The sequence below is a fragment of the Pseudonaja textilis genome, chromosome 5, assembly GCF_049901715.1.
Source record: "Pseudonaja textilis isolate UNSWEBS1 chromosome 5, rPseTex1.2, whole genome shotgun sequence".
NCBI classification, from domain to species: Eukaryota; Metazoa; Chordata; class Lepidosauria; order Squamata; family Elapidae; genus Pseudonaja; species Pseudonaja textilis.
Genome location: NC_141994.1, coordinates 24,335,066 through 24,479,244, shown reverse-complemented (window position 1 = coordinate 24,479,244; position 144,179 = coordinate 24,335,066). Strand labels below are relative to the sequence as shown.

General features: G+C 41.6%; 4 protein-coding genes across 6 annotated transcripts in view; 1 reads left to right on the top strand and 3 right to left on the bottom strand.

Annotated features, from left to right (window-relative positions):
- The window catches only part of PHTF2 (putative homeodomain transcription factor 2), a 65,913-nt gene extending 29,259 nt beyond the window's left edge, over positions 1-36,654 (bottom strand). The window contains exons 1-3 of one of the 2 annotated variants that reach the window (XM_026701146.2): positions 36,395-36,654; positions 15,399-15,474; positions 6,433-6,489 (exon numbers count right to left, since the gene is read on the bottom strand). In XM_026701146.2, the coding sequence (XP_026556931.1) occupies positions 6,433-6,489; positions 15,399-15,443 (102 nt within the window). In that variant the 5' untranslated portion in view covers positions 15,444-15,474; positions 36,395-36,654. Of the gene's footprint in view, positions 1-6,432; positions 6,490-15,398; positions 15,475-16,307; positions 16,330-36,394 lie in introns of those variants that run through there. The other variant, XM_087934309.1, reaches the window with a different exon arrangement.
- Positions 36,655-37,077: 423 nt separating this feature from the next.
- TMEM60 (transmembrane protein 60) lies at positions 37,078-42,309 on the top strand. Of its 2 annotated transcripts, none has more exons than XM_026701161.2 (2): positions 37,078-37,205; positions 41,674-42,309. In XM_026701161.2, exon 2 carries the CDS (start codon positions 41,721-41,723, stop codon positions 42,123-42,125), a length of 405 nt encoding a protein of 134 aa, XP_026556946.1. In that variant the 5' UTR covers positions 37,078-37,205; positions 41,674-41,720; the 3' UTR covers positions 42,126-42,309. The 2 variants fall into 2 exon arrangements, with proteins under 2 accessions (XP_026556946.1, XP_087790434.1); XM_087934308.1 differs by lacking the exon at positions 37,078-37,205 and adding an exon at positions 38,399-38,420.
- Positions 42,310-53,421: 11,112 nt separating this feature from the next.
- On the bottom strand, positions 53,422-81,985 carry RSBN1L (round spermatid basic protein 1 like). The gene is made up of 8 exons (XM_026701174.2): positions 80,453-81,985; positions 73,306-73,425; positions 69,433-70,082; positions 61,703-61,840; positions 61,038-61,180; positions 59,493-59,660; positions 56,008-56,116; positions 53,422-55,918 (listed from the first exon to the last, which is right to left on the bottom strand). Exons 1-8 carry the CDS (start codon positions 81,027-81,029, stop codon positions 55,274-55,276), a joined length of 2,550 nt encoding a protein of 849 aa, XP_026556959.1. The 5' UTR covers positions 81,030-81,985; the 3' UTR covers positions 53,422-55,273.
- A 4,237-nt stretch (positions 81,986-86,222) lies between these two features.
- On the bottom strand, positions 86,223-132,765 carry PTPN12 (protein tyrosine phosphatase non-receptor type 12). Its single transcript, XM_026701187.2, has 18 exons — positions 132,546-132,765; positions 114,002-114,110; positions 112,509-112,585; positions 110,058-110,153; positions 108,769-108,807; positions 108,271-108,342; positions 107,612-107,671; positions 105,575-105,717; positions 101,838-101,904; positions 101,080-101,157; positions 100,866-100,964; positions 98,383-98,468; positions 95,496-96,472; positions 93,626-93,664; positions 92,400-92,491; positions 88,931-88,961; positions 87,888-88,004; positions 86,223-87,091 (listed from the first exon to the last, which is right to left on the bottom strand). The coding sequence occupies exons 1-18, from the start codon at positions 132,648-132,650 to the stop codon at positions 87,030-87,032; spliced, it is 2,349 nt and encodes a 782-aa protein (XP_026556972.2). The 5' UTR covers positions 132,651-132,765; the 3' UTR covers positions 86,223-87,029.
- Positions 132,766-144,179: the final 11,414 nt, after the last annotated feature.

Genomic DNA, 144,179 nt, shown 5'->3' with positions numbered 1-144,179 from the left:
AATAAATTCAAGAGCCACATGATATTATTTAAAAAAAAGAAAGAAATTCTCTGATTTTTCTGCTACATTATCATCATCCCAATTAATGTATGGCCTTCTCTTGCCTTAAGAAAGAACGGCTGTAACACCCATAATAGAAGAATAGATTGAAAAGATGATAGAACTGGTAAAGATGGAGAAGTTGACTGTGCTAATTAGAGACAAAAATATACATATTTCTTTGGTTACTGGGAAGCCACTTCTGGGCTTCTCTTTCTGTATGAAAGAGAGAAAAGAAATATGAAATTTTGACCTGGACTGGCAAAGATAGGGAAGTTTTGACTGGTAGAGATGGCAAAGTTGATTAGACAATTTAAATAGTTTTGTGGCTATTGGAAACTTGGGAGCAGTTGCTGGCATTTTTGTGTGAAAGAGAAAACCAAAATAAAAATCAGACTTTGGGTTTTGACAATTACATGAATTCCTGCTATAAAAATGTCAGGCAGTTGTACTATTGTGCGCAAGTAAAAAGTTGATATTATTACTTTATTAAAATATATTATTGCACCGAAAAAGTCAGAAGTCACTGGCCTCTTATTCTTCTTTTTCCTTCTATCCTCATGTTATTTCCTTCTCCCTTTTTCCATTCTCCTTATTTCTACATGTATTTTACATCAAGAAAAAAAAAAACTTTTAATAAAAATATATTTAAAAAGAAAAAAGAAAGGAAGACTGCACGTCCATCAGGAGATCTAATCTCCTTCCTTCGTGGTTTTGTTGCTAGATAATCAATCAATCAATCAGAATAGAGCTGGAAGGGACCTTGGAGGTCTTCTAGTCTAACCCCCTGCTCAAACAGGAGACCCTCTACCATTTCAGACAAGTGGCTGTCCAGTCTCTTCTTAAAAGCCACAACTTCTGGAGGCAAGCAGTTCCACTGGTTAATTGTCCTCAGTTTTAGGAAGTTTCTCCTTAATTCCAGCTTTCTTCTCTCCTTGATTAGTTTCCATCCATTGTCTTGCCTTCAGGTGCTTTGGAAAATGAGCTGACCCTCTCTTCTTTGTGGCAGTCCTTCAAATACTGAAAGACTACTACCCTGTCTCCTCTAGTCCTTCTTTTCTCCAGACTGGCCATGCCCAATTCCTGCAACCATTCAACCATATCAACAGACCTGATCAAGTTTGTTCTCCTAGCTCCATGATGGTGAACCTGTGGCACGCAGAACCATTTGTGCCAGAACATGAGCTTCAGGCAAACTTACCTCAGTGCGCATGTGCATGCCTCACAACTGATTTTCGGCCAGTTTGAGGCCTTTTTCAGGCTCCCAAAGGCTTGAGGAAGGCTTCTGCAGGCCGAAAACTAGCCCCATTTCATCACATACGGTATTTTCAGAAAAACAGGAAATGACAAAACGGGGCTAGTTTTTGGCCTGCAAAGCTTGCAGAAGCCTTCAGAAGCCTTCCTCAAGCCTTTGGGAGCCCGAAAAAGGCCTCAAACTGGCCGAAAATCAGCTGTGAGGCGCAGTGCAAGAGGGTGGCGGAGGGTAGGGGGGATTGTGCGCACATGCATAGGGAGCATGGGGGGCGCATTGCCTTCTGGGTACTGGTACATGAGCACGAGTGTGCAAGCATGCGTGCAATTTTTGGCACAGGAGCCCCAAAAGGTTAGCCGCGACTGTCCTAGCTGGTTCCCACTGGATTCCATTGGATGGCATCCTTATTCTGATGGATGTGTAGGAGATGACCAGGCCGAGCCCAAGGATGGGATCAAACTTAGCATCAATTTTGAGTCTCTACACCCCCTAGGTCCAGCTCCCCTTCAAGTCTGTTGACTCTTGTCTCATGTCAATACGCCTTGACCATTAGTCGTTCAAATTCTTGTGTTATTTTTGTTGCTGTTCAGTCACTAAGTCACATCTGACTCTTCACAACCCCATGGACTGCAACATGCCAGCTCCCCTTGTCCTTGGAATTAGCTCAAATTCTTATCCTCTGCCAGCCTCTTCTCCTTTTGCCTTCCATCTTTCTCAGGGTCTTTTCCTCTCTGATGGCAAAGTATTTGAGATATTATTACATACAGATAGAATTTAGTAAACCTATAGTGCTTGTGAACTCTATTTGACTCCTGATTTCTTGCCCCTGGCAGCATGCAGGTAAGCCACAAACAACCAAAGAAGAACAGGCAGATGCAAGTAGTAAGGAGCTGCTTGCCAGGAGTAACCACTGTCAGGCAGGCAACAGGTTACAAAAAATATCTCTGACCCTGTCAAGAAGGCCCCTTGCCTTCTGAAACAAGCCATTAAGCTTCCAAAAAGTCTTCTCGTCCCACTCCAATCAGTACCCTATGCCATTTTTTAAAAATGTAGCAACCACGGGTAATCCATGGAATGTGGTCAAAAAATTCAAGATGGCAGCCATAATGGTGTGAACAATACTCCACTCCATTTTAGATGCACATGTGCAATAAAAAGAAACACTTTCTTTTTACGGCCCTGTTATCCCTTAATCTGGGGCGGAGTTGGGGCACCTGGATGTTGCTGAGCATTTGCTGGCCGGATGCCCTTTCTGACACCTACGTGGAGTTCACAGCAGAAATTTTCTCTTTGCGCCCTAGCAGAGAAGTATCTGCCACTACTTAGGATTGAACTCTCAACCTTTCGAGTGAGAGGCGAGCTTCTTCACCTCTGCCACTCATGAACCACATGCAGACAAAGAAACACTGTGATGGGTTGCTAGTTTGACTTTTTTTCCCACCACATCTTGCAGACTTTTTATGGGGCACTAAATTTCTAAGGCTGGACTCAACTTGTTGCATTTCCCTCAATTCCATTTTTTTTAAAAATGAGAATGTGAAATATGATGTTAGTCAAATGTTGAAACTAGGGATCCTTTTACAGAGCTGGGCTTGGCAACTATGGACCGTTGTTGATTTGGGAACACAACCGTTATTGCTAATTTTGAGGCGTGAAATGATTAGCTCGCAAACTGGTAAAACAACAGCGAATGAACACAACACACGCTCACATTCCCAAGCAGTGGAGTAGACTTCTCTTGGGCTATCTTTGAAGCTGAGAAGTCTACAGAGGCTTAATTTCACACCAACAAACCAACAAAAGACATAAACATTGACGTTCTCAAAGAGAAAAAGCTGGATTAGGAAGCCAGCGTAGATCCTGGTGGGAAGAGCCACATATTTTATGCCTAACCAAGGTGGGAAAAGACAGGGTTTTTTTTATTTATTTTCAAAAAAGCTACGAAAGGACAGACTTTTGAAATGGCTCAGCTGGGTTGATTTGAAATAGCTGAGAAAAGTTGATAAAATAAAGAACGAAAAGAAGAAAATCGTATGTCCCTGATCTTTACCCTCTGATTCCGAAGAAAAACGAGGCAAAACCTCTTGAGATGCCTCCAAATAACATTGACAGTGATTATAATAATGGGCAGATTTAATATAGGCTAAGTTATTCAAGCTGTAATAATTTAGTTTAAAAGCAGAATTGGTTTTTTTTAAATAATGACATAATCAGTAATTTGTTCAACCAGGACGATGATCTAGGAACAAATATAGAGCAAAGACAGGTGTGATGGTATCACCATATCAGGCCAGACTCTGGACTCAAGGAGAACATTTTGTGAAGGTTAACAGGGGTCTTTGGACCAGCAATAAGAGGTCAAGGAAACAGCAAAAGATTCTAGCCCTGGAAATGGCTTGTCACAATGGAGATCTTGCTACTGAAAAATAAGAGGAATGGTCTAAGTAGGAGAGCCCAAATTAATGTGTTTGGGCCAACTCAATGCACAGAACATAGGTAGGATAACAAGCAGGTAAGCAAGATAGTTGGGAAGTTTATTCTGTGGGGTCCTTGGTGTTCTCTGAGCTTGGTGGTTTTTCTTGAAAATGTTTCATTACCAAATTAGGTAACATCACCAGTGGTAGAAGGGAGAGGAGGAGGAGGGGGGAGGGGGAGGAGGAGGACAGTGCCTATAGGATCCTTGGTGCTCTCTGAGCTTCATGTATTCCATTACTGAACCAGGTATGTAACATCATTGCAGCACTGCTGATGTTATCTAGTTTGGTAATGAAATGTCTACATAAAAGCCGCCAAGCTCAGAGAGCACCAAGGACCCTTCTTTTCAGCACCAAGCTACAAATATTCTCTTTATTCTCTCGACTCAAAAGACCATCACTGTTTAATCACTGGGCACCCTTTTGTTTTTTAACTATTACCATCTGGCAGACGGTACAGGACAATAAAAAAAAGGACAAACAGGCTGAAAAACAGGTTCTATCCCAGGGCAGGAACTCTGTTGAATTCTACTGTATAGTGCAATATTAATGCACTATCAGGGGTTTTCAATTCAATGTAAAAAATGTGAAGGATGTGTATTTGTGTTTATTTTCAATCATAATGTACACTGAATACGGTATTTAATTTCATTGTACGAGGTGCAATGACAATAAACTAAACTAAATTAAATTGAACTAAACTAAACTAAAATAAACTAAACTCTTTAAAAAAAAATCCAAATTTTGTGCCACTGGACTTCAACAGAAGATGTGAGAATGAAGAACATAACCACTTTCTAGGTTGCGTAGCTTCCTTTACACCTGTTTTTTGGATGACAGGAAGTGAAACGAAGTAAACAATAAAATGCTTTAGTGTTGTTCTAAATTTGCCGATCTTTTAGAAGGAGAGTTTCAGAACTGACATTTTTTCTTCCCTGGAGGGGTAAGTTCTGAGGCTCTTTGTATGTAGATTGACTTGAAACATGGAAAATTCCAACCAAATAAGCATTTCCAGAAATTAGAAACTCTTGCAAAATTCTCTTTAACCGAGTAAGGAGAAGAAACATACATCCCTTCTTAGCTCAATCTGAAGAAAAGGCTAATTATTAATTTGTTGCGACTTGTTCCTGGCAATATTTTTTTTAAGATTAGGGATTTTTTCCCCCAGAATAAAATGACTATTTTGAGCTCTAGTGAAGACATTAAAGGGTACGTCTAAGTTCCATTGTACCAAAGATATACTATGTTAGAACCATGATTTAAAGTCAAAATCTAGGATTGGATCCCCAAATTTTAAATTGTCTCCACAGAAGATTTAAGTTTGTGGCATAGAATTCATGCATCTTTGGAAAACTGTAGAAATACTGAAAATATACTTAATAGTGTAACCCTATGCTTTACGTTTATTCAGATGTTTAACAAGACATTTTCAGGGAAATTAAATTGCAATGATGATGATGATGATGATGATTGATTCTTAAATATTCGAACGTTTGCTTATAGCTCAGCGGATAATAAGGGGATTTTGTTAGTGAGGCTTAGATGCAAAGACCATTAATCTATAGAAGCTGCTTGCTTAATACACATTTCGGCCACCATCACGTACTTACCAATTTAATAAACTGTTCAAAAGAATAACAGGATGAAAAGTCAACTGGAACTATAAACACAACCAGAAGACAATAAACTAAAACTGACAAAAAGTCAGAAGAGAGTGCAGGATAAAATGCAGTTTTAATGCAACATTAACTAAACACAGCAGGATTTTGCCAGTGTTTGGATTTCTTAAAGTGAGAGAAATGTAAATTTTCTACTCTAATTTTAGGAGCTTCTATAGAAGATACCCACAGCAGCAAAGTGTGGTACTGTTTATACCCATTTTATAGCCAAGTGGACATAAAACATACAGATTTCCCAATCCTATAACTTCCCCTCCCCTTCCTGATTCTTGTGCTAAAGTTTTGTCTCAGTAGGAGAAAAAAAATGAATTAGAATAGAACAACAGAGTTGGAAGGGACCTTGGAGGTCTTCTAGTCCAACCCGCTTAGGCAGGAAACCCTACACCATTCCAGACAAATGGTTGTCCAATCTCTTCTTAAAAACTTCCATTGTTGGTGCATTTAACTTCTGGAGGCAAGTTGTTCCACTGATTAATTGTTCTAACTTTACATTGATTTAAAACTACTAAAAATATTGCAGATGTGTAAGAATTAGCGTGTTAAATCCTACCGCTTTCTTAACAAAACAAAAGAAGTTTTTTTCCAAATAATTTTCTGCAAGTCACGTTCAGAACTTTATAGGACTTCCTCAATAAGTTAATAGAGAAAGCTGCTCAAAACTTATTCATCTGCAAATATTTCCATAAAACACATTATTTGAAAAGGGAGTTCTAAATGTGTTACTGGAATTTGAAAAAGCTTATTGTGGTCATTAACCAGAACAGGAAAATCATCATGCAAATATTTAAAACTGAACTGACAATATCAAATGGAGTATTGGTTGTACATAAGATTAGAGAACAGTTAAATAGTGCTAATAACACTCAATGCTAAACATCATTGTAAAGATTATAAGTTTTTGCTTAAAACTCTGCTTTAACCAATATAAAACAAATTTATTAAGGAATGTATTGCTATAAAAAAAAAGGATTGCAGTCTGGAAATGTACCTTGATTTCTCTCTGTTCAACAGATTTTTCCCATATTTGCTGATCATAAGCCCCAATCTATAAAGGAGAAAAAAAGGATTTAATTAAAACATGGCATGGCAAAATATTGAATCATTGCAGTATGCAAATTTGGCACAACATCTAAAACAGCGCACCTGTGCATATACATACATATTACATGGAGGAAAAAAGTTGCAAATCAAAGAGATGAACCAGCTTAAATATATTTGATTAATTTAATTCTGCCTTTTAAAAATTAAAAAAAAAAAAACAACCCAGTTTAGCAATTACAAACTGAAGAACTGCCCGTATTACAGTTGTTTAAACAGAACAGCTGAGAATAAATCACATTTATGTTTTAACAGCATGACAACAGTGGGGTTTTTTTTTTAGTTTATGACTCCCAGCTAAATGTGTTGCAAATCATAAACGAGTTATAAAATGTCTTTTCTGCATTTTCTGCACTGCTTCAATAGGTGGCAGCACCCAGTTGATGTTACTGGGCTTCAGAGTTAACGGTGCTAGAGAGAGAAAATTTTAGGCTGGACTCCGAAGTCGAGAATAGCATTTCTCAACAGATCTTCTACATTGCACCCCGCCCCCCCAAAAAAATGAACCGTGCCACAATTACAGCAGTCCTATTATTGTCACAGAGTCCTGACACTAGACTTAGAAAATTGCTAAATTCAAGAGACTGCATTCCAAGGAGTGACATGGTTAGGAATGTTAAAAGACCCAGTGCTGTTTCTTGAGAAAATTTATCTGTGTGGTTGTTGGGAGTGGAAAGCAACCTGATGAAACATAATCCATCAACTGACTTCAACGAAATGCTTTACAGTAAGTAGAGATAGGGCAGTATACCCGAATATAGTACTTTTAGTTAATCCTGGATAAATGAAGTAAATATCTAAGCATTGCTCCTACTACGACAGCCCTCAGAATAAAAACAATTTGCTACGTTTTACTGTGCAGTAGGATCAGTCTATCATCTCTCCCAACCTCCCTTTATCCATCCATCCATCCATCATCTCTCTCTCCCTGCCTATCTATCCATCCGTTCATCCATCCATCTCTATCATCTATCTATCCATCCATCCATCCATCCATCATCTCTCTCTCCCTGCCTGTCTATCCATCCATCATCTCTCTGTCTGTTTGTCTATTTATCTTTCTTTCTATCATCTATCTTATCTAATTTATCTAATCTATTTATCTATCATGTCTATATCTATCCATCCATCACCTCTCTGTGTCTGTCTTTGTGTCTATCTATATCTATCTATCTCTGTCTATAATAATAAAAAACATTATTTTGTGCTCTGTGTTCAAACAGGAATAAATATATATATAAAAAAATAGAAGAATCTACACATTTCTGTAAACTGTATACTTCCAGGATCCTACCTATCTCAGACCTGCTCTCACATTGTTCTCTAGATATGAATTCAAGACTGTGCTAAATAACAATTTATTCTATTGGTACACACCCTGATGTTACAGATGGCGAAATAAAACAATTGCAGGAGTGCTAGATAATGTATGAAAGCCAGTTTTGAATCTCCTTCTGTGCTGAATTTCATGATAGTAAAAACTGAAGGATTACCACCATTTCAGAGGCATTTCAAGCATTAGCAAGTTATTTATGTGCCGTGCTGAACAAATACACCACGAGTTCCCATTCTACGATCGTTATCTTTTAGAGAAAGAAGGAAGAATAGAAACTTGTGGTTTACCACACGGGCTGCAAATGAACATTATATTTCAGTTTAGTCCTACTGAATTTCATAATTTCATAAAAAATTTCCTTAACAGGCTAAAGGTTCTAAAAGTAGTACAATTTATAAGGCATATTCTACACATTATACTTTCTTTTTTTAAAAAAAGTACTTCTACTGTATTTTTTTAATTAAAGCATTCGCCTTCCTTTTCTATTGAATCCTTTTTTCATTATTATTTTTTTGCCTTTTCACTCCAATAGGGAACAGATGTCGGATGTTGTAAGAGATGGAACGAAAATTCTGCATCTGGTAAGCTACAAGGGGATGGATCTAGTATGAACTCTGAAATCTACACAGGCAGTTAAATAATCTGTAACAGGGTTCACACAGAAAGATAACAAAAACTACTGGAAAACCTTTCCTTTTTTTGATCCTGTCATCCCCTAGAGTCGGGATGACTAGATGGAGCTGAGCGTTTACTGGCCAGATGCCCTTCCTGACACCTACACAGAGTTCACAGTAGATATTTTCTCTTTGTTTCCTGCGAGAGAAACGTTTGCTGCTACCTAGAATTGAACTCTTAACCTTCCGAATGGGAAGCGAGCATTTTCAACACTAGGCCAACATACCGCTCATAACAACAAATCTTTTCAGCAGATTTTTTTTTTCAGTTCAGTAGTTTTGTTTTGTTTCTTGGTAACAAAATCTACTGAACAAGATAACAAAACTTCCTGGGAAAGATCAGTGAGACAGTAGAAAAAATTAAACAAGGAAACACACTAACATAAAGCTAGCCAACCTCAGGAAGTAAAGAAATAAGCCCAAACTCACACTTGAATTCTCCGTGTGTGTGTGTGTGTGTATGTACATATACATATACATATACACAGTATATGTGAACATATGTATATGTATATATATATAATTTCTCAGTTACAAATTATATCTATCTATCTATCTATCTATCTATCTATCATCTATCTATAAAATATAACATTTGTAATTGAGATATTCTCTGATTACAGGTCGTGCTCAACTTACGACCATAACTGAGCCCAAAATTTCCAATGCTAAGCAAAGCATTTGTTAGGTGAATTTGGCCTCATTTCATGGCCTTTATGACACACTGTTATCACTATAGTTGTTAAGTGAGTATCACGGTTTGTTACGTGAACCTGGTTTCCCCATCGACTTTGCTATCAGAAGGTTGCAAAAGGAAATCACATGATCTCGGGGAAGAGGTGGTATTCAGCCGGTTCTGACCAGTTCTGGAGAACTGGTAGTGGACATTTTGAGTAGTTTGGAGAACCGGCAGTCCAAGCTCTTCAAGTGAAGAGGAGGGGAGAAGAGAAGAGGATCTTGGAGGTCTTCTAGTCCAACCCCCTGCTTAGGCAGGAGACCGTACGCCATTTCAGACAAATGTCTGTGCGATCTCTTCTTAAAAACCTCCAGTGTTAGAACAACCACAATTTCTGGAGGCACGTTGTTCCATTAATTACTCTAGCTCTGGAACTCATTAAACCGTCTATACCCGTGTTGGCGAACCAATACTACGCGAGCCGGAAGTGGCACACAGAGCCATTTCCCCAGGCACGCGAGAGGTTGCCCAAAAGAGCCACACTGTGCATGCGCGGTATCCGGCATGCATGCACAGGAGGCAGAGGGGGGTGCACTAGAGACACATGTGCATGCACAGGGATGCACTGCATGTGACGGGATCGCACGCACATGCGCAGATGAAGGGGTGCAAGGGGGAATTATGTGAGCATGCGCAGGTGCATGGGGTCCGATGGGAAATTGTGTGCGCATGCACAGATGTGTGCATTCCCCTTGTGCACCGCATGCACCTGTGCAGGGGGGAATCATGCGTGCATGTGGAGGTGCATGGGGTGCCAGGGGAAATTGTGTGCGCATGCGGAGATGTGTGCTTCCCCCGTGTGCACCGCACATCTGCGCATGCGCAGACACAAGGGGGAATCGCGTGCGCATGCAGATGTGTGGTGCACAAGGGGGAATCACGCATGCATGTGCAGATGTGCGGTGCACAAAGGGAAAATTGCGCACACATGTGCATACGCGCAGCGCACGAGGGGGGTCATGCACACATGCACAGGGGGCATGAAGGGGGCCAGCATGCATTGCTTTCTGCAATTATCGGCACAGGAGCCAAAAAAGGTTAGCCACCACTGGTCTATACATTTGATTTTTCTGCAGCCCTCCCAGAATACATGAGGGAGAGAGAACTAGCAAGTTTCCCCCACGGGCACTTGCGTACATGAAGCATGGCTGAGGATGCCGGGGCGCACCCCTTCCCGCTCCCGACAACCATGAACAGAAACCGAAAGGGGAGGACACAGCCCAGCCTTGAACTGTGAGGGATGCTGTCATAGGAAAGTTGGGTTTTAAAGAAGCAGATAGGCAGGAAGTGGTCCGGACAGAGATAATAACAGTTCTTGAAAAAAAAAAGAAAGAATGAATTTAATAGCTTGTTTATTCTTCAACTTGATACAAAATGTGGAATTCTTATATTACTCCGGGGTAAGAGTGAAGGGTTTTTTGGCCAAAACAGAAAAATTACTCCCTCTTACTCAGAGGCAAACCTTTAAAAGGATGTAGTTAACAATCGAAATAGAGCTGGAAGGGACCTGGGAGGTCTTCTAGTCCAACCCCCTCAAGCAGGAGACCCTATATGGTTCGAGACTAGTGGCTGTCCAGTCTCTTCTTCAAAACCTAGCAGCATGGAGCACCCACAACTTCTGATGGCAAGCAGTTCCACAGGTTAACTGTCCTCCCCGTTAGGAAGTTTCTCCTTAATTTCAGGTTGCTTCTTCCTTGAATTGCTTCTACTCACAGCTTCTTGTCCTGCCCTCAGGTGCTTTGGAGAATAATTTGATACCCCTCTTCTTTGATGAAGCCCCTCAAATATTGGAACATTGCTATTATGTCACCCTAGTCCTTCTTTTCATTAAACGAGACATAACCAATTCCTGCAACCTTTTCTTCCTATGTTTTAGTCTCCAGGCCTTTAATCATCTTAGTTGCTCTTTCTAAGCGCTTTTTCCAAAGTCTCAACATCTTTCTTTTGCAACTTGGTGACCAAAACTCGATGCTGTATTCCAGGTGTGGCCTTACTAAGGCTTTATCGAGCGGTACTAATATGAGACGCTGAGCTTGTCGATCAGAAAGGTCAGCATTTCGGCGGTTTGAATCCCTAGCCCCGTATCACGGAGTGAGCTCCCATCACTTGTCCTAGCTTCCGCCAACCTAGCAGTTCGGAAGCATGTTAAAAAATGCAAGTAGAAAAATAGGGACCACCTGTGGTAGGAAGGGTGTTCCGTGCACCTTTGAAGGTGTTTAATCATGCCGGCCACATGACCACAGAGTCGTCTTCAGACAGCGCTGGCTCTACGGCTTTGTAACGGAGATGAGCACCGCCCCCCTACAGCCGGAAAAGACTAGCACGGAGGTGCAAGGGGAACCTTTACCTTTACTAATATTTCACGTGATTTTGATTCTATGCCTCTGTTTATACAACCAAGGACCACAGTGCCATAATATCGGCCCTTGCACTTGTGTGCGTGTGTCTGCGTGTGTTTAATGGGAGTTGGTTTGTGTTAAGTCAGAATTAGGGAACGTGTTGATTAATTGCTCTCGTAAGTTTCTGGTGGAAAGAAGAATGCGTATCCTTTCCAAATTTAAACCCGAGCTTCGGGACAAACACCTTGTGGTCCATTGAACTAGAGGCTGTGAGAGTATCACTGTGTAGTCCAATACTTACCAACTCCAGTGTTTCTAGTAGAAACAATAAATATTTCAGCATCAATGTATAATTGATGTCCAGGTGGATGTCTCTACTCCTAACCTAACTATTGATGTAATCAACCTGATCGACATTTTGGCCCTCAGAAAATAAGAATAAAACGTTCAGTGGATTTATCGACCAATGAACAACTATAATACAGGGAGTCCTCGTCTTATGACCACAACTGGGCCCCAAATTTCTGTCGTTAAGCGAGACATTTGTTAAGCGAGTTTTGCCCCCTTTCATGATCTGTCTGCCATAGTTGTTAAAGTGAGTCGTTGCCGTTGAACGAATGGGGAAAGCCAGATTCCCTTAACAACCGGAACAAGAGAGGTCGTAAAATGTGGCACTTAACAAACATCTCACTTAGCAACAGAAATCTCAGTTGTGGTCATAACTCGAGGACTTCCTGTATCTCTATTCCATTCTTCCCTGTGAACATCAGATTACTGCTTTAAGATTATTGGGGGGGGGGGGTTTCCCGGAGAAAAACTTTGACTTATTAATAACAGATAATCAGAGTTGGAAGGGACCTTGTAGGTCATCTAGTCCAACCCGCTGCCCAAGCGGGAGACCCTATACCATTTCTGACAAATAGCAGTCCAGTCTCTTCTTGAAAGTCTCAAGTGATGGCGCTCCCACAACTTCCGACGGTGACTTCTGTTCCACGGGTTGATTGTTCTCACTGTCAGAAAGTTTCTCCTTATTTCCAGGTTAAATCTCTCCTTGTTTAGTTTCCATCCATTATTCCTTGTCTGGCCTTCAGGTGCTTTGGGAAATAGCTTGACCCCCTTCCTCCTCTCTGTGACAGCCCCTCAGAAATTGGAAGACTGCTATCATGTCTCCCCTGGTCCTTCTCTTCACTAGACTAGCTATGCCCAGTTCCTGCAACTGTTCTTCGTATGTTTTAGCCTCCAGTCCCCTAATCATCCTGGATGCTCTTCTCTGTATTTTTTCTAGAGTCTCAACATCTTTTTATAGTGTGGTGACCAAAACTGGATGCAGTGCTCTAGGTGTGGTCTTAGTTTTATTGGGTAAACATGCAACGAGCTATTATGCAGACTTTTAAAATAATATATTTTAAATACATCTAAATTTGGAGCCGGATATGTTAACTAGAAGCTCAACTATTTTTATGCAAAAATCAGTTGTTTGGTCTTGTCATGGGGATCAAAGCTAATTGATGTTTTTCAAGTCTCATCACCCGTTGTAAATAAGAAGGCAATTATATTGAAATTTAAGGCACTGGATGATGCCTTCAACATCAATCAGCCATACTTGTTGCCATTTTAAAAAACTCGTGACATAAAAATGTTTTATTCACTATAAGGGCTTTTAGCTAAGGGATTGGGAGCCTCATAAAGTCATTAGTTGGCCCTAATTAAGAAGAGGTAGAATCCAGCTCCTGAATGGAGAATTTCCGCAAGTTTTTCTTCTCTTCCTTTTTCCTATAATCTTTTTGTTTGTTTGTTTGTTTTAAACTTCTAGGAGTAAAGAATCCTCCAACTACAACTTGATGTAGTCATGCCAGGCTGGATTAGAATTGACCAGCCAAATCTCAGGAGATTTTTTTAATAATATTTCCCTTCTAAGCTGCATTAAATGGAATCTAATAACCAATAAAGGAGACTATTTGTAGCTCAGGGTTGAAATAAAAAGTCCTTGGTGCTCTCTGAGCTTGCTTGTTTTTCTTGCAGACGTTTCATTACCCAACTAGGTAACACCATCAGCGTTAGCAAGAAAACAAACCAAGCTCAGAGACCACCAAGGGAATCTAGTAAATCATTTGTATTTGTACCTAAGCAATATTGACTGAGCTAAACATCAAGTTCACCCTTAAGCCTTAACACAAACAGGCAAAGTGTTTTGCCCTTTAAAAAAAGGCATTGCTGAAATTTGTGTTCCAAAACTTCAAGCGCACAAATAAACCCATCAGTAAACTGAATCCAGAAAGGCAACACAATGGCTGCATTCATATATTCATAAATGTGCCCAAGGCCACTATGACTTACACCCATGCATATTTCTGCAGTAACATTTGAAAAACTAGAAACATGTGGGTGACTTCAGTGGTAAGTTATTTTCTGCATAAAGAGGAAAGCATTGCCAGACTGCACCTACGGCCTCCAGACATTATAAAAGCTTTAGAGAACAACAAGATAAACCTGAATTATTTCATTTTTTCAAAAACAACCCTCAAATATTAGTCCCAAAGGCGCTTTTTTCAGGAGGCAACTGGACTTTCTTTTTCTTTTTCTGTTGAAGACGGTTCACTTCTCATCCAAGAAGCTTCTTCAGCTCTGGGGAACGGAAGGATTTCTATTCCTTGTAGACAGCTGGTCATTTGCATCCTTTTTGACGGTCGTTGAGGCCACTTGGAGGTTTATCCAAGTGAAAAAATGAGAAGTGAAACGTCTTCAAAAGAAAAAACAAGAAACTCCAGTTGCCGCTACGTGGGTGCAGCCAACTCTAAGACACATCATTCATCTCACCCTTGACCCTGGTCTTCCCCTACCCCCTGGATGTATATTCTCCAATGGGATACAGCCTGTCATGCCCCTGTTCGAATCTGATTCCAAGGGGGAGGGGGAACAGCTGACAGGGAGTGGGAGTGTGGCTCCAGTGGCTGTGGAGGAAACGGGGGAAGGGCACAGTCTGGCTGGGCATTCAGAGGAAGACCCAGGCCCACCTCCTCTTCATCCTAGGGCATGCAGGGAGGAACGGAGAAAGGAGCAATGTGGGTTACGGGGTTTACAGGGAGAAAAGGGCCCTGATTCCCTTCATTAGCTACAGCTGGGGAAACATGATAAACAGGATAAAGAAGCAATACTGGAAACAAAGCATGAATTATCTTTGTTTGTCATGTCTTATCTGGGTTCTGACGTCCTCCCAACTATGTGTGTTTCATTATCTTTTGAAGGCTGCAATTCCTTATCCTGCCCTATCTTGTTAATTGCTGCAGAGTCGTTTGTGTTGGTTTTTATTTATAATTTATATGTACTTTGGGTTCGGACCGAATTTCTTCCCTTTAAAAACTGTTCTTGGGAGATTTTTTCTCCAGCTGATGATAACTGGACATTGGGGGCCAAGTTGGAGGAATTAAAGGGACTTGACCTACTTTTGTGACTTTGTTGCTTTTGTGGCACCGCCCCGGATCATCACACATCCATAGCCAAGAATCATGCTCTCCAGTAATAATCTTGCCCACCAGAAGCTTCGGTCTCCTAGCCATTATCTATGAAAGCATTTAAGGAATGTACTACTTCCCCCCCTCCCTTTCTGCTGGCAACTCTAAAAAACAAAAGAAATCTTTTTGAGTTGACACCTTGGTAACTTTGAATGGCCACTCAATGAACTGTGGTAAGTTGAGGACTAAATGTAATTAGGCCAGGCTATAATCTGTTTGAAAACCATCATTTCATACTGAAAAAAAAAACAATTCTTACCTTTTTCTGATACCAGACGATAGCATCTGTTACTTTGGAGGCCATTCTCTGGCATTTATACCCAAGTCATTTTAGGCTGCAGAGAAAATAAAGACAACACGCAATTTTAAACCTTAAAATTTCAACTATGGCAAGTACGATGTTTTCGCTTAAATCGGGAGGGCCAATTAATCTGTCAAATGTTGTCAGCGACTATTTTAATATCATGTTTCCCTGAAAATAAGACCCTGTCTTTTTATTTTTCTTGCCACCAAAAAAAGGCACCAGGTCTTATTTTGGGGGGATGTCATCCACTGACTAACCTCACTTACACGTGTCGCCCCCACTAGCCTCCTTTTTGCTGTTAGAGGCCTTCAGGAACTTCTTCTTCTGTGGCCGGCAAGGCCTCTGGATCGACCCAGAGCTTTGATACCAGCTCCAAAGGCCTTCAGGAAAGCCTTGCTGGCTGCAGAAGAAATGGGCCGGCAAGGCAGGTGTCGGGGTGCGCTAGGCCTGGCTACAACTCTCCAAAGGGAAGTAGTAGGGCAGCTCCACATACACCACCTCCCCACCCTAGCTTAATTTTTACCCATCCACTCTGGAGTGGGTGGGATCTTGATTAGGGCTTATTTTGTGGATAGGGCTTATATCGGGCGCACGTGTTAAAAATCAAGCAAGGACTTACTTTCAGGGTAGGTTGTATTTTCAGGGAAACAGGGTAGTTGTGACTACGACTATTTAATCCAAGTTCAAACGTGGTGAATGAAGCCAATTGTGTGGTACAATTCTACTTGTTTTTCTAGATGATGTTTATTGGGTTTCTATTTCACAATATTCTTCAAGGATGGAAACTAATCAAGGAGAGAAGCAGCCTGGAATTAAGGAGAAACTTCCTAATAGGGAGGACAATCAACCAGTGGAACGGCTTACCACCAGAAGTTGCACTGGAGGTTTTTAAGAAGAGGCTAGACAGCCACTTGTCTGGAATGGTCTAGGGGTCTGTTGCTTGACCAGGGGTTGGACTAGAAGACCTCCAAGGTCACTTTCAGCTCTCTTATTCCGTTCCACTCTTAATTCAGAATCCCCCTTTAATCTTTCTGGGGCGTTTGAGGTTTCTTCTTTCCAATTACGTCAACACAGTCAACTCTTTCTACTTCCTGTTCAGGAATGGAGAACTTCAGATCTCTGATGGGCTTCCCCAAAAAGCAAGTAACCATCTTCCTTTGCAATAAACAGCTGCATTGCTAACAAACACAAGATCTGCACTGTCAATGAAACCTGGCTTGGAACCAGATCGAGATGAATGCCGGTCTCCTTATATCCTTTCTCCCCACAACAGCTCAGCTCCAACTCTTAGGCAGAAATTACACAAACGGTGATCAATAGGACAAGTGCTATGGGAAGTAAAGGGCTACACCAAGGGTCCCTTGGTGCTCTCTGAGCTTGATTGGTTTTCTTGCAGACATTTCATGACCCAACTAGGTAACATCATCAGTACTGGGAGGGAGTGCTGTTTGCTATCAGTTTACCATTTATTTATTATCATTCATTTACAGCCGTTATTTATTGAAATATACAGCAAACAGCACTCCTTACTAGCACACTGATGATGTTACCTAGTATGGTAATGAAATGTCTACAAGAAAACCAACAAGCTCAGAGAGCATTGAGGACCCCACAGTTGTTGTTCTCCTCTTCCTCCTCAAACCCTCCTCCCTCCTAGCATTGATAATGTTACCTAGTTGGGTCATAAAACGTCCGCAGGAAACCAACCAAGCTCAGAGAGCCCCAAGGACTCCTCAATCCTTTCTCAAACCCTCCTCCCTCCTAGCACTGATGACATTACCTAGTTGAGTCATGAAACATCCGCAGGAAAACAAGCAAGCTCAGAGAGCCCCAAGGACCCCCTCAATCCTCCTCCTCAAACCCTCCTCCCTCTTAGCACTGATGACATTACCTAGTTGGGTCATGAAACGTCCGTAGGAAAACAACCAAGCTCAGAGAGCCCCAAGGACCCCCTCAATCCTCCTTCTCAAACCCTCCTCCCTCCTAGCACTGATGACATTACCTAGTTGGGTCATGAAACGTCCGCAGGAAAACAAGCAAGCTTAGCGAATCACCAAGGACCCCTCATTTCAACCCAGAGCTACAAATGTTCCCCACGTATTTTCCTGGGATGCCCCATAAGCTTCCTTAAGACACCTGCGCAGTCCTAATGATTTCTGCTCTGCTAGAAAATAGGGATTCGGAGAGGGAAAAAAACCAGTGTGATTTTCTGGTTATTTGCGCCGTCTCCAATCTACATTTCGTGCCCGCAGAGAACGGCCTTCGGAAGGTGATTGAGTGGAGAGCTTCTGGCAAGAAGTCCCACTTATGTTCCCCAGGGCCTGTCTAAAACATCACAAAAACATCACTTCCCCAGACACAAGGTAACACATCACTACAGGGATGTGTGAACTACGAAAATGTAGAGTCTTCTTTAATAATCGGCTCAGGCTGTTCTTGGCGGCCTCCGTTCATCCCACAACTGGGGACGACCTGAATTTTCATCCCGTGCAACCAACTCTCCCTCACATCCAAAATTTTTGTTTATGTACACTGAGAGCATTTGTACCAAAGACAAGTTCCTTGTGCTTCCAATCACACTTGCCCAATTAAGAATTATCTTCTCTTCTCCCCTTACCCTATTCCTACTCTAATAAAAAAATAAATTAAGGACCTGGGGAGCGCATTTCCATACCCAATTCTATTCTTAGAAAAGTACAAAAAACTAAACAAAACCCAGATTATCTATCACCCCAACCCACATTTTGCAGCCTCACCTGACCGATGTAATTGTTCCTAAGCACACCTCCTTCGTTCTTTCTGTGTGTGTGTGTGCGCGCGTGCCGCAAGCAATTGAGGTCTCAAAGAGTTAGAAGCTGAAAATAATTTTAAAAGGCACCAGGAGGCTGGGAAGAAGCGAGCAACAGGTTGACTGCTCGGAGAGTGGAGGAGAGGAAAAAGAAAATTTACTTTTATAAGCAGCAGATGACACAGCTGCTAAGTATGTTATTTGGGAAAAAAAATAAGAACGCTGTGCAACTTGTGGGAATATTTATTCAGCGGTGCGCCGTGAATGTACAAGGCTAAATCAATGTTAGCATTAAGGAATTTCAAAATGTAGAGTAAGGAGTGAATTTTATACCGGGTATAAAGGACCAGGTTAGTTTATGATAGCAAAAACACACAAAAAATCAGCAATCAGGTACCATCTATTCCAATTATAAGCCGTCCTCAATTTAAAACGGTTCGTTGAGTGACCGTTCCAAGTTGCAACAGCACTGGAAAAAAGGGACTTACGACTGATTTTTCACACTTACGACCATTGCAGCTTCCCCGTGATGGTGTGATCAAAATTCAGGTACTTTGCAAATTGTCTCGTATTTATGACGGTCGCAGATCCTGTGACCTTTGTTTGCGAACTTTTGACAAGCAAAGTCCATGGGGAAGCCAGACTTACTTAACAACCATGTTAACTAAGGCAGTGATTCACTCAATGACGGTGCAAGAGATGGTAAAATGGGGCAAAATTGACTTAACTCAGCAAGAGAAATTGTTGGCTCAATTGCAGTGGTTAAGTTCAAGGACTGCCTGCCCCAATTCTGCCATCAGAATTTATTTCCAGGAAAGCCAGGTTCACTTAACGACCATATTACTAACTTAAGGATGGAAGTGATTCACTTAATGACAGTGGCAAGAAAGGTGATAAAATGGGGTAGTCCAACCCTGTTGAATAACGCATCCAATGCAGCGCTTTGCTTAGCAAATGTGACAAGAAAATGGAGCAAAACTCCCTTAACAACTCTCTCTGCTCAGCGGCGAAAATGTTGGGTTCCCTTTGCCGTCGTAAGTCAAGGACCAGCGGTAAAACTTTTTTTAAAAAATTTTTTATTAAACTTTCAAAGATATATACAGACTACAAAACATTTTGTTAAAAACTAAACCCCAAAAAATAACCCCAAAAACATAAAACATATACATTTCTAATTACTTAGACAGTACGTTCTTATCAAACGATCTTCTAATACTTATTTCATGAATCTGGTTAATACTCCTATTATAACCTCTTTGTATTTTCCCTTCCTTATCTATTTAGCTGCTGGTTTCTATCGTTTATCCAATTATATCAGGTTTCCCAAACTGTATAATATTCTGAGTCTTCCTTTTAATTTTGGGGTAAGTTTATCCATTTAAGTGCAATTGTAGACTTTCTGGATTATCAGATTTTCTGTTGGCATCTGATCACACTTCCAACATTGTACTAGTGCTATCCTTGCCGCAGTAATTATATGTAAAATTGAGTATTTTATTTCTGTTGTGTATTTATTTTGCATAAAACTTTCTGATTAAAAAAACATTGCCACGGTGTATTCTGAAATTATTTGCATGCAATATCCCGCAAAAACTATGCATTGTTATGTTTTGGGGATGACGTTCCCCAAACCAGTTCCTTCTGGATACGTGGAAATTGCAATTCCCATGTTTGTGGCGAGTCGTGGTTGCGGCTCATGCTGTTTGGGAAGTCTGGCATCGTAACTCGAGCTCCTGTCAAATCTGCAGGGTTGGGAGAAGCTGTTTCAGGTGGCGAAATCAGGAGTCAGCACAAAAACCTCTGGCACAGAAAGCCTTCCCCTTTGGCAGCTGGATCCAAACATTCCTTTCCTTACCGCTAAAATCGCGCCCAGCCTTAAGGACACAAACACAACTCGTAACCGTTGCAGCCAAAGGTATCTGTATTCTACCACTTTTTTCCCTCAAAGAATTCCGCCTGGCTGTGTAATACAACAAGTCGAAACTGACACCGGTAAATATAGCAGTAGCGCTTAGTTCTTTTATGGGTAGTCCTCGCCTTACGAACAAGGTTTTGGTCGCTAAGGGAGACCTTAAGTGAGTTTGCGGCGTCCTGGGGGGCGTGTGAACCCTCCCTTCCTGCGACTTTCCAACAAGAAAAGTCAACAATTTCAGATTTTAACAGAGTTGGAAGGGACCTTAGAGGTCATCTAGTCTAACCCCAACCCCGCCCCAAGCGGGAGACCCCACAACCATTTCTGACAGACGGCAATCCAACCGTTTGGCTAATTAAACAACTGCAGTGATTCGCTTAACAAATGTGGCAGGAAAAGTCCCGAAATGGGGGGCAAAACTCGCTGAAAAATGTCTTGCTTAGCAACATCGACTTTGGTTGTAATTTATTGTGGCCGTAAGTCAAGGACTACCTGTTTTACAAAATGAAGAACTGCACATAGAATTTCGCTACAGCTATGTGTCGGGTGCCGGGAAAATCAGGAGATTCAGGCAGTTCAAATGAATGTAAAGGCTTATTGAAAGCTTGAGTTCTCTACAAGAATCTGGCCAACTAACAGTCAAGGGAAATGAACAGGAGATAAGAATAGAAAGGAATTCATGGTGAGCTGAAGTTAGATTTCTTGTGGGTGCGCAGGGACTCGTGACTGATCACACGTTTGACCTCTCCCACCATCTCAACCTGGACATCTCCTACACTATGTTGCTTATCTCCTAGGAGAGCTTAATATCAGTTAAGTACTGGTAGTCCTTGATTTACAACAGTTCATTTAGTGACTGTTCAAAGTTACGGCATTGAAAAAAGTGACTTACGGCTGTTTTTCACACAACCAATGCAACATCCCAACACTCACAGAGTTTATGTTTGGATGCTTGGCAACTGGTTCATATTTACGACGTTTGCAGCATTCCGGGGTCATGCAATCCACCTTTTGCGACCTTCAGACGAGCAAAGTTAATGGGGGAAGCCAGATTCACTTAACAACCAGACTACTACCTTTTGAACTGCAGCCATTCACTTAACATGCGCCCTGCCTCCAGGCATGCATGTGTGACCCATGACCCCTGTGCATGCAATCCCTGCATGTGCACCCCACCCTGCGCATGTGTGCCCCCCGTGTGTGCGCCCCGCCCCTGCTCATGTATGTACAACCTCCACATGTGCTCCGCACCTCATGCATGCGCGGCAGAGCTGAGCTGGGGCAATGGCTTGTGTGCCCAAAGAGAGGGCTCTGTATGCCGCCTCTGGCCACACGTGCCATAGGCTCGCCATCACGTCTTTAGCCTATTACCCGTTTAATTTTTAGTTTACGGGCTGACAATGAATTTTGCGCTGGTTTTTGGAGAACACACAACCTTCTCAAAGACAACGAGCATCTCTCTAATTTGTCCTTCCACCCAACAAAAGTCTCTCTTAATCTACGTGCAGCACCAAGATCAAATTGTTCTAAAAACAATTCATTTTTTTCCTAAAGTCACAAAGACGGTACAACCAAATCTCTATTTAAACATCAAGGCGTATTATTATTATTATTATTATTTCAAATGTTTAATTGTCTCCAACAGTTCTGTTGACAGAGGCAGTAGTAGCCCCGAGGCTTTTCTCAGTAGCGTCAATTTCATTCCTAAAGATGGGTCATTTTAATACGGAATAATCCGATACGTAGCGCTGAATCCTGGGTTTGTTTGCCTTACTCATACTCACATGTATTAAGACAAACCCTTGGCCAAATAAAGGGAAAAGTCAAATGTTTACTCAAACGTTTGCAAACAATGAAAATGTTAGGATTTTTCATGCTTGTGTGAGCCGGCTGTTTGTGAAGAAGCCGTAAGTCCTCCACTTGCAACAGTCCATTTAGTGACCAAAGTCAGCACGGAAGCAAAAGCGAGTGACTTATGACCGTTTTTGACACTTAACGACCATCGCACCTCGGTCAGGCGATCAAAATGGAGGACGTTCGGGCGACCGAGTCCTATTTATGATTGTGGCGATGTCCCAGGGTCATTGACCAGCAAATTCACCGGATTCATTTAAGAGCCACGTGACTAACTGATCCACTGTGGTGATTCACTTAACAACTGTGGCCACAGACAGGTTGGAAAACGGGGCCAAAACTCGCTTAACAAACGTCTCTCTCAGCCACAGAAATTGTGTTCGTAAATTGAGGTCTATTTGTATTTCAAGAGGCACTGTTAACTTAATGCAAACTGAATTACTTTTCCATTCCTCTTTTTCTTTTGTCTTGCAACTACATATAAGACTCTATTCAAGATCTTATTTAGGAAACTGTAGGGGAAAAAAAACCTAGAACAACAAGAGTTGGAAGGGACCATGGAGGTCTTCTAGTCCAACCCCTGCTCAAGCAGGAGACCGTATATAATTTCAGACAAATGGCTGTCCAATCTCTTCATTAAAATCTTCTAGTGTTGGACCACCCACAATGTCTGAAGGCAAATTGTTCCACTGATTCATTGTTCTGACTGTCAGCAAATTTTTCTCCTTAGTTCACAGTCAGCTTTTTGGGTGAAAGCCACTCAAGGGTCGAGAAGGCTGTTCATCCCAAACGCTAGTTAGGAAAAAAGGACTTCCCATTTCTCCTCTGGTGTCCTTTGCCAGCTGTTCCATGAATAGCAGCATTTTGTCTGCACAAGTAACAGCTTTGTGAATTGATTCGAAACCACGATGCTAATTTCCCTGTTCTAAAATATTTTAAGTCTATCCCTCTGTGTTCATTATACAGAGGATGCATCAATCATTCTCAGCTAACATTTTTCCTGTTCCCTTTATATTTATAAATTTATAAATAAAAATTTTGGATTATTAATGTTGTAATCAATTTGGACAACACAGCACAGGGTAAAAAATATTGTAAGAGAAATAGTGTGTGGAGTTTTCAAGAATCTATAGCCTGAGTTACAGAAAAGCAAAGGTGAATTTGAAAAACCATCCGGTGAGCACGATAGGCTGAGTTGAATGCAGAGAGAAGTTGTCCTTGATTTACAACAGTTTGTTTAGTGCAGGGATCGCCAACCTTTTGGACCTCAGGGACCACCAAATTCATAATTTTACATCCCGCGGACCACTAATATGAATTTTGACTGACAGTGGCTTGCTGACATTGGTGGGAATGTTGGTCCCATGTTCCAGAGCTGCAGGAGTCACAGGACTGGCCCTTTGGTCACCCCGGAGTAGCTGCTCCTCCACCTGAGTGCATCGGCTTGCCATGGACTGGAGAGCAGCTGCTCCGGGGTGACCAAAGGGCCGGTCCTGTGACTCCTGCAGCTCTGGAATATCGGACCAACTTTCCCACCAACGTCAGCAAGCCACCTTGGGGGCAGATTTCCTGGGACCGAGATTTCCTGCCCCCGCCGTTGGTCTTACCCTCCAGTTCTAGCTCATGTGGCTCTACTCAAGGTAAGGTTGCGCTCGGCTGAAGGGTGGGGGCCAGCGGGTGGGCAGGCCATGTGGGCAGTGCAGACTTGTGTTCCCACGCAGCCTGGATTAATTGCTTGTGGGGGGTGCTTTGGGGTGGACACTTCTCTGCGGACCACCAAAATTTTCTCGTGGTCCACCACTGGTTTAGTGACTGTTCAGAACTCCAAACCAGGGGTATCAAACTGGATTTCTTCAAGGGCCGATCGGCATTGTAGTTCTCAGGCCGGCCGGGTGGGCAGGAGAAACGGGATGGATGCCTCCTGAGCACCCTGCTGGCCAAAACGGGGTGTGAAGGGACGTGAGGCCACCCCACACCCTATTTTTGGCCTGGGCGGCCCTCTGCATCACCCAGCTGGCCAAAAGAGGGTGCGGGGTGGGGTGCATGCGGGCCCCCCGTGCCCCATTTTCACCCTGGACAGCTTCCTTCAGAATCCTGCCAGCCAAAAATGGGCATGGGGGGGCACGCTGCCAGAGATACCACAGGCCAGTCCTTTGCTATTTCCAGGGCGGCCCCGTGGGCCAGATTTAAGCACCCCAAGGGCCACATCCGGTGTCAGGATTCCAGCAATTGCTCTAAATTAAATCATGATCCTTGAGCCAAACTTCAAAAAACTTCAAAGGATTTATTAGAGGTGACATACTGGCACTGCCCTGTATAAAGCCAACTCTTGCATACATAATTTACAGATCCTGTGACCCTGTTTCCCCCTTCTCCCCTGGATATGTCATAAATCAGATTCTACAACTGAGCACCTTCACAGGCTGGGTGTCATTGTTCACTTTCTCCAATTAAATATATTCATGGGGCAAAAGCTCTGGTATTTTATTTACAGGCTTTTAAAGAGAAGAGTTGGAATGTACTTCCGCTTTCAAACTGCTGCACTGTTCTTCCAGATTTCCTTCCTCCCTGCTTCCTTTTTTTTAATAGGAATATGTTATGAGTTGACATCTAGCCCACAGGCCTTAAGTTTGACACCCCTGCTCTAACGGCACTGAAAAAAGTGATTTACAACCATTTTACAACCATTGCAGCATCCCCTTGGTCATGTGATCAAAATTCAGATGCTTGGCCATTGCTTCATATTTATTTATGATGGCTGCCTTTTTCTTGGGTGCTGACTTGTGATGACCCATGGCATGGCACAAAAGCAACAAAGTCACAAAAGTAGGTAAAGTCCCTTTAATTCCTCCAACTTGCCCTCCAATGTCCAGTTATCATTGGCTGGAGAAAAAACTCCTCCAAAAACAGTCTTTAAAGGGAAGAAATTCAGTCTGAACCCAAAGTACGTATCAATTATAAATAAAAGCCAACACAAACCACGCTGCAGCAATTAACGAGACAGGGCAGGATAAATCAGGGCAGACTTCAAAAGATAACAAAACACACACATTTGGGAGGATGCCAGAACCCAGATAAGAGGTGACGAAGATAATTCACGCTTTGCTTCCAGCAAGATGCTGTGCGCAAACGCTCTTTTTAAATCCTTTTTTCCCAGCTGTAGCTAATGAAGGGAATCAGGGCCTTTTTCTCCCCCGTAACCCATGTTGCTCCCTTATCCATTCCTCCCTGCATGCCCTAGGATGAAGGGGGGGCTGGGTCTTCCTCTGAATGCCCAGCCCAACAGTGCCCTTCCCCAGTTTCCTCCACAGCCACTGGAGCCACACTCCCAGTCCCTGTCAGCTGCTCGACCTCCCCCTCAGAATCATATTCCAACAGGGGCATGACAGGGATCATGCGATTCCCCTTTTGCAACCTTCTGGCCAACAAAGATTACCTCCACAACCATGCAGCTCACTTAACAGCCGCAGCGTTTCACTGAACAACCGAGCCAAGAAAATTCACAAAATGGGGGCAACTGTCGCTTAACAAATGTCTTGCTCAGCGACAGACACATTGGGCTTCATTGCGGTTGCAAGTCAAGGACTACCTATATCTGTGATGAGGAACCTACGGCATGCATGCCGGAAGTGGCACGCAGAGCCTGTTCTGCCAGCACGCAAGAGGTGGCCTGGAAGAGCCCCATTGTGCATGCAAACCCACCCTTCACCAGCCAGCTGATTGTTGGGTATCTGGCGTGCATGTGGGGGGGCGTGGGGGCCATGCACGCATGCACAGAGACGTGTGGGACATGGCAGGGGGCACACATGTATGCGCAGGGGGCGTTCCCCCCTGTACACATTACCTTCTGGGTGCTGGCAAGTGAGCATGTGCGAGAACAAACACACAATTTTTAGCACAAGAGCCAAAAAAGGTTAGCCACCACTGACCTATATATTTGTTCTAAAAAGCTGTGGATCTCTGAAGGTTCATTATTAAATACACATTTTTTTCCCCGTCACTAAAATTCAAATTATGGCCAACTCTCCATTCTAAGCCCGACCCTCAAGTCAAAAGTGAATTCCAAGCTATCTGGCTTCTAACACAAAAAGATTTACCTTGTTTTATATATATATATATTTATTGAATTTCTTTGGTTAAGATTTACCGTGTTTATTAGTGCGTTAAGTAAAACATTTCACTTTTTGTTACCACTTTTTCAAGTGAAGCTTTTTCGAACAGCCTACGGAATCCGTTCTAAATATAAATAACACGCAAATAACCCTCCTTCTTGTATGGTATCCAAAACCTGCTTTCAGATTATAAAATGTTGCCAAACCAGCCACAACGGTGTCCAAATAAGAATTCAGATTTTTATTGCGAAACTATCTGCAATAACAATTTTTTTTTTTTTGGTCTCATTCGGGACATATTTTCGTGGTAATATATTGGCAACCTTCCTCGTACAAGAACTGGGTTTGGCTAAACAAGCTGAAATGTCAGGTCATAAATTATATAGTCATAGACAAGGGATTCCATTCTCCCTTCACGTAATCCTTGTTTTGTAGGAAATTCTGGCCAGCCCTTTTTTGCCTGATGCCACCCTGGAAAACACACACAATAATATTTTCCCACAGTGCCTGAAATGGTTTAAGAAACGCCACAGGAAAAATAACCAATGGGGTAATGTACATTGAAGTCAAAAAAGGGATGATGACTACAAGCGGAATTTCTATATATAACTATTATTTTTAGAAAGAAACATTCCAATAACTTACTGTCCCCCAACACTTAATTCTTCCTGGAAAAACAAGCTCCTCTCGGATTGCCAAAATCCAACTCACACACAGTTCAATTGCTCGAGTGTTCCTACATATCAGGACTCAAAAGGATGGAACTATGGCTCCCATGGGTCATTGACATCTTGACATGGCCAACATGCAATGGCCAACTTGCCAGAGGAACAAGAGTTACACTAGTATGAAAGAAATAGTGGAATAGAATCATTGAAGAAAGGACGCCAAAGGAGCGACAGAATGAAATGTGAATCACTTAATGAACTGTCATAAATCAAAAACTGACTTTAGATATGAAGGTCATATCTCAATCTGAGAGAGTAGAGTAGAGTAGAGTAGAGTAGAGTAGAGTAGAGTAGAGTAGAGTAGAGTAGGAAAAAAATGGAATAGAATGGAAGAAATATTGGATAGAATAGAATAGAATAGAATAGAATAGAATAGAATAGAATAGAATAGAATAGGACTAGGACTAGGACTAGGACTAGGACTAGGAATAGAATAGAATAGAATAGAATAGAATAGAATAGAATAGAATAGAATAGAATAGAATAGAATAGAATAGAAAATATGGAATAGAAGAGAAGAGAAAATATGGAATAGGATAAAAAATATAAGAGAAAAGAAGAGTGGAGAGTAGAGTAGAGTAGAGTAGATTAGATATTGGAATGAATAGAATAGAACAGAACAGAACAGAACAGAAAATATGGAATAGAAGAAAGGAGAAAATATGGAATACAATTAAAAATATAGAAGAGAAGAATCGAATATAGAATAGAAAAGAAAATATGGAATAGAATAAAAAATATGGAATAGAATAGAATAAGGATTAGAAATAGCAACAGCAATAAGCTGGAAGGGACCTTGAGGTCTTCTCGTCCAGCCCCCTACTCAAGCAGGAGAACTATACCATTTTAGTGACTGTCTAAACTCTTCTTCTGGCCATCGCCTTCAGTGATGGAGCAGCCACAACTTCTGGTGGCAAGCTGTTCCACTGGTTAACTGTCCTCACTGTTAGGAAGTTTCTGCTCAATAGCTTCTCTCTTTTGATTACTTTCCATCCATCGTTTCTTGTCCTGCCTTCTGGTGGTATGGAATTATATAGAGTGAGGGGCAACTGACACAAATGGACAAAAAGATAAATAAAAGCCAGCAGAAATCGATAGTTTTTCAGTCAAAATTCCTCCTTGAACCAGAATAGAAAGAGAGAGGAGGAAAAAAACTGTTGACTGTTTGAATTCTTTGCTTTATAAAGGTCAAAAAACAAGAATGTGAAGACGTTTTAAATTCCTGAAGGTCTCATTTCTGGAATTAAAGGAGCAGAAAAAGCCCAAATAAGATAAAATCCATTGAACAAGATTCCCCATAAAGTAAAAACTAAGGGGAGGTATGAAATTAATGGAAGGAAGTAGAAATTATTGATTTTAGTAAAAGAGCTCTCAGAACTTTGTTGTAAGCAATGCTACAGATCCATTATTTAAGGTATTGGATTTGTCTCGTTTCCAGCCTTCACATGTTCAGAGGTTGTGGGAGCTTCATCCCTGGAAGCTTTTGAAAAGAGACTGGCCTACTATCTGTCCAAAATGGTATAGGGTCTCTGCTTGGGCCAGGGGGAGTGGGTTGGACTAGATGACCTACAAGGTCCCTTCCAACTCTGTTAATCTGTATCTATTATTGAATGAACTACAGCAATGTTTCTCAATCTCAGGGAGGTTGAATTGAGGGAATTCTGGGAGCTGAAGTCATATACATGGGTCTAGGCATAAATTTGTATTTATTTTGTCATGTTTATGAAGTATATATTGGAAACTAGCTCGATACCCATGCTTTCACAACAAAACTATGTAGTCAGACTTAGTTTTGGGGGAGGAAAATAAGGGGAAAAAATTGTGCCTCTGCCTACCAGCATCCATTGATATTCATCTGGCTAGCGTCCTGTCAGTGTGTGAGAGAGTTGAGGGCTGTTTGGAAACTGAAACATTTGTTTGCTGTGTGAGCAAGGAGATAGCAAGGAGCCTGGGCGTGGCTTAGCTCAACTGTTCTATACAAAAGCTGCTTGGTGCTGTGAAACTGAAACTCCTCTGCTTGTGTTTTGCATTTGGAAGAGATTTCTTTTCAGGTGGGGAGGGGTAGTAGAACTCCCTAGCATCAGAGCAGGTTAATAATATTAATATAGGAAATACTAAAGCTATGATGGTCATTTCAAAAAATCCTTTCTAGGAGCCAAGGAGCCTAGGAGCCAAGAGGAACATACGTGCCCAATTTCAAGTTTGTAGGCTTTACGGTTCTGGAGATTTTGTGATGATGCGTGAATGGTATTTCACTTTTTTAAAAAAGATAGGACAGACATAGAAACATATATGCACTGTATGCAACGAAATTTCATTTTAATGTACGCCAATGAATAGTGCTATTTAGCTTTTATATATAAAAGATTAGATAGATAGATAGATAGATAGATAGATAGATAGATAGATAGATAGATAGATAGATAGATATGATAGAGGTATTTCGCTTTTATATATAAAAGATAGAGAAATTATAGATACATAGATAGAGATAGAGAGATATATGCACTGTACACCAATTAGTCTACATTCAAAGGGACAATAAAGTTATTCTAAGTCTAAAATTTGTGTTGCTAACCAAAAGTTATTTGCAAATGACACAACAGTGATTGGTCTCATTCAAGATGACAAATCCACAAACAAACAGGAGATTGTACAACTTGCCTTGTGGTGTAACCAGAACAATCAGGAACCGAACACACTCAAAACTGTAGAAATGGTGGTAGACTTTAGGAGAAACCCTCCCATACTACCACCTCTTACAATCCTAGACATCACAGTATCAACAGTAGAGATCTTCACATTTCTAGGTTCTATCGCATTACAAAACCTAAAATGGACACCTAACATCAAATGTCATCAAAAAAGCACAACAAAGAATGTTCTTCCTGCGCCAACTCAGAAAGCTCAAACTGCCCAAGGAGGTGCTGATCCAGTTCTACAGAGGAATTATGGAGTCGGTCATCTGCACCTCTATAACTGTCTGGTTTGGTTCTGCAACCCAACAGGAAAGACACAGACTTCAGAGGATAATTAGGACTGAAGAAAAAAACAATTACCACCAACCTCCCTTCCATGGAGGACCTGTATATTGCACCCTGAGTCAAAAAGAGGGCTGTGAAAATATTTACAAACTCCTCACATTCTGGACATAAACTGCTTCAACTCCTTCCCTCAAAACGATGCTATAGAGCACTGCACACCAGAACAACTAGACACAAGGAGTTTTTTTCCCCAAACGCCATCACTCTGCTAAATAATTACCTCAACACTGTCCAACTGTTTACAAACTTTGCACTACTATTACTATTAATCTTCTCACCACTCCTTATCACCCATCCCCTCCCACTTGTGACTGTATGACTAACTTTCTTGCTTGTATCCTTATGATTTATATTGAGTGTTTCCTAGTATGATTTGATTGCTTATGTACCCTATGACTATTAAGTGTTGTACCTGATGATTCTTGACTCTTGATGAATGCAACTTTTCTTTTATGTACACTGAGAGTCTATGCACCAAAGACAAATTCTTTGTGTGTCCAATCACACTTGGCCAATAAAGAATTCAATTCTATTCTGTTCTGTTCTATTCTCCATTCAATTCTACTCTACTCTACTCTATTCTGTGAGATTCCTTCCTTCCTTCCTCATCACTGAAGGTTTTTAAGAAGAGACTGGACAATCCAAAATGTATGTTGCTGAGTGAGACATTTGCTAAACGAGCTTTGTTCCACTTTATGACGCTTTTTGTCAAATGTGTTAAGTAAATCATTGCCGTTGTTCAGTTAGTCACACGGTCCTTCAAGTGAATCTGGCTTCCCGTTGACTTTGCTTGTCAGACGGTTGCAAAAGGGGATCGTGTGACTACGGGGACGCTGCAAATTGTTGTAAGCATGAAAAACAGTCGTATGTCACATTTTTTGGTGCCGCTGTAATTTTGAAGGGTCGGTCGCTAAATGAACAATATTCAGATGGCCACTGGTTCATATTTATGATGCTCGCATCCCCTTTTACAATCTTCTGATGAGTGAAGTCAATGGGGAAGCCGGATTCGCTGAACGGCCGCGTTCCTGACTGAACAAGTGGAGTGATTCACTTAACAACGGAAGCAAGAACGGTCGTCAAAGGGGGTCAAAGTCCACTTAACGAAGGTCTCCCTGAGCTACAGAAATGTCATGCTGAATGGTGGTCACACGTCGAGGACGTGTAGAAGAAACGTGAAGATGGAAAGAGCCACTACGTTCCCTTGAAGTTTTGATCCGCAGCAGTTACAAATTTGTATTTGTTGGTCAGAATATGCAACAAAGACGCACAAAGAAAAAAACCCAGAGCGATGGGGGGAAAGGGTAGAAGAAGGGAAAGAGGAAAAAGTGTAGGATTAAAAAGAAAAAGAACAAAAAAACATTGACTTCCAACTCTTTTGGGGGCAGTAGAATAATATACCACCTCAACTTTTACATGCTACGATAAAGTAGCCATTTCTATAACAACAAAGCAACAAACTAAAGCCCAAGCTTCATTTTTTTTCCACCTCAAGCACAAAGTCCAGAAGTGGTTTCCCAGTTACTAAAATGGTTGAATTGTAAATAGCAAAGCGGTTTTACCAATTTTGTAAAAGCCAAATTAATTAGGGGCGCAGCGGCTCAGTGACTTAAGACGCTGAGCTTGTCGATCGGCAGTTCGACGGTTCGAATCCCTAGCGCCACGTCACGGAATGAGCTCCCGTTACTTGTCCCAGCTTCTGCCAACCTAGCAGTTCGAAAGAATGTAAAAAATGCAAGTAGAAAAATAGAGACTCCTTTGGTGGGAAGAGAACAGCGTTCCTTGCGCCTTCGGCGTTTAGTCATGCCGGCCAGATAACCATGTCTTTGGACAGTGCTGGCTCTTCAGCTTTGTAACCTAGAGCCAGAAACGATTAGCATGTATGTGCAAGGGGAACCTTTACTTTTATCTTAAATTAATTGTATTTTTTAATTCAATCAAATCAGACGATTTAGCCATCTCTGCCAGCTCCCATCAAATTTTGCAGCCATTTTTTTCCATGGTGGGAATCAAAGTATCTTTCCATTTTTGTGTGCACAGAGTATATTCTTGCTGCTGTCGGCATACACAACATCAATATTGGGAGCAGGATTCACATCTTAATACAGAAGGGAATATAAAGATAAAACCAGAGACTTTTCTATCAGGGCGTAATGGACAGATAATTTTTTTTGGGGGGGCGGGGAGAAGAATTTGGAACTTTGATGTTATTTGTGCTGACAAGCAGCGAGGAGTTTTGATTTGCATAAGTAGTTTCTTTTCTGAGAAAAGAAAAATCGGTCTAGGGAGGATGACACTATGGGGATTGCCCCAAAAGGATGACAGTGAAGAGGTGTGATGGCAACAAAACGGTAGAGAAAAATCTAAGGAGGAAATTCTCCAACCGCAGAAGAAATAGAGCTTCTAAGAAGCCCGGTCCAGGGGAAGGAGGAAATGAGAGCGTTAAAGATGGAGGGGGAGAGAAGGGGAAGAGGCTTAAGCAGCTGGGGATGAAAGGATGGGAACAGTCCTTCCATCAGGACAAAAAGAGGGGAAGAAAGAGGGAGCAAGAACGTGGGGTGAGTAGGGGTAGAAGGGTTGAAAACTGGCAAAGTGTCAATGTGTCGAGCTTTCAATTTTGTAAAGAAAAGAAACAATCTTCAAGGAGAAAGGAGGAGGAGGAAGAGGAGGAAGAAGAGGGAAGAAGAGAAAGAAGAAAAAGAGGGAGGAAGGGGAGGAGGAAGAAGAGGAGAAAGTAGAAAGAAGGAAGAAGAGAAAGAAGAGGAACACAAAATGTCCAGAACCATAAAGCCTACAAACTTGAAATTTGGTCTCTTGGCTTCTAGGTGCTCACTAAGAAAAGGATTTTTTGGACTGACCATCAGAGCATTTAGAGTTTTTCCTATATTATTATTATTAACACATTCTGATGCTAAGGAGTTCTACTCCCCTTCCCCACCTGGAAAGAAATGCAAAACACAGAGGAGTTTCAGTTTCAGAGCATCAACCAGCTTTAGTACAGAACAGTTGAACTAAGCCAAGCCCAGGCTCCTCTCTGTCTCCTCCTTGCTCATATAGCAAATACTGTTACAGTTTCCAAACAGCCCTCAACTCTCTCACACACTGACTGGATGCTAGCCAGATAAATACTGATGGATGCTGGTAGGCAGAGGCACAATTTTCCCCCCTTATTTTCCTCCCCAAAAAATAAGTCCGATCACATAGTTTTGTAGCAAAGCACAGTTATCCAGCTAGTTATATATAAAATTCCTCAGAAGAAGAATTAAGCATTCTGCCAGGCCTGTTAGCCTTAAGATGCCGTATTTCTGCTTTGCAGAATTTCACATTTCCCTTGGTTAAAAGCTTTCACTATTCCACCAGTCCAGCTTATAAGCCTCCTGGCAAAATAAATAAATAAAATTGAGCTCCTTTTTCAGCGTTGGCTCTGTTGAAGCTTTGGTCTACTGATATCAGGTTTCTAGATGACTTGTGATGGTTTCTCTTTTGCTCTGCAGTAACCAGAGGAAACCTTACCTGGCCCTTAAACTTTTTGAAGAGTTTCTGGAGACTGCAGCTTTTTGCCAGTTTCTTTTTTCTTTTTGCCCTAAGTTTGATTTCTGATCTTTTCAAAGCACTAGAAGTTAGGACAACAAGCAACGGATGGAAACTCATCAAAGGAGCGAAGCAAAAAGGTTCTCTCTCACGGCAGGCTAACAAGTCCATCCCAAGGACCGGCCCATAGATTACCACTGCTCTCCTCTCCTCTGCGTATCAGGCACTGGAGCCAGACATTCCTCCTCTTCCTCATCAGCCACCTCCAGACCTGGCTCTTCTTTCCCAAGGACCGGCCCATAGATTTCCACTGCTCTCCTCTCCTTTGCCTTCTGTGCATCAGGCACTGGACCCAGCTGTTCCTCCTCTTCCTCATCAGCAACCTCCAGATCTGGGGGCTGTTGACTCTCAACCTGAGGGCTGATGGATGGCCCAGGCTCTGCCTCTCTCTCTCTCTCTCTCTCTCTCTGCCAGCTCCATTCCTTCTTCCCTCTCAGGTTGCCTGGATGCTGACCCTGACCCCCACGCCTCCGCCTCCTCTGATTTGGCCGCTGGAGGGTCAAAGAAGTTGTGGGTCCTCCATCACTGGAGGATTTTTAAGAGGAGACTGGATAACCATTTCCTCCAAGGTTCCCCTCCACCTCTGTCACTTTGCTACTCTTAGGGGAGTGGGCTTTTCCTCACGTCTCTAGAGCTCACTTCTCTCATGTTGATCTTACCTACAAGGATAATCCTAAGAGAAGTTCCCAGCAAGGGTCACTCTCAGAGTCATGGACGTTACAACTACCAGACGAAAGATGGGGGGGATTCAATAACCTCTTCTCCCTCAGCTTCTGAAGATCAAGACAGACACCCCAAGATAGATTACCCTCCTTTTAAAACCTGCGTAAGGTAAAGGTTCCCCTTGCACATACATGCTAGTCGATTCTGGCACTAGGAGGCAGTGCTCATCTCTATTACAAAGCTGAAGAGCCAGCACTGTCCAAAAACATCTCCTTCAACGCCTTCAAAAGCGCACGCAACGCTCTTCCCTTCCCACCAAAGGGGTCCCTATTTTTCTACTTGCATTTTTTAACATGCTTTCGAACTGCTAGGTTGGCAGAAGCTGAGACAAGCAACAGGAGCTCACTCCGTGATGCGGCGCTAGGGATTCAAACCGCCGAACTGCCGACCTTTCTGATCGACAAGCTCAGTGTCTTAGTCATTCAGCCACCGTGTCCCTTAAAACCAACAAAGCTTGAAAATTCCACTTTTCGACAGATGGCCTGGCACTCATCCTGAAAAGGAGCTCCCAGGCCAGGCCCAACGGAGGTATGACACAGGAGGAATCACCCAACATCTTGCTTAACCTGCTTCCTGAAATAACCCCCGTCCTGCCTTCACCCAAAACAGGCCATGTTTGCATAAGCATAATTACCATTTTCCTCCCGTGGGTCCTTACTCCTGATCGTTGCCGTTAGTTCCATTTTGCTATCTCTCTCTTTTTTTAAAAAAAAAATCTGAATTATAGAGGTGGGAATGATAGGGTGCCAAAAACACAAGCGGTTCACTCAGTCAATCAAACCAGGAGGAAGCAGCAACCTGGTAGATTTTCCAACGGGATCTACCTGTCTCACTTGCTCAGCATGCTGGAACAAACCTGGATTATGCTGGGGCTGCTTCTCTGGGCAGGAATTCAGGCAGGTAGTCAGGGCCAGCACCAAGGAGGATGGTGCCCAACCGGGAGTGCCAACAGAATTGCAGAGAAGGTGCTGGGGGGGCGGGGGTTGCTGACTGCCCCCATTCCATCTCCCTGCAAGGGGGCACAGATGAGAACCTCCTTGGGGGGGCTGGAGCCCCCTCCTGCCCTTTGCATCCCTTCCCACCTGCCTGCAAGGAGGCAAAGCAACAGAGATCCCTTTCTGGTGGGGAGCCAGAGCCCCTTCCTCACCTGGGCCCTCTCCTCCTGCCTCCCTGCAAGGGGGCAAAGCAACCCTTTTGGGGCGGAGGGGGGCTCCTGATCATTGTGACAAGGTAGTTGCAGAGAAGCTGCTGGGGGGAGGGGTTTCCTGACTGTCCCTGCCCCCCATTCCATCTCCCTGCAAGGGGGCAAAGCAGCTGAGAATTCCTTACTAAGGGCTCCTGGAGACACCCCCCCCACCTGTGCCCTCCCCTCCTACCTCCCTGCAAGGGGCCCAAGCAGCAGAGATCTCTTTTCTGGAGCCCTCCCCCCATCTTTGCATCCCCTCCTGCCTCCCCACAAGGGGGCAAGGAAGCCCAGAACCCCTTTTGGGGGGGGCAGAGCCCCCTCTGCTGAACCCCTGTAACCCACCTGCCTGCAGGGGACCAAGCAGCCGAGACCCAGTCCTGGGGGGGCGTCCGGGGCCCCCTCCTCACTTGTGGCCTCCCTCCTCCCTCCTTGCACGGGAGGGGGCAAAGCAACAGAGAACCTGTTCTAGGGGGAGTTAAGAGCCCCCTTCACATCCTCCCTCCCCGCAAGGGGGCAAGACAGCCGAGACCCCCTTTTGGGGGTGGGGGAGAATCCTGAGCCCCTGCATCGCACCTCCGGGTGGGGGGAACCAAGCAGTCGAGATCCAGTCCTAAGGGGGTGCCCAGAGTCCCCTCCTCCCCTCTTACCTCCCCTCCTTGAAAGAGGGCAAAGCAACGGAGACCCCTTTCTGGGGGCGCTCTCCCTTCAAAGGGGGAAGGAAGACCAGACCCCCTTTGGGGGAAAGGGGCAGAGCCCCTCTGCTGAACCCCTGCAACCCACCTGCCTGCAGGATGGCGACCAAGCAGCCGAGATCCCTTTCTGGGGGGCGGGCATCCAGCCCCCCCCACGTCGTGCCCTCCTTCCAAGGACAAACCCACCCACCCATCCCACGACCTCCCCCACCCTTCCCTGGCTTTGCATCCCCCGCGCACGTGCGCCTCCTCCTCCTCCTCCTCCCCTCAACTAGCCCCTTTCCCTCCCAGCTGCAAGGCAACGGGGTGGGGGGCACTCACCGGTTTTTCGCAGGCTGGCAGGCAGGAGGGCGGGCGGAGGAAGACTTTCCCCCACCACCACCATATAAAAGAATTGTCTCTGCAGAGCCGGGAAGGGGCAGCAGCGAGAGCGGCGCGGGCTCCAGGGCTGGCGTGGGGGGGGGTGCGCGCTCTCCCGAGGCGGGGGGCGAGAGAGAGAGAGAGTGGGGGGAGGAAAGGCAGCAGCAGCAGCAGCAACAGCGCGCCGCCGTGGAGGGACGGCGCGCCAATCTGGGCTCTCTGATCGCCCCGCCCCCTTCCCCCCACCTTCAGGGGGCGGGGCGAAAGGAGGGCCCCGCCTCCCACTCCCGGGGGCCCGCGAGGCTCGAAAACTCCTCCTTATGACGTGGTCTGAAAGTTCCCCCCCACCTCCTCCTTCCCTGATTGGGCGAAAAATTCGGAGAGGGAGGGAGGTGGCTTGGCTTGGCTGGCTGGGCTTGATTGACGGACGGGATCCCGTGAGGCGGAGGGAAATGACAGCTCCGGCGACGGCGGGGAGGTGGGGGGCGAGGGGTGGGATGGAGGGGGGCGGACTTCAAGGGAAAACGACTCTGATAGGCAGCCGGGCTTGTCGAATAGGGATGGAGGGAGAGGGGGAGGCGGCACGCAGGATTGACGGACAGCACTCCCAGCCGATGAGAGAGCCGGAGGAAGCGAAGGCCGGCCTATGGGAAGCCTGCGGTGCGAGAATGCCCGGGGGGGCGGTGTCTTTCCGTCTCTGTTTCTCGCTGACCAGGTGGGCGCCGTCCTAGAGCGGCGTCGCTTGGCTGGCACCCATGGGGTCCTGAGGCGGGTGAGTAGCGCGGCCTTTTCCCGCCTTTATCACAAAGCTGAGGTCCCGGCTCTGCTGCAGGGGAGGCCGGCGCGGGCCGGGAGAAGCGGACGGTCGATCTTGCTCGCCCTTCTTCGCCGCCGCGGAGCGCCCCTCCCCCCCGTCCCCAGGCCGGTCTCGAAGCGCGGCGGCGGGGCTGGGGGTGAGAAGGAGAGGCGGGTCCGGGCCTCCTTCTGGGCCTGCGGGGTGGATGGAGGGAAGGAAGGGTGGTCTCCCCCTCCTCTAGGAAGAGCTGCGTCGTGTGGAGTATTTTTTTTTGTCTTTTTTGCGCCTGCGCCCCTCGAGTCCCTTTCCAGCCTCCGCAAAAGGCCCAGCGCTTCCTGGAGCCCTGATGGGGTTCCCTAGTTGGGCCACGAAACGCCTGCAAGGAAAACCTCCGAGCTCAGAGAGCCCCACGGGCCCCTCAGGTCGACCCTGAGCTACAAATATTCCCCTTCAGTGCCTCTATCTATCTATCTATCTCTAGCTATTTATCTCTATATCTATATCCATCCATCCCTCTATCTCTCCATCTCTCTCTATATATATATATGTCCATCCATCTCTCTCTCTCTCTCTCTCTCTCTCTCTCTCTCTCTCTCTATATATATATATATATATATATATATATATATATATATATATATATATCCATCCATCCATCCATCCATCCATCTCTATATCTCTTATCCATCTCTATATCTCTTATCTCTATATCCATCCATCCCTCTATCTCTCTATCTCTATATATGTATGTATGTATGTATATATATATATATATCTCCATCCATCTCTATCTCTTATCTATATATCTATATCCATCCATCCCTCTATCTCTCCATCTCTATCTATCTCCATCGACCCATCTCTTTCTCTATTTCTAGCTATCTAGCTATTTATCTCTATCTCCCTCTCTATCTCTTATATATCTATATCTAACTATATCATCCATCCATCTCTATATCTATCCATCCATCTCTACCCCTGTATCATCTATCCATCACCTATCTATCTCTACTATCTACTATCTAGCACTGATGATGTTACCTAGTTGGGGTCATGAAATGTCTGCCTGAAAACCAGCAAGCTCAGAGAGCACCCAGGACTCCTTGGTCATCATCTTCTCCTTCTTCCTCCTCTTCCTCCCTGCACACCCCACTCTCCTCTCTTTCTTCTACGATTGATGATGTTACTTAGGTGGGTCACGAAACGTCTGCAAAAAAAAAAAAACAGCCAAGCTCAGAGAGCACAGATGACCCCACAGTTCTCTCCTCCCTTTATCCTTCTCTTCTATCCACAAAGCCTTCTACCACTGATGCTGTTACCTAGTTGGGTCATGAAACGCCTGCAAAAAAAACCAATCAAGCTCAGAGAGCACCAAGGACCCCACAGTCCTCCTCTTCCTCCTCCTCCTCCTCTCTTCCACTCCACAAACCTCTCCCCCTTCTAGCACTGATGATTTTCCCTAGTTTGACTAATGAAACATCTACAAGAAAACAACCAAGCTCAGGAAGGACCAAGGACCCCACAGTTGTCCTCCTCTGCACAAACCCCAACACCCTTCTATCACTGATGGTGTTACCTAGGTGGGCAATGAAACGTTTGCAAAAAAAAAATAAATCCCCACACTAAGTTCAGAGATCACCAAGGACTCCTTGGATTTCCTCTTCTCCTCTCCACAAACTCCACTCTTAGCACAGATGCTACTACCTAGTTGGGTCATGAAATGTCTGCAAGAAAACAACCAATCTCAGGGAGCACCAAGGACCACCATATTCCTCCACCACCAGCACCTCTCGCTTCTGCAAACCTCCCTCCCTTGTAGTACTGATGCTGTTACCTAGCTGGGTCATGAAACGTCTGCAAGAAAACCACCAAGCTCAGGGAGCACCCAGGACCCCTCAAAATGCCTAGGATCGGTCAGGTGCTTGGAAAGGGAGAAATTTTTTTTGTTTGAAATCTGCTATAGAGAAGTAACAGCTAAGAACTCTACTGGGGTTAATAATACTGAAGCAGGGTCTAAGTATTGTTCATTGCATGCTGTGTAATCCTTTGCTAGAAGTACCAGGTAGTCCTCTACTTAAAATGACCGCCCATTGAGCCCAACGTTTCTGTTGCTAAGCGAGACGCAGTTTTCCTCCCATCTTCCCACCTTTCTTGCCAAAGTTAAGGGAATCACTGCATTTGTTAGGTTAGTAACACGGTTGTTAAGGCAATCGGGCTTCCTCATTGACTCTGCTTGTCAGAAGGTCGCAAAAGGGGATTGCGGGACACCAGGACACTGCGACCGTCATAACTGTGAGTCGGTTGCCAAGCACCCAAATTCTGATCACGTGAACGTGGGGATGCTGCTAGTCCTAAGTATGAGAACTGGGCGTGTCCCCCTTTTCAGTGCCCTTGTAACTTTGGCCCCTCAGCGAACAGTTGTAAGTCAACAGACTCCTCCATATGTAAGTTTAGCAACAAGTTCATACGCTGTTTAATTTGGACATGAGCGCTTTTGTTGCAGAAACTGCTCTACTCTTTAAGTTCTCCAGCTAATTAGATACAGTACTTTTTTCAATATTTGCCATCAGGTCCATGCTACTTTTAAAGGATCGCACCAATATTCTCCAGAACAAAATACAGCACTAGATGATTAAAAAAAAAAATGCTTGATTCCTGACGAGTACCAAAATTGAAGAAGCTCAGTATAGTTATTCCAAAAGAGTAAGAGTAACAACCAGGGTCTCCCGGAGCCTTTTGCTAAGCTAAAAGCACTTAGGAAAGTTGAGTTTCGTAGAATTAGGGTCACTAGTCTGCTTGTACTAGAGATACAGTGGTTTAGTTGAGATGATCAGAGCTAAGCTTACTTTTTAATTTGGATTTTTCTTTCCCCTTTATTACTTTACATGATACTGAAGTTAGCAAACCTCTAATGCAGGGAGTCCTCAACTTACAACAGTTCGTTTAGTGACCGTTCAAAGTTATTACGGCACTAAAGAAAGGGACTTAAGGACCACTTTTCACACTTACGACCATTGCCGCATCCCCACTGCATGCATCCCCCAACGAAATTTGGATGCTTGGCCACTGATTCATACTTATGACAGTTGAAGTATCCCAAGCTCACGTGATTGCCTTTTGCGTTCTTCTGACAAGCAAAGTCAATGGGGAAGCCAGATTCACTCAACAACCATGGTGCTAATTTTAACAATTGCAGTGATTCACTTAGCAACTGTGGCAAGGTCATAGAATGGTACAAAATTGACTTAACAAATGTTTCACTTAGCAACAGAAATGTTCGGCTCAGTTGCAGTGCTAAGTCAAGGATTACCCGCAGTCTTTCCTTCTCCTAATTTCCGCACAACAAAATCATGGGAGGTGGGTTGGTCCAAAGTCACCCACTTGGCTTTCATACCTAAGGTGGGCCTAAAACGGTCTTCTGCTTTGTAGTCGGATGCCTTAACCACTACACTTAACTGCCCCCCTGCTGCCAAGTTTGCAAAGAGGCTGTCCCTGCAGGAAATCCTTTCTTTATGGTAATGATGCCATGATGGCACAGTGGTTAGAATGCAGTGCTGCAGGTTAACTCTGCCCACAGTCTGCAGTTTGATCCTGACAGGCGCACGGTTGACTCAGCCTTCCATCCTTCCCAGGTTGGTAAAATGAGGACCCAGATTGATGGGGAGCCATAGGCTGGCTCTGTAAAACCGCTTATAGAGGTCTGGAAAAGCATTATGAAGTGGCATATAAGTGTAAGCGCTATTGCTAGCGCCATAATCTCCATTGCAAGGCCAAATGAATTAAATGAAACAAGTAGAAATGTCCTGTTCAGTTTTATAGAACTCATAAAAGCAAAAATTTCCAGTTCACAATATTCACCATATATAATATAGATATAAATCAATGAGGGCGAACCTTTTGGGTGTGGTGTGCCGAAAGTGCTTGTGCGCAAAAACGCATGCGTGCCGGCACCCACAATGCAATGCACCCCTCCCCCCTACACATGCATGTACAACATGCCCCGCCCCCTTACCTGCACTGCGCATGCTTGTATCTCCCAGCTAATTTTCAGCCCATTTGAGGCCATTTTCCCCCTCCTGGCGGCTCGAGGGAAGCCTCTGCAGCCTCAGGAGGCTGAAAACTGGCCCGTTTCAGTATTTCCGGGAGGCCCTTTTTTCACCCTCCCAAGGCTGCAGAGGCTTCCCTCAAACCGCTGGGAGGGCAAAAACGGCCTCAAACGGGCCAAAAATCAGCTGGGAGGTGCACACATGCGCAGTGCAGGAAGTTTGGCTCGGGCTCGCATGCCCGCACAAATGGCTCTGCGTGCCACAGTTCACCATCATGGATATAGATTTTATAGAGAGAGGGAGGAAGAGAGAGAGAGAGAACGCTTTAAGGGCAGACATATGCAGAATGTCTTTTTCTATGTTTTTACCCATCACCTTATTTCTTCCTTTTATTCTAGGGCATCTCTTTTTCTGTTCCGTCTACTGACCTACCAAGGCTGTTTAAATGAGAATGTCCTTGGCCCAGAGAGTGCTACTCACATGGCTCTTTACATTACTGTTCCTGATCATGTTGGTGTTAAAACTGGATGAAAAGGCACCCTGGAACTGGTTTCTCATATTTATCCCGGTTTGGATATTTGATACCATTCTTCTCGTGATGATCATCGTGAAGATGGCTCGCCGTTGCAAGTCCGGCTACGATCCTCGCAACGGCTCTCAGAATCTCAAGAAGAAAGCGTGGTACCTTACGGCGATACTTCTGAAGCTGGCCTTCTGCCTTGCCCTCTGTGCAAAACTGCAACAATTTACCGCTATGAAACTTTATTACGTCTTTATTCCCCTTTGGATTCTGTTAATCGGAGGGATGATAGAACTCGGCTATAATATTTTCTACGTAAGGAGAGACTAAACTTTTTTTTTGCCCCCCAACATTTCCTGAGCAAACGCCGCTATGAGCTTTACTGCCTCTAAAAAGGAATTATTTAAAATAGGTATTTGCTCTGCAAGCTGTTAAGACGTGAATTCTTCAGTATGCGAAGCGGAACTGTCTGATTTCTATGTACATATTGTAAATAAAACCACCTCATATTTTCTGTGGTTTCTCCATTTAAGTTCTTGCATCCGACGTGTCTGGAGAGTGAGTCACGGTACACAAATTTGCAACTGCACGGCAGTATACCAGAACCTTTAGTATTTTTGCAGTTATTTCAGCTATTATACTTAAATTACCATCTTTCCAGTGTACAATCCCAGAATCCCTTAGCCAACATTAATAATCCTAGTAATTAAATCCACACTTCTTCAGGGCATCCAAATTACAGAAAGCCATTTTTAAAAAGGGGTCTAAAGAGGTGAACAAATTCTTGCATATGATCAAAAAACGTAAAAAGTATAATTGGTGTGGGGAAGGAGTGGAGAAGGGAAAGAGATAAATGTAGGATAAATGGGGAAAGACGATCCTTTTTGTGCAGTAGAATAAGGCAATTACATACAATCTCAACTTTTTTAAGGTAAAGGTTACCCCTGGTCAGTTGTGTCTGTAGGGTATGGTGCTCATTTCTTGGCCGAGGAAGCCAGCGTTGTGCAAAGACATTTTCTGTGGTCATCTTGCCAGCATGGCTATAGGCCAAAGGTGCCCAGAACACTGTTATCTTCCCACCGAAGTGGTGCCTATTTCTCTACTTGCATTTCCATCCCTTCAAAGAGTGGCGAGGTGGCCTAGAGATGGAGCTCTTGTCTCACAATCAGGAGGCGGTGAGTTCAATCCTGGGTAGAGGCAGATATTTCTCTCTGGGCACATTGAGAATCTGCCGAACAAAACTCCGCATTGATGACAGGAAAGGTATCCAGCCAGTAAACACTTAGCTCCATTCAGTTGGCCAGACTCCACCCTGTGAGGGATTACGGGGTCGTTAAAAGAAGACAATTTGCATCCTTTCAAACTGCTAGGTGGCCAGGAGCTGAGGCAAGGAATGGGTGCTCACCCTGCCACGCAAAGCTGGCGTCTCAAACCTGGGTTGCCAGCTTTCCATCTGACAAGCACCTCTTCGCATACAGTCAACCGGCTCTATAATGCAAGTGATACTAGCAGCATTAGATACCAAGCACTTCTTCAGATATGAAATATTACAAGATGGAATTTGTCTCCTGTGAACATTATGGGCCTTATACTGCTGCTAGATACAAAGCAATGGAGGCTACGTATAGTTGCTATTGAAAAATGAACACTCAGCTGTAATTGCACAACATATTTCACTGGGTCAAGGTAGAGATTGGTGTGTAGCTTGAAACAAACTTGAAACAATCAGTTCTAGGGCTGATTAAGCCTTTCCCAGCTACGCCGTGCAAACTATCAAATTATTAACAGCCCCTTCCCACTTCTAAGACAGAAGCTGCATCCTAGGGAAACTTTTCGGAGTTCCCACTTTCCATTTTACTTGCCTCGGTGGGAAAAGGGGCAAAAGAGAATTGACAGCAGCTGAAAGAACTGGAGGGAAAAATATGCCTGTGTACACAACTCAAAATTGCACATTGCGGTGCCAGAGAAGTTGGATGACTTAAACATTTTCTGAAACAGGCTTCCTACAGCAATTGGCAATTCCTCCTTGAGTAACTCAGATATTCACTGAGAGTTTCTGTTGACATTGATTTACAGAGGTATTAGTTAAATTCAGGACTGGCGGGGGGTGGGGCGGAATTCCGATAGCAAAATGGAAAGCAGTCCAAAGACCAAATGAATGGTTTTATAGCCAAGCATATTTTTTTTAATCAGTTTGAAAGAAGCAGTAAAATTACTCAAAGATTATAAAATCGAACTGCACGGGGTACGTTTTGTAACTTCTACCCTTGTCGTAGGACTTTTTAAGTCCCATAAAAGTTCCTGGATTTGTGGAGGATCTGGAAGAGGATGTGACAGATTCTACAGCTAAATAGATCTAAAGGATTCGAGCAGGTTCTCTTTCCCTTTGTGCGCCAAAATCTGTAAATTTTATCGTTGTACTTGGGCCTTTCTGCTTTCCAAACTACACCTGCAATCTTCCTTCCTCAACAAGTAGTAAATTCGGTATTAAGTAACCTCAGAAGAGCTCAATGATCTCCAATGCTCAATTTTTGCACACCGCGGCATCACTATTGGAAGCGTTTGACACTAAACCAAAATTAAAATGCTTCTCCATTTACAAAGGATCATATATTTAGTTGTAGGCATTTCCGTTACACCCTTTCATTTAAGAGAAGTTACTGAGCAGTATACAAGGGTAATAAAAAAACCAGTTTGTTGCTATACATAGCAGGGTTTCAAACTGGGAATCAGAAGTATCACCTCTACCATTTTCTCTGATTATCTGAGGATCTTTCATTTTTGCCATTATGAAAATGTGACCCTGCATGTCAGCCAGTGATGGGATTCAACTTTTTTTTACTACCGGTTCTGTGGGTGTGACTTGGTGGGCGTGGTGTGGCTTGGTGGGTGTGGCTTGGTGGACATGGCAGGGGAAGGATACTACAAAATCCCTATTCCCTCCCTACCCTGCTAACCTGCTTTCCAGCTCCGTTTTCCTGTACAGGGCAACAAAAGAAGACCCAGCCAATCAGCTGGGACTCAATGGGAGGCAGAGAAGTGATCGGGTTGGCGGGGCCACTCAGAGGTGGGATTTGCCGGTTCTCTGAACTACTCAAAATTTCTGCTACCGGTTCTCCAGAACTGGTCACAACCTGCTGAAGCCCACCTCTGTGTTGCTGTACATAACAGGGTTTCAAACTGGGAACCAGAAGTATCACCTCTATCATTTTCTCTATAATGATCTGAAGATCTTTCATTTTTTGCCATTATGAAAATGTGACCCTGCACGTCAACCAAGCTTTAACTACTCCATCTTGTCCAGGTTAGGTCACTCCCAATTTTTATGCTACTCCAAGTTTTGCTTTTTAATTAAAAAAAATAAACATGAGAATATTGGTTACAGGACAGCTAACAGGCATAAGATGTTCTTTATAAACCATTCAGCTAATAAGATCTCTTCAGGCTGTTAATGAAAAAAAGCTGATAAAGATGAAGGAATTTTCCCTGTCCCCTAATTTTGGTGACAAAAGAAATTTAACTGCAGCAGATGAGTATCTTGTCTTCCAACCTTCTCTTCAAAATAAGGCCTAAATGAAAATTGTTTTAAAGGAAATGCTAAAGGGGATGGCTGTAGGAATTTACCTTCTTTTCTGACCCACACAAATCGTGGTCCAGGATTGACATGATCTGGATGGACCCAGGACTATTGGAAAAAGTAGAAACAGTGGAAATATTGTCAAACACCTGGGCCGATCATAATCCAATTAAAATCAAGTGGAGAGGAAAGAAAAAGACAGGTAGGTGGACTATTAATAAGGCCTTTCTGAGGGACAAAGAATACACTCAAATGATAAAGAAGGAATTAGAGCTATTTCTGGAAATCAATATGATTGAACAGACAACGATCCAAAATTTGTGGGACACAACAAAGGCTTACCTGAGGGGTCTGACAATTGCTTATGCAGCTAAATAAATAAATAAAGACAGGAAAAAGCAACAGATCGCAAGACAGGAGAAATTGAAAAATTTCGAAGCCAAATTGCACAAAGACCCGAGTAACCAATCAATTAAGAGAGAACTAAATCAGGTGAAACACTAAATAAATGTAAATTCCCAAGAAGAAATGGCCCGGAAGCTGAAACCAGTAAAACTAAACTACTTCGAGAACGCGAATAAGCCTGGCTTTCATACAAAAGAAAATGGTTTTAAAGGAAATGCCGAAGAAGGGGATGGCCATAGGAATTTGGAAACAGGAGGTCTTAGATTTCTGTCTTAGAAGGCCCGGTGCTCTACTCGAGAGAAAGTGTGCTACAAATGCCCAGTCTGTGGAAGAACTCACTTTTAAGTCAGCACGCTTTAGGTCATGGTTTCAATAAAATAAATAAAACTCCTTTCTCAAGAATTACTAACTTCCTGTTAAAGAGAAGGAGACGGAACTAATTCCAGGGAAGGGGTTCCTTGAGTTGACCCCTGCAATCCAAGGAGCCATTTCTTTGCTCAAATGCAACAGCAAAAGGCTGCCATCTGCTGGCCTGCTGAACATGTGGGTGTCCAACTTTGGCAACTTTTTGTGGACTTCAACTGCCAGAATTCCCCTGGCTGAGGAATTCTGGGAGTTGAAGTCCACAGGTCTTAAAAGCTGCTAAGGGTTGGATACCTCTAACCTCAGTTTACTGTCCTGTTCTCCGAGATTGGGATGCCTATATTTCACCTTAAGAGTACCAGGAACGCGTCTCAAATGCACTCTCATTATCATTACAGAAAGGGGAAGCTCTCACGAGCAGGAAAACCACCTCCAAATCTCCTGACAGCATTGAGTCATTGTCCCATGCAGGGTTTATTAAGCCACCATTGGCTGGCTTGAGTCATAAACTTACAAATCAGCTTACAAATCAGCTTCACAACTGGGCTACAAAAAACGCGTGTTATGATGTCACCAGATATGTTTATTAGAAGGTGCAATGGATGATTAACGCTACCCAGTACCTGGAACATAAACACTACCCAAAACCTGGAATATTTGCTTAAAACTTATCAAAAGGGATGCATTAGGCCATGTCTCAACCTCTTATTTACCGCTCTCTTCTACCTGGTCTGCAAGAAATATGCCCACCGATCTTCTCCGACTCTTTCTCTCCTTAGCTCGAACCACTCTTACCACACTTGAATATGAACACCTTTCTGGTTTGGCACAGGTTTATGGGTCTGGGAGTGTTGATCTGGAGTAAGGGACTCCCAACCCAAAGCCATACCTGCTGTTCTGACCTAGGATTCACAAAATCACGAAGCAAACTCCTCGTCCCAATAAAACCCATTTAGGCTAATGTGAATTCCTATCATTCATATCCAGCAAAGTCCCGGCAGTCTTTCAACAGTGATTTATAACCACAGACCTTATCAGGCTTGGAGAGTTGCCAGGCCTATAGCTTCCAAGCACAACACTGCAGCAGAAAATACTTGGCAAGGAGTGAGGAACAAATCTTCACCCTAATTAAATAAACTAATTGTCTCCTGCAAACACCACTCCCCTTTCACTCGTCTTTGGAAGAGCTTTATAGCTCCCGCTGCCTTAAGAAAGTTCAAAACATTCTCAAAGATCCACCTCATCCTGGGAACCCCTTTTTTTGAACTATTACCATCAGGCAGATGGTACAGGATAATGATAAAAACAAGGACGAATAGGCTGAAAAACAGCTTCTATCCCAGGGCAGTAACTCTATTGAATTATACTGTCTAATGCAATATAAATGCAATATTAGGGGTTTTCTATTCAATGTGTGCAGTGTGAAGGATGCATGTTTGTGTTTATTTTCATGGTCATGATGTGCACTGAAGATGGTGTTTGATTTTGTTGTACGAGGTGCAATGACAATAAACCAAACTAAACTTTATTCCCTATGGGAGGGGCCATTCACTGTCCACCTGTGCCCTTACTCCCGAGTCGACCCTTGTTCCTTAATTGTTCCCTTCTCCTGGAAGCTCTGTGCATGCGCACACTGGGAACAGGCTCCAGCTGTTCTTCTTCCCCACTGATCTCCGACTCCGAAGGCAGCTGATAACTGTCAGGCGGCCCTGGCCCCATCTCTGCCTCCGACGCAGAGCCCTCGTCATAGCCTTCCCCAGGATCCAGGACTGGCCCATGTTCCTCCCCAACCTCCTCACTGTTTGAGTCTGCTGCCAGCTCTGCTGGCCGCTGGTGGGCCACAACACCTGCATCCCAACCCATTCTGAGTGAAAACATGTTAGGAGACTGCCAACACAGTTTAACTAGGATTCCAAAGTAGCCAGCCAGACACCTTACTATTATCACAGCATACAAGGATGAGGGGATAGCATTAAATAACCATCTAAGCTACAGGCTGTTTGTTAAACATCAGTATGGAGAACAAGCACAGGAAAGTCTTCAGTTCATCCAAGACAGGCATGGATGCAAAACCTCGGGCCCAAAAAACAAATTTGTGAAGCAATTTAAGATTCGGGGACGAGATCCTGACTCTTATTAGGATGGCTAAAAGAGCCATCCAACGAAACCAATCTGTTGACATCAGTAAATTTAATGAAGGCTTATTTCTAAATTCCTCTCAAACTAGTAGATCTGAAATTCCCTCCTGATAAGCAGTTCCCTTTCAGGTCTGGCAGCTTTCAACTGTTTTTACCCAACTGCAGTAGCAGATCATTTCTCAGACAAGGGCCATAGGCACAGTAAACATAGATTCCAAAAACCTTTTGACTAGGGAGACATTGATGGGCAAAGCCGCCATCCTGAACAGTGGTCGCCAACCAGTGGGCCATGGACCACTGGTGGTCTGCGAGAAAATTTTGGTGGTCCAGAGAAATGCCCCCCAAAGGAATTAATCCAAACTCCGCGGGAACACAAGGCTGCGCCACCCACATGGCCCTCCCACCCGCTGGCCCCCACCCTTCAGCCGAGTGCAAACCAGGAACTGGAAGGTAAGACCAATGGCAGGGGGGAATCTGCCCCGGCGTGGTTTGCTGGTGTTGGTGGGAAAGTCAGTCCGATATTCCAGAGCTGCAGGAGTCACAGGCCTGGCCCTTCGGTCACCCTGGAGAAGCTGCTCCTCCAGTCCATGGCAGGCCGGTGCACCCAGGTGGAGGAGCAGCTGCTCTGGGATGACCAAAGGGCCAGTCCTGTGACTCCTGCAAGCTCTGGAATATAGGATCGACTTTCCCACCAACATCAGCAAGCCACCTTCAGTCAAAATTCATATTAGTGGTCCGTGGGATTTCGAACTATGAGTTTGGTGGTCCCTGAGGTCCAAAAGGTTGGCGACCCCTGTTCTAGAAAGGCAAGGATTCATAATGAATGAGGCCAAGAGACCAGGGACAGGTTGCATCTGGAGGTCATGACTAAAAGAATCTTTTCCCAGATATCAATCACAACAGACAAACAGATTACAGAGGAAGGGATCAAGAAATTTGAAATCAGCGTATCAAACCTATATAAAGTTGGCCTGTACCCAGACTGTGATCACAATCATAAACCAAGCCCTGCAGACTTTACACCCGATTTCTTCTTAGCATTCACAATGACAGAAAATGTATTCAGCTAAAACTACTCCAGGATCTGGCCCAATCAATCACAACAAAGACAGCCGACATTGATAGATCTACCATAAAAAAAACAAAAAACCTACTGCTTGGGGATCTGATCAAAGATAAGCAGAATACTATAATTGTCAGCTTGGAGAGTTGGGAAACCATCATTCAGAATCATAGTCCCAGTACGACACTTCCCTTAGACAGCTTCATAATAGCTTCATTATAGAGCCCCATGAGTTCATAGCAGAAAGATATTAACAGTGGCAGCAAATATGAAAGCATTTCAACTCGCAGAGAATGAAGAGCTGAAGAAGCTTCTTGGGTGAGAAGCGAAACGTCTTCCAAGAAAAACCAGAAAGTCTAGTTGCCTTTTGGGGGTGGGGTGGGTGGGAGAAGGAAGCACCTTTGGGACAAACCATGACCTGAATGACTTGAGAATCTCCCTAGACAACTGGAGGATGGACCTTAAAACACCCCCCACAAATGCCAGCAAACTCAAGAGAAACGGCCACCTCTTCCAAGCGGACCCGTTGAAGACCATCAACTAATGGATCTAGCGCTTTTTCCTCTTTCAAGATAGCAGAACAATGGCAATAGACATCGACATCACCCTGACCGCAGGACTTGTTTTCCAGGATGGCCCACAGGTCATCCTAATTTATCCCTTACTCATTCTGGAGATGACTGGGTTCTTCAAACTGGAGATGGCAAGGAAGGCCTGTCCAGGTACAAGGCTACTTATACAGTAGTAACCAAGCTGAGAATGGCCTTCAACTCAGCACCTCGAAATTATATGGGAGGAACTCCTGAGCAGTGAGCTCGCCTGAAGATACTGTCACAAGTCTTTACCTAATGAACCTGCAAATATTTTCATGCCTAGATCAGTATCTTCTGGACCATAGGTTGGGAATGTTCCAGAAGGATGGCTATTGGCTCGTTTTCTGGAGGAAAAAAAATGCTAAGTTTACGTCGTGCTACACATCACATGTGGGTGACAGGATTAAGCCATCCCGTGGTTTTTGTTTTGAGCCTTAACGTTAAAATGAGGGCTGCGGATGCTTTAAAAATGACATGGCAGTGCTTTACACCTCACATGAGCGTAAGACTTCCCTGAGCCTCATTAAGGCAGCCACAATTTTTGTCAGGCCCCACCGTTAAGCCACGTGCTTGCTTTTGAAGGTCATTTTAATGAGTTGATTCACATGCGCAGGCACAGCTTCCAGGCTCCCACAGCAGCCCAAGGAAAGGCTGCTTTAATTAGCAGCCGAGATGTGCTTTGCTCATGCTAGATTTTAAATCAGTTTTGAAGCCTAATGAGGCCCATAGTGCATACTCTTGATACATATTAATACATCATTGGGATTTATATCTTAGTCTAACCAATTGCAGTTTATTAAATAAACCATAATTCAATGCGACAGAGGCCAGCTGATCAAAGGATGCAGGCTACCAGGGAAAACTAAGAGGTGCCTTCAGTTAGTGGAAACCACTTTGTGTTATACTTCAAAAAAATAAAAAATAAAAATAAAAATGGTGATGGAGGCAGTTTGGACAAGTGAGGTCTCTCTGTGCAAGATGCCTCTGCTAGTTTATGTGGAAATGCCCCATTCCACCGAGAAACCTCTGTATTGTTCAATGTAACTCATTAAATACATTAAAATTTTGTGTACACACACACAAAAAAAATCTACATGTGTATGTATATATGCGTATATTTGTATTATATACATGTGTTTAAAACACACACACACACACACACACACACACAATCCGACATGTGATTAGTTTTGTGTAAAAAAAAAGATTTTCTCTAATCTTCCCCTTTTTAAATGAATTAAAAAAAGAGCAATTGACATTAAAGTGCCTTATGTGATAAGATATTCTGAAAATACATTGCTTCCTCGTTGTTAACTTAACTCTTCCATTCACACCCGGCATTCAGACATCATATTAACCTGGTTTGTTTCTGTACATATTAGCAAAATGCAAATCCCACCATTGTGGCGTATTTAAACCATGCTTAAGCCAAATCAGCTTAGCACACTTCAGCCTAGCTTTACATACAATAAAATATTCAGTGACATCGGACAATGAGTTTATGTGCTATTTCACTTATTTTTTTTAAACAGAGTTGTTTGTTCTTGATAAAGGTACACCAATAGTATTCCACGAAGGAAAAATGTAGCAACTCAGCAGGGTTTTACTTTTCTACAGAGAGCAAAGCAACATGGCCTTTTTTTAATGGGATGTTTAGAAGAATTTTTGGAAGGGAGCACAGGCAACTGTTAACAGGAAGAATATTGCAGCCGCAGTCTGATTCCTGCTTGTTCTAGCTTCTGCAAGTTTATATTGATAGAAATCTGGAAGGTAGATTTTTATGTTTTATGACTTCTTTCTTTCTTTCCCATTGCTTAGTTGACTAACCAGGTAGTAAGGAACTGGCTTTTGGACCAGAGCCATTCGGTTTGGTAGTAAGTGTCTAGATATAACCCAGAGACGCTTTCCCAACCCTTCAGAAGAATTACAATTTTGCTTGACTGGTTCAGTATAAATAATAAGTTATGGGACTCTTTCATCAGGAAGTGCCAATAGCATTCATCACCCTCTCAATGAAGCAAATGTGATTTGCATGCTATGATTAAACCAAGTTTTAAGCATAATCCATGATTTTAAAAGTTTTGGAATGCTCTATTGTTGTCTAGGATGCACAGTACAAACATTTTTCACTTCAAAACAAATTTTGTAGTCCATTATATTCCAGCAAAACAATAGGTCCGGGGACCAAAATGTGGCAAATCCTACATTTTTTCAGAAACACTAAGCCATATTTTTCTGTATTTCACTGAACAGGGAATGTTATATATAGTTGTTATTCAAATTCCAAAATCAGGGGGGAAATAATGTTTAAACATAAATCTCTCCAACCCAATTGCTAATTGCTGAAGCTCTTCTTGGCCTATTACATAATACGGGTAATCCCTGACTTGCAGCAGTTCATTTACTGACCATTTGGCACTGAAAAAAAGTGACATGACCATTTTTTCACACTTACGACTATTGCAGCCTTCCCATTGTCACGTGATCAAAATCCAGGCACTTGCCAATTGACTTGTATTTATGACGGTTGCAGCGTCATAACAACTGTGGGACGGTTGTAAAATGGGGCAGAAGTCACTTAGCATTTCGCTTAGCAACAGAAATTTTGGACTCAACTGTGGTTGTAGGTTGGAGGACTACTTGCATGTTAAAAAAAAATAGAGGGAGGGCAGGGTGTCATAACTAACCTAACCCCAACAATTCAGATCCTAGTTGGGGAAGATTAAATTATACAAATAGTTTCTTCTTAAATTGTAGAGTGAGGTGGAGAGTATGAAGAAGCTCAGAGCACTTTTTTTTTTTTAAAGTAGCATTTATGTGTTGTTGCATCAATCAAAGCAGGTAAGTGGAAGGAGACTAGGAAGGATATATTTCTGGAGGAAAAAAACAAAAAGAAAGATTAAGGCTAATATATTTGGGATGCAAAGGTGGGAGATAAGCACTAAATGCCAGCAGAGAGAATTGGAAACTCTTCCTCGTTGCTGCCTTCTAGGGGCCATCTGGGTTTTTACATGCCGGATATAATAGCCATACAAAAGATAGAAATGACAATATCCAATGACAGCTTAGTTTCAGGTGAACCATTGGTTTAAACAAAAGGTTCCGGCACTTCGTAACCTTTTCAGCACACCACATAAACCTCAAAGGGGGAAACACAAAAGCAGCCTCTTAACAGAAACTGCCTGACATTGTTAAGACATGTTTATCAAACTGTGTACCAAAAAAAAAGAAAGAGAAAAAAAAACACGAAAATAGTAGCATTTGCTGACATCAGCAATCTGAAAGGGCTATGACCATCCCTTCATATAGAAAACCATGTTGACTCATATTCATACCAAGAGCCTTCTAGAAATCCTCCCGAGTGCTTATAATTTCACAGCAATTATTATTATCTGGTTTTAATGTTTTAAAGGTCCAAGGGCATTTTTTTTTCTTGCTGTGCTTTTCTTTTTCAACAGCTTCGAAATACCCATAGAATTTAAAGTGGAAGAGGTCAAGAATCAAACATTCTACCCAAAGTTTGGTTGCCACAGGTGAATTATTCTCCTTCTTTGTATCCAACCTCTCTGCATATCTGCCTTTGCTTTAAATGTTGATGGTTCTACAATTGCAATGTATGCCTCCAAACTTACACCAGGCAGTTCCATGTATACTCAGTATAGCAAAACACGCCAACCAGGTATTTTCATTGTGTCTTTTGTATGGAGACAGGGCAGTATATATTCCCTACTGCAGATCTATCTTAAATTAAGAGACGACCCGGTCCCATTGAAGGCTAGTTGACTCTCAAGCCCTTTTTTCTGGTACCAGCTTTCCTGACCAATTGGATGCAGGCTCACCTATTAAACCTCACTGTAAAACTGTATTAAACCTCACTGTAAAACAATCCCACCCACAAAGGAAGTCTAATGATTTGCTGATCTCTAAAATTATCACAATTACAGCAACGCGAACTAAGAAACTCAAGTAATATGACAAGGAGAGGGTTTACTGTGTATTCAACTGAATTGTGGGGGCCAGGGCTGCTGCGAAGATAGTCATTGCCTGTATGGCAAAGCTGAAGGCTCAAAATGATCGATGAGATGAGTGGATATTTTACTGGACATTTTTCATATTATACTCCCCACTGGGAATAACAGAAGTCATAGTTTGTGCCATAAAAGAGGTCAGAAAGAGAGAACTGTTGTTGTGTTCTGTTACATAAAGGAAAACTTTTACGTTCTGGCTCAGAAGGAATTAAACTAAACATGTTCCTAACTTTATTTAGCCAGACGCATGAGGAAAATTCACATTGATCCGGCGCTATATTCTTGGTTGGAAATGAAATGCTCCCCACCCCCTTTCTTACATTTATTGTAAAACTGTCTTTAGTCATCTGCTTGTTACAGAATTAAGTGCCCAGCCAAAGGACAGGGGGTGTGGGGGGGAGATATTAAGTAGGTGATCTACTTATATATTTTGTTCAAATAACTGGCAAAGTGTACTACTATTCTTTTTTGTAACCCTCTTTTTTGTATTTATTTATGATTTGCCACTCATTAGGACTCCACTTTAGTGATATGTCTGTCAAGAGTACTCAAATGTTCAATCCTTGCTGAAGTCTAACATTCGTACGATAGGAAAAAAGGAAGAAAGTTACGCTTTCGTTCTGACATACCATCTAGCATCCAACCAAAAGGATATTCTTCTCCAGATAAGATTTTGTGAAATTCAACAACAAATTCTATCTTACTTAATACATCTATGCATTTTTAATATAAGAATATTTTCCTTTTTTTTATTTTACCAGGACTGAGATTTTTTTCAAAATAAAAATAATTATTATGAACCTTTATTAAGCGGCTCACATTTTAATATAAATCACACTAAAAAGTTTTTTTTTTTGTTTTCGTTTTGTTTGTTTTTAAAAAAAGCTATTTACACTACAGTGCTGACACATTAAAAAGGAAAAAAAATGGTATAAATAAGCTCTATGGAAAAGCCTGGAATTGTCAAAAAGAATTCTGGCTTTATCTTACAAAAAATATATATGTTAAATGTCAGCTCTATTCTAAAACCTACAACTCATATTTAAAGACTTTTTTTTAATGTTATACCTGCAGTGTTTACAGTGCATCTGGCCCTAAGTGCTTTCAAACAGTTTACAGTTACGGACAGGCACTGAGGAATGTTACAAAGCTACATGTACTATTTTATGCTGCAACAGCTGCAAGGGCAGGTCAGGAAAAAAAAAAAACAGACATCCTGCCTCACAGAATGTAAAGCCTCCCTTACATTGTGTCGTTATATTTTAAAAGTACTTTAAAAACATATACGCACGCCCATGCGCACGCACACACTTAACACAAAAAATCATCTTCTGGTTTGCCAGGCAGACTTGGATAAGCTGAGCTCCTCTGTCTCGTGTCATCCAGGTTCACATGGCCCCCGGGGCACACGACATCCTGTAAATATCTGCAGCCGGGCTCGGGGTTCGGGTCAGTCTCAAGTCTCCACCCTGTCAAGTAAGCGTGATCCAGTCTCGCTTTCGCACATTCTGCAGCGCTGGAGGCGGGCGCTGTCTTTTCTGGAAGGTCAGTGGGAAGGGTTTCCTCAGGATTCCGGAGAGATAAATTGGGTTCGTGTGGGGGGGCCAAAACCTCTTGTTTCACGTATTGAGTCTGAAGGCTACTTAAGAATTTGGTTCCTTCGGAGGTGTGGGCGTCCACGGGGTGGGGGGCACCCTCCGTCTGAAGTCCCGTCAGAGGAGACGCGCCATCGGCTGGGGAATCTGTGTCATAGGCAGTTTGGTTTTCCGCCTCCGAGTGGTAGAGCTTGAGCCGCACGTGCCACGCCAAACTGCATACGGCTGAAACCGTCTTAAATTGGTGTATAACATTCCGTGGAATAAAATAAATATCGTTATCATACAACTGAATCCTGGCGTATCGGATGCCTTCCCTTCGCAACTGGTTTAGTTTCGCGTCATCCACCCACTGGACGCACTAGAAGGAAAAAGAGAGAAAATAAATTCCCTTTTCCAAGATTCAGAACATTCTTAAAAATGTCACCATCTGGCCATCGAGACAGTTACCTGGGAAAGTGGAGGCTCGTGCAAATCTAGCTGCAGCCGTTGAACTACCTCTAAGAAATCGTCCGCGTGAAAACAAATTACGTCTTTGGTTATGCGAGGTTGTTCAACCCTACACGTGAGGAGGGGAAAATAACCAAAGTTGCCATTCAGGATTATTAAACATTGTTACTATGTAGATATTTATAAGCAAGTTAAGCAAAACTCTTTTTAAAAATACAAAGAGCTGTACAGGTTAGTCCTCGACTTGCAATAGTTTGTTTAGTGTTTGTTTGAAGTTACAAAGGCACTGAAAAAAGTGACTTATGACCATTTTTCACACTTACACATCCCCATGGTCATGCAATCAAAATTCAGACTACTGGCAACGGGTTCATATTTATGACTGTTGCAGTGTCCTGAGGTCATGGGATCCCTTTTGGAGACCTTCCGAAAAGCAAAGTCAATGGGGGAAACCAGATACACTTAATGACCAGGTTACTAACTTATCAACTGTAGTGATGATTCACTTAACAACTGTGGCAAAAAAGGTCATAATATGGGGCAAAACTCATTTAACGCCTGTCTTGCTTAGCAACATAAATTTTGGGCTTAATTGTGGTTGTAAGTCAAGGACTACCTGTACAGAATTATGTCTTCAGTGTAATATAAATCACAGCAGTACATAAACTGCACTTGGGGTAAAAAAAAACATTTAAAGTCGGACATGAAACCCCACTTAGCGAAGAAGCAGTGGTGGAGCACTATGTTCAGGTGATCTTAATTTATGGGGAATAAAATTAAAAATTAGCAACTAATACAACTGCAAAGGCACACCTAGATTTGTATGTTTGTTGATTTGTTTAATCTCAGAACTGTGAACATACAGATGGCAAATGTTGGTCCAAATGGAGGAAAGTTAGGCTTTAAGGAATAGGTTACATAACATCACCCAGAATGAATGCCTCATACTGTGTCGGATTTGCAATGCAGATGAGTCTGGTTTATTCTGGCGCACCGTTCCTAAAACATTCAAACATTTGAGGATAGATGAATAGAAAGGGGGGGGGGATAATCAGCCAGCAGAAGATCTTGGCATCGGGCTGCACAATCACAGATGGAGTGCCCAGCTGAATGCAGTATGCAAATTGCATCAACCAGTAATGCTGAAAGGCATCACGGACCACTTGCCAATCCTATATTGCAATTCACTGATGTATGATTGGTATAATTTACATTATCTTTTTTTAAAAAATAGCTCTTCTTCTTTGTGCCCAAAATAGGAAGGATTAGAAGAGGATGCTGAAAACATCACTTTAGCAAATGAAAGTTCTTTCATCTAGCAGACAAAAACATTGAGAATGAAGCTGAAAAATTTAATATTTAATTTGATCAACCTGCCAATGAACTATTCTTGCAATCAAGAAAAGGCAACAGCTATGCTGGAAAATGAAATTGGTAAAACAGTTGAAGGATGGCTATTCTAATTAATTCCATCAATGTTTGAAAATAATCAGTTTACAACTTTAAAAAAAAATGCAAATAAAATGTCTTCATTAGGGAAAAAAAATGCCTTACAATGTTGATAAGTGCAGTTTGGAGGATTGGAAGGCCATGAATGCTGCAAAGCCATCCAAAAAGCTGTTAAGTTCTATTTCATAGTGACTAAGAGAAAGGAGAGTTCAGAGAGTGAAATGCAGAAACTACATGGATCAAGAAATCAAGATGACAATGAAGAAATCTTGTGAAATCCCAGAATAAAATTACTGACATTGAGAGATCCACCTCAGTAACATGATTTCTATCATTGGTTTCTCATCCCATCCTGATGTCCAGTGGTACTATCCATGTGTACATGCTCTTCAAGAGGAAAACATATAGGAACATCGTATTTCCAAAATTATTAAAACTGGAGATTTTCTTCAAGCCAATCAGAAAAAGAAAAGTACTTTTTCTCCTCTTCCCAACTCTCTAATACCCCCTCTCTAATACTCTCTCTCCCCGCTCCCTCTGTGTAGGTACGTCTCCGTATATGTTTGTTGGCTTTGCTTTCTTATTGTATTCTGTAACTAAAAGAAAGTTGATTCCGATATGCAATTACTAAAAAATGAAATGTCATACAGCAGTATTGTTTTTGTAACTGTACAAAATGTAAAGTAGGCCTATTGAATATTGTCCCATGTATTGAGTATACTGTGGAAGTAGTGCTCATTTGGTATATCTTTAAACTTAAATTTAACAGACATAAGGAATACAGTGTAGTAATCGATGCCAAAGTTCTGCATCTTGTATTAGGGTTTAGTTTCTGAACAGGACCATCCCTCAATTGTTTCTTAGTGAGGAGAGAACCAAACAGTTCAGCAACAGACTCACAGAAATAAATTCAAGAAATGTTTTACTTTTATACTGAGCTATGAGAAGAGAGTAAAACAATAAGGATTCACAGGTCAGACAAGCCGCTGACTCAGTAGAGGGCAGCATCTGGCTAGCACTGCCTGAGGTTGGAAGCTATGCTGAGGGAAGAGAAACCTTCAGATTATTCTTACTGCTGTTGGCTAGTTAGGGAAACAGACAGAAGCAAAGTATTATTTCCAAGAAAACTACATGGAGAATGGAAAGTCACAAGAACTTAGAGGCTTTACTACTGCTAACTACATAATCCAATTTCAAACCAAAAAATTAAATATTATTATCCTATTCTTCTATTCTTTAAGTGACAGGCAATTAGCAGTTCTCCAATCAAGATATAATTTTCATTTTTCTAGATAACTGTGTGTGGATTACCCCCATTGATAAATAGGGCAACAAAATGCTGCTGAATGCTGTTTAATATGAAAATTCTTACTAAATGGTATGTCTACTGATAAATGTCTAGAAAAAAACTGAGAAAAGGATATTTAATCCAACCTCCCAGACTAGTATGTTTGAAGATATCCAGTGAAAAAGATTTCTGGAATCTCTTGGTTTAATTGGTTCCACTATCAACCTGCTCTTATCAATAGGATGTTTCCTTAATCCAAAATTGCTTTGATCCATAATTAAAAATCATTATGTGGGGCCTTTGGTACTCTGACTTTGGTGGTTTTCTTGCAGGCATTTCATTATCCAATTAAGTAACTTTATCATTGCTAGACAGGAATGGGGTTTGCTCTTGTACTGACAGGGCAAGCAACTAGGATATAAAAATAAGAGCAAATTCCACTCCCTATTAGTACTGATGGTGTTACCTAGTTTCATTACCTAGGTAATGAAATGTCTGCAAAGAAACCACCAAGCTCAGAGAACACCAAGTAGCCCCCAATTCAACTGTGAGCTATAAATATTCTATCTATAACATCCATGTGCCATATCTTGCACTGTTGAAGAACAGAAAACAAGACTTGATCTTTTTCTGTGGGACACCCCTTCAAAAAAGATGCTATCAAAACCCACTTTTGGACAATTTTCTCATTGCTAAATACGTCTAGTATTCTGCAGATATTTTCCTGAACTGACCGGCAATTACATACCATTCTCCACAATGCACTGCCTTTAACACTCCGACAGCAGCTGTAGTCTGCCGTTCAAACCCTTGTCCTATGTGATCTGCGTGTGCTCGCGTCCTGTCTTCAAAAAGCATTTCACGAGGCTCGCTAGTACGAGGTAGGTACTGCAGGTTTTTTATTTCATTGGTAGTTCTGTTTAAACAAAATAACAGAAAGGGTACGCGTAAGTCACATTTTAAAGATTTTGGCTTCATAGGTTTAATTTCACTCACAGCATAAAATGGGGAAATAACAAGTGGGGAGAGACAGTCCTACAAATAACCCGGTCCCAACACATATATATCACACCCTCTTCCAATTCTTCCATGAGGTAGGAGGGGCTGGGAAAGGGCAATTAGTACAAAGAGCACCAAGTGTGCTCCTATAACTAAAAGTGGATGAGACCCTGGGATTTTCCTTACCCTAAACCACAACACCTTGATCACTGGACCATACCTGACTCTTTAATTAACATAGCCATAACTGAATATCCCTTTCCATAAAAGAACCTCCACCACACGGTCAAAATATGAGCCCTGAGGCAGAGTTCTCAACGCTGAGATAGGTCTGCCTAATGACTAAATAAAAACACTAAGGCTGGAGTCATGGATATGAGCATACCCTGGATCAAACTCTGCAAAAATGAGTATTTTACATATGAAATTAAATCACAGAAAGATTTACCCTAAATTTTCACATCATACTTTTGGTATATTATTTGTATACTCATTTTTTTATTTTATTTTTTTAAATGATCATCCAATTCCATTTGTAAATCCAGTATTTCCATCTCTTTCTTGTTTCTTTTTTACTATTTGGGGAAAGGGACCCCATCCATTTATTTTTATAGATATAGATATAGAGATATAAATATATGTATTAGGTTGATGAATTTATCTATTTTATTTAAGAATTTCTGAAATAATTGGGCGGGAACCCAAATAAAATCAAACTTGGCATACATGTTGCATGAAAATGTGGCCTGCTTATTTCCTTAAAGGGAATAATTATTAAATACATGTATTTCTTTGGCAAGAAATAGCATATTTAAGAGTAAGAGGTAGGGAAACCAAGCAGGAATATTAACAGTAACAGAATCTTTAATTAGCTTTCTGACAATGGATCTCTTTTTGGACATTAGCTGCCGTGTAGAGCAAAATATGCGATAACTGAGAAACCAGTTCTTTAGGGTGTGCCCTCTACACACTGACAATACACAACCACTGCATTGCCAATTGTTAGACAGGAAAGATCAGGTCCACATGTGAAGGTCCCACTAAACTGTTGTATTGCTATAACTTATGCACCAGAATCTTCTCAATTAATGGCAGGTATCTGTTTAGAGTTAGATAAAAGTCAAGGGAATTCAAGGGAGGTTGGACTTAGTCTGCTTGTGGCTACATAGGATTCTAGACTGAGCTCTCTTTTAACTCTACCTCCCAGATTCTGCCACTCCTTCTGCTACACCAATCCTGGAATGGAATATTAAATATTACTGAATATTAAAGTCAACCAGATATTACAACATACCTTTTCCTTTTGAAAGGCGACTTTGGCATATCTGCCACAGGAATCATCTGTTCTCCTGGACGTACCCACATGATGGGACCATCATCACTGTCCTTCCGACTTTCTAGTTTCAGACTAGAAAGAGTCCCCCATGGTAAAGTACACTAAAATGAAACACTTGCGTTTAAAATCTATGTTATTTTCTGATAGTATTTTCAACTATTTATTTATTTTATAAAGTGGAAAAGCACTGTGTATCCATCTACAACTGATAACATTATTGGCAATTTGATTAATGGAAAGCATTGAAACATTCAATTTGAACTGAGATTGAAACCCAGACAGAAACTTGTACATTCCCAATATTTTGAAATCAAAATGGTGAGCATTGCAAATGTGCCAATTTCTGCAAGAGACAAACTACTACCTACATATTATGAGCTTCGGAAGTTTAAATCTTTCAGTTTTACTTGAACATGTGCAACGGATGCAATTTTAAGAAATTAAAGTATAAGCTCTTAAAATATGAATGTAGCATACAAGTTAACAAATATATATATATATTTATCTTCTTAGTTTTAAATAATTTATTAATTTTGACACTCTCATTAGATTAAGAAATAAATTACTGAACTATTGATTTTATTTGAAATAAAAGTTGGAACACATTCTAATTTCCATCTTACTTTTAACAAAGGTGAGTCTTCCAGCATATCAAGGAACTCTGGAAAATAATCCCCAACTTCCTCATCTACTGCTCCAACCAAGCTAATTTGTCTCATCGCGCCAGCTCTGTATGTACCATGGGAATATGTTCTTTTTACCTGAACAAAAGCGAATTAAAGTAAAAAAAGAAATCATCAGTTTACTTTATACCCAGCATAATGTGCAAAATTATTTAAATATGTAAAAATATCCTAAATATTTTCTGAAACCCAAGCAGTATTTGGTATTAAATGTTCACAAAACAATCAACATAATTTTAGATAAATTGCTGTCAAATACAATGTTAAATTAACACATCAATATATGTTTAATGAAAAGATATAATCTTAAATACATTATTGTAAAAATTAAACTAAAACAAAAGTAGCAAATAAGAGCAATCAGATAGTATCAATTTCCGTTTTCAGGTCAGCTAAAGAAAGCAGACAAATATATTCTTAATTTTGAAAAAGAAAAATATTCATACTTCATACACAATATTCTATTTTTATAAAAAATTATTGAGAATAATTGTTTACTTTTTATTACTTTTACTTATTACTTGATGACTTCTCTCTGTCAAGGTATAACTTCAAGAATGCATTTCCATTTTTAAGAGGCAGAAAATGCTTTCTCATCTAAGTTGCTCTCTCGTTTTTTTTTGCCAACACTGCTTTGAATGATGGAATCAATCAAGTTGTCATCACGGCTGTACTTTCAAGGTTATTCAGCTGAATAGTCAGCAATCCAGTAATGGCTTTTTAAATTACCAGATGATCTAACGCACACAGAGTTCCTACATTCAACCCGCTAAAATAACAGATTGTACAGTTGTCACTAATGCAAAAGTGCTAATTTTTACATCTCTCTAGTCAAAGATTCAACTTTCTGGGCTTTAGAATGCTTTTTTTCATGTATATGTGTGTGGGGGGAGGTGGATTTCAATGTGTGTTGTTCCCACAAAGAAAATTCAATAAACCCTTCACTAGCAGCCTGGCAGCCAAATACGGTCCTAATCCATTAAGCATACTACTTCCACAGAAACCCCTATAGACAACTTTAATTTACTAATAGAGCTTTTAAAGTTGGATGCCCTATATTTTTATACATAAACTCATACAATGCATGAGGAAAATTTATGACGATATTTGGGAGATTAAATCTCTTTATTTTGCATAATTCATATACAGACCCAATTCCACAAACTCTGGGCATCTTACTGATACAAAACCAAAACCACAAGAACACTCAATTAGCACAGTGGACATCATTAAAACAGTCTAATGGACCAGGTCTTAAAGGCTAAGAACCATTTGGTTAAACTTGCTGAGCATTTTAAAGTGTACTGCAAGATAATTGCTCTAAAACTGATTGTGGAAAATAATATATCCAAATTAAAATTAAAGACATTGGCACTGATTATGTAAGTAATGCAGTAATCACTCTGTTTTTTTAAAAAAAAACCAGTCAGCATTTTTATAACAATTTTGGTTTAAAATTTTGAGCCAATAAATGTAAAGTTTATTCTATTATTTCTTAAATTACATTTTACTGCATCCACAAATGACATTAAATACACTCTCAAAAAGCATGCTAGGGGCCAAATGTTTTCACAGTGGTGATTATAAAAACTTTAACATGAATTTATCATATGGTATGGAAAGTTATCACACAAAACACTCAGGTATTTTTATAGATGGTAGAAAATGCAATATATTTCAGGGAAGATTGCCTGTTCTATTTTGTCTGTTCTTGCTATACAGTATTATAAGAAAAATGCATGAACTTTTATCAAAACTTGATTTAAATAGTGGAATACTATCTTTTCCTCTCCCTGAACTGTTTTCATTTCCACTGAGCATTGCGATTAATACAGGTAGTCCTCGACTTGCAAGTTCATTTAGTGGCTGTTCAAAGTTATAATAGCATTAAAAAAGTGATGCATCACCGCTTTTCACACTTAGCGATTGCAGCATCTCCATGGTCACGTGATTAAAAATCGGATGCTTGGCAACTGACTCATATTTATGACAGTTGCAGTGTTCCAGAGTCATGTGATCACATCTTGCAATCTTTTGACAAGCAAAGTCAATGGGGAAGCCAGATTCACTCAACAACTAACTTTACACTGCAGTGATTCACTTAACACCTGTGGCAAGAGAAGTCGTCAAACAGGGCAAAGTTCACTTAACAAATCTTGCACTTAGCCACAGAAATGTTGGGCTCAATTGTGGTCATAAGTTGAGGACCACCTGTGCCATTTAATTTGTTGCCCTTTGTTTCCATTGTTTTCTTCCCTCCCTGTTTTGTTGTCTTTAGTATAAAGTTTGAAGTTAAAAGGCTACTGTAAATATGCCATTTCATGAATGGTTGTCATCTGCTAAAACGAGGGACCGTTTTGGAATGATTTTTCACAGCTAAGCAATTCTGTTTTCAGTTCCTTTTTCTCCTCCTCCTTCTCAACTGAAAGTTCTTCTGGGGCAATATTCTGATGCTTTGTTGCTGGCTCGTCAGGAAGTGGTTAATTGGCTTTTAATTGCCTCATATATTCTGTGTCAATAGACAATAAATAGAACAGAGAAATCTAAAACTGCATAGATAAGTCTCGAGAGAGAGAGAGAGAGAGAGAGAGAGAGAGAGAGAGAATGAATTAAGAATTGCTTCTACCACCCTGACTCTCTCTGAAAGAGAGTAATGAAAACAAATGCCATTTAATAAATACAATATCATACAAATGTTTACACTGTGAGAAAATGATTTAGTTAACCTCTTGATAAATTGTAATGTACTCTGTTTGGTTTTCGTTAAATGAAGAAGGAGTCTAGTTTTTCTAGTTTCCAAGCCATGATCTATGCCCTAGTATTATGTATGAACTAGGCTACAGTGGCTTACTTGGCATGCCAAATTATATCTGATTTCTAAAGCAGAGAAATTTGTCCAATACCTTTCTTCTAAGACTCAAAAGAGGCACGTTGCAGACGCAGACACACACCTAACTTACAAAGCCTAAATGTAACACAGGTAGTCCTCAGTTTGCAACAGTCTGTTTAATGACCATTTCAAATTACAACGGCACTGTGAAGAAAGTGACATATGACCATTTTTCACTTAGGATGTGACATGCAGCATCCCCATGGTCACGTGATTAAAATTCAGATGTTTGGCAACTGACTAATGTTTATGACAATTGCAGTGTTTTGCCACCTTCTGACAAGCAAAGTCAATGAGGGAAGCCAGATCCATGTAGCAACCGTGTTACTAACTTAGCAACTGCAACGATTCACTTAACAACTGAGGCAAGAAAGGTCGTAAAACTGGGCAAAACTCACTTAACAAATGTCTCATTTATCAACTGAAATTTTGGCCTCAATTGTGGTCATAAGTCGAGGACTACCTGTAGTTCCTTTTCATAACAGCCTTGCAACTCCTTCTGCGAATAAATGCAAACAATTATTTTCAGGAGAGTAACTGGGGAGCCTGATTTGTTATATTGCACTACACAGTTCTTTGGTTTAACAGCATTTTACTGAATAGCAGGACTCACACAAATACAATCTCTCTCAAAATCCTGTTTATCCGCAACCAATATTCCACGATCACACTATCAAAATTCAAAAGCCAAATGGCCATAGGTATTGTTATAGTGTAATTTTGGATGGCTTTTTACTTTTATTTTTTGAATCCCTCATTAAAAACAAAGAAGGAACTAGAAGTGAAAGACCTCTGGGAGATAAAGTACCTTTCCTCATCAGAGACCATATCACCACATTCAGCCATTTTACAGCTTAAATTCATGATTTCAGAATTTCTTGGGACCTTTTGAACACAGATATAGTAGTGTTTTTTCTTCCAGAGGCCTCCCAAGTTTTATTTCAACGCCAAATCTGGAGGGGGGGAGAGGATTAAGTCTTGTCACATCACCTGATACAATGAGTTGTGACTCCCACTACATCTTTATTTCACATAACTTTTGTCATACACAAATATGTAGCTTTGGATCATTTTTCTCAAATCCAGGAATAAGTATGTTTTGACTCGTTTGTTTAAATTGGGTTCTCTCAATTTAGTTTTAGGACTTGGGGCATAGGACTATGTAAAATTATAGTGGCATTAAAAAATTTAGGACAGTTTTTTTATGCCACTGTATTATTTTTAGCTTCAGCTGAGTACATTCTAAATTAAATTAATTATTCATTAAAAGGTACCACCTCAAAATTTAATAATTTCAAGTTGTTTTATAATGGGTCCATGATATGGCTCGAGAGTGAATCCTGGTGCATCAAGAATGGAGCATTTCTGCTCTTAAGTCTAGCAGGCATTTTGTTCAGCTCTCTAAATATAGAAAGAGAATGATTACACATGCTGTGACTGAACCTGTTCTATTTTGAGAGCAAGAATGAAACGAACAAGTTTAACAAGCAGCAAATTATATTCTAATACAAACAATGGAACTGAGTGAAATTCTACTTCTCCATGCAAGAGAAAAAATTGTGAAATTTGCTATAATGGAATGTGTGGATGACTAGGGAAGGAAAAGAATATTTTCTCCTTAGGAAACTATCAGACAAGTGAGCCAGGAGTCCCCATACCTGCTTCTATAAAATAATAAAGGCAGGATAAAAAAACTAAATAAATAAAAGGTCAGTCAGAAAAAGAAACTTATGAAGCCCCCCCACCCCATGGATCAAGCAATTAAAATTGCTGGCAGGAAGTTTGTATTTTCAGACTTGCAAGATTCTGTCAAGGTGGCCTTACAACAAAATAGAATTAGTTCATGTTTCCTGTCTGGTTTACCTAGGGGGGCAGATGTCAATCTTGCAAGTCTGAAAGTACAAACTTCCTGGCTGCCACTTTGAGCTGCTTGATCCATTAAGGGGAAGTCCCTCCTAAGTTTCTTCCTTTGACAGTAAGCAGCTGGGGGCTCCTGCCTCTCTTCTCTGATTATTTCCTAGCCAGCATCTCTCCCACATTTTCCATTACATCTACACAAATATGAATAGAGTTCTCCCTTTGTCATTCAGAAATCCTCCATTCATTAATATAATAAGCAATATATTTTTGCAAAAAGATAAACAGTTTAAGAACATTCCTCAAACACACAAAACTTTCATTAAAAAAAAATCAAACAAGAAATAGAGCACAAATGAATGAAAATGAATTACTCCAATTTGTGAAAAGTGCGACTCGGTTCCTCCCACCCCCCAAAAAAGTCCCTTAATTCATCCTAGCAGCAATATTCATTTCATAGTATAATTCCTTTGAAAACAAGGAAGAGAGCAACTAACTTGCAAATATTTAAACATGTATTTGATACAAGCCAAAACTGATACAAACTTTTTCACAGGAAGAATACCTAGAAGGCAATATATGTAAATAAATTTCAAAGGAGTTGTTTTGAGCTAGTTCTCCAAAATAAATCACAATGTAGATATTGGCATAAAATTCTACAAAAGTTTTCCACCCTACATAATTCTCCTCACAATTTCTTTAATTATTTTTTTTCAAACAACACAAAGTATCATAATTCCACAGATGGGCTGGATGTTAACAAAGAGGCTAAGATTCTGACAAAACAGAAAAATCAATACTGGGTGGCCATACATACAAAAAGAGCAGTTATTCTGGTTGGGGTTCTATTCCCTGTGAAGAATGAGATTTGTGATTTCCATATGTTCTGGACCTTACACCTCAATATTAAGGTAGCTGCTGTGACTACGAATGCCGTTGTTAACCCCAGCCATTACTATTACATCCTTTCCTCTAAAAAATATATATCTGGGTGTATGATTACATATCCGAGGTCAGCTTTCTACAATAAGTCACTTTCACATGTATGGAATTCCAGAATTCTTCAATCAGCATGGCCATTGCTGAGAATATTCCCAGGTTTGACAAAACTGGGTAATTCAATGCCCAAATTAAATTACTGTAACATATTCTACATGAAACTCTCCTTAAGGAGGATACAAAAGGAGGATAGAACAAGTGGTGTTCACTCAATAATTTTTATAGCTTGCTAGGGGATGGTTTTCAAGTCCAATTCAAAGTGTTGCATATAACTGATCTGAATCTTAAATTTCTTGGGATAAGAATATTGGAAAGACCATCTATTCCCAAAGAATCTGCCCTGACAGCTGGGGCCATTGAAAAACTGTTCTTTACAAGAAAAGGCAGGCCAGATGGCGACAGTACACTGTTTTTTTCAATGCAGCCCTTCAATCTGACTTGGCCCTGCCTTGATACTTTTGAGATAAGCAGCCAAGAAATTTTTATTTTACAGGCTTTAAACAGCTTAATTGGTTGTTAAACTTGCTTTGTTGATGCCTCTTTCAAATTGCATTTTAAGGTATTTTTTATGTTCGTTGTATTGTATAAACATGTAATTAACTCCTTCTGAAGATGGATAAATGTTTTTATAATTATAACATCATCATTCCAATTCCATAGTTGGAAAATATTTTAAACTCTTTAATGAATATTTTGACATTGGATTTTGAGCTTCATTATTCATCTATGTTCTTTTACTATTTTAGACTATAGATAAGATAGAGATTAAGATTATTATATTGATCTCTCTCTCTCTCTCTCCCTCCCCATTCCCCCCATCCCATATACAGCAAAACGTATTAATTACATGTAACAATCTTGCTCCTAACATTGAATTTTAAATGCTTCAAAACACGGTGAGAGAATTCAAAGGAGAACTCAAAACATCAGCCATACCATACAGCTTCTGCAACATGAAAATAGCTTTATACCACATGCTATTTCAGTTCCATTTTGCTTTAAACGTCTCCACATTCTTTTAATCAAGAGGAACGTTGCTAGATGTTTCTTTAAAGGCAAGTGGCAAATATTAATATACGAAAAACTCAATAATTTATTTATTTTATTACACAAAGTCCACTTGCAGGCATAAAACAAGCATTATTATTCTAATTTTGCAATGGAAGGGTTAGATATGTTGCATTTATTTTCCTTTAGTTACACAGCTACATCTTAAGGTGGGCTCAAGGCTTCGCTGGGTCCAGGCATGATAAGCATATACAAGATTGCAGCCACTTCACTTTTGGACAAAATGACTCATTTTGACCCAAAGGTGCTTTTTCAAGAAGCAACTGGATTTTCTGGTTTTTTCTTTGAAGATGTTTTGCTTCTCATCCAAGAAGCTTCTTTAGATCTGGCTAGATGGTGGGCAGTGGAAGGATTTATACTCCTTCCAGATAAGCTGGTCATTTGCATCCTTGACCAGGATGACTGAGAATTTCCATAGCCACTGACTTGCTTTGATTTTCATTAACCATTTTTATGAATTGTTCTTTCCCCTACTGTTTCTATTCTATTTTTTGTTTTGTTTTGTTTTTCAGCCTTAATGGAAACAGAAAGGTCCACAGACATTCAGAATATACGAAACTAGCACCTCCTACTCCAGAGCCAACAAGGAATACAAGGCAGAATTTCCAATTGTGAGCAGATAGTTCACAGGACCTTTTTATTTGCCTTATCAAAAATAGATATTACTGCTATCATTTTTGTTCTCTACATAACACGGTGTAAAGAGAAAAAGCACTAGTATTTAATACATATTTTTAGAAAGCTGACTGTGTTGTTTAACCAAATTATTTTATTTTTTTTAGAGAAAAGGAGCAACAACAGGCACATTGAATAGGAAGCAAAATGTTTTTTTGAAATATGAAAGATAACCTCTTACCTGAGCATGAAAATTGGACATAGTTGTAGTCTCTATATCTTTCTTTCCCAAAATCTCCATTTTCACTGGCGAATTGGGAAAATTAAATGAAAAGTAGTCTAAAAAGTCAGGTAAATAAGTAGCTGCCCCATGAACAATTCCCATTACATAGTAAGCGGTGCAGTTCTCCTTTTCGCTAAAAACCAAGCCCAGAAATTCCTCTGCAAATCTCTCCATCTCCACAGGAGACAAGTGGGAGAGCTCCTTCGTGTAGGCATGAACCACTGAGGCACCTCCGTTAGGCTGGTGCTCCACATGAATGAACTCTTTGAACTCCAGCACATCCAACCTCTGTAGTTTGTCCTGAACCCGTGGCTCCTTTAACGAGACAAAGGGAAACTCACTGTTGTCCACTCTCTTGGACTCAGAGTCCTTCTTGGGACTCTTATGTTTCTCACTGAAATGATGGTGATGGTGGTGGTGATCCACAATGCCTTTGGCTTCTTGATCCTCAAAATCGGAAAGCAATCCTGAGCAGATGGTCTGAATAGATTTACTGTACATTTTTGGACGCTTCCGTTTTTCACACTCTTTATGTTTCTTTTTCTTTTTCTTCTTTACTTTTTTAATCTGTAGATCGTCTGCATTGCTTTTCGCTTTTTCTTTTATGTCTAGAAAGAAAGGTTTTTGCTTTAATTTATCAAAAACTGGAGCTACATGAAGATGAAAAATATCCCATGCAATAATATACCAAGTACTGTAAACCGATTTAAGTTGCAAAGTTAATAAAAACATGCTACACATGAATCCTGAAGAACAGCAATATCACTTTTACCTTCAATCATTAATACCAGGTCAGGATTACAAAAAGATCTGGGATTCCTAGTCAAAGACAAATATTACCCACAGGGTTCCTGGAATCGGCTGTTTTAAATGGTTGGTTCCCTTCTCCAGAATAGGATCCCCCTGAAGGCAGATAGGACCCAACCCTATTAAGTTGCCATTAAGACTAGGCTGCTGCTTCAGTGAGTCCTTGGACTCCGAGGGATTGTTCTTGTTTTCCTGATGGTGGTGATGGGTGAGGGGAGGGGAGGTGGAGGCAATTGTGAATAAGTTTTTCATCAGCAGTAGGAAAATTTACCATTATATTTGTTCTTTTTTAGTTTATCTCATTGCTGTTTCAGAAATCTGTAAGACGCTTGAAGACAGAGTAGCATAATGGATGATTAAATAAATATTCCAATGAGCACTTTACGGCAGGAAAAAGGTAATGGTTTCCGTATCTTTTCGCTACCATCAAGTAGTGGTCTGGAGTTTTGCAGGTTAAACCTGAAAGGAGTAATATCAGCATGTACCAATTATTGGAGAGAAGCCGCAAAGATGCTTCTCACTTTTTTTGCTGGACCTCAATTGCTTAAATTTTGCTAGCTGAAAGGATTGCAAAAGTTACACCACCTACTTCCTGTAACAGTGAGACTGCTGTCAGAGGAGGAGTTTCTTCTGGAAACTCTTGACACAGATTCCTTGGGTAGGTTGTTGTGTTTGCCTTTATGCAGACACAATGGGAGAGAATCCTTCCTTTATTGATCATGGTGTTATGAGATGTATGAAGGAGATGGGAGAAAGTGGAAAATCAGAAAAGCCAATCAATGGCGACCAAGCAATACAGAAAACATGGTGCCACGTAGTGGTCATCTGGATTTTTGCAGTCCTGGGGAAATTGAGTATGTCCTGGGAACAAATTTTGATGGCAGATTTGGTACAGGTAGTCCTTGACTTACAACTGTAACTGAGCCCAAAATTTCTGTTGCTAAGTGGAGACAGTTGTTAAATGAGTTTTGCCCCATTTTGCAGTTGTTAAGTTAGTAACATGTGAAGTGAATCTGGCTTCCCTATTGACTTTGCTTGTCAGAAGGTCTCAAAAGGGCATCACATGATGCTGGGACACTGCAACCGTATCCCAGCATCATGTGAGTCAGTTGCCAAGGGCCTGGATTTTTGATCACATGACCATGAGGGGATGCTGTGGTGGTAAGTGTAAAAAAACGGTCATGTCACTTCTTTCAATGCCCTTGTGTCTTTGAACCATCACTAAACGGATGATTGTAAGCCAAGTATTGTTTGCATAAGGACATATCAGAGGAGACTGCAACCTGGCTGCTGCAGGATAAGAAAGTCAGAGGCAGTTAGTTGCCCTCCTGTCTTTCAAGTGACAGCCCACACAAGGAAGTCAAGGGTTCAGCAAAGGTGGACTCTACAGCCTCAAAGTTCTGCCTTCTATTGCCAGGCCAACCTGTGAGAAAACAGCTGCTATATGGACTTAACCCTGAATAAAAGCACAATCCTGGCATGCATTAGAACTGCCAATTATCTACCAAGTTATGAAAGATGTTGTAAGATATTGGCTTTGGAAACCCTAAATGACTTATGGCCTAAGGGATTGCCTTTCCTGCTGCGAACCAGCCCTGTATTTAGATCACAAGTGAGCAGCTTCAAAAGACGCTTCCATCACTGGCAGAAGCTCAGTTGCCTGGTGAACTGGAGAAAGGGCTCGTTCTCCTAAGCAGCTCTCAGGATACTGGAGGTTTTTCCAAATAGGCCCATTTGGCTCCTTCTGTCCCAATATTTCAACCGTATCAAGTTTTTAACTGTTAACTTATTTTCATTGCAATTATTGTAATGTTTTCAATTTTTCATTTCAATGCATTTAAGATTTTTTTCTATTGTGGTTGTAAGCTGTCTTACATGCTTATATCAGCTGGGTATAAATGTATACACATACAGAATGAAAAACATGTAAGACTAATTTTTAAAATAAGATGGACTCAGTCAAGGTTTTAGGGGGTTAAAACCAACACTGATTAAACCCTTGTATCCAGATTAGCAATGTTTTACCAGATTTTGGCTTGATGAACAAATACTTGTAGATTTTGGCTTGGTGGACTGGTCTGATGTTTGGATAAAACCTACATATAACAGAGTCTTTTGTAAATCATAGGAGTGTGGACCATTTATATTATTACATTACTGTCATTGATTTTCAATTTAATAGTTTTCAACTTTCAGTTTGGAAGTAAGATGATGGTGCCTTGTTTCGTTGCGGCTGTGGCTGCATTGGCTCTTAGCTCTAATATAACTACATATTTAACAGCAGTCATCCCTTCCTTGCCATCCTAAAGGATTAACTGCATTTTAAGTTTGGATATATTATCTTCAATTTGGCCATTAACCATGAAAAATAATCTTTATACACATGTTGAGCTTTCCGGGGTGAATATCTGCAGCTTAATTGTTAGGTTATCTTTTGCAAAGCATTTTTCATGGCAGTAAAATATGAATTCATCAATGTAGTATGGCAGAATAAAAGATTCCCACAAATTTCATCCCCAATAATTTCCAATTTCAGATTAATTCTGAAATTAATCTCCACAGCACAATCTAGGCCACCATATAACAACAACTGAAAACCAATTTAACAGGCAATCCAAAATAATACTGTGGTCACTGTTACAAAAACCCAACAGAAGAGGAAAAGAGAAAAAAATATATATAACCCATTTTAGAAACATTTCTTTTCATGTAAGAATGTGATCCTAGAAAGGTGCCACAAATTCACATTTCAGACAATTATTATGCACTTGCCTTTAATTCTCACATAATTGTTTTGGTATTCAAATTACTGTTTGTAAGTAAAAGCTTTCAGACCTGTAACTAGATAAACATGATACTCTTTGTCTTAAGTACAAACCTGAAATGAAAACCAAAAGTCATACGGCCTCCTATCAAAAGAAACTAGAACAAATCAGAATTAAAAATATTTAAGAGCATACTCATTTTAAAAAAATCTTCTCTCATGTATATACTATCATCACGTGTGGACAATATTGTGCTCACCTTTCTGAAATAATTTCATTTCTCCATTCTCTTTTTTTATTTCAGACATTAATCTGTGCTTCTTTTTTTCTTTCTGCTTTTCCTTGTCTCGTTCTGTGTTTTTTTCTCTGATTATTTCATCTGAAAAGGAAGTATGTTCATATTCAATAAAGATAAGAAAGTTTTAAAAAGAATTTACCCACAATTGACACAATTATTCATTTGCAGTGACTGGGGGATGGACTACAGTTTTAAGCAGCAGAACCGAAATAGGTCTTAGATCAGTACAACTTCCAAAATCAATAATTGAATGCCTTTCTTCTCACTCTAGAGTGTTTGAAACTCAGATTATTGTTAAACAATATATGAATACAAAGAGATAATTAACCAGAACACCATACTTCAGAAATAAACTGACAACCAGGATTCATCATAGCCATCTAGTTTTGTTCCTAATGTTTCCAAAGATAAGCAAAAATATTATAGGTCTCTCTTACATGTGCCAGTATTTAGGGTTTGTTTTTTTAATAATCTAGAGTGTTATTCTTAAAACCACAATTTCACAAAATGCAACTGCAGTGACAAGAAATGGAAATTACATTAACATACCACTTTTAAAACGCAAAGTGCTCATAATCTTCAGCATGCTACCTCAACCAAAGTGCCTGACCAATATATGTTCCAATTTACAGCAGGTAAATTAGGCTTGAGAATAACTCTCCAAGCCTATACCATGAATGCAAAAATATGTGAGTTCCATATCCTTATGTCATTCTATCTGTAGAGATTCTCAATCACTCAGGTCATGGTTGTCCCAAAGGTGCTTTTCCAAAAGGCAACCAGACTTTAATTTTTTTCCTTGAAAATATTTTGCTTCTCATCCAACAAGCTTCTTCAGTTCTGAACTGAAGAAGCTCTTAGATTAGAAATGAAATGCTTTCAAAGAAAAGAACCAAGAAAGTCCAGTTGTCTTTTGAAAAGCACCTTATATATTGTCATTATATATTATATATTGTTACTATATATTTCCCCTTCCTCATTATTTTGAAATCTTGGTTCAATAATCCCTTTTGTTTCAAAAAGCCAAACAAACACTGAGGTTTGGGAGATTCCTAATTATATTCTGAGGAAAAAAAATGAGGGGGAAAAAATCTACTTTATATCTCTTCCACTAATTAAGTCTGCTTATCCCCTTGACAGATGAGAAGTTGCTGTTTGGCAAAGGTCAGCATTTCATAAATCTGTCCAACTGCGATCCAACCAAGAACACTTGAAAACTGTCCAATTCAGAATCCTGATGGGGAAAACAGCTTAATCTAGAAGTTTCAAAACTGGATCAACTAGTTAATACACCCCCTTATAATAGCTCCTTTTCCTTAAAAGGAGCAGTTATTTGTGTTTTGTAATATTATTCTCCACTTCTTAAGGATCACTTGAGAGCCTTTTAGTCCACTCTTGCATAGAAAAATGTAATAATTCTTAACCTTTCAGTTTAAGAGATAAAAAATACAAACTTTTAAAAGTTATACAACTTCTATGACCAATATATTTCAAATTCCTGTTGTAAAAGACCATACAGTAATATTCCAATACTCTGAATTAAGAAATACTACTGTAACAGCTAATTAATCCCTAAAATAATAACAAACATAAAAATGACAGAATACTCTGCTGAATCTATAAAATGATGAGCCTTTTGAAGTTTTATTAATAATCTTGATGAAATTTTAATCTTTAGATTGATTTTTTTCCAATTAATCATGTATTTTAATCTTTTTACAACCTTGATCACCTATAGTATGGGTGTTATGTTATACTGGTTTTCTGTTAGCAAGCAAATACCTTTTGCACAAACTTCCAAGAGGATCCCACACCAGACTATAAAAGAAGCCACTGAGATCTAGGGCAGCTTGTGAAGTTGAAGCATTGTCAAAAGGCATATGAAATTACTGCATCAAGAGTTCTAATCATAGGGCATTAGATCAGCCACTGTGACAACAATTCTTCCTCTGTCCAAGGCAATCTACTGCTAGCCAAACACATTTAATTCACTTTCAAATACTTCAAATACATAGATTTTATAAGCCTATTCTGAACTCAGAAAAGTCTACAGCCTTTGAAGAAATACCTAAGCCATCTAGGAATTTATTAGAATGTTAACTTGTACTCTTTTCCAAAAATTGCTACAGGACAAAGTATGATCAACATTGTATCTTTATGTTATTTCTTATGTGCTACTTTTGACTTTAATGATTGCTTACTGTTTTAAACTGGATGCGTAAACAAAAGAAAAATCAGCACCTCCCTGCATGTCCCAGTTCCCCTTCTCCAGCATCTGCACATGCTGAACTTCAAATGTTCAGTCAAACATTGAACAACTGACGATTTCAAGAGTAAAATAGGATATATTGTTATATTTCTTTTGCCTTGAGGGCTGCAGCATTCTATGAGTCCCACAGATCTATAGCAAAGCTGAACTTCAAGATACAATCACAACTGTTTGACTAAAACTTCTGGAAGTCTTAAAGCAGTGACTATATATGAACATTTTAAATAATGTAAAATTTTAGCCACAATAAATGCATAAGTGTTTATTTACATTCAATGAAAGAAATACATTTGTAGTTTAAATTTTCTAAATTCTCATACTGTTGTATATAAAATTAAACTATTTTATGTATCCTTTGTTTTGAAATGATGTAGTTTTCTCTTAGTCATAATACTAAGTATTCCCTGAAATCTAATGTTATTTAGACTGCTGCATAATAGCATCTGCTTTCCATATAACTTCAACTGCCTTTTTTTCAAAATGCAAAGTCCTGTATGACAATCATCTTACATGTGACAAGAATTTCTACCCAACTAGTTAAGCATGTAAAGGTAAAAAACTGAGATTTGTATCAGGAAAATAAAATATAAAATATAATAAAATAGGCCACAACCTTCTACAAATGTCTCAGGTATTGAATGTATTCTTAGGAAAATATAGCAGGACTCTACATTGCTTCCTAAAGCATCTATTACAAGATGCTTCTTTTCTTTTGTCGGATGCTAGACATTTAAAAACAAATGTATCCTCACACTAAGTATTTGAGATAGCAATGGTGAAACTCTAGTTTCAGACAACTCACTGTGGGAAAATAGTTCAGAGACAAAAAAAAAGTCATGGCCATCCAACAAGCATAAAAACATCAGAACTGAATCTTCTCATTTTTCATCAGCACAAAAATTCTTAAAAATTCAATTGAATGTCCTTGTTGCATTTCTGATTCCTCTGCCTACTTTTAGATTAGTATGTTAAAGTAACAGCATATATTTTGGAGGAAGTAGTAGCAAGATATTATCGGATTAGGAGGAACTGAAAGATCTTTTTAAAAGAGTAGTAATCCAAGCAAAGCCAATGAATTTCAAGTACTGTTATGAGCTTAGAATAATGGGTTGCATTTACTGGACACATGGCATCCTTCAAGGCCTGTTATTCATGCTACCCTGAAAAGAAACTTTCCCGCTTTTCAATGAGACACTGGTTTTAATTCTTCTTATTAGTTCTGATATTTTACTGCTTGGATTAATTGGTATTTAGATTGATATAAGATACCACAGGCTAAGCTTGCTGGGAACATCCTGGCACATCAGTATGTCAGGTAAATAAACAGAGACATGTTTAAAAATCTCAAAACTTTCTCTATGGTTTGTTCTTAAGTATAGTACATACAAAATTGGCAAACGTTGATAGAAACATCAATGACAACAATATTTTAAAATAATCAACTTTCTCATAATGTGAAAGGTAATGCTACTTTAAGTGGTCACCTTGGCCATACCCTTATTACTAAGAAACTATCAATCTTTCTAATAAACCTAAGTGAATGTTAATATGTAATCTAGCATGTTGTGGCCTATAGTCATCTATCCATACAGCATTCATAAGTTCTCAATAGGTAACACAGTATCAGAACAAGTGATCCACACCCCAGCTAGAAAATAGAATACTTCAATCTGTTCTTTGTTTTCCTGTGGTCATGTGTCAGGGTGAGAAGGACAAATGTAAACAGCTTACTTGGGAAGCATCAGCTCAAGCAATGGGTCTTTAGATGAACTGATTAGCAAGGCCAGCCAGGCACTTGGGGGGCTGTAGACTAGAGTGCTCAATCAAGATTTAATACCTGTATCTCCACAGAGCTGAAACTCTACACAGCTGTGGTACTATCTCTCCTATATGGATGCTGAATTCTGGACTCTGTACTGAAGGTACATCAAACAGCTGGAGAAATTTCACAAGGACCCTCCCTGATCCATTCTTGGCATTCACTGTCAGGATCGTATCTCCAATATGGGGATCACCAGCATTCAGCCTTTGGTTATCAGAGCTCAGAAGAATTAAGTGGATGGATGCATCATGAAAATGGATGACTGCCTTATGACTATCTACCGTAGTTGCCCTCTAGTAGTACTAGAGCGACCTTGAGGCTGGCCATGCAAGCACTACAAAGATGCTGAGAAACCCTACACACTGTAAAATCCAGCCAAGGAAACTAGAAGTTGCAGCTGTTGAAAACACACTCACTGGTGAGCCCTATGCTATGAAGGCAGGCCCTGCCAAAAACTGACAGATACTGAGAAGGCCAAGAGGTTTTACCATTACATTATTTTTCAGTTTACCTAAAAGAAAACGTAGTCATGTCATAAGGCTGTGATATTCCTTTAAATTGCTCCAGTGATTGTTTCAAAGCAATGTCCCCTCTTACCTCCTGTTCTTGCAAGCTTTGCAACACTGACTTGTTAAAATTAAAACTTCCAAACAGCCTTGAACATTACTAGATGCAAAACAACAGTAATGATTTAAAAAGCCAGATTTGTTGTATTCAGATTAGATTTCCATAAGCCTAAAAATATTAATAGCACTCTGGAAAGGTTAGAGAAGTGTTTTTACTGTTGAAAATTACATTTCATTTCTAACTCCAACTTGATTTCATGAGTATATAGTTTTACTGAGCCAAACCAGATGCAACAGGAGAACCATATGTTTCTTCCCCATATCTGTTTATTTCACCAATAAAGCAGCATTCACTATTTTCTTGAAAGAAACATATGGGAAGGTAAAACCTTCCTCACATTATTTTGCTGTTTTTAAAGCATTTTTCCCCTGAAGAAAATTTTACCTTTCCATCCTTTCTACTATAAATCTGGGTTTTTTAAAAAGGCATTAAGAGCAGGATGAATAGTGGACAATTCACGTTGATAAACAATCTTAGGTAAACTATACTGCCATACAAATATAGTGTACATGATTACTAGTCAACACTTATTTATTTCATTCTATATTAAATGTTTCACTGATAAATACCATGAAGTTTTAATAAGTTATCCTTAGGATACTCTTTGGCAAAAGCATCTAATTTGATTACTCCCTACCAAGTCATATTGAAAAGTTTTGAGAAATATTTGGATGGAAATTCAAAAGCTTAAGTACAGAATTTCAAGACGTCCTAACATGTGAAAAATTACCACCTATTTCTCTATTCCAGCTAAAATGGCTGCCATTAAAATCCTGATTTAAACCTGCATAAAACCAGTTGGCATCAACTTAAAACAAGGTTCAATTCATTTTCTGTTCAACAATAATTGATTGAGTATAAGGATCCACATGACATTCTTGGAACTTTTGCCACTTAAAAAGAAAAGAGCACGCATATTATTTAAGATTACATTACAGGGCCCATTTTTATAGTTTTTTTTTAACTTTCAAACCTCATCAAGTTCAAAAGTATCAAATCTTGTTTCTTTTCATCTGAGGTTGATGCAATGTTCAGTTGGATTGCCCAAATTCCTTAAGCTGCAGTGGTAATGAAAAAGGTTTCTCAGTTGCATCCATACTGAAGGTAAATTTGTAGCAGCTCTTCAAGCTAACCCCAGCTAGCTTCAGACTTATTTAATAACAAAGACCTGCATATTCAGTAGATCTTACTTCTGAATAAAAAAGCGAAAATTTAAGGCTTTTACATTCTCTCTCATACAGCTAAATCCTCACATCAGACAGCACCGAACTTAAGTTCACTCTTCCCAGCTTCTATAGAAACGCCCCCTTTAGAATGTCAAAACCACTGTGGACTCCAATAGCAAATAATCACTTTTTAAAAACCTGATGCTGCTAAACTATCTTATATCAAGAAATACAAGTCGCTCCTTTCTTGCTCACTAGAAATAGTATTTTAAACCCCAAAGCATCCAGTGCACAATTAGGGGATACGGATGTCCATATGCTTCCAAATTCCAAAAATGCTTTCCCCCCCACACACACAAAAAAGGCAACTGGACTTGAAGGGGGGGGATGAAACTTTCAATTTTGGCCTTTACCAATCAGACAGGTTTGTCGTTCTAGAAATGGTTAATTTATGCTACAATGCAAAAGTCAAAAGTTTAGGTTTGATATTATTACCTTATTCTACTGCACCCAAGGGAGTCTGAAGTCAAGGCTTTTCTTTCTTTTTCCCCTTTGCCCTACACTTTCCCCCTTCCCTTATTTTCCTACTATTTCCTTTTGTGCTTTTGTATTTTATATTATAAACTGATTTTTATTTTTTTTTAAAAGGCCATTGGACTTTCAGGGTTTCTTCTTTGCAAACATTTCGGCTTCTTATCCCAGACCTTCCTTCAGATCCCAATATGCAAGGATACCTTTGGGACAATCCACGACCTGGATGATGGGAGACTCTCGGTAGGCACATATGCTTTTCCACACCGTGCTCTTCATATTTATTTATTCGGTCAATTTACTGGCCGCTTATCTCACCCTGGGACTCCCCAGGCAGAAAGTGGGGGCAGAGGTTACCCCAGATCTGGACGTGTCAACCCTCACTGGGCCTTTCCCACCCACTTATATTGGGGCTGCTGCCAAGCAAGGCAGCTCTCACGCCCCCGTCGGCCTCCTCCGCCTGGCTTTGCAATGGGAGACACTGGCAGCCCCAACCATCACCACCATCCCCCCCCCAAGTGGCCCAATAGGAAAACGGGGTGCAGGCCATCCCCCCAACCCCCAATCTCTTCCTTGCCCACCCCCCCAGTTTTGTCCTCATCCTCTCCCCCCCCCACCATCCCCAGAGGGGAAGGCCATTTTCCAGCCACGCCACCCCTTTTTTATGGGTTCGGGAGGGGGGTGTTTCCTCACCGCCCGGGCGATGGTGATGCCGATGGTGGTGCTGTTGTTGGAGGAGCATCTTCAGGTCGCCGTTCTCTTCCCGGCCGCTTCCCTGAGGAGGCGCCGCCGTCATCGCCGTCCCGGGCAGGGTTTTCCGCCTCTCCTTCTCGCGCTTCTCCTTGGGCTTCTTGCTCTTGGCCCCGCTGGGGCCCTCCACGCCGGCCAGGCAGAGGGAAAGAGGAGGCGGAGGCGGCGGAAGAAGCAACTTGGGGGGCAGCTGAGGCTGGAAGACGAAGGAACCGCCGCCGCCGCCGGTCGGGCCGCTTCCACCGCCAGAGGAGAAGGCGGCCAGGCTCCACACGGCGGGGCCTGCCGGGGAAGACGCCACGGGGATGTGAGGCGGAGGCTGCCTGTGGCCCTCGCCGTTGAGACGCTTGGCCTCCTTGAAGCCGCGCTCGTCCCCCTTCAGGCGCTTGGCGGCCGGCGGCTGGAGCCCGCGCGGGGAGACGCCGCGGGCGTCGACGGCCAGAGCCGAGGGAGGAGGCAGCGGCGGAGGCGGTAGAGGCGCCACCGTCGCCCCTCGCACGGGACTGGGCAGCTCCGCCATTTTGCGATCTGCTTCTATTTACCTCACAGCGCCCGTCGCTGGGGAGAGAGAGCGCGAGAGAGACGGGGGGGGGGCGGGGAAGCGAAGGGGGGCGGGCCCAGCGTTTCAAGCGCCACTTTCGGCGGCCAATAGGAAGGCGGCGCGCCTCAGAGAGACGCCCAGCGCCACCAATGTCAGAGGGGCGCGCGAGGGCGGGAAGGGAGTGAAAAGGAGGGAGGGAAAGAGAGAAGAAGCGGTTGTTCGCTGAAGCGATTTCTGTGAGGGGAAAGCATGAGGCGGGAAAGGTGGGCGAGGCTTGGTTTGCGCTTGCCGGCAGGACTCGAGGAAGCCGGAGCTGAGGGGAAAGTTGCCGAGGGTTTCTCCTCCCGCCCCCGCCAAAGATCCCCCGGCAGGAGAAGCTTCCCTCCTCAGAGCCCCGCCGGAGGGGCCCCGATGCCCAACCGTCCGCGGCCGCCATCTTGAAGAGGCGCCTGGGCGATGATGGTGCCTCAGCCGCGGGAGGAGCGGCGGGGGTGGCGGCGGCCCGCCCCGGAAAAGCCCGGAGAGCGCGGTGAAGGGCCTCTCCGCAGTCCTCTGAGGCCGGCTTGCGGGGAGGAATCTGAGCGGAAGAGGGGTGAGGGAAAAGGCCAGGGTTCATTGGGCCGTTTGAAGGCCGGCTCCGTCGGCAAAGCACGTAAACTCTCTTCCGCTTTGCAAAGGTGGGGAAAATATATACCGCGTCGCTGGCCCCGGTTTTGCTTTCGGCCGTCGTCGTGTGAATGGAAGAAAGGTTGACGTATAAAGGCCCGGGGAGCGCGGACCCGGAGTAAAAGTTACTCTGGGCGAATGTAGTGGTTTTTGTGTGTGTGTGTGTGTGTTTGTGTGTTTGAAGGAAAGCGTTAAGTGAACGTGAGGAGAGCAAGAAGACGCGCTTGCTTCAGTCGGTCTTTGGAAAGAAAGGGGGTCGCTAGCCGAGGCTATGCAAAAAAAAAAAAACCTTCATAAGCTTAAGATGATTCTGTGGAAGTTGAGAATGGCAATAAGGGAAGATCGTTTTATAGAATTGCAATAGAAGAACCTTGTATAGATGTTGAGAATTGCAGGAGATCCTTCTATGGAAGTTGGGAGTTGCAATAATAGATGATCGTTTTATGGAAATTGAGAATTGCAATAGAAGATTCTTCTGTATAGAGAATTGCAATAAAGGATAATCCTTCTATGGAAATTGAGAATTGCGTTGAAATCTTGGCAGGATCCGTACAGGCTGCATTTGCAAGTTACTATGTAGTTCGGTCAGTCTGGTGTCCTGAAACTTGCTTACTATGTATCTATGGCCCCTTTAACTTGCATGCTATAACAAGTTCAATTTTGTGGGTCAGTTTCTGATGACATTGTCTTAAAACTCGCTTAGCAAGGTGTGGGACTGAGAGATTTTATGCATAGGTAAAGTCCCCTAAATTAACATTGTGATTGAGTCTGCTTCCTGAATGGTCTGTCCATTTCCATAAAGGGCTTGTCTTGGGGACTGCAGGGACAGTAGAAATGGGAGTGCACCTGTTGCTCTATTGCCCTTGAGATTTGTTTTTTTGAGATTGGTCATCCAGAATTTCTCTAAATAGCCAGCAACTTTCAAGCAGGCTGAAAGTAAGTCTGACTTGCTTTGCGTTTTTGTTTCTTTGGCCATAGAGCATCCAGCCTTTGAGAATTGGCCTGTGTCCAGACTAACAATTGCTGTTACCTCAATAGAATAACTAGAATTGGAAGGAATCTTGGGGGGTCTTGTAGTTCAACCCACTGCTCAGGCAGGAAGCCATATACCATTTCAAACAAATGGTTGTCCAATAATGCTGATCAGCTTCTTCATACCTTACCTGAGCTATGTTGACCTGCCCTCTTGGATTATTTTTCTTTTTTTGACACCCTGGTGACAGAGATAGACAGACATGGCCTTATCTCTTCACCTGTGACAAGGTTGGAGATCCAGAGCAACATGACCTAACCGTTGCCCCTCCTCAATCACCCCATTAGAAGGCCCAAATTAAGGACTAACCAAGAAGAGAAGCAACCTAGAACTAAGGAAAAATTTCCTAATGGTGAGAACAATCAACCAGTGGAATAGCTTGCCTTCAGAAGTTGTGGGTGCTCCATCATTGGAGGCTTTCAGAAAGAGACTGGACAACCATTTGTCTAAAATGGTACAGGGTCTCTTGCTCAAACAGGGGTTGGACTAAAGCAGGGGTTGGACTAGAACAGGGGTCGCCAACCTTTTGGACCTCAGGGGCCACCAAACTCATAATTTTAAATCCCAGGGACCACTAATCGGTTCTGTGGGCGTGGCCTAATTTGTGGGTGTGGCTTGGTCATATGACTGGCTGAGCATGGCTTGTATGTAAATATATGTATATAAATATTGAGTTTTTTATTTAAAAAAAGCAACTTTTACCCAAACTCAGGCAAAGCCGGCAGATTGAGTTGTTCACAGAATCATTCAATGATCTATATCTGCCATTGGCTAGCTCAGTCTCTCAAATTTGCTTCCCCTGAATCTGCACTGAATTTGCTTGCAAGCAAACCTTCAGTCCTAAGGCAGGTTTAGCTGTGCTGAGCGGAAAATCTAAAGACTAGCTAGAAAGCAAGTAATCCAACCATTTCCTGCTTCCTAGCTAATTTAAATTTCCCGGCACAGCAGAACAGATGATGGTCGGAAAAAGGAAAAATAGCAATTTAGCAGGCAAGTTTACCAGGTAAGGAGTGAGGGTTCCCATGGACCATGTGGGCAGCGCAGCCTTGTGTTTCTGTGCGCCTGGATTAATTGCTTTGTGGGGGTGCTCTGGGGATGAGATTTCTCTGAGGCCTACCAAAATTTTCTCACGGCCCACCGGTTGGCGACTGCTGGACTAGAAGACTTCTGAGGTCCCTGCCAACCTCCTTATTCTGTGTTCTATGACTTCCTGTTCTTGCTTTTCTTCCCAGGGGTAAGAGCCATAGATGTTAACCACTTTATAAGGTCCTGACCCAATTAAAGATCCCTTGAGATATCCAAGTAATTAATGATACTTGAGACTTTGGGTAGGATGTTACCTGCTGAAGCCATTGTAGCAGCCCTAATGTTGAGATTTAGAAGACTTTTTTAAATGTTTGAAGTGAAAAATATGCTGAATTTTCAAGGACCAAGATAAAAAACTATAAACTTGAAGTTGTACCTTGACAGAAATGTATTGTGTAAACAGACAAACTAGTTTAACAGGATTTTTTTTAAAAAAAAATGCTATCAGAACAAATGTATTAACTGAAAAGTGAGACCTGGGAAATTAGACTATATTACATGAACATTTCCAATATTTCCTGTTTTTTTGGAAATGTATCAGATGAATCTGGCATTATATAATACAAGTTTTTATTAACTGCATTACTGTGTAAAACTTTATAGAATTTTACAAAACTTTCACTGTTACGTGAAATCTACTAAGATTTGTATCATAATAAATTGAACAATATCAAGCAATGAGTACTGAACCACCATTTTCCTTCAGATTGCAAAAACACATTTATAAAGGAATGATTTGGAAGTATTAAAGACTGGAAATCCTAGGTATAAACTTTTTGGTCCATCAACACAAATTCTTCCAAGAACTCTAAGCTTTGTGATGTCGTGTTTATATAATAGTGCAAGTATTGCAACTGCTCAATATTTTATTTAATCTTCATAATCTTGATTGTTTATTTCCTCTTATTCCTGTTTTTACCTTTACTTGGACTTTGGGCAATGGTAAATAAATTAGCATGTTATTCTGACTGATGCACTATACTCTTGTGACAATATTGTGCTTTTCCAGAATATATTTCCGAGGCAAGCGAGCAATGAATTTGTTTTTAAAAACTCGTATAACGATCTTCTGAAGTTGCATCCTTAGGTGGACAGACACATCAAGATCCCACACCATACCTTTTTTTTTCCTGGAAGCAGGAACTGCACTAATTTAGCAGCAAATTGCTATAAAGGGAATCATGATCTCCCACCAGGTTTTGCTGGAGAAAAAAAAAATAAGCACATTAGCCTCAGTACAAGAACTTTGAGGGAAGAAACCCACATTGCTTGGTCATAGCATATACCATCTGCACCCAAGTTGGTTTTAAGCACCCTTTTGATTTTCTGAAATACAGCTTTCAGCAACAAAATGTTGCACACCCTGTATTAGTACACTTAAATTCAGGTATCTTTCTTCATGTAGAATAGCTTAAGCCAGTCCTTCCAGTGGCAGAACCATTCTGCTTACTGTGCTTTGCTTTGCTCACTGAGTGCTTTGCTCACTGAGTCCACTGTGGAAATTATAGTTGATAGAACCCAATCTTCCACTACCAGCAAGAGACTAAGTGCCCCAGAGACACATTGATTTATACAGGAGTATTTCATCTTAGTAATATTTGTAAACTCTGCTCTTGTTTTCTCCTTACACAACATAGCCTTTTCTGTTTAGGCTAATATTCCAACGTTGTGTGTGTGTGAGAGAGAGGGAGGGGGAGATACATACATACACATTGCTGGATATTTCAATAAAATAATTGGTTTAGAATCATCAGGTTAGTAACTACTATAGCAGACCAAAAGTCAAATAAAAATGCCATCATATAAGAACTATACATGTTCCTAAAGAATTTGAACATTGTAGTTCAACCTATGTGGGGGGAAAGGGCGGCTTGCTAACCCAAGTAACAATTTTAGAAATCTTGGCCATTGTATTTTTTGAGGGTTAGCAGCCTTCAGAAATTCCCATGGGCTTATAATGAAAAAGGGTAAGAGTCTACTCTAGGTACTCTAGTTTTAATTGCTATTCTTAGGGTGCGACCACTTAGCATGCAAATCAAAGGGGCAGGGAAGGGACTTGGAACAAAATATTTTATAACTGGAAGGACATTTAAGCCCGTCAGTAATGCTACCTCTTCTAGAATATATATGAATAATCATTAATTTGTTTCTTGAAGAATCCCCAATATAAACCGAAACAAATTGGTAGGCCTTTTGGAATTTGCCAGTAAAGTTTGTTGAGAAAATGTGATGCAGTCAGAATTTTGGTACTTTCAAATGTTTACATAAAACTGTCTTTTGCTAGCATTATTGGCCATGATTTTAATCCTGATGATACTTACCAAGGTTTTCCTTTTGAAAATTCTAAAGATTTAAATTGAAATAAAATATATAAAGGATAACTTAAAGGATTTTAAAATATTCTCTTTTACTGACAGTTCAAATAGGTTGATAACACTAGTCTCTATAGGTAACTTGTTCATGCTAAAAAATCTGGTCTTTCAAGGCACTTATGGAATATCAGTGACTAGATGAAAACCAGGACAAATTAGGACTGACAGTTGAAACAGTATATAATATAAAAATAACTTTTTGCTTACAATTTACAAAATGTATTACAATCTTTATCTCTGCTATTCTGTAATTCTGAATGTGCACCAACATTTTCTTTAAAAAAAAACTATTTTCTAAAACATTAGGGCAAATAATTTACAAGGTACACAACTTTAGTTCATGCAGAGATTTCTTACACCTTCTGTTAATACTTTATGATTGCAGCTTTATCAAATTATATACCTGGCTTGCCCTATACATACATAAAATAAAATGTACATGGTAATCAAACATTTGCAAAAAAAAGTCCATAAACTCAAATTTGTCAAAAGTTTCACCATATTAACATGTCTATAAACAATGTTTTAACAGGTTTAAAAGACATTAAGGCAATAATACTTGAAGTAACAAACCATAAGTAATACTTTTTTAAAAAATGTAATAAGGCAGATTGATGGCCCCAGCAAAAAGTTAAGTTTGAATTATAGAATCCACCATTTTGAATCTTTAATATTTGTGTAGATGTATACAAAAGTGTACCATTTGTAGCTATATGTACACAGATCGTTCCAAAAAAAATAAAGCGTTGGAATACTACGAATCTTGTTCAGTGGCACTTGAATTTTCCAGTATAATTTAATATGTGTCCATTGGTTCTTGCATCATGTCCATTCTGAAGGAGGGTCTCTTGGTCCTTTTGGTTTTCCACAGCGGCTACCAAACCCTAAAGGAGAACACATCCATGAAAGGAAGTACCTCACTAACAACATGCACTTAACAAAATGTTCACAAATTTTCACACGATTGTAGCCGATTTACCACATGCTATTAACTGATGGTATAATTTTCAAAGAGCTATGAGGTGTAGGAGACCTCAACCAAAAGATAACGACCAAAAGAACAAAAGGAACGGAAGCAGCACAACCCAACACATCTGTTCACTTAGAAACTTACATGGGTGGCCTTTCTAGTAAATCCAACCCCCCAAAAATCACACTCATGAACATCAGTATTTTTTTCATTGAATGTCTATAGGGCAGAGGAGCTTAAAAACTATAATAGGGTCATTTTAAGAAAAAGCTACATTTACTATTTATGAAGGACTTGTTAAAAGGCAGCGATTTCTAAAATTAAGCAAATATTCCGATTCTTGCTAAACCACACATAATTTCACTTTATTATGCCTGATGGGGGGGAAACCTAAAATTTAAAGTATTATCCCCTGGAGTAACTGATTACTCAACAATATTCCTGCTTTAAATGCCTACAAATTTTCTGAAAATCTATATATTTAGTATCATGTTTATTTGGACTCCATCCCCCAAGAAGATACAGTCAGAGGGGCCAACATGATGCAGCTGTTTGGGCTGCAAACAGGGCGTAGATGTTAAACATCTCCCACTTTTGAAGCCAATCAGAAAACAGCACAATTTAACTTGTGTAACAGACACAAGCAAGGTTAAAGCTATTTTTCATTACGTTCGACGGGGGTTTGGGTAGGATAGTAATCAACACTTTACCAATATCTGTAGTCTCAATTGCAATCTCTGGTAAGGGCGGTCCTTTAGGAGTTAGACTGGTGGAAGATGGTTGAGGTATTGTATCCGTTGGAGATTTGTCTCCCAGCTCTGAGTTATCTGTAAGAAAAGAAACCATTAATGAAGGGTAGCAGAATTTTAATATCTTGATTCGTAGATCTAACATTCCAGATATTGCAGTCATCTAGATTTTAATATCTAGATATCTAGAGCTTGCATGTAAGCAAAATTTTCTTACGTAAAAAAACGCATTGGACTAGTAAGGTGGTTAGTGAAATTTAGTGCAAATGAACAATGTAACTTTTTGAAAAATGTATCCCTTTCGGTTGCAAAAATATTTCCTTTCCTACAAAGGAAAATTCTGGTTAATAAACACTAAGGCATTTCAAGCACATCCTATAATCTCACACGAGAAGCCACAAAATATGCAGAGCTTCTGCAAGCAAAACATCATTTCTTGCCGTAACCATGGAAGTTAAGTACCAATTTTGAGAGAAACGGATAGCACTGAAAAGTGGATAGGCTTGTGCACAAGAAACTTCAATCAGAACAGCTGGAAGGGACCTTGGAGGTCTAGTCCAATCCCCTGCCCAAGCAGGAGACCCTCTACCATTTCAAATAGGTGGATGTCCAGTTTTAGAGCAATGGTTCCTGTGGAGGGCGTGTGTAATGATGTCATTAGGAGGTCTGCTCATCTATTTTTTAAAAAATAAATCTCATAGCTAACTCAAATGTAATTTTCTATTTGTCAATGTAAGTTTCATAAAAGAAAGGAGGTTGGATTAGAAGATCTCCACGGTACTTTCCTACTCTGTTATTCTGTAAATGCCAACTACAACCAGGAGTCCTGAATGAGTAATGAACAGGAAAGCCTACTAAAATGCAAATATAAAAAATCTGAGTGAACGCAATTAATCTGAGCCTGGGAGACTTCATACAGTTCTATAACTATACATATATAAAACTACAGTCGGAATTGAGTTTGATTAGCAACAGTATATTCTGTAAGTTCTTAGGTTGCTTACCAAGCTGTGAAGACCCAGTGATGTTCATTCCCTGTTAACATAAAAGTACATATGAGAATTGTGGCTTCATATAAGAGATCTAAAGGCATATACCAGAATGACAAGAGTTATACCGTATTTCCCCACGTATAAGCACCCCCTTTGTATAAGCCATCCCCCCCCAATTTTTGGACTGTGAAGTTTTGAAAAAAATATTTTATTAGAGAAACAAGTTATGAAGAAAGAAAATTTACAAAGAAACAAAATTCAAGATTCATAATAATCACTCATACACTCATCATCACTATCTGCTCCATCACATTCCACGTCATCTTCAATATTATTGGCATCTAATTTAGCTAACAGTTCTTCTTCTTCCTCTGTGTCATCTTCATCGTCATCTTCATATATCAAATGATCTTCTGAACCATCAAGAGAATTAGATATTCCACATTTTTTAAAGGCTTTGACAATGATCTCGATCTTCACACTGTCCCAAGCCTTCTTTACCCACTTCGAAACTTCTCCAATTGATGGTTTCTTCAGTCGACCAGTTTTGGTAAGATTGTCTCCTGCTGTCGTCGTCATGTAGTGGTTCCATTCTTCTCGTAGTGCCACCTTAAAAGCTTTATTAATGGAAACATCAAGGGGCTGAAGCTGACAAGTCAGGCCACCTGGAATAACCGCAAGTTTGGTTTTCATAGTCTCGGCAATCTTCTTAACATCCTCAGTCAAGTGTCCCCTGAAGGAATCGAAGACAAGCAAAGCCGGTTTCTTAAGCAGAGCTCCTGGTCGGCATCCAAATATCTTCTTGAACCAAATTTGCATACCATCAGTATCCATCCAGCCTATCTCATGCATGTGAAGAAGTATTCTGTTGTGAATTTCTTCTTTAGGGAAAGTCTTCCTCTTAAAAATCAACATTGGATTTAGCTTGGTTCCATCAGCAGCACAACCCAAGACGACAATGTATCTGTTCTTCTCATTTCCAGTTGTCTTTATGGAAACTGTCTTGGCACCATTCAGATCGACTGTTCTGTTGCTTGGACAGTCAAATGTGACTGGAGTTTCATCCATATTATAAATTTGAGAAACATCGTAATTCCAGTGCTTTCTAAGGTTGATGATGAACTTATGAAACTCCACTATTTTTGCTTCATAATCTTCAGGCATTCTTTGAGCAAGTCTGATGCGAGTCCTCATTGACAGCTTCTCTCTCTTCATGAAGCGATAACACCAATTTGCTGAACCAGTAAAGTTTTCAACTTCTTTTTCTCTTGCTATTCTTTGGCTTCTTGCAAAATCATCTTGGTTGTAATAACTACACCATGTTGACGTTGCTCAACTATCCATGTCTTCAATTCCTTCTCCAAATGTGGCCACTTGGCAGACTTTCCACGACATGCCTTTTTCATCCTTGGCATTTTTCGAAGTTTCTCTTCCTGATTTCTCCATCTGATGATTGCCCTCCGATCTGGTGGAGGTCCAAATTCCCGCTCAGCTGCATGATTACCAAATTATTTGGCAAACTTAATGACTTTTAACTTAAAGCTTGCAGTGTAGGCTTGTCTCTTCATTTTTCAGGCATTTTAGAATTTCAAAATAACACAGTAATGAATACTGTGTACAATCTTGCAAGTCGCACGAAAAAAAACGACGGTGCTGCAACACCGTCTGCCCCGCGATCGCCGGCAGGTCGACTGGACGGTCGCCGCCAAGCCCGGTCGGCGTCCGTACGGGCGGCGACAGACGAAAAAGCTTCAGACGAAAGTCGTCCGCGACGTCTAGATCTACAACTTCGGTCATGACGTCGAAAGTGGTGTGGGCGACGCTAGCAATCCACGCATCGGAACGAGAGTAGGAACGAAGCATTCAGGCCGATGCCTAGCGTATGCAGTTTGTATGTAGTTTATTCCTACTTTATTATTTTATGCATTTTTCACGTATAAAAAGTGTACCTGCTTTGTATATGCTACCCCACTACTTTTTGGGCTTGAAAATTTTGGAAAAAAGGGGTGGCTTATACATGGGGAAATACGGTATATTCCAAAATAACAGAATCTCTAGCTCAGCTTTGAACTATGGAGTTCCTGGTATTCTCTGAACTTGGCTATTTGCAGATATTTTGGTATCTAACTAAGTAACAGAGAAGAAGAGTCCTGGTGGCACAGTGGTTAGGATGCAGGATTGCAGGCTGACTCTGCCCACTGCCAGCAGTTCAATCCTGACCGGCTCAAGGATGACTCAATCTTCCATCCTTCTGAGGTCAGTAAAATGAGGACCCAGAATGTTGGGGGCAAGAGGCTGACTTAACTACACTTAACTCCTGCTGATAATATTACCTAGCTAGATAATGAAACAACTGCAAAAAAAATAAATAGACAAGAGTACCTGCAAACAAGCTAGAATAAAATAAAGCACCCATTATGTATTTCTGCCCTCGTTGAGCCAACTGATGGGTGAATGTTTGAAACTAAAGCTACAACAAAGAGCTTTAATGGCCAGTATCTGCCATGATCACAGGTCACAGTGACCATGATCTAGAACAGGAGTCTCCAACTTTGGCAACTTTTAAGACTTGTGGACTTCAAAGCTGGCTGAGGAATTCTGGGAGTTGAAGTCCACAAGTCTTAAAGTTGCCAAAGTTGGAGACCCCTGATCTAGAAAATAGATTTCAAGATACCCAGCTTTAAAGACAGTAACCTAGTCAGTCCCTGCTCAGTTTCCTGTGAAGTGTGCAGGCATAAATGTTGGCAAAACACCTGGAAAGCTGTTTCCTAGACGTCAAGTCAACATTGAAGTCCAACACCGCTCCACATGAAAACTACGTTTTATCCTAGCATTGCTGGATTAAAGGTGCAGTGATCCTAACAACTCTGCTCTCCTGTCCTTTCACCCTAAAACACTTTAAACACTTTCAAAAAGGAGCTTCTTCAACACGTTTCCACAATAGAGAAAGGACAGACTATCCTCTCCATTCCGTTCATGAGATTCCAAAGCAAGAACCAAGTGGTAATGATTGATTATTCCACAGAAGACATATTCTGGTATGCACAATTACCTACAACAAAACTCCACAGCTTACATACTACATTTTGGTTCTGTAAATCAAGTGATTCCTTAGGAAGCTGTCAAATAACAATGATTTACACACACACACACACACACACACACACACACACACACACACACCAGACAGTGTATTCCCAATGGCCAAAATAGCAATATATACCACTTCCCAGTGCTTCCCAGCCCTCTCTAAGCGGTTTTACAGAGTCAACCTCTTGCCCCCAACAATCTGGGTCCTCATTTTATCCACCTCGGAAGGACAGAAGGCTGAGTCAACCTGGAGCCTGTTGGGATTTGAACTGCCAAATTGCAGGCAGCCGGCAGTCAGCAGAAGTAGCTTTCAGTACTGCACTCTAACCACTGTGTCACCGCGGCTCATAAGTGTCTTATTCCTATTCTTTCTCTGTGTTACCGTACTTACTGTACATTTTGGTTGTTCGGAGGTGTTCTGATCTTGTAACAAATTCCATTCGGCCGACTGTAGAAGAGCAGGACTTTTTGGCAAAGCTGTGACTAAAACAATTTAAAAAAACACATATGTCAACTCATAAAACATTTTGTACACACATTTTATAGTTGACAACAGAAAGAAGGGGGGGGGTTCAAAGACCAGGTGGCAGTGTGGAATCAAAAGTACATTTCATTCATATTTTCTTCAAAGACTGATTAGATGACTGAAGCTTCTGCCATGCAAAAATCTAGTTGGAGAGCATGATTGATGACTCTTGGCTATGGACGTGTTTCATTGGATGATACACCCGGGGGGGGGGGGAGCAGGATCAAGGGTGACAGTGAATTACGTATCTCAGAGTTGGCTACGCCCAGGTTAATGCCGGATGTAGAATGTTAACTTCAAATAAATCCTTTTTTGTTTTGGGAGTGTGGCTCGAGGCTCATGATTTAATTGGAGTAACTGCTGGAATCCTGACAACATATTTGTTAAAAAAAGGTAAACCTAGATTCAAAAAATAACCTCAATAGCAGACATCAGCAATGGCATTTTAGAACAAAATGGAGCTCTGGAGACCAGACATGGAGCTCTGGCTTCTAAGTCAACTTTTCCCAGCTCAGTAGCGGCAGGAAAGGCTCGATCAGCTGAAGCAGGAGGGAGCCTCCAGAGATTCATTCCCCTGGTGATCTACTCAACAGAAGCAACCATCCAGCAACCTAAACCCAGGCAGTCCTCGATTTACAACTGTTGGTTAGTGACCGTTCAAAGTCACCACGGCACTGGCAAAAAGGGACTCATGACACTTTTATGACCAATTTACGACCCTAGGGCCGCCTGATTTACATTTGGATGCTTGACAATTCACATTTATGACGCTCGCAGTGTCCCGGGGTCGCTGATTCCTCTTTTGCACCGTCTGACCAGCCAAGTCAGCGGGGAAACCAAATTCGCTTAAACACCGTGTTACTAATTTAAGGGGATTCGCTAACAAAATGTGGCAAGGAAAGTCGTCAAATGGAGCCAACTCACTTAACAACATCAATCTGGGGCGGCATTGGGGTTGTAAGCTGAGGACTGCCTGTAAATGAATATGCAAGGGTCGTTTCCCCCCTCCACCCCCCCACACACAACAGATTGGTATCTGACCCCAGCCCCTCATTTTGGTCCATGTGCAAGAAAGAAAAAAACACACTTACCCTGTGGACTTGCAAGCACAAGCAATTCCAGAGTTCTTTCTGGCAAGAGGGGAGAAAAATCATCATTTGCACCTGAGTTTTGAGTTGAATAAAAACCGACAGGGAGCAGAATGGCTAGGAAACCTTATTCACACCGCTTAAATATTGAAGCAAGGGATTCTATCAAGTACCAATGAAATAAACTTTAGAGCAGCGGTGCTCCTCAACTTTGCCAGTTTGGTGAAGTGGCAACAGGACTGTTGGGGGGGGGGGGCAGAAGAGAGATGGCTCACGTGTGAGCAGTGGGGGCTTTGCCTGTGCACACACGCGCAGCTCAGTGGCGGAATTCAAAATATTTTACTGCCGGTTCTGTGGGGCATGTACGGAACATTCTAAAATGGGTAATTTTAAGCATGAAAACTTACCTTACTGTCAGCACTGGTGAGTAAAACAGCTGAGGCGCGGCAATCCACTCTGCCGCGCCTATCAGCTGAGCTACAAACAAAGGAAATATAGGACAGGAAAGGGTGGAGCCAACTGCTGACCAGAGCAACCAGATCGCTAGAACCGGTGCAAACTGGTAACTTCCCACCATTGGCGCAATTCCATTTGTGAAAGGGGCATAACAAGGGGAGCTTTGTGCACGCTTGCCCACCACTTGTGGGGCCAGTTTCGAATGGGCCACAGCCCTGTACCGGGCCATGGCTGGGGGGATTGGGGACCCCCTGCTTTAGAGCAATGACTGTAATAGTTGCTACCGTGCAATTTACTAACTCACTTTGTAAGATAACCACTTCACAGCTAAAACTATCATGATTTAATTGCAAAGGAACATGGGCTTTCAACCAAGCTAATCAACAAATCAGCAAAGGATTTAGCCATGTTTTAAGACTGGCAAGGAAGGGGAATTGCGGTAACAATCCTGCCTCATGGGCTCAGCGCCCAGCAGGAGCGATTATCCTAAACCTGAAGGATGGAACATAAAGTGCTTTCCACATTATGGAGGAATCCCCCTTAGCCAGTCCCACAGACATTAACATCAATCCACAAACCAGTAAAAGCTGCGCTATTCCAGAGAGTTGTTACTAGTACAAACTACCTGTGTTGGTAGAACCTGTACCTGGTGTATTTTTAAATTTTCATTTTTAAAATATTTCACAGTTCATGGTTGTGTACACTTATTTTTTGCTGTTATAAACTGCTGTGAGTTATCTGATATGGTGACAGATTGATTAGGTTTGCTCTTTTTTATATACTAGTGGCTAATGTGGGCATCTCTATTCAAATGGCATGTAGGTGTTGTTTATTTCTATGTGCCTGTTGATTGCTGATTTGTTTTGAAAAGCCAAAAAGGAACTGAACAGACCAAAACACCTCCTCACCAGCAATCAATACCCAGATGAGCAGAAATTAACACCAAAATTAACACTATGCCAATGATCAAGAAGTAAACAATACCCCAATCAAGGAACTACTAATTAAAAACAAAGAGTAAACAGCCTCATCAATGAACCACCAAAAATACTCCCAAGCTACACGGAAAGGCCAAGCCACTAGTGTAAAAAGAGAGCAAACTCCACTCCCTTCTAACACTGATGATGTTACCTAGTTGGGTAATGAAACGTCTGCAAGAAAATCACCAAGCTCAGACAGTACCAAGGATCCCACAATCCACCTCCTCTTTCCTCTTCTTCCTCTTCTCCTCTTTGCAAAGCTCCCTCCCTTCCACTACTGATGATGTTACCTAGTTGGGTAATGAAACGTCTCCAAGAAAACCAAGCTCAGAGAGCACCGATGAACACCCCCACACACACACTTCCTGGTGTGCACAATTCGCTCTCCTTTCATTTTGTTTCCTTCCCTAATTCCCATAAAATTTAGCACAACTTACCTTTATCAGGTTCGGAATGCATTAGGGGCGGATTATCCTGCCTCGCGATGGACATCGGCAACACTTTTCTAGCAGGGTTTTCTGTATTGGTCGCTGCTGAAACCGTGGCGCTGGCCACGGAGACGCTATTCGACGTGCTATGGGCCACGCCCCCCTCAGAGTTTCTGTCCTCCGTGTCAGAGTCATCCGAGTGCAGGGGATTGGTGAAACACAGAGGGGCCTGAACCGGCAGCGGGCCACCATGGCAGCGGCCTGCCGGTTCCCTGGGAGGGGTGTCCCTTTGACCTGGCACGCCTGAGTCTACGGACAGATTTGTGACTTCGTGACATAAAACGGGTAAAGGTGCCTCCTCGAAGAAGGGCTGCTTGTTTTTAGTCTCTTCTAAGGACCACATGGCGTGGCCCTTCTCTTTATTAAGGGGCAAACAGTCTGGCCGTGGCGGAGCATCTGTAGTAAGACCCAGATGTCCTTCCAGAGAGGATATTGCAATGGGAGTGACTGGCTGCAGACTGCACTCATTGCAAGGGTTCTGCACGGGCTCCATAGGCGCATCGCCGGAGCCGCACTCCTGCGGTTTCAAGGTCATCTCCGCTGCGTCTGGCGGGCATGTTTTAATTTTAAGTGCATTTCCCCGACTCAGGAGAGGGTTTCCATCGAAGCTGCGTGGTCGTTCCTGAAGGGGCACTTTCTTAATTTCGAAGCTCAAGTTGTGTTCCAGCTTTCTATCGGCGGCGGGGTCTGAGAATTCATGCTTCCCTGAATAGTCCCTGGATTTACCATAATTTTCGTTGAGGTCTGTCGGGTGCTCTGAAGACACCATGTGCAAAACAGGCTTGGGGTGGTATCGGTCACTGTCTTGCCAAACCGTCGTCACGGTTGGGTAGGCCGAAGGCGGCGATGGGGTTAGAATGGGTGGGACCGGATGAGGCTCAGGGGCCTGCAGGATTTCTTCTTTTACGTCACCCTCAACAAGGCAGCTAGGAATAATTATAAGAGAAGACTGTAAATGAGTATTTCTGATACACGAACACACACATGGATGAGATGAAAGAGATTAGAGCCGTGGTGGCACAGTGGGTTGGAATGAAGTATTGCAGGCTAGTTCTGACGACTGCCAGCAGTTCGATCCTGACCGGTTCAATGTTGACTCGGCCTTCCATCCTTCCGAGGTGAATAAAATGAGGATCCAGATTGTTGCGGGCAAGAGGCTGACTCTGTAAACCAGGGGTCTTCAAACTGACGGCTTTAAGTCTTATGGACTTCAACTCCCAGAATTCCTCCTCCAGTCATGTTAGATCAGGAACTCTGGGAGTTGAAATCCATAAGACTTAAAGCGGTCAAGTCTGAAGACCCTTGCTGTAAATGCTCAGAGAGGGCTATAAATAGCAATAGCACTTAGACTTATGTACCGCTTCACAATGCTTCACAGCCTCTCTCTAAGTGGTTTACAGAGTCAGCCTTTTGCCCCCAACAATATCGGTCCTCATTTTACCCACCTCGGAAGGATGGAAGGCTGAGTCAACCTTGAGCCAGTCAGGATCAAACTCCTGACAGAGGGCAGACTTAGCCTGCAATACTGAATTCTAACAGGAAGGGAAGGGGAAGGGGAAGGGGAAGGGGAAGGGAAGGGAAGGGAAGGGAAGGGAAGGGAAGGGAAGGGAAGAATAGCGCTTAGACTCCTATACCTCTTCACAATGCTTCACAGCCCTCTCTGAGCGGTTTGCAGAGTCAGCCTCTTGCCCCCAACAATCTGGGTGTCAACTCATAAAACATTTTCTGTGCCCGTTTTATACTTGCCAACAGAAAGGAGGGGAGGAAAGGAGTCTGAAGGAGCAGTGCAACAATTTGGAACTGAAAGTGCATTCCATGCGTATCTTGCAAAGATTATATACTAAGCGACTGGAGTTTCCGCCGTGCAAATCCCTAATTGGAGAACATGATTGATGACTCTTGGCTACAGACGGGTTTCTTGGAGAATATGAAGTATGATACACCCAGAGGGGTGGGGGGAGACCAGGGTCAAGGGTGGCAGTGAATTATGTGTCTCGGGATCGGCTACATCAAGGTCATGCCAATATGGCATTCTTTGAAGCTTTTTGAAGGCCCATGATTTAATTAGGGCGATCGCTGGAATTCTGACACTGGGTCCTCATTTTACCCACCTCGGAAGGACAGAAGGCTGAGTCAACCTTGAGCCGGTCAGAATCAAACTGCTGACAGTGGGCAAAGTTTGAATGCAACACTCCATTCTAACCCCTGCAGCACCATGGGGCAATATTCAAGTCTAAGTGCTATTGCTATACTGGTAGTCTTCAAGTTATAATCGTTCATTTAGGGACCATTCAAAGTTACGAGACTGGAAAAAGTGACCAATGATGTTACGTTTTCACATTTAACGACCATCACAGCATTCCCATGGGTCACATGACCAAAATTCAAGCCCTTGGCAACTATGTATTTATGCATTTTATGTGTTTATGATAGTCACCTGATCTCCATTTGTATCCTTCCACCAAAGATACAAATGGGGGAAGCCAGATTTGGGTAATCAGCATGATTCACTTAACGAGAGTAGAGTGATTCACTTAACAACGGGGGCACTGAAAAGGTCACAAAACGGGGCACAATTCACTTAAGAACCGCCTCTCTTAGCAACAGAAATGTTGGGCTGAGCTGCAGTCGCAAGTTGAGGATAACCTATCTAGAGTTGCCTAAGGTTCTATGGAGCCTGGGTGGGGGAGCGGGAGGGGAATGGATCAATCCTGAATCACTTGTGGCTGCACAAGGGATCTAGTAGAATCCTCGGTTAGGCAGCAACGGAAAACCGAAATGAAGCCCCATGGAGTTGATCAATAGCGATTGAACCAGAGTTGATTTGAAAAGGTACCTGCGAGTTCGAGGTGGCTTCGGGGGAGGGGAACCCTGTTCCTCCAGGTCTCCAGAACCGACGGCGTTCTCGGCGTTAACTTCGTTCTGTCGTAGGAATAAAGAGCCGGAGGAACTTAATTACTCAAGACTTTTAAACTGACTCCCCCACAAACAAGAGATTAAGTTAACGTTCTAGAAACAAAACCAGAATGCAAAATGTTATGGAAGTTTTATTTTTTTATTTTATTTTGTATTTTACTTTACTTTACTCTTTTGTTTTTATTCTGTACTAGCTCGATACCCATGCTTCGCTACAAAACTATGTGGTTGGGCTTAGTTTTGGGGGAGGAAAATAATGGGGGGGGGGAATCTGCCTCTGCCTACCAGCATCCATCGGTATTCATCTGGCTAGCGTCCTGTCAGCATGAGAGAGCTGAAGGCTGTTTGGAAACTGAAACAGTATTTGCTGTGTGAGCAAGGAGACAGCAAGGAGCCTAGGCGTGGCTTAGCTCAACTGTTGTGTACTAAAGCTGCTTGGTGCTGTGAAACTGAAACTGAAACTCCTCTCCTCTGCTTGTGTTTTGCATTTGGACCCGATTTCTTTTCAGGTGGGAAGTAGAACTCCTTAGCATCAGTGTGTGTTAATAATAATAATAATAATATAGGAAATACTCTAAATGCTCTGATGGTCCTTTCAAAAAATCCTTTCTTAGTGAGCCCCTAGAAGCCAAGAGGAACCTATGTTCCAAATTTCAAGTTTGTAGGCTTTACGGTTTTGGAGATTTTGTGATGATGCATGAGTGGTATTTCGCTTTTATATATAGATAGAAGATTTCATTTTATTTTACTATTTTATTTTATTTTATTTTATATTTATTAATGTTTTAGGCTGCCCATCACCACACAAGGTGAGACTGGCCAGCCTAAAACTAAAATCTGAGTATAAAGCAGTCCTTCACTTCCAACTGTTTGTTTAGTAACTGCTCAAAGTTATAACAGCACTAGGAAAAGTGACTTGTAACTTGTTTTTCACATTTATGACCATTGTGCTATCCCCCGTAGTCACATGATCCCCCCTTTTGCAAACTTCTGACCAGCAAAGTCTGCATTGAAGCCAGATTCACTCAACAACCGTCTTGCTAAGTGAACAATGGCAGTGATTCACTAAACAACGGTAGCCAAAAAAATTCGCAAAATGGGGCAAGGTTCACTTAAAACAACCATCCCATTTAGCAAACAAAAAACGTTGGCCTCAACTGAGGTCATGAGTCACCCTGCTTCTTGGCAGCGGAACAACATAAAATATACACCTGTATGTATGTTTTATGTTGTTCTGCTGCCAAGAAGCAAAAATGACTTAACAATGCAGGAGCAGCGTGGATGAGACAGAGGAATTCTAGAAAAAAAAAAGTCTCAGCCACGGGAAAAATTGCTCTTTTTTTTTTTTAAACTCCCTAGGATTAAAGAACATCATGGGAAATTTCAGCATGGCATCAACATGTTTATCTTGTGACTCAAGCCTTCCTTGGAATTCCAACTGTTCATGTCTCAGACTAGAGAAATTCAGGAAATTAAGAACTCGTTCATGTGGTCGCTCTTAAAGTCAAATCGTTGCCAATGCAGCGATGAATGCTTTGTCTGCCTGAGGTTTGCTAGTGTTACTCACTGAAATTGGATATTGCACAACTGCCTTTGAAATAAAAGGAATCTAAGAAATTGGAGCAAACACAAGTAAAAAGAGACAGACCAGAACATACCTTGACAATTACAGCATACCCGATCTGTGCGTTTTGAACTTTGTTCTGGATTTGCAATTGTCTTGCTTACGTTGCGATAAGTGGAATGTTTGGTTTTATTGTATTTGTATAAATTTGTTTAATAAAATATTTAAACAAAAAAACAAAGTACAAATTGAAGATTGTGTTTAGTATCCAGGCCAGTTTCTATGAATACATTACATAAAGAGGCCTTCAAGACAAAGAGCAGTAAGATAAGTAGGTTGGGTGATCTAAATCAGGAGTATCCCAATTTGGTCATTTTTAAGACTTGTGAACTTCAACTCCCAGAATTCCTGGCTGGGGAATTCTGGGAGTTGAAGTCCACAACTCTGAAAGCTTCCGTGTTCAAAGAGCCCCCATCTAAATAACTGGATGATTATTTAGCATTGGCTGTGTCAGTAACAAAACCTTGGGTGTCTCAGAAAGATCACATCACACAATTGCTGCAGGCCGAGTTCAAAAGAGCCATGCGGAGGATCTTAATGAGAAATGTCAAAAAAAATCTAAGAGGAAATTAATGTTAACGTTATGCAGGACTCAAAATTGTGCTTTAACTGGGTCCAATGGAGCTGGAAGTTTATTCTGGCACTCAGCATTTCAAAAACTGCTTGCTCACTAGGAAAGGCAAACCAGGCTAAACAAAGGAAAGGTAACTCAACTCATGGAAATGATATGGTTTCAAAATATTTTAAAAGAAAAGAAAAATCTGACTCAAGCCACATACCAAGCCATCTGCAATTTTCCACGCCGCACAGCTCTCGTATTTTTGCAACTGTTTCTCAAATAACTGGGCTATGGCTCGATGAACCAGTTCATACTGCTCCTATGTGCGCAGGATAAAGAGACAAGGATGAGCTTAGATTGTTCGAAAAGACGCTGTTGGCCCCCCAAAACCATCCTGCCACACCGTTCATTTAGGCTCCCGAAGACAAGATTACCTTAGTCTGTACCGCAGAATGCCTTTGGGTCCTCATTTCTTGTATTAAATTAAACACGTTGAATTCCTCTGGAATTTTCTGCAACAGAACATGAGATTTTGTTTTCCCCACTGAAGAAGCTTACATTTCAGCATAACTTATATTACGTTCCATCAAGCATTTACAAATGGCTTCATTTTCTCTCTCTCTCTCTCTTTTCTACTCTCTCGTCTTTCTCTTCTCTCTCCTCTCTCTGCCTCTGCCTCTCTCTTTCCCCCTCTCTCTGTCTCTTTCCATTTCTCTCTCACCTTTTTCCTCTCTCTCTCTGCTTCTCTCTCTGTCTCTCTCTTTCCCTCTTTCTCTTTTCTCTCTCTATTCTCTCTCCTGTCTTTTTCTTCTGTCTCCTGTCTCTCTCTTCTCTCTCTGCCTCTCTCTCTCTTTTCCACTTTCTCTTTTCTTTTTTTCTTTTCTCTCTCCTATCTTTCTCTTCTGTCTCCTCTGTTTCTCTTCTCTCTCTCATCTCTTTCTCCTCTTTTTTCTCTCTGCCTCTCTCTTTTCTCTCTCCCTCTCTCTCTCATGCACACTTCAAACAATTAGAATTTCCCTTTTTTCCCCCGACAGCAGCTAAGCCATCTGCTTTTCCTCCAAACCGTTTTCAAGTTTTGCCCCTGGCTGTAACAAAACTGACCTTTTTCTTCTTTTCTATAAAAGCTACTAATCACTTGCATAAGATGGCCTAGTTTTTTTCCAGCATGTTGATGGCGCTAAAGCCTCCTTACCCCGGCTTTCAACAAATTCCATGTGTAATCTATCGCACAGATGGCTCCAGTTCTTCCACATCCTGCGCTGTAACAAAAAAAAAGGGAAAAAAAAGAGACACATACACTTTATGGGATTTTTTTAAATAAAAAATCCACATGTTCCCTTTGTAAGCGTATTGCGTTATTCTTCTATCAGAGAATTCCTATTATATGGAATTCTAACCTATTAAAATAAACTATAAGACAGTGATGGCGAACCTATGGCACGCATGGCACAGGTGGCACACAGAGCCATTTGTGTGGGCATGCGAGCCCTAGCAAAACTCACCTGCACCGCGCATGTATGCTCCTCCCAGTTGATTTTCAGGCCATTTGAGGCTGTTTTTGCCCTCCTGGAGGCTCGAGGGAAGCCTCTGCAGCCTCGGGAGGCTGAAAAATGGGCCTTCCGGAAATACTGGAAGTGCCAAAACAGGCCCATTTTCAGCCTCCAGAGGCTCCCCATGAACCTCCAGGAAGGTGAAAACGGCCTCAAATGGGCCGAAAATTAGCTGGGAGGCACGCATGCGCAGTGCAAGTAAGGGGGCGGGGGTGTTGCATGCACATGCATGGGGGTGGCAGGGCTCATTGTATTGTGGGTGCTGGCACACATGCACTTTTGGCACACCACAACAAAAAGGTTCGCCGTCACTGCTATAAGACGTACCAACATAGGTGTATCCATGCTTGTGATATACAGTTATACAGGTAGTCCTCAATATATGGCAACTGAGCCCAACATTTGATGTTGCTAAGTGAGACATTTGTGAAGGGAGTTTTGCCTGGTTTTACGACCTTTTCTGTCACAGCTGTTAAGTGAATCGAAGTCAGTAACCCGGTCATTAAGTGAATCTGGCTTCCCCGTTGACTTTGCTTGTCAGAAGGTCACAAAAGGGGATCATGTGGGAACTTGGGACATGCGGCCATCATAACCATGAGTTAAGTTGCCAAACATCTGAATGCTGATCGCGTGGCCATGGGGATGCCACAACGGTCCTAAGTGTGAGAAACAGTCATATGTCACTTTTTCTCAGTGCCGTTCTAACTTTGAATGGTCCCTAAACTCAACCGTTGTAAGCTGAGGATTATCTGTATAAATATGTATTTTCTCACACACACAAAAGGTCGTCCTCAACTTATGGCCGCTACTTATGGCCCAACATTTCTGTAGTTCAGGGAGAAATTTGTTCCGTGAATCTTTGCCCCCATTTTACGACATTTCCTGCCCCAGTTGTTGAGCCAATCGCTGCACTTGCTCAGTTAGTATCGCGGTTGTTAGAACGAATCTGGTTTCCTCGCTGAGCTTGTCAGGAGGCAATCCCATGACCCTAGGACACTGCAACCCGTTGTAAAAGTGAGCAAGTTCTCCTAGGAATAGGATCCGAAGGATATAGGAAGGATTTAATTTATCTAATAGTACATGTGTTGATGGCAGCTAGAATAATATATGCGTAATACTGGAAGAAGGAAAGCATACCGCCAGAAACAGACAATAAGGAAAATTATGGCCTGTGCAGAAATCAGATAGGGTAACCCTAGAAATTAAAAAACAAGGGGGAATCTGAGTACTATGAAGCATGGAATAAATTCTATCAGTGGCGGCATAGAAGAAGGCAAGGTCGGAACATAAGTAGCTATGATGATCAGAATAATTAATAAACGTATCAAATAAGAGGACTGTAAATGGTGAAGTGACATTTATATATAACAATTGTAAACAATTGCCAGAATGCCTACACCATTCATATAATTAAATTTTAAAAAACGGGGGGGGGGGATGGGGGGGGGGACACAGAGACAGTTGTCAAACACCCGAATGTACATCACTGCTAACAGTCCTAAGTGTAGAAAAATGGCCACAAGTCACTAAATCAACAGTTATAAGTCGAGGAATACTTGCCCTCCATCAACTCTTTGGGAGTTGGAATGTGATGACCTTGGACCCTCTGTCTTTTTTTAAAAAATTATTTATTTCTATGCCGCCTTTCTTACTTTTACAAATAACTGAAGGTAGACAACATATCCAACATTCCTCCTTCCTCCTTCGATTTCCCCGACAACAACAACCTTGTGAGGTGGGTTGGGCTGAGAGAGAGCGACTGGTCTCTCTCAAAGTCTCCAGCGTGCCAGAGGTGGAATTTGTTCTGACCAAGGCTTCCGGAGACTGTAATTAAGCAACGCTTAGTTAAAACAACTCTTGTGTTATTTCAACACTGGGAATTATGTGCATTCCCAGCCCGTAATGAGTCCCAAACAGTCCCTCGAGATAAGCACCCACCTTTCTCTCCTTTGAATGGCTGCCAACAACTAGAGTGCCAAATGAACTGTAAAAAATCCAACCGAAGTATCAAGTAACAACTTTGCTTCCTGCAAAGATTTTTCAACCTTTGCACCTCCTTTATACCTTAGGGGAGGGGCAATCACCTCCAAGCCTTACTCCCGAGTCGCCCCTTTTGTCTCAGCTGCTCTTGCCTTCTAGCAGCTCTGTGCATACACGCATGAGAACAGGCTCCCCTGGGTCCTCTGCCTCGCTGCTGCCAGACTCCAGAGGCTCCAGAGTCAGCACCCCATTCCCAGATGGTCCTGGCCCCATTTCTGCATCGGATGTAGGACCCTCGTCCAAGTCCTGTCCAGACTCCTGGACTGGTCCCCGTTCTTCCCCACTGTCCCGATTCCACTGCTGTCTGCACAGGCTTCCCGGCAAACCACAACAGGACTAGAACTCACTATCTCCTGGTGACTGGCCCAAAGTCACCCAAGCCATTTTCATGCCTAAGGCAGGAATCAAACTCATTGTTCCCTGGTCTCTAGCCTGGTGTCTTAACCACCAGGCCAAATTGGCTCATACTGAGGTTTGGTGATTCTTCTAAGTCTATACTACCCTGTATTAAAGGGGTGTCAAACTTAAAGACTTGTGGGCTGCATCTGGGTCATAGGACTGGCCTGGAAATAGCAAAGGACCGGCCCGCGGTGCCTCGCTAGTGAAAATGGGTAGGGCTGCCCCTAGCCCCACCGCGCCCCGTTTTGGCCGGCATGATGCTTCAGGAGGCCAGCCAGCCCGTCTCTCCATCCCTCCCCCCGGCCGGCCCACGAAGGACAACTACAATGCTGATCTGGCCCTCCAAAAAATCCAGTTTGACAACCCTGCTGTATTATGTGACTATTTCTTAATTTATACTGTATTGTTTTTAGCTCAATTTATTTAATACGGTTGGGAAGAATGCCACTTAAGCCTTTCACAATTGAAACAAGCTGCAAGCCAAACAAATACGCATCTTTAAAAATGGCTTTTAAAGTAACTGGAAACATATAAAAGAACCATTCAACTGGCACACACACACAAATTATATAAAGGCACCCTTTCTCTTCTAGCCACTCGTCTCGCCTTATCAAGTAATTACTATCAATTACTCTTATAAAGTAATTACTATCAAAGGATAAAATAGGGTAGAAAATACATACGAACTGTCCAACAAATCAATTGCCAAAAATGTTTCTAATTTTGTGGCCTTCCAAGGCACCCAGCTAGTAAAACTTAATTTATATTCCTTTGATTTATATGTAGAACTTAATTTTTTTCAGTGTATCACACTTTAAAAATATTAAAAGGAGCAGAAAATGCTCTTCCCACATTATAAACAAGAAGAAAAACTACTCAAATATCTCCAATTGTGACTCACTGAACTCCTGAAATAATCCTGATTAAAAAAACAACATACCTGCAGTGTATACAGATAGGAACCTCTTCGTGTTCCTGATATTCTCTCATTAAACTGATCATGTCCAGAATAGAATCAAAGGATGAAGGAACATCATGATCAGGCCAATTTACATAATGAAACTGATGTACTCGACGCGATTCCTAAAACGATAAGAAGGATGTTGCATTATTTATAAAACTGTTCCTTATGAGAATGTGCTTTTTCTCACATTTCTCATTAGTGATGAGCAACTGTACCACACTAAAGGAACTCATATAAATATATCTTTGTGTGAATTGCTAAGACTGGTCTATTTGGAAGACCTATTGAGTTTTACAATAATGGGAGAAAAGGCAGAACCTAAAGCAATCCAACTTTCCAACTTATACACCTTTATTTATTTGGGATACTACTATGCAATAGTCTATCAAAATAAATTAAAAATGAAGATATACCACCAGATGAAGAAAAAGTCAGGAAGATACTAGATTGTGCAGAAATGGATAAATTATTACATTGAAAATTAAACAGAAAGGAGATGTAGAATATAATCAAATATGGAATTTATTTTACCAATGGTTGGAAAAAAGGGGTGGAGATTAAGCATGCAAATTTGTATTAAATTAAATACCCAGACAACACGATGTTTATTAAGCACAGGGGTCTTCAAACTTGACAGCTTTAAGACTTGTGGACTTTAACTCCCAGAATTCCTGAGCTAACATGACTGGAGGAGGAATTCTGGGAGTTGAAGTCCACCAGTCTTAAACTTGCCAAGTTTGAAGACCCTCGATTAAGCACTAAGAAATGTTATTTAATAGAAAATCAATTAAAACTTAAAAGAAAATAAAGAATTGCACTTGGGGGGAAAAATAACCTTGGGTTTGGTAAAAGTACAAGGTTTAATGTTCAACTTCTATAGACTTTTAGATTTTAATGCACTGGAAAGCTGCAAGATCAAAAATCTAAAATCAAGGGCCGCTTTAAGACCTGTGGACTGCAACTCCCAGAATTCATGCTGGCTGAGGAATTCTGAGAATTAAAGTCCACAGGTCTTAAAAGTTGGCCAAGGTTGGACACACCCACACACAATCTAAATCCTATTTGCAAAACCCACAGCAAGCTTAGTCCGGATTCCAAGGTATTTTAGAGCTGATCACCTGAGACAAAGGGAAATCCAGTTGGGAAAGGCATCGGGTGGCCTCACATGGCAACAAAGACCCCTTAAATGCAAAAAAATAAGTAACGGAAGGCATATCGTCTGAAAGCCAAGATCCCCAAAAGGATCCAGATGGCTGATGTGAACCTTCTGCGTGATTTGGAAGTTCTGTTTCCATCACCCTTGTGGGATCAAGAACCATCTCCCCATTGCTGTTGACTAGGGCTTTTCATTCTTATTATTAGACCAGTGACTAACACTGGCTTTTTGCCCCCAGGCTATTACTGCTAGTCATTAAGCCTTTCTTTAGCTAAAAACAGTTTGCTCAGACTCTTCCTGCCTTGTTTCGAATGAAAAATAGGATGTTTCACATTAGTCCTTCCAAACTATCGGACATAAATAAGTCAAATAGCACGCTGCCCTATTCTCGGACTTCCTTTAGCTGAAAAGGGGACACTGCCCAGCTAAAAGCACAACTGTTTATAAAAATGAAAAAGAAAAAAAAACCCTAACAGGTAACAAAGAACAAAAAGGAACATTTTATCTTTTGTCAGGGGTCTGAGACCATCAGAATAACAGGGTTGGAGGGGACCTTGGAGGTCACCTATTCCAATCCCTTCTGCTCAAGCAGGAGATCCTATACCATTCCAGACAAAAGGCTGTCCAGTCTCTTCTTAAAAGCCTCCAGTGATGGAGTACTCACAACTTCTGAAGATTCCTAAATCCTCAAATTCCCATTAATTTAAGCTAAACAGAATTTACCTGCCGACTCTCACAAACTGAGAGCCATTCCTTTGTTCTATTAAAGTGCCAAAAACTGTCAAAAACAAAACAATTCAAAATAAGCATCATAGCACGTTTAGCTTGATTGGGGAAAGAGTGTTTTACCTACTTACATTCTGATATTCGATCAGCAGGGTTCTAATATAGTAATCCTCTCTGACCTGTTCAGCTTCCTAAACAGAGAGAGGACAGATTAAAATTTCACCCAATTTTATACTTAGCCTTACATACACTCGCCAAAAAGTCAACCACAAACCATGATTTATAAAGCTTGATGGAAGCAGCAGTAAATTTTGCTCAGATTGACCAGTCTATCCAGGTTTGTGCAAAACATCAAACTGTGGCAGAAAGGGAGGGAGGGAAGAAGGAAGATCTGCCAATCATCTAATTGCATCAAAATTGACAAGAAGGGAAATGTCAAGAGATACCCATAGCATGATTTCTTGTTGAACTATAATCTGAATAAGGTTAAGATACAATTTATTTTGAAGTATAATTTTGAGGGAAAATGCTCCATTATTAATCACACATTTTTATTCTAATCTATTGTCTGAACAAGGTATTGATGTAGCATCACCAAGTCTTAAAAAAGCCCTGCTTTTGTTTCTCATTAATCTATTCAAAGTAAAAGCACTTCAGAGCCACGAGTGACTAATTCATGTAACTGCAGAAGAATGCAAAACAGGTTTATGTGTTCAATGTTCACACAACTGTGCACATTAAGCACAAATTACAACTTCATTAAAAGGCAACCGATCATAAAAACACTTACGCAAGAAATGTGGAATGGTCCAAATGAGATGCTTTCTTCTCCATACAGCGGCCAGTAGCGTTCACATTTTTTCTGATAACAGAATGAAGAGTTTTTTAAAAATATACACACACTCTGAAACGCATACATTTTAGACTTTCACTGGATAAAACCCTCCTAATCTTTTTAGTTCACAGTCTACTTTATTGGTTTATTCACATTTAAATGTTTCTGAAACTTGAAATTTCAGAGCAGTGTTAGGATTGGCCTTGGCGTCTGAAAATTCAGCCTTACAAATGTTTATAAACTGGTTGATTTACGCGGCACAATAAAATACTCAATGCTATTTGATTTAAAACAGACTCTTGAGACACCAGTAAATGAAGTTAATAAACTAATTGTGGTCTTCTCTAGGGATTTTTTTTGTCACTAAGTAAATATAAAACCATTTCATTGAGTTTTAATTTCATTCTCACCCGTAGCAAATTTGGCAAGGAAACGAATGGGATTCATACATACCCTTCCCATTTCAAATTCCCGACAGGCCATTACAATAATCTGGGGAGGAAAGGAAAAAAAAAACCCAAATGTGTCTACAAAACATTGCCAAAATTCTCTGCCAATACATGTGGGTAGGTTGCATTTTGTATCAGCGAATAGAATAGAATAGAATAGAATAGAATAGAATAGAATAGAATAGAATAGAATAGAATAGAGTTCTTTATTGGCCAAGTGTGATTGGACACACCAAGAATTTGATGCAAATGCTCTCAGTGTATATAAAAGGAAAGATACATTCGTCAAGAATCATCAGATACAATTCTTAATGATAGTTATACGATACAATAAGCAATCAAATCATACTAGGAAACAGTCAATATAGATCCTAAGTATACGAGCGACAAAGTTACAGTCATACAGATAAGTGAGAGGAGATGGGTGATAAAGAGTGATGAGACGATTAATAGTAATAGTAGTGCAGACTTTGTAAATAGTTGGACAGTGTTGAGGGAATTATTTGTTTAGCAGCGTAACGGCATGTGGGGAAAAAACTCCCCTTGTGTCTAGTTGTTCTGGTGTGCAGGGCTCTATAGCAGCGTTTTGAGGGAAGGAGTTGAAACTGTTTGTGTCCAGGATGTGAGAGGCCTGTAGATATTTTCACAGCCCTCTTTTTAACTCGGGGTGCAGTATACAGGTCCTCCATGGAAGGCAGGTTGGTAGCAATTGTTTTTTCTGCAGTTCTAATTACCCTCTGAAGTCTGTGTCTGTCCTGTTGGGTTGCAGAACCAAACCAGACAGTTATAGAGGTGCAGGTGACAGACTCAACCGAAGCTTCCAATGTAAACTTCAGCCCTATGGACTTAAAAGCCACAGGAAGTCCTGGGACTTAGGACCATGATTGAGCCCAAAATTTCCTTTGCTAAGCAAATTAAGCAACTAATTCTTTTTAAGCCAATTGAGTTTTGCCTCATTTTTGCGACCTTTCTTGCCACCGTTGTAAAGCGAATCACTGCGGTTAAGTTAAGGACACGGTTGCCAAAGTGAATCTGGCTCCCCCGTTGACCTTGCTTGTCAGAAGGTCGTCAAAGGGGGATTCACGTGACACTTCCCCCCACAGGGATGCTGCGACCATCATAAATATGAGTCAGTTGCCAAGGAGGGGGGCGTCCTGAATTTTGATCAGGTGACCGTGGGGGACGGTCGTAAAGGTCGTAACTGTGAAAAACGGGCGTAAGTCACTTTTTTCAGCGCCGTTGTAACTTTGAGCTGTTGTTAAGTCAAGAGCAATCTGTATTTAAGATACTTACTGCTACATTGTACTCCCATATCATCCTCCAGAAATCAATGACTGTGTTTGCTAGTGGTCCCTGGGTTGCAACGTACGCTTTTGGTCCATGTACTCCCTGAAATTGCAACGTGCGCATGAGTATTATTACAGACCCAGGTGCATTTGAAGATTGCTCTTATGCATAAAAAGGTCCAAACAAGATTGTTCCAGAGATACCATGTTTCCCCCAAAATAAGACCCTGTCTTATGGGAGTTTTTTTGCCACCAAAATAGACGCCAGGTCATATTTTCAGGGGATGCCATCCACTGACTAACCTCACTTGTGTGCGTCGCCCCCGGCCTCCTTTTCGCTGTCAGAGGCCTTCAGGAGCTTCTTCTGAACTTTCCTGAAGGCCTTTTCAGCCAATAACAGATTGATCTGGAGCTCTGTTATTAGCTACAGAGCCTTTAGGAAAGCCTTACTGGCTGCAGAAGACAGGGCAGGTGTCGGGGTGTGCAAGGCCTGGCTACAACTGTCCAAAGGTAAGTAGTAGGGCAGCTCCACAGCCCCCCATCCCCACCGTAGCTTTTTACACGTCCACTGGAGTGGGTGGGATCTTAATTAGGGCTTATTTTGGGGGGTGATTTTTACACATGTAAAAATCAAGCTAGAACTTACTTTCAGGGTAGGTTGTATTTTCGGGGAAACAGGATAGATGCGATCCAAAGTAGCTCAATTTTAAAAATGGATGCAAAATGTCAACAAACCCTCCTTTTCAAACCAAAAGGAGCATGTAAAGAAATCCTAGACAAATACCAATTTTTATTAATGAAAATACAAGTTCATACAAACCCTCACATTAAAAAAAAAAGCACTGTTTACAGCCCAAATGCTCAGGAAGCATTATGGTTTTTTTCCCCCACAGCTGCAGACTGCAAAATGTAAGAATTGTTTTCTTTAACTGATATCTCTTCCTATTGGCCTCCTTTTCCCAAAGTTGAAAGTTTAGTTTTTTAAAAAAGTCAACAAAACCAACATCCAATTTTGAGATTTCATTTAAAGGACACGGGACGCTATTAAGAATCGCCTAATCTGGTTTTGAGGGAAAGGCGCTTACCGATGCAAGGATACAGAGCCCTAAAATCTAACCCATAATAACTATTTTCCATTATATAAGCTGCTCATAGAAGGACAAATGGAACTGATGGATGACGTAGGGTATTCCCTAAAGGAGATGCATTGCTAGTGAACCAGGAAACTGAGTTGGATAACTTTCTTTACCGGATAAACAAAAGATTTCTGTTAAAATCTTGAAGAATAACAAGCAAAATGAATTTTTTTACATACTGGATACACAAAAAGGAATGTTAACATTCTGAATGATTTCTCGCTTAAGAAAACAAATGAACAGAAAACCTAGAGCTCTGGGACTTTTTTTTTTTTTTGAAGGGATTAAAAAATAAGATCCTTAAAAACTTTGAGAAGGAATCCAAAGTCAGCTTATTCAAGCAGGGCTAAAAGAAAAAAAGTATGTATTACTGCATTTTTACTGACAATGAATGATTGACAAAATGTTTAAATTTGTTATTTTACTTAAAAGATGTGCTATGGGGTGAAGAGAGATTGGATTGGATTTTATTCTATTCTATTCTATTATAATCTATTCTATTTATTTATTTTGAGAGATTGTATTTTATTTAGAGATGATGATATGCTATTAAAATTGTATTTACTTACGGGGTAAAGGGGAAAATTACACTTTCTTTTTTCTTACACTTTCTTTTGTATTTTATTGTTTGCATTTTTATAGTACCAGTAATTAGTACTTGCTTTGATTTTTTTTCATTTATAATTCTTAAGAAAATTGTTAGAGAAAAATAATAAGCTGCTTCGGGGATCCTATTCCATTGCAGGAATAATACACATGATTGCTTCTGCAATATAAACAAACAGAACAAATGACATTAATTTACTTCTGCCTTCTAGAAGAATTATATGTTAATTCTTGATTAACGTGTTATATTTCCAAAGGCAGAAATAAAAAGGTTTCAAAATTTGCTTGTACTTTGCAACAAACCTATCACATGCTAATAGCTGATTGTTATTCATTTACTAATATATTCAAATCTCTTAACCAAAGCCTCTTATTCAGTTCCAAGTTACCACAGTCAGTTAAACAGGTTGTTTGCACATTGCTAAAATTAGAGATTTTGTTTTCTTTGGTTTTGTGACTAATTTTGCTCTATTAGTTTGGCAATTATTGTTTCCTGAACTAATAGTTTACGGGGGTCATCTTTATTTGTTTGAGGTATTTTTGGAGGGGAGGGGTTAGCTTCTTAGCATTCAAGCTCAACCACACACAATATTTCCATACCAAAAATGGATCTCCAGGGAGAAATTTAAGTCAAGTCTTTTGAGGTATTCTCACACACACACACACACACACACACACACACACACGTTACCCAAGGTAATAAAATGATTACATACCTTAATAAAATTTGCATTGATGTAGTCAGAATCTTGGGTGGGAGTTTTTAACGTCAGTTTAACTCTACTGTGATCAACTGAAATACAACAGATTTTGGGGAGAAAAAATGACATTGCAAGCTAGCAAAGAAATACCAACGATAGGCAGTCCTCTTAAATAACAACTCAATTCCTTTAGCTAACCCTAAGTGTAAGTGCCAATAGTCCTCAAATTACACATATGATTGAGACCGGAATCTGTCATGGAGCAAAGAAACGGTTAGGCAAAACGGACACGCGACTCCTTTGCTCAACAACCACAATCCCGGCCCCTCTGGATGCAGTTGTTAAGCTGTCTCCCAGGTCATTAATCCGATGAAGTGCTGCCGCCAAAGGATTTCAACCCCATGTGGAGCTGAAATCCTTCCAGCAGGCAGCCCTATTGATCTTAAATGTTGCTACAGCCTCATTTCGTTTCTTCCATGCACAGATGGGAAATCCTTTGGGAGGGTGGGAGGAGCTACAGGAACAGACCTAAAATCTTCAGGAATTCAGCTCTGTTCCTGCATCCTCACAGTAAGTTTCCCCCCACTTCCTTTTGCATGAAGGGAAATCCTTTATGTGGCAGCAGGCTGAAGATTTCAGCTCCATTCCTGCAACCCATGGGAAACTTCAGCTCCGCTCCCTCCCCTGTGCTGGCATCCCAACTGACCTTCCGGGGAAGTCACTAAAGAAGATTACAAACCTTCTTGGCAACCGGCTGTAAAGATGCAAATCATAACATTGTAAAGACGTGCCACTTTATGACAGCTGGAAGCGCTTTACAAGCTTGTACAATAATCTTTTCAAGGACATTGTAACCGTTGGATAGTCATTAAAAGGCTGGTCATATGTCAAGGACTTCACTGCCACAACAGGCAGTGAAGAGAGATAGTTCTTTATTTTGTTGCATTTAGAAGATAAAAAGCAGCCAAGAAAAACAAGGCAAGTGTCATTATTTAAAATGCCAATACTACAGAACAGAAATTATTACCTATATATTTAAACTTTCATTTTCATTCTAGTGAAACGTTCACAAATGTGGTTCTTGCTTTCTTTGAAGTTATCACTTAAATATCACGTACGTTCAAATAAAATACGATCAGAAACTATATACTGTGCACAGTGAATATTCATTCCAGCTTTTCTCTCTTTTTTCTCCTAAGTTGTAAGAAATGTGACTTTTTGAAACTAGGTGGGCATATCTACCAATATTTGATGATTCAAAAAAAAAGTTTTGCTACATTAGTTTCGCCATGAAACTTAATATTTTTTTAAAAAAACACTGGAGTATTTAAATAGAAGATGCAAACATGGCAAACAGAAAAATAAGGATTAATTCAGTCAGATGGAACATCTTAGGAAAAAATATTCTTTTCTATAAATAATTACCAACTAATTCACCTACGTACAACACTGTAAATGTTAACAGAAAGATAGAAAAGTTATTAAAAAGAAAAGAGATTCAGACTTACATGGCAGTATATCCTTATATCTGTTCTTTTTCACATTTTCTTCTTTCTCCCCAGTGATGGTTGGGTAGATCTTTTCTGTTCTATATTTTGTTGACAACCTCCTCAGTCTCTATAATTAAAATATTCTAAATTGTTACTTATTTAACGGCTCCAAATCCTCTTTCCATGTAGCATGTACTTCAAAAGGAATATTTTTCTCTACTTTCTTCTACAACTTTTTCCCATGTATTTACATAAACCATAATAAACACATACACACCATGAACCACTTATTTCCAAAAGTAGGGACAAGTTATACAGGGAGGGGAAAAAGTATTCTAGTATTAGCTATCCAACTGCTTAGTTGTGTTCAGAAACAAATGACCAGAGTTATTGTTGATTAAAAATTGGCCGTGTAACTTGGAGCCAAATGAGAGCAAGATTTAAGATACAGGAATGTACACAATTTTCTGACACTTGTTCTTTTTTTTTTTCCAATCTGCTGAGCTTCCAAGAGGAATGCAGTCGTGTAATACAGTAAAGCCTAATAATAGAGAAGAATTTTTACGGCATTGTTAGCTCTCGTTTTATCAGCTGTAACTGTTTGCATAGATTCTAAGCCACAAAAACATATGCAACATTGTTTGCTAAGGGGAACCATATAAAAAAAGAAAAAAGAAAATGAAAAAGACTATTTTGTGCAACAGAAGTTCAATAAATAAACAATCAAGCACTGCTTAGAACAAGAGTAGTAAATTGCTGGTGAACAGACAACATGAATTTTGGTAAAAGGGACACGTTTATTTTCAGGTTAAGCAGAAGAAATTTATTTTAAGTGACTTATGTCTCATTTACACCTAGACCCGTGATGGTGATCCTATGGCACGCAGACCCATTTGTGCTGGCACGTGAGCCACACGCAAACTTACCTCACTGCGCATGCGCATACCTCACCACTGATTTTCAGCCTGTTTGAGGCCTTTTTTGGCCTCCCAGAGGCTTGAGAAAAGTCTTTGCAGGTCGAAAAATAGGCCTGTTTTGTCACTTCCTGTATTTCCAGAAATAGCGGAAGTGACAAAATGGGCCCATTTTTCGTCCTGCAAAGCCTGCAGAAGCTTTCCTCAAGCCTCTTGGAGGCCAAAAAAGGCCTCAAACAGGCCGAAAATCAGCGGGGAAGTGCAGTGCAGGTGGTGGTGGGGGTTGCGCACGCATTGCCTTCTGGATGCTGGCACACGAGCACACAATTTTTGGCACAAGAGCCCAAAAAGGTTAGCCACCACTGACCTAGACCTTAAAGAATTTTATACATCACCATGTAGGTCAGGCTCCAAAGACCAAGAAAGGCAGATCTCTTTACCGTTCCTCACTTATAGACAGAATCTTGCCAAACTAAAGCAGGCTATCAGCCCCATAAAGCACATACAGGAAATCCTTGACGTACAAGAGTTCATTTAATGACTGTTCAAAGTTACAACAGCACCAAAAAATGTGACTTATAATCATTTTTTCACACTTATGACCGTTGCAGCATCCCATGGTCACGTGATCAAAATTCGGATTGCTGGCAACTGGTTCATATTTATGACGGTTGTGGTATCCGCGGGTCATGTGATCCCCTTTTGCGACCTTCTGACGAGCTAAGTCAATGGGGAAGCCAGATTCACTTAACAACTGGTTACTAAGCTTATCAACTGCAGTGATTCACTGAACAACTGTGCCAAGAAAGGTCATAAAATGGGGCAAAACTCACTTAACAAATGTCTTACTTAACAACAATGTTGGGGGGTTTAATTGGTGTCGCAAGTTGAGGACTTCCTGTAGTTTGGGAACAATTGGGGGGGAGATGTCCTCACCCTCTTTCACTCACACAACTGCGTTGTCTCTTCTTGCTCTAGAATGTTCTTCTTCCTTCCCTCCTGGGAATCCAGGCAACGTCCCATCCCATGATTTCCTCGGACATCTGCCATTGCTCCAGCAGCTCAAAGCAGCACACAGCTAACTTTTCTTCCACATTAAATTCATTTAAAAACCCATTTTGAGTTCTGCTTGTGAAGCACACGGTATGTGAAGGGTGGAAAAAAAATGACACACATCTGAACAGAGGCTGGATTATTTTTAACTGCAAGAATACAATTCCCGATTTAAAACTAGCGCAATAGCAATGTTATCTCTGAGATTAAGTTCACCACCGTATAGTGGAATTTATTTACTGTATCTCTCTCTCCATCAGAGAATACATACCCAACATGAGACAAACTTCTGAGGCACATAAAGAGAAATCCTAATCCAGTTTGTGTAATTTGGGGCAGTTTGTTCTCAAAATCCAGCCTCAAGTGGCTTTTAGGCACCCGCGTTAACATCAGTAGCCAGTTTTTCAAAGTGGTTCTAAACGCCGTAACAGGAAATGCTAAAAAGACTGGTTTCATAAAATGAGCCTCTCATACACTCATTGTACACACACAACCCATGAAGGAATGTCTTTACAAAAGACAGATTAATTAACCTACATTTATCACTTACTTGCCAACTGCATTAGAATATTTTAAATGGGACAAGTCTTTCCAATCGTGAAAATAAACTCCTTTTTAATACCATGTAGAATGAGGAACAAAACACATTGTGCATTACGTTAATTTTTCTCCACAAATGCTTAGCTTTTCCGTATCTGTATATTTTATTTTTCTACTGAATCAGTGGCCAAATTCCTACTGAAAAATGCTACAACAGCCATTATTATTTCTATACATACATACATACATACATACATACATACATACATGCAGGTCTTGGCGTGTTCGGGTCTTTTCTCGTGTAAGATTGAGAGCATCTTGGCAACGTTTCGACGAGGTCCCATTCACCATCTTCAGGCTGGTGCTTTCGGCTTCGTGCTTGTGCAAGCAAAGCGTGATCGGAGCTGCCGTCTCCCTATATATACTGGTGGGGAGGTTGGCTGTGTTGTCATTTCTTGATTGGTTGATGAAGTTGATGTTTGCAGAGTGGCTGGTTTTTTCATAAGAACATGTGTGGCTGAGGTATTGGCTGTGTGTCCATCAGCCTCCTGTGTTGTAACGACCTGGGTAATGGGCTGTGTGATGACTTCTGAGTTCTATTGTTGTGACATCCTGGGTCTTGTGCTGTAATCTCCTGGGTCGTAATGACCTGGGTCATGGGCTGTGTGATGACCTTCTGAGTTCTATTGTTATGACATCCTGGGTCTTGTGCTGTAATCTCCTGGGTCGTTGGCTGTGTTGCAACATCCCGAGGTTTTGTGGTGTAACCTCCTGAGTTCTGTGACGTGATATCCAGAGCGGGTGGTTGTGATGTGACATTCTGGGCTTTGGTTTGGCTCCAAGTTTGAGGCCTTGATATGTGTTCATGGCATGTGTCCATTTGCTTGGTTTGGGGGTCAGGGTATGTGGCAGCTGGAGATGCAGCCGTGGTCTGGTTTCTGGATGGTGGTTGTCTTTCGTCTATGGGATGGGTTTGGGTTTGAGTCTGGTGAGGGAGAATGGTGGTGGTATCATGTGTTGTTTTGGGTCCGGTGTTGTTTTTCGTGGCTGGGGCTTGTTTGTTGATAAGGGCTAGTTTCCAGATGTGTGGTAGGCGGGAGGCATCGTCCCATTTATTCATGTTATGGGGGTGTTTCTCTATTTTGATGGCTTCCCTGATTCCTCTCCTCTGCTTGTGTTTTGCATTTGGAACAGATTTCTTTTCAGTTGGGGAGGGGGAGTAGAATTCCTTAGCATCAGAGCATGTTAATAATAATATAGGAAATACTAATGTTCTGATGATCATTTAACTCTTAAACCACTTCTCACAGTTGTAACTTTGAATGGTCATTAAATGGATGTTTGTTAAGTCAAGGGCTACCTGGAGTAGAGACAGTATTATTAAACGAAATACACTTTTCATGAATAAGTTGTAAAACAAATTAAACTTTAACAACGTAGTGTTAAAATAATAATTTGTAACTCGCATAAGGCAGCAACTTTTATACTTGCCAAGAACTACTGACGGTCATAAATATGGACAGCCCATTAGGAAGGTGCCAGAAAAAAAGAATTTCTTAAATTATGAAAGTAATTCACCACAACTGTGTCCGTAGAACTTATATTACTCTTGCCCTTCATCAACGATTTATTAGCAATTCCTGGAGACCAATAAAATACTTAAAAGTTGTTGTCAGTTGCTTTATTCCTGACTCATCCCCGGAGGCCACACTCCAGAGCAAGTGTATTGGTGTTGTGCGAGTTAAGCAGTAGTGGTGGAAGCATTTTAAGCCTGGTCTTCCTTAGGTTTGGCTTTGATTGAATGCTTTTAAGGAAACCTTCTTTCCTAGGTAACGGTATATCTTTCTAAAGAACAAGTCAGAGGCTCCCATTATGGCGAAGGCTGGGGCCTTGATCTAAAAGGATCAGGTGAGTATAGCAGTTGTATGAACAGCTCTAAATGACCCTGGAATCTCCACTTAAAGACAGAATATGGTTTCCTTCTGCATGAATGGAGGAGAGGAGCAGGAAAAAGAGGGGAGGGCAGGGGAGGAGAGAAAAAAAGGGGAGAGAAGAGAAAAAAGAAGAGAGAAAACAGAGTAGAGGAGAGAGAAGAAAAAAGGAGAATAGAGGAGGGGAGGGGAGGGAAGGGAAGAGACGAGAAGAGAAGAGAGAAAAAGGAAGGGGAGGGGGGAAAAGAGAAAAAAGAAGAGCGAAAAGAGAGAGGAGGAGGGGAGGAGAACAGAAGAGAGAAAAGAGGGAGGGGAGGAAAAAGAAAGGAAAAACTGAAGGTAAAATGCAAGCTTAATGTAAGGTCACCATCTCAACCCACAGACAATAAAAAATAAAACCCTTTTAAAAACTCAGCTCTCTTAAATGGCCAAAAACACGTAAAATGTGCCCTCTTCCAATTTGCCTTCTGCTAAGCACCAAGGAACGTTATTTTCCTACAAAAGGCCCATTTGTGGCAGAGCTCAGCAGAGATTAAACAAACAGCCTAGAAAACCCCCTTGTACTTGGGGCCTTCAACTTCAATAACCCCACCACGGGTGGAATAGTGCATTTAAAAAAAAAAAAAAATTAAAGGAATGTAATGTTGCAATGGCTCCTCGTATTTTAGGACCAGAGGTCAAATGTGTTATGTGTTCAAAACAACACAGGACCGGTTTAGTAATAAGCAGTTAACAGAACAGCTTCTGAAAAAAAATGGGCACTTGTCACAATTACTGCTAGGGACAGAATGAAAAGCCGCGTCTAATTTTGGGAAGAAACTTTCTCCCAGATTAATTGGGGAACATTCCTTTTGATCGCTCATAATAAAGAGAAGCCCAACAATTTGGAGGGGCAATCTGCAGTAGACATGTTTGGAGCCAACCATACGGTAGATTTGCAATCGCCGACAGGACTCAGTGGGATTATGCCACCAAAAACAGATTTGTAAAAACTGAACTTCCTGCTCACCAAACCATGGCTAAGCCATTCTTTAAGGAGCTTTGGTCATTCATTTTATTTTCTTTCTTTTTTTCTGGTACATTCTCTCTCTCCCCCTCCCCCCCCCCCCACTTTTCCCCAAGTGAAAGAATCTCTTTGCTTAAACCAATTAATTTCATTGGTGGAGGAAAAGTTTGGAAGGATTTCTTAGAAAGCGAGGGATTCATCTCTAAAGAGAAAGTGTTATTTGCAATGTTTATGCATAAATCAGCTTCTGTAAGATTGTAGTACAAAGTTGCAAACACACTGCTCCGAAAATAAATATATTTTCCAAGTTGCTTTGTTCATGCAGGAGTATATTTATCATATTTTAAAATACAGCATTTACATCTCTGTCTGTTTGTCTTCACAGACAACCAGAAATGAATCCTTGATCCTTAATACAGGTGCAAAATTCATTTAACGAAGGACTCAGTTAACCACAGAAATGTTAAGCTCAACTGTGGTTGTTAAGACGAGGACTACCTCTCTTTCTCCGTCAATTAAGATATTATCACAGAGCCATCAAGAACATCCTTTCCTAAAATCCACACATGGTTGGAAAAAATGATTAAACAACATATAGATTTGAAACCTGAAATATTTTTATTAAGAATGGTATCTGAAGGTTATAGCAAAGAAAAAACATATCTAATCATACATGTATATTAACAGCAGCTAGAATTATATTTGCTCAGAATTGGAAAGGTGACAAGATACCAGTAGAGGGAAAAGTAATTGAACAATGTGCAGAAATTAACACTGAAAATTAAAGAAAAAGAAGAATCTGAATACTACACAGCATGGAGTTTGTTTTATCAATGGTTAAGAGAATAAAACAAATTAAAATGGATTAGATGTGTATATATAATGCAATAAGATTGTAAAACAGATATGTTGGATATTAGTTATAGGGATATATGATTGTTGTTGTTTTGTTGACAAGTATTAATTATAAACTGTAAGCACATGAAAATGTACCTAATCGACACATGGTTGAAATGGAATGGATCTGTTGTATATAAAAAAAATTTTTAAAAAAAAATTAAAAAAAGAATATCCTTTCCATCCTCTAGAAACTTTGGTTTGCCTTGTTAGACAAAATACTAATAATTACAGGGAAAACCCACTGCAGCTTCAGATTTTAAGAATCTGCTTTATTCCTAAAGGATTTTAATTCTGGAGTCCCATGGAGACAGCAATAAATTACAGGTGACAATTCTTCACACGCTCGCAGCAAAAGGTACGGACTTATTCAATTTCAAATTATGTATTTACAGTCAGAGATCACCAAGCAATAAAAGCCAAAAAAAAGAGTTCAAAGACAAGGAAAGAGAGAAGGAGGAATGTGTGTGTTTGATCTTAGTTGTTGCCTTGTTTTAATTGCTGTGATAATAAGCTTGGCTATTGTGTAGGCGGTTATGCGGTTTGCGTCTCAGAGAAAAAAGTGGGCGTAAAAGTTGTCCATACTACCGGGTGCATTTAGTTTTTTAAAAAAGGGGGGGGGGTTGTGTCCTTTCAAGAGCTTTACACAAATTACAGGTTGTTTAAAAAAAAAAAAAAAAGGACAGGGCAAATTCTCTCAATTTCCCCCAGAGCCACAAGAGTTGAACACCGAGTTACAGGAATATTGCAAAACCTGCCAGATAACATCACAAATGGAAGGATGGATGGATGCTTGACAAACAAAATTCTCTCTTCTAATTTTCTTTCCCACCTTACTCTATCAGATAATCAAAACTAAAAAGCTGACTTGCTTGAAGTTAGGTATTTTTTTATTTATTTCCCGATTGTTAACGGTATTTTTTTATTTATCGTATTTATACAGCAACCTGTATAACGAGTATGGGTTTCCTGACAGTGAGAACAACTGATCAGTGGAAGGAGTTGCCTCTAGAACTTGTGGGTGCTTCCATCGCTGGAAGTTTGTTTTAAAGAAAACCATTTGTCTAGAATGGGATAGTGTCTCCTGCTTGAACAAGGGGTTGGACTAGAAGACCTCCAAGGCCCCTTCCAATTCTGTTATTCTGTTAAATCTTGAGTCTAGACAGCATACATTAAAAAAAAAAACCCTAACAATTAAAAAAATCAACAATTAAATCACCAACCAAAATTAGTAATAATGAAGAGTGGTCCTTATGGGCAGTAAGGCCATCTTATTATGTTACCTATAAACTAGTGTTTGAAATGTCATTGGATCCTAGAATAGACAGAATTGCTTTCTTCTAGTAAAGAATGTGTTAGGGGAATTGCAATCCATTGCAGAGCTGCAGGTGTGAATTCATTGAAAATTCAAAACCCATAAACTGTAAAACTTTAATAAAATTTATTTTTTAAAAAAGAAAATTCAAAGCCCTGATTGTGTTTAAAACCACTTTGAAAAAAAAAAGAAGAGTCTGGCTTATATTTAAATCAATATAAATGATAAAAGTTTTCTCACTGGCTCACAAAATGTTCGGTACTGGTTCAGAGTAGTGTGAGTTTTCATTCAACTTCAAGAGGGAAAAATGCTTTATTCAGGAAAGATCAAAAGAATATATTGGCAGAAGTCTTGCAATATATCCAGCTAGCAGCCCCCCAACAGGACATGTTCATAGATAAGGTCCCCCTGGACCAGATAATCAGCAAGGGTAGAAACTCTGCAGAATATTCATCAATATTTATGATAAAAGCATCCACAGAGTTGTTTTGAAGCTAATGGGCATGGGAAGGCAGAAGTAACAACTGAAGTATCAGTCTTGGTTAATTCCCCCGGAGAGTCGAGGAGGGAAGAATCTGCAATGCCCCCCTCTACATCCATTTTCCGCTAGAATTAATTCAGATTAAAAATGTTGTGGTCTGCCGGCAGTCTGCGCAGACGGCAGCAGTCAGACAGTGGGGAGGAACATGGACTAGTACAGGAATCGGGAGAGGACTCCAATGAGGGTCCTGCATCCGATACAGAGATGGGATCAGGACCATCTGGGAGTGGGGTGCTGACTCTGGAACCTCCAGAATCTGGCAGCAGCAAGGAAAAGGAACAAGGGGAGCCTGTTCCCAGTGCGCATGTGCGCAGAGCTGCCAGAGGCAAGAGCAGCTGAGACAAGAGGGGCGACTCAGGAGTAAGGCTTGGAGGTGATTGCCCCTCCCATAAGGTATAAAGGAAGTGCAAAGGTAGAGAAACCTTTGCAGGAAGCAAAGTTGTTCGCTCTGTTCGGATTAAACCCTGAAGCTCTGTGTGGACTTTGTACTTCGGTTGGTTTTTTACAGTTAATTTGGCACTTTAGTTGTTGGCAGCAATTTAAAAGAGAGAAAGGTGGATGCTTATCTCGAGGGATTGTTTTGGACTTATTACGGGCTGGGAATGAAAATAATTCCCAGCACTGAAATAAAACAAGAGCTGTTTGGACTAATGTTAATAATAATAATAATAAATACTAATGCTCTGATGGTCATTTCAAAAAATCCTTTCTTAGTAAGCACCTAGAAGCCAAGAGGAAGATACATGCCAAATTTCAGGTTTGTAGACATTACGGTTCTGGAGATTTTGTGATGATGCGTGAGTGGCATTTCGCTTATATATATATATAGAGAGAGACTGAAAGCCAGTGATTTATATGGCTACTGCAACATCTCTAGTATCACGAGGTAAAGGCTCAGTTTCTTTCACATTCACACACACATGCACACACACATATTCAAAGAAAGGTATTTATATAAAATTCGTTCAACTTGTCACTCCATGTACAACTCACAAAGTCATATAATCAGTGTTGTTGCCACAAAATGCCAAAAATAGAATTTATCTTCCATTTTTTGCCGCTGACAACTATGTACGTAGTTTTCCCTGATGACTGCAGCAGACAACTTCTTTCCACACTTTGCACTTTAGTGTGCAAAATAATAAAATTAAATACACCCTCCCTTCCCGTTCTCAGAGGTTTTCATCCAAGTATCACCCAAACCGAAGTAATAATTCATAGCTGTCCTTTTTGACTGGTATTTTACCATAATCCTTGTTTGGCTAGCATTAATTTTTTTTGCGCCTTAGCTTCTCTGTCCTCAATTTTTCTAAATGTAAATTCATCTGGTTGCCATGGGATGAGGGAACTTCCAAAAGTAGAGGATCTATTTTTTTTTTACTAGGCCAACAGGAAAGTATGACTGAACTACGTTCAGCAAGACGGCTAAAACAATGCCTTAATTTATGCGCCTGAGAATATATTCTGAAATAGCGCCGCATAACAAAATCCGTTTCTTCTCTCATTTATACAGTGGGACACTAGACAGAAATGCAGAAATTTCAACCCCAAGAGTATCCTCCTTTACATTTTTGTAAATTACATCAATACAGAATAAAAACATAGGCACACAGAAGTAGCCCTTGAATTACAAATTTCATTTAGTGACTGTTCAAAGTTACAAGAGCATTGAAAAAAAGTAACTTATGACCATTTTTCACACTTACGACCATTGCAGCATCCCTTAGGGTCACATGATCAAAATTCGGATGCTTGCCAGCCCGACTCACATTTACGATGGTTGCAGTGCCCTGCAATTCCCCTTTTGTGACCTTCTGACAAGCGAAGTCAATAGGGAAGCCAGATTCACTTAACGACCGTATTGCTGACTTAGGCAATTGCAGGGGTTCACTGAACAACGGCGGCAAGGAAGGTCGTTAAAATGGCACCAAACTCACTTAGTAACTGTCTAGCTTAGCAGCAGATACTTTGGGCTCTAAGCCGAGCTGTCAACTCAAAAACATTTCTCTGGTCTTTTAGAGTTAACAGCAGAAAGGAAGGGGGAAAAGCAGTGCATTCCTTAAATGCTTCACAGATAATTGCTAGGCAGCTGAAACTTCTGGTGGACAAGATTATTACCGGAGAGCACGATTGATGACTCTTGGCTATGGATGTGTCCCATTGAAAAATATATATTCAGGGGGTGGGGAAAGACCAGGGTCAAGGGGGAAATGAATGATGTGTCTCAGAGTCAGCTGCACTCAGCTAGCACCGGCATGTTCCCTCCTAATAAATCTTGTTTTAACTCTGAGAAATGTGGCTAGAGACTCATGATTTGAATGGGAGTGGATGCCAGAGCCCTGATACAAGCACTGCTTGGATCAGGCCAATCAATGTAAAGTAGTCGAAAAAGGGAATTTTGTAAATGGACACGAGCAAGCTCCTTTTTCCACAAAACCCGAATCCGTTACCCACAAAGTCTTCCCTGGTAACCTCTCTGACAATCGTAGAGCGAAGTTGTCATGTACACATATGTGATCATCAGGAAGTCTCCAAGCAACTGCCCCCATTTCCCCTCCCATCCAGGTCTTCATTGAATCCCTTAGCAGCCTTGGCCCAATGCTCAGATGTTACATTCGGATGCTTCGTGCAACCTTCGTATAAAATATTGACACTTCCCAGAACTGGATTGCAGTGGTGTTTTTTTTTTTTTCTTCCTATCAGGGCAATCTGATCTACCCAATATGGGACAGATCCAGTGGTCGGCTACAGGCGGTTTGGACCGGTTCGCCCGTACCGGTAGTTCCGACCACCAGCTGGGCCCACTCACCCCAGTGCTATCCTGTCCTATATATCTCACTCTCTGGTTCGCTCACTCACTCGCTCGCCCAGCCACCACAGCCTGGCTGATTTCCACGTCTCGCCCGCTCAATTCACTGCGGCTGCCCAAGAAAGCGCATGAAATCGTGTGCTTGAAGCTGCGCGCTCACATTTTCAATTCTGTACTAGGCGAACTGATTGTTAAATTACGTGAAGTCCACCTCTGGAAAGCGCATACTGCTTCCACTTTCCAGGAGCCATACCCTTCCGGGTTCAAATCCGGGAAGGGTAGGTCTAGCTGACGAGAGCTAAATAGCTTGAAGTAGGTCTATACTAGTCTCCCTTTATTTCTTTGTCGGCAAATACTGTATAAATTTAATACAAACTGGATTGCAGTTTTATATTGTGGTGAGCCAAAGGTTCTTTGACAGAGACACTGGCAGGGAAGAAATTATGAATCAACGATAGTCGGTAGTTCTTCGTCTTCATCACCAATCCACGACAAAACTGGAGATCTGGTCTAAATAAGTAACTGCATTTATTGGTCTAGGAAAAGGCCCTGCAGATTTATGAATGGCATAAGGCTTCGTAAGCAAAAGGCAGTGAGAATTCTCACCTCGCTTTTTCTCAGGTTTGACTTTATCCACAAGTCCTGTCCGTTATCGTTTACACGAAAGCAAGATACGGAACTTGAAAGATTTCAAAATATTAAACAATGCCTTCAAGGTAGAACCATAATCAAGTGCAACATTTAGATGGCCAAGTGATGTAGTTGTTAAGCGGGTTTTGCCCCAATTTATGACTTTTCCTGCCACGGTTCCTAAGTAACTCTCTGCACTTGTTAAGTTAGCAACATGGTTCGGTGAATCTGACTTTGTCAGGTCACAAGAGGGGATCCCTGTGACTCTGGGATACTGCAACGGTCATAAATATGAGTCAGTGGACAAGCCTTTGACTTTTGATCATGTGACCCTGGGGAGGCATGACAAACGGACGTTAAGTCACTTTATTTCAGGGCTGTTGTAACTTCGCACGGTCACCAAAGGACCTGTTGTAAATTGAGAACTATTTACTACTCCTAGCATAGAAGCTGATCTTGGAAAGTAAGCTGCAACAGAGAAGACTCAACTTTTTGGGCCTCACCTAAAGCAGGAAACCTGGAGTGGACCTTGCTTATTAAATCTTACTTTTGAATATTAGAAACTAGCTCGATACACGTGCTTTGCTATGAAAATACCTGACCAGGCTTAGTTTTTGGAGAGGAAAATAAGGGGGAGGGAGAGAAATTGTGCCTCTGCCTACCAGTATTCATCTGACTTGCGTCCTGTCAGTGTGTGAGAGTTGAGAGCTGTTTGGAAACTGAAATATTTGCTATGTGAGCCAAGGAGACAGCAAGGAGCCTGGGCGTGGCTTGGCTCAACTGTTCTGTACTAAAGCTGCTTGCTGCTGTGAAACTAAAACTAAAACTGAAACTCCTCTCCTTTGCTTGTTTTGCATTTGGAAGAGATTTCTTTTCAGGTGGGGAGGGGGAATAGAATTTAGCATCAGAGCGTGTTAAGAATAATAATGTATAAAGGAAATACTAATGCTCTGATGGCCATTTGGAAAAATCCTTTCTTAGTGAGCACCTAGAAGCCAAGAGGAACATAAGTGCCAAATTTCACGTTTGTAGGCTTTATGGAGATTTTGTGATGATGTATGAGTGGTATTTCGCTTTTATATAGATAGATTTAGATGGACTAAAAATACAAGCCCATATAGTAAACCCCCACTTAACCCCAACTTAATTTTCCTGTCAAGGATACAACAGATAAATCTTTCAGGAGGACTACCTGTATAGAGACAAGGGGTCCTGGAATTTAAACCTAACACACACACACACACACACACACACACAGAGAGAGAGAAATCGAGAAACAAATAATAATCAGAGAAACAAATAACCAGAGTAACTTTGCTAAAAATCTGGAACCCGCAAGGCAGCCACCGTCCAGCAACCATGTTGTATCGTGACTGTCTATCATCAAGCGCTGAATATCCATGTTTGCTGTTAAGGAGGTTTTATGCAGGCGAGAAAAATTGAGCCATTATGGAGTACCAGAGCAGCTGAACGGGCCACGGATTGTCGAAAGCCAACTAAAACAAATACACTGTATGTTCTCACTGGAACAGACTCTTGGAGACATCCGGCGAACTTCAGCAAGTTAGAATGGAGGAGAACAATGGGAGGATGACTGACATCCTTTTTACACAACCGTCTTACACACACACAAAAAAAAAAACCCAGGCGCATTTGAGATCGTCTCAAAGCCTTCTCACAACAACAGAAACCGGATCAAGGCCAATTTCCACGCAAGGAGGTGGTTCCCAGAGCCGGTGAAAAAAATCAGCACTTAATGCTGAAGTTCTTGATACTCCAGGCTGGTATTTGTGTAAAGGCAATAAAGGCACTGAACTGGACTACCAATCTGAGATACATCCCACCCCCATGGCAAAAGATAAGGCCATCCAGTGTGGGTAGTCCTCAAATTACGACCATCACTGAGCCCAATAGAAGCCGTATGCTCTATCCCAGGGGTCACCAATCAGTGGGCCGGGGACCACTGGTGGTCCGCAGAGAAATGTCACCTCCAAAGCAATTAATCCAGGCTGCACAGGAACACAAGGTTGCGTCGCCCACATGGCCCGCTTCTTTCTTCTTCTGCTTTTGACTGCATGCAAGGAAAGCAACAGAAATCTTTCTCTCCCTCAAACTCCGCCAGAAAGGAGCCTGGACTAACCAGTATCTCAGCTACTACAGAAAACCACATAGGGAGGGAGGGAGGGGGAAAAGGGAGGGAGGGGGAAAGAAGAGGAGAGGGGGGGTGGATGGATATAAAGACAGAGAGACAGATACAGGCAAACTGATATGTAGATTAGATATTAGATAGATAGATAGATAGACAGACAGACAGACAGACATAGTGAGATGATAGATAGATAGATAGATAGATAGATAGATAGATAGATAGATAGATAGATAGATAGATAGATAGATAGATAGACAGAGATATTCAGACAGACTGATATATAGATGAGATATAGACATAATTAGATATAAAGACAGAGACAGATTCAAACAGACACTGATATATAGATTAGATAGACATAGATATACAGAGAGAGATTCAGAGACAGACTGATATATAGATGATTAGATATTGAGAGACATAGACAGATAGATATATATAAAGACAGATTCAGACAGACTGATATATAGATGATTACATATTGACAGATATAGATGATTAGAGATTAGACATGGATACAGACAGACCAATAGATGATTAGATATACAGTCACTAAATGAAATTAGTGACTAATTTGAAATGTTTCAAATTGAGGACTACCTAGTACTAGTAGTATAGACGACTATTCTTGGAGAGTAAGCTGCAGCAGAGAAGACTCAACTCCTTGGGCCTTACCTAAGGCAGGCAAACTGGAGCAAACCTACCTTACCAAATCTTACTGTTTGAATATTAGAAATTTAGATTGACTAAAAACACAAGCCCCATGTGTTAGACCAGACCTCAGTTTTGCAGTGAAAGATAAATCTTTCATTCAAAACTTCATCTGTTTTTCATGGATGAATAGCCATTAAATCAAAGACCTGTCCATTAAATAGAGGCTTTATTGCAAATGGTGCCATTAATGTCAATTACATAATTGTGTAATTGATGCAAATTGATGTAAGAGAAATAAATTTGGATTTAATGGACAAGCCCTCTGAATGGTCCATGAAATTGAGATTTTTCCTGCATAAACTTAATACAGCTGGAAACCAACTGATAGTCAACACAGATAAATATTTCACCCTCTTTCCCCCCCCCCCTCATCACATATAAATAGAAACTACATTTTACTTTATTAGAAGACGCATTATAAAGGCATTTTATTTGTAGCAGGTCTCTTAAAAAGAAAATTTTCATTACAGTAAAATATGTAATATTCACTGCATATTTCAAAAGCTTACATTTCAACTGCAGTAACTCACAGGACAAAGCAAATTTCAGGTGCAGAGGCTAAACAAAATTCCCTTTCAAAAATACTCATCACTGTATAAATTCATCCATTAAAAATACAAACTTCCTATCAAAATTATTTTCTAGCATATGCTGTTCTGGCAACAAGGTAAGATCTCTGTATTTCAAGCACGATTAGGATCAAATCTTGCTACGATATCTACAGATTTCCTGCAATTTCCAGGTTCATTTATGTAGCTTTTGACAGTAAGCAGCATACAAGTAGTCCTCAGCTTACAACAGTTCATTTAGTGACTGTTCCCATTTACAAGGCAACAACAAAAGTGACTTTGAACCATTTTTTTCACCCTTTGGAGCATCCCCCATGGTCACGTGATCAAAAATTGAGATGCTTGGCAACTGACTCATATTTACGACCATTGCTGTGTCCCGGGAAAATGGGATCAGCCCCTATTGGTTTACAGGGAAGCCAGAATCACTTAACAACCGTGGCAAGACAGGTGGTAAACTGGGAGCAAAACTCACTTAACAAACGTCTCCCTTAGCAACAAAAACATTGAGCTCATTTCTGAGGATTTCTGAGGACCTGCAAGTGTACACAGGGAACAAAACCAGAGGTGGCATTCAGCAGGTTCCGACTAGTTCTGGAGAACCGGTAGTGGAAATTTTGAGTAGTTTGGAGAACTGGAAAATACCACCCCTGACTGACCCCGTCCCATCTATTATCTGCCTGTCATTGAGTCCCAGATGATTGGCTGGGTCTTCTTTTGTTGCTCTGAACAGGAGAACGGAGCTGGAAAACAGGTTAGTGAGGTGGGGAGCAGAGGTAGTATTTGGCAGGTTCTGACCAGTTCTGGAGAACCGGTAGCAGAAATTTTGAGTAGTTTGGAGAACCGGCAAATACCACCTCTGACTGTCCCCGCCAACCCCATCTATTCTCCGCCTCCCATTGAGTCCCAGCTGATCGGCTGGGTCTTCTTTGGTTGCCCTGCACAGGAGAACAGAGCTGGAAAGCAGGTTAGTGGGGTGGGGAGGGAAGGGGGATTTTGCAGTATCCTTCCCCTGCCACGCCTACCAAGCCACACCCACAGAACCGGTAGTAAAAAAAAAATGTGAATCCCACCACTGAACAAAACCCACACTTCCCTATCACCGATGACATTATGTAGTTGGGTGATAAAATGTCTGCCAGGGAAGAGCCAAGCTCAGAGACAACCAGGACTTCCAGAGGTACAAATATTTCAGTCTCTTATCTGAAATTGTATAGGTTCAGGCAGGAGCTCAGGGGCTGGACTAGAAGACCTCCCAGGTCCCTTCCAGCTCTTTCATTCATTCTCTTCTCACTATATCCTCTCCTATTAGAACACAAGGACTTGCACCTTTGTTTCACAACAACATGCAAAGCGCAAGAGCTCTGATGAAACGCACAAGGATCACATTCTTAACTTCCTCACAATGTATATTCCAGATTTATGAAAGAGTCTGACAGCAGCTTAGACCATGTGCACCAAGGTACCCTCAAAGTATGCCGGGGAGAAAAAAAAACAACCTAGATTTCTAGTTGTTGTTTTTTCAATTTGCCCTGTGAGGAACAATGGGATCTTTTCAGCCAGAAGTGTCTCATTTCTTTTCTTTTTTTTTATTTCCAGGCTTTTCTAAATCAGCAAGAGGAAGACGATTCCTAAATCCACTTCCTCTTCCCAGGCCTCAAACCCGGCCCAACTTTCGACAGCCTCCTGGATCTTTCACAACATCCCGCGCAGCCGCTTCCCCTGTCCACCGGTTTGACCCTGGCTTGGAAAACTGTCTGTCTTTCCAACCCAAAACAGCGGTGGCTCTCTCCACACAGGTTGTTTTCTGCTCAGGCTTCCATAGGATGCCCTCGGACCGATCCTTAAAAGGAACTAGCCCCGCGATCCACAAACGGATGTCGTCCCATCCTGTCCATCTAGCCAAGGGGTGTGTGGGGGGGGTGTAAAAATACATCCAAAGACGACGGAGCTGGAACCAGTTGTTAGGCTAAATATGGGGGAAGCCCGGGCCCCATTAAGGCTACCAGCTAAAAAAAGGCTGCCAGGCTCCTTAAAAAGATCTAATGAGGAAAATACGGCCGGTGAAGGCCAGGGGAGAGAGAGAAAGAGATGGAAAGAGAGTGTGATAGAAAAAGAGAGGGAAAGAGGGGGGTGGAGGAGAGAAAAGAGATGGAAAGAGAGTGTGATAGAAAGAGAGGGAAAGAGAGAGAGGGAGGGAGGGAGGGAGGGATGGAGGAAAGAGAGATGGAAAGAGAGTGTGATAGAAAGAGAGAGAGGGAAAGAGAGAGAGAAAGGGAGGGAGGGAAAAGGAAAGAGAGTGAGAAGAGAGAGAGAGAGAAAAGGCCACCATCCCCATTAAAGCAAGGGGAGAAGATGGTGGGCAGGACCTGGAAAGTCTTTCTCTCTCTCTCTCTCTCTCTCACACACACACACACACACACACACACACACAGACCGGTGTGGAGAAAGAGGAAAAAGGAAGAATTACATCACCAGTCCAGAAGAAGGGTTTCAAAAAAAAAAAAGGGAGGGGGGGAGCTGTGAATCTGCCCACCTTGATGAAAACTGCAATCCCCAGGGAAAAAGAATGCGGGGGAAGGAGGGAGAAGGGAGAGGAAGAGAGGGAAGGGGAGAAAGGAAGGGAAAGAAAAGGAGATGTGGATAAGGGGGAGGAAGGAAAAAATGGAATGGAGGAAGAAAGGAAGGAGAGAGAAAAGGGGAGGGAGGGAGGGGAGGATGGAGAGAAAGAAAAAGGGGCGGGAGGGAGGGAAAAAGGAAGGAAGGAGATAGAGAGCAAAAGAAGGAAGGAGAAAAGGAAATGGGAAGGAAGGAAGGAAGGAAGGAGGAAAAGGAAGGAAGGAGAAAAGAAAAGGGAAGGAAGGAAGGAGGGAAGGAAGGAAGGAAAGAAGGAAGGAAAGGAAAGGAAGGAAGGAGAAAAAGAAAACGGAAGGAAGGAAGGAAAAGGAAAGGAAGGAAGGAGAAAAAGAAAAGGAAGGAAGGAAGGAAGGAAGGAAAAGGAAAGGAGGGAAGGAGAAAAGAAAAGGGAAGGAAGGAAGGAAAAGGGAAGGGAAGGAAGGAAGGAAAAGGAAAGGAAGGAAGGAAAAGGAAAGGAAGGAAGGAGAAAAAGAAAAGAAAGAAAGAAAGGAAGGAAGGAAGGAAGGAAGGAGAAAAAGGAAGGAAGGAAAAGGAAAGGAAGGGAGGAAGGAGAAAAAGGAAGGAAGGAAAAGGAAAGGAAGGGAGGAAGGTAGAGGGAGGGAGGGAGGAAAAGACTAGGAAGGACGGACAAGGGAAGGGAGGGAAAGGAAGGGGGCGCCCCGAGGCCTCTCCCAAGCAGGGCCACACAAAAGGCGGCGTTCCCCCACCTCCTGCCAGGCTTCTCCGCTCCCTTCTTCCCCCTCCCTCCCGGGTGAGGGGGGCGCGAGCATCCCTGCGCAGCAACCCCCTCCCTCCCGAGAGGGAGCAGCCCCGCCCTTCTCTCCGCCCCCCGCCCCGCCACCCAGAGCCCGGCGTACCATGAAGTCGGCGGCGAAGTTGTCCTCCCCGTGGCGCTCGGCGGCGTCCTTCATGGCCCTCACGCGCTGGATGAAGCGCCTCAGGATCTCCTCCTGCTGCTCCATCCTCCGCTGACGCTCCGGCGACCCAGCCTGAGGAGGAGCCGCCCCGCCGCCGCCGCCGCCGCCGCCGCCGCCCGGCTTCCTTGCCGCTCCCGCCGCCGCCCAGACTTCCGGCCCCTCCTCAGCGAGCCTTCTTCTTTCCCCCACCCCTTCTCCCGAAGAGGGCCTCCCGACTTCCTCCCCGCCCCTCCCTCCCGCCCTCTCGCTCGTTCTCCGCCAACGCCGAGAGACGAAACGGCGGCGAACGTCCTCTCTTCCACTCCTTCCCTCCCTCCCTCCCCGCTGGCCTGCTTTGCCCGCGCGCAGGCGCAGCCCTCCCCACGTCCTCCACCGGGCCACGCCCCCTCGGCGGGGTCCGCGAGCCCCTGGCGATTGGCTCGGCCGCTTAGTCCCTCCTCTCTCCGTACCGCGGGAGAGCTTCCTTTTTTCTTTTTGCTCCCCCCCCATCCGTAAATGATTCCCTGGGAATGGGCTCGTCCTACGGTTTCGGATCGAGTGCTTTGGGATGTACCATTGAGGTTTGGGGGGCAGAAGAGGAGGCTAAGAGAACCTTTGGAAATACAAGGAGGCTGTAAATGGGGATGGTTGCATCTTCCCAGGTCTGTCATTCAACCTTAGAACAGAACAACACGGATGAACAGGGCGGGAAGGGACCTTTGGAGGTCATCTAGTCCAACCCCACCCAAGCAGCCATTTCTGACAAGGGCTGAGCTCTCCTGAGGGTCCGATTTTGCCCTCTTGTTGCAGGCAGCCCAGTCCTGAAGGTTCCCTGCCAATCCGGGTCAAGGGTATTGTGTGAATGCTATCAACGATACGTTTTTCAATCAGCCTGGCAGGCAGGCGAAGGCTTTAATGCAATGCACAGGAGGAGATCTTGGTTTCTTTCTTATGCACGTTCTGGGGTTACACCCCACCTTTTGCACAGGTCTAAAACGCAGGCAGTCTTCGACTTATGACAGTTCGTTTAGTGGCAGTTCAAACTGAACCGCGGCATTGAAAGAAAAGGGGCTTATGACGGGGTTTTATTGTTCACCCTTACAACCATTGCAGTGTTCCTCCCCATGGTCCCACCATCAACGTTTAGACCCCCCCCCCAGCAACTGACTCGTATTTATGACGGTTGCGACTTAACCACTGCAGCGAATCACTTAACGATGGTGTCAAGAAAGGTCGTAAAACGGGGCAAAACTCACTTAAACAAATGTCTCACTTAACTACAGAAACGTTGGGCTCAATTATGAGCTCCGTTTCCCAACGAGGTAACAGTGCTAGAAGAGAGTGAGCTTTGCTCTTCCTCTTTTTTACAACACCTCTCCTTTGTTCCCTCCACAAACCCTCCTAACACTGATGATGTTACCTAGTTGGGTCATGAAACGTCTGCCAAGAAAACCACCAAGCTCAGAGACCACCAAGGGCCCCTTAGTCCTCCTCCCCGTCTCCTGATCCTTCTCTTCCATCCACACACCCCACTCCTTTCTAGCACTGATGATGTTACCTAGTTGGGTCATGAAATGTCTGCAAGAGCACAACCAAACTCACACCCAAACTCAAACCAAGCCTCACAACTGTCTTCTTTCTCCTCCTTCCTCTTCCCCTCCCCTCTTCTTCCCCCTCCCCTCCCCTCCCCTTCCACTTCCTCCTCCTCCCTCAACTCCCCTTCCGCTTCCACTTCCTCCTTCCCTTCTCCTCTTCCCCTCTTCAAATCTCCCTTCACTGATGTTTTGTTTGATGATGTTACCTAGTTGGGTCATGGAATGTCTGCAAGGAGACCACCAAGCTCAGCACCAGGACACCCCCCCACCGCTTCTCCTTCTCTTCTTCCTCCCCCTCCTCCTCTCCCCCTCCTCCTCCTTTTCTTCCTCCTCCTCCTCCTCTGCAAATCTCCCTCCCTTCTACAATGATGATGTTACCTAGTTGGGTAATGAAACGTCTGCAGAAAGAAACCCACCAAGTTCAAAGAGCACCGAGGACTTATTACCCATGGTTTTACAGATTGCAAATTGGGTAGTCACACGCGGTGACTCAGTGACTAAGACGCTGAGTTTGTCGATCGGAAAGATTGGCCGTTCGGTGGTTCGAATCCCTAGCACCGCGTAACTGCATGAGCTCCCGTCACTTGTCTCAGCTTCTGTCAACCTAGCAATTCGAAAGCACGTTAAAAAATGCAAGTAGAAAAATAGGGACCCCTTCGGTGGGAACAGTGCTCCATGGGCCTTCCAAGGCATTTAGTCATGCCGGCCACATGACCACGGAGACGTCTTCGGACAGCACTGGCTCTTCGGCTTTGTAAGGGAGATGAGCACCGCCCCTAGAGTCGGGAACGACTAGCACGTATGTGTGAGGGGAACCTTTACCTTAGGCTCACGCAACAAACTATCAGATACTAAACCATTTTTAAATTCAATCTTATTGGTGCCAAACATGAATCCAGCTGACAGTTTTCCAAATGTTTTGGGTTAGGGGTTGTTGTTGTTTTTTTGTCTTCTGAAAGTGCAACAGCTGGCCATTTCTCCGGGAGACGCAGAAGGAAGTATAGGCGGACTTCCCAAGAAGCCGACTGACGTGATTTTTTTCATGATGCAGAGGCGAAATTATTTAAAGTAAACAGGAAATGGAATCAGGATGTAAGGTGGACAGCTTTGCTGTCCAGAAATTACAATTAAGAATAAATCTGGGGTCTTAATTTGCTACCATATATGGGGAATAACAAGATGTCCTAACGAAGTGTTTTTGCTCTTAAATCGAAGATAATAATTCAGAAGAGGTTACATTAATTTCACTTAGAAAAGTGTTGTAAAATTACATTTTAGGCTGCTGTAGCTGGATTGGACTAGATCAATCAAATATGATCAATAGAACATAGATGAATAGTATATGATGGAAATTCAGTATATTGGTATATACTAGACTAGCTGGATACCCGTGCTTCGCTACGAAACTATGTGGTCAGGCTTAGTTTTGGGGGAGGAAAATAAGAAGAAAACATTTCTGCCTCTGCCTATCAGCATCCATCAATATTCATCTGGCTAGCGTCCTGTCAGTGTGTGAGAGTTGAGGGCTGTTTGGAAACTGAAGCAGTATTTGCTGTGTGAGCAAAGAGACAGCAAGGAGCCTGGGCGTGGCTTAGCTCAACTGTTCTGTACTAAAGCTGCTTGGTGCTGTGAAGCTAAAACTGAAACTCCACCTCTGCTTGTGTTTTGCATTTGGAGATTTCTTTTCAGGTGGGGAGGTGGAGTAGAACTCCTTAGCACCAGAGCGTGTTAATAATAATAATAATAATAATAATAATAATAATAATGGAAATACTCTAAATGCTCTGATGGTCATTTCGAAAAATCCTTTCTTAGTGAGCCCCTAGAAGCCAAGAGGAACATACGGGCCAATTTTCAAGTTTGTAGGCTTTATGGTTCTGGAGATTTTGTGATAATGCACGAGGGATATTTTGATATATATATAGAGAGAGAGAGAGAGAGAGAGAGAGACAGAGACAGAGACAGAAGAAGAGGAGGAGGAGGAGGAGGAAGAAGAAGGAAGAAGAGGAGGAGGAGAAGGAGGAAGAAGAAGAAAGTGAAGGTGATAGTTGCCAGTTTGGTTTAGACTCTAGTGCAAGGGTCTTCAAACATGGCAAGTTTAAGACTTGTCGATTTCAACTCCCAGAATTCCTGAGCTAACATGACTGGAAGAATTCTGGGAGTTGAAATCCACAAGTCTTACAGCTGTCAAGTTTGAAGACCCCTGCTCTAGATGTTAAGCACCAGGCTAAAAAGCAAGATACTTTTTTTTATTACAAACAGAATTAGATTGGAGAAATTTATTGTATTGAAATAGCTCAAAACATGGTGCCCTTTCTGATGCATTTGCCTTTAATTTCCACAATGCCAAATTAATTAGGTGGAAATTACAATGTTTTAAAAAAAGAATGTATCTTGATAAAGGTTGTTCTATATTCACTCATCCTAAATATGGAAGTATTTGTGGACTCCGTTAATGCTTTTAAGGGTTACTCTTTGAAGGCTGGGATGCAATGCATTGCCTGTTGTTAGTTTTCTTTTCCTGTGTATCTCCTGAGCATATGTAAACCATTAATCATGGCAAATTACGTAGCCCGCCCATGGTTACTCATAGTCTCGTGTATATTTCAGTCCAAGGCAACGTATTCTAGTACTAGTAATTTCTGGAATGGAATTGGAAAAAAAAAACCAAAGACTCCTTTACCGAATGCAAAGCTTGGAATCTCTTCTGCAAACAACTATTGGATGTCTATTTCATTGGTTGTCTCCAAAATCAAAGCACTATCGGCAAATCCTACTCCCAATTTCTCATGCTGCACCAGAAAATAAGAATGAGAAAATAGGAATAGAAAATACTGTTTAAAGATCTTTATCCACCGGGTGTTGAATGTGTATAAGATAACCATGCTTGGGCTACAGGTAGTCCTCAACTTACAACCACGGTTCAGCCCGTTGCCAAGCAAGGCAGTTGTTAAGTGGCGTTTTCCCTGTTTGTGGACACCATTTGTTTGTTACATTCGTAGCACGGTTGTTAAGTGATTCTGGCTTCCCCAGAGTTTTGCTTCTCGGAAAAGGGGATCACATTTAGGACCCCCGCAGCCGTCATAGATGCAGGTATTTCCTTGAGTTACGACCACAACTGAGCCCAAAACTTACCTTGCTCCGTGAGACCTTGGATAAGTGACTTTGCCCCCACGTTACAACCTTTCTTGCCACAGTTGTTAAATGAATCATTGCATGTGTTATGAAGCAGTTGTCAGGAATCTGAACTTTGATCAAATGTTGGGGATGCTGCTACGGTCGTAGGTGTGCAAAACGGTCATAAGTCACTTTTTTCCAGTGCCGTTGTAACTTCCAATGGTCACTAAGCAAACCGTTGTAAGTCGAGGACTTGCCATATGAAGTTACTGGTTGTGATTTATTCACAGTTGTATGTGTGCAGGCATGCCATAATAGAAGAGAAGAGAAGAGAAGAGAAGAGAAGAGAAGAGAAGAGAAGAGAAGAGAAGAGAAGAGAAGAGAAGTTTCACATCACCAAGCAGTTTTAGTACAGAACAGTGGAGCTAAGCCACACCCAGGCTCCTTGCTGTCTCCCTGCTCACGCAGCAAATATCATTTCAGTTTCCAAACAGCCCTGAACTCTCTCACATACTGACAGGACGCTAGCCAGATGAATACTGATGGATGCTGGTGGGCAGAGGCACAATTTTTTCGCCTTATTTTCCTCCCCCAAAACTAAGCCCAACACGGGTATCGAGCTACTATATTTATATAGTCTATTTATGCTACAAATATATCTATCATTTGCAGAAATTAAGTTAAATCTCAAGTCCCTTGAAACCTTCTTTTTCATGGCCTTTTTGTGGCCTTCCCGACTCGCAAGCAAAGACCCGGTATCCTTTTTCTTAACTTTTCTTTCCACTGTGGTTGACTTGTGTGGGCGTGGAACGCCTTCAGCTATCTTTTAAGGCTTGATTACAGTGTTCAAAATGAGCCCCGGAGAATCTTCCCCTCCCAGCAGCAGCTTCGACCATGTCTTCATGGCAGGGCAGAGTTTTTAAATATATCTTTAGGCATCTGGTACAATTCTAAACGTTGTGAAACTAACAAGCTTGCCAACAGCCTTGTCTTTGTGGGTAGAGTGTTATCACTGCACACAAGGCAAATCTAGAAAGAGGAGCTGTCATCATGCGGTAACATCTGGGACCTTGTGCATGCTAATTTGATATGTATGGTGTATGTGTGGTGCAGAGAGCACCAAGGACCCCTAATTATATGTTTCTCTGTGTGTATATACACACACACATACACACAATAATAAGGGGGCTTGAGGGCTTTCTGCACCATACACACGCACATATTTCTTGGTGCTCTCTGCATCATACAGACATACACAGACACATATATTGTAGTAAGGAGTCGTTGGCACTCTCTGAGCTTGCTTGTTTTCTTACGAACGTTTCATTACCATACTAGGTAACATCATTAGAGCTAGGAGGGAGGAGGGTTTGAGGAGGAGGAGGAGGAGAACGACAACTATGGAGCTTGGTGGTTTTCTTGCAAATGTTTCATTACCATACTAAGTAACATCGTCAGTGCTAGTAAGGAGAGCTGCTTGCTGTCAGTTTATTATTTCTTTATTTCTTATCATTTATTTGCAGTCACTGTTTATTGAAACTGACAGCAAACAGCACTCCTTACCAGCACTGATGGTGTTACCTAGTATGGTAATGAAAGGTCCGCGAGAAAAGAAGCAAGCTCAGGGAGCAGCAAGGATCTCTCATTTCAACCCTGAGCGACAAATATTTTCTTTTATTGATTTCTATCTGTATCTATCATCTATTTATTTATCTATCGATCGCCTTTGAAATTTTGAAATGGGAGTGTTTATGTGTGAGTGTTTTTTATATATATCATATATATGTAGGTCTAGGTGTGTTCGGGTCTTTTCCCATGTAAGATCTTGTACCCATGAAAATCTACGAAAACAAATATATATATATATATTACACTCATACACAAACACACCCGCAGATTTCAAAGGCAATCTATTTTCAGAAATTGAAAAAAAAAAAAACATAAACATCCTTCAGTTTAGTCATTGATGCTAATGGTGGCTTAGAGAGTTTCCAGCTAACAATTTTAACATTTACTAAACGCTAAACAAGGTTGACCTCATCCTTCCGAGGCTGGTAAAATGAGGACCCAGATTGTTGGGGGCAAGAGCTGACTCTGTAAAACCGCTTAGAGAAGGCTGCAAAGCACTGTGAAGTGGTATATAAGTCTAAGTGTTATTGCTATTCCTGCCTCCCTTCCTCCCTCCCTTTTTTCCCTTCCTCCTTTCCTCCCTTCCTTCCTCCCTCCCCCCTTTCCTTGAGAGGAGAGTTGTGGACTTTTAAAATTTTCTAAAGATATCTGCGGGGTCGGCGTAGAATAACGGAAGCATTCTTTGAAATAAACGCTGACAATGGAGGCTGGCCACAGACTTCGCAGCCTCCCTTCCCACTGAATTATAATTTTTAGAATTGATTTTAAATCTGAAAGAAAAAAATTGATGAAGGTATAAAGGAAAAAAAAAACCTGATGGAGGAACTAGGTTGAAAATGAAAAGGCAATCATTTTAAAAAAACATAGAATCCTATCACCTTTCATGCTGAATTTGAAATAGAAATTACAAATTCAGGAAGATGCTTCCACACAAGATTTTTATATATAATTTACTCTGTTAATTGCTTTATGTCACATTCTTCATAATGTAAATTACTCAGTTTTTCTCATTTCTTACATCATTCTCCTTTCCAGAGGAAAAAAAAATCTGCCGAGGAACAAAATGTTAGAAGTAACTACATAACGTCTTTGGATGACAAAGCAAGTATTCTCTATTTTCAATTTTAAAAAAATAAACATTAAGGATATACTATTTTTTTCTCGAGGGTTTTAATTTCTGAGCCACAGAATCGGGACTAGTTCAGAGTACACGTGTGCTGAACTCAAATAAGTATTTTTAGGTACAAGAAATGGACTATACAATCTATCATTTTGGTTAAAAATAAAACATATAAAGCAAGAATTAAACTAAAGTCCTTGAGTTGCTTGAGTTGCTGGTAGGAGGTTCAGAACCAAATTAAAATGATTTATATTGCATGTTACCTTGACTGTTTTCACTTACAAAAGTGGACTGCCATTTGTCAGAAATGGTGTAAGGTCTCCTGCTACGGCAGCGGGTTGGACTAGATGATCTACAAGGTCCCTTCCAACTATGTTAATCTGTCTGTCTAAAAAAAAAGCAGATTACAAATGAATGATAAATACATTGTTTTGGTCAATTTTCCCAAATTGTTTTTAGACAATAGGCACGAAAATACAGGTAGTTCTCCATTTACAATCATTTGCTTAGCATTATAACGGCTCTGAAAAATGACCGTTGTTTCACACTTATGACCAATGCAGCATCCCCAGGGTCACGTGATCAAAATCCAGACTCTTGGCAACTGACTCATATTAATGACGGTTGCAAGGGGTGATCACTTTTTGCCAAGCCCAGTCCATGGGGAAGCCACTCAACCACCGTGTTCCTAATTTAAAAACTAGTGGCGGTTCACTTAACAATGGTGGCAAGAACGGTTATAGAGTGGGATGAAACTCACTTAACAACGGTCTCGCTTAGCAAAGGAAGTTTTAGGCTGAATTGCAGTCAGAAATCAAAGCCCTTCAGAAGTTGTCCCCACTATTTAAAGTGGAATTAATTAAATGATATATAAACTATACAGTGGCACACTCTAATTGGTAATTGGGCGGGAAACTTTTTTGAAATGTTTGAATAAGAATACGCGATGAAATTGCAAACCTGACAGATAAAAGTATAAAGTATAATGAATGTGAAGATATGAGAGTTATTTAAAGTTAAAAGAAATAGGTGAAGAAATGAATTGAAAAATGTATAAAATAAGCTGGAGGAAAGTATTTGAGAAAAGTCATAGAAAATATGTAAAATAATGGTAAGATACGAAACCAAATGTGAAAGATGAGTATGCAATGAAAGTCATGTTTGTATGGAAATGTGAAAATCTGGAATCATGCTGTTCACTAAAAAAAAAGATGTTTTTAAAATGTGGAAAACTGAAATAAAATTCTATTAAAAAAAAAAAAGAAATTGTGCCCACTGAAAGCTTTTAAGAAGAGACTGGACAGCTACTGGTCTCCACTGGTATAGGGTCTCCTGCTTGAACAGGGTGCTGGACTAGATGACCTTCAAGGTCCCTTCCCACTCTGCTAGCCTGTTAGACTGCCTATTCTTTCCTGCAGAGTGCACCACAAATTGAAATTGTATATTTCAAATAAAATGGCATTTCGGGTGATTAGAGGAACCTGGTTAAAGTCGAGGAACTGGGTTAGACCAGACTAGCATATCGCATTAAGCCACAATACACTTTTCCTGCTTTGCAGTGAGGTTCAGCAAATGCGCTTTCTGAATTAATCTAGCCAGTTGCAACTCAACTCAAGAAATCTGGGGTGGTGCAAATTGTGCAAATCAATGCAAAGCGGACCAGGGAGGTAAAAATAATTTCAAGGCCAAATCCTGAAATGTGTTCCTGGAGATCTTGTGGTGAGGAAAAAACCTCACAACCACAAACGGTGCATGCAAAGAAGAAACATCTGTCAGAAATGGTGTAGGGTCACCTGCTTTGGCAGGGGTTTAGACTAGATTACCTACAAGGTCCCTTCCAACTCTGATTATCTGCTATCTTATCTGTTACATGACGGTCTATGACAGCTGAGTCCCCAGAAATAATCCCTGAAGTGTGGGATGGATGCAAAAGTTACCCGCTCTCTGTGCTAATGCACTTCAATAGAGCCTAATAGGAATGGTGGGACAGTTGTTCACAGTACTCTTCCGGTTCCCATTCAGCTCCCCTAACATGGCTATCTGCTTCTTCCTGTCTCGATGGCAGTCCTCCAGCTTGGTGCTCCCCTCTCGGCATGGTTTCTACTCAAGAACCCCCTAACATGGCTGCCTAGTTCTTCCTAGCTTCTCTATGATAGATTTGTAGCATGACCAACCCCGCATCCTGTCCTTCTCTTTTAAGTGTCCTTTTTCTGTTCCTGACAGTTTCCGCTTTCCCACCTTCACCCCCCACCCATGCCCACCAGTGCCACTCATTCGTTCCCAGCCCCTATCATGTCCGCCTGCTGTTGTTTTTTTTCTTCCTCCCATTTCTACTGCTCCCTATTGCATCCTGTTGTTGCGGTTGTTACAAGAGCTGGACAGCCCTCTGGTGGCTCAGTTTGGCATTGCAATTGGGAAACCAGGAGAGAATACAAAGTAGTCCCCGACTTATGACCAGAATTGAGCCCAACGTGAATCCCTTGTAGACCCAGCTTAAGTTTTTGGATTGGAGCAGGATGTATGTATGTAGAAGAAGACATGTATGTATGTAGTCTTCGCCTTACGCTCCACATTTCTGTTGCGAAGTGAGACATTGGTTAAGTGCATTTTTGCAAAGTGGGAGAGTTGGAAATACAACGGAAGACCCAAACCTGCTTTTTTTCAGGAGGCAACTGGACCTTCGTTCTTTTTTTCTTTGAAGACGTTTTGCTTCTCATTCAAGAAGCTTCTTCAGCTCTGACTGGATGGTGCGGAATGGAAGGATTTATATTCCTTGCAGAGATAAAGCTGGTCATTTGCATCCTTTTAGAGGGTCGTTGAGGCCACTTGGAGGTTGATCTGTGTCCTCAGGGTCACCTGAGTGATGCAAATGGGTGTGGAGCCTTCTTGGAACTGCTGAAAGGACTATATTGTAGACTGGAGGTTAATGATCTCGTATACCTCACTCTCTGTTGAGAGAAGACTGTTCAATTTTGACCTAGATGTCCTCTTGGACTCCTCTTCCAAACCAGCAATCCTCTCTGTCCAAAATGCGAACTTTGCTGTCTTCAGAAGAGGGCCCTGTGTCTATTAAATGCAGATGGACTGCTGAATCTAGTCCTGATGGGTTTCTTCTATGTGGTGCCCTGCGTTTGTGAAGTGGTTGTTTTGCTTCCCCACCAATAATACTAGTTAGTAGGTTGCTCAGTGTTTATGGAGATTCTCAGTCGTCCAGGTCATGGCTGTCCCAAAGCTGCTTTTTCAAAAGGCAACCGGACTTCGTTTGTTTGCTTGAAGATGTTTTGCTTCTCCTCCAAGAAGCTTCTTCAGTTCTGACTGGATGGTGGGGAACCAAAGGATTGAGATTCTTTGCAGAGAGCTGGTCGTTTGCATCTATTTAGAGGGTCGTTGAGGCCAATTGGAGGTTTGTCTGTGTCCTCAGGGTCATCTGTGTAGTGCAAATGGTTCCTGCAGTCTGCAATTTTTTCTGGAAATCTGTTCATACTCCCACACCATTCAAGGGGGGTTCATCTCAAATTGCAAAATAGCTAAAAGTCTCATTCTTCCAGGTTGTGGTTGTTGTCCCAACGGCGCTTTTTTCAGGAGGCAACTGGATTTTCCTGGTGTTTTTTTTCCCTTTGAAGACGTTTCACTTCTCCTCCAAGAAGCTTCTTCAGCTCTGACTGGATGGTGGGGAGGGAGGTATACACAATGAGAGATTGCCACTCTGTAAGTGTGCGGGAAAAAGTCGGAGTAGCTGGGGTGATTGGCCTCCTCTCTTTTAAAGATGACAGCATTGGTGGGGGCGATGTACCAAAACTAAAGACGACTAATAAACGCGCCAGTAACCTAAACTTGGGAAAAATCACTGAAATGGTAAATGTTGCCCTAAATTTCACCCTAAACCTCCCTGAAGAGTAGCTTCCAAGACCAATGCTCTGGTTTGTTAAATCATCACAATGCTTAGTTTGGTAAAAAACAAAAAAAAGGACGCCAAGTAAAAAATCAAAGCAACATTGAAAGTCAGTTAAAATGAAGCTATCAATTTCAAAGTGAAGTTTGATAAAGAGATGTGTGTTGATCCTACCTACTCTTAAATCCTTGGCTGGGAGGCCAAAGAGCTGCTCTCCAGGGTCCTGATCCACAATCTGAGGG

What these genes read in the sequence shown, in the direction of transcription:
- PTPN12 (XM_026701187.2), bottom strand. Translation starts at nt 132,650, where the DNA reads ATGGAGCAGCAGGAGGAGATCCTGAGGCGCTTCATCCAGCGCGTGAGG. An exon ending in ATATAAGGATATACTGCCAT is followed by an intron (nt 112,586 to 114,001) that starts GTAAGTCTGAAT and finishes GTTGTATTTCAG; the next exon opens with TTGATCACAGTAGAGTTAAA. An exon ending in ATTCTGCGGTACAGACTAAG is followed by an intron (nt 100,965 to 101,079) that starts GTAATCTTGTCT and finishes CTGCGCACATAG; the next exon opens with GAGCAGTATGAACTGGTTCA.
- RSBN1L (XM_026701174.2), bottom strand. Translation starts at nt 81,029, where the DNA reads ATGGCGGAGCTGCCCAGTCCCGTGCGAGGGGCGACGGTGGCGCCTCTA. An exon ending in GCATCACCATCGCCCGGGCG is followed by an intron (nt 73,426 to 80,452) that starts GTGAGGAAACAC and finishes CTTCCTTTTCAG; the next exon opens with ATGAAATAATCAGAGAAAAA. An exon ending in ACGAGCCTCCACTTTCCCAG is followed by an intron (nt 55,919 to 56,007) that starts GTAACTGTCTCG and finishes TTTTCCTTCTAG; the next exon opens with TGCGTCCAGTGGGTGGATGA.
- TMEM60 (XM_026701161.2), top strand. Translation starts at nt 41,721, where the DNA reads ATGAGAATGTCCTTGGCCCAGAGAGTGCTACTCACATGGCTCTTTACA.